At 42.5% G+C, this 144,179-nt stretch overlaps 1 non-coding gene across 1 annotated transcript; it reads right to left on the bottom strand.

Annotated features, from left to right (window-relative positions):
* Positions 1-31,815: 31,815 nt before the first annotated feature.
* Positions 31,816-31,943, bottom strand: LOC127676562 (small nucleolar RNA SNORA17). Its single transcript, XR_007976031.1, has one exon. It is a non-coding gene; the product is annotated as a small nucleolar RNA SNORA17 (small nucleolar RNA).
* Positions 31,944-144,179: the final 112,236 nt, after the last annotated feature.

Below are 144,179 nucleotides of genomic sequence, written 5' to 3'. Positions count from 1 at the left end.
CCCTTTCCTTGATCCTCCCTCCCTGAAAGTCCCATAAGCCCTCTTCCCTCCTCTTGTTCCCCCATCCACCCCTTCCTCCAGAAGGGGTATAGCGGGGTCCTCCAGAAGTGTCTGTTCTCAATGGGATGAGGTAGTGTTGCCCCAGCCCTTGGCCCCTCAGGATGGTCCTTGGGGGTAGTGCGTAAGAAGTTTCTGAATCAAAGACACAGATTCCAGGATTTATGTGAGAAGTGGCAGTAGACTCATTTATTGTAGGATTGGGACATGCCTTTATACCCTCTACCTGTGCCCCATTGGTCTATAACTGCTCCCTCCATGTAGTTGGTACCATTTAAAAAATATATTTATTTATTTATTTATTTATTTATTTATTTATTTATTTATTTATTATCTAATGTATGTGAGTACACTGTAGGTGTCTTCAGACAAACCAGGAGAGGGCATCAGATCCCATTCCAGATTGTTGTGAGCCACCATGTGGTTGCTGGAATTGAATTGAGGACCTCCGGAAGATCAGCTACTGTTCTTAACCACTGAGCCATCTCTCCAACCCAGTTGGTACCATTTGATTGGTTGTCGTGGTCATGCTCTTTGTTGTCATTCATCTCCAGGCATTAGGCATGTTTCAGGATTAGCACATATGGAAGCAACTATTGCACATGCATGGGTCACTGTGCACTGCCAGTCAGAGCATGCTTACTCATTCCTCCTACAGGGTAGTATCTGAATTCTAGGTGATGAGAATGGATGGTGTCTTAGTTACTTTTCTATTGCTGTGAACAGACACTATGACCAAGGCATCTTAAAAAATTTATTTAATTGGAGACTTGTTTAGAGTTTTAGAGGGTGAGTCCATGACAATCATGGAAAGCAGGTAGCAAACAGGCAGGCATGGTGCTAGAGCAATAGCTGAATACTTACATCCTGATCTGCAGACAAGATGGGTCAGGGGATGGGCAAATGCTGAGACTGGTTCTTGCATGTGCCTTTGAAATATCAAAGTCCACCCCCAAGTCACATACCTCCTCCAACTAGGCCACACCTCCTAATTAGTCCTTAGTAGTTCAGCAATTGGGAACTAAAAATTCAAATATATGAACCTATGGGGGCTATTCTCATTCAAACCATCATAGATGGAAAGTGGGCAAAAGGACACATGGGACATGAAAGAGGAGAAGAGTTTGGGTTGGGAGGACACATGGGGGCAGAACAGGAGTAGCAGAGAGAGGATGGCCAGGGAGAATCACAAAAATAACCTTCAAAATGTCATAATGATATCTAACATACAATATGCAAATAAATGAAAGTAAAAATATATAAAAACAGAAATAAAAGGACTAGGCCGAAACTGAAGAATCCTTGAAAGTCTCAAACACCTAATCACCATATCCAAGCAGATGACAGCTAGATCATGTGTTTGGTTGCTGTTTATCATGTTATGTTCACACAGTTTTGTGTGTCACCTAACATAGTACCAGCATTTTCTCATGCCATGAAAGATACTTAAACATCAAAATTCAGTGGCTACGGTCATTTTCCATCATGTGGCTGGATGTCAATCCAGTGGAATTGATGCCTTTGGACCCTCCCTTGCACCTTTAATTTCTGAAACAAGCTACAGTGTGATGAACATCTTCTAAAGAAACCTGCTTTTCTGATTCTTTGCCTATGGTCTGGGGACCTCATGCATGAATAGGAGAAATTCAGCTCAACATATCACTTAGCAATGTAGAAAGGTTAGTCATTCCTGTTAGGGCGTATTCTCACAAGACAGAGCAATGAGTGCTGAACCAGTTTTAAGGTTTTATTGGGAACAATTTGCCAGTTTTTTATTTTTTGAGAGCTCTTCTGCTGACCATGTGTGAGAATTTTAGAGTTTTCTGCTGTTCTCTCTTAAAATCACACAGAGCCTGTCTATGTGCTTGGGCAGTCTTGATCACCATTATTTATAGTGACTGCATGAGGCTTGATTGCAGTGATGAGCTGTCATCATCCCTTCTCCAAACAGGCTGCTAATTGATGCTGCTCCCGCTGAGCTCTCCCTGGTCCTGCCAAATGGAGCACCTCCATCAGAGCACAGATGTCTGGACCACATCTGGCCCTGAGGGTGATGCTGTCAGCTTTCCATATCCGTAGGCTGTTTCTCAGATGCATATTTTCTTTTAGTGATGGTCTAAGAAACAGGGGTTCTTGAATAAAAATCAAGTATGACCATAGCAGTGTGGGGCTTGGGTCAGAACAGAAGATGGTTCAGACAGGGTGTTCTTTTCTGTGTGGTACATGTTATCAAAGAGCACTTGAATGGGAATCAAAAGAGTTGGGATAAGATCCATGTTTGTTCCCAGCAGCCTGTTGTCTTAATGACCATTTTGTTTGCAATGGATAGAAGTAGTTCACCCTGCCTAAGCAGGAGCATCAGGAGCATCAGGAGCATCAGGAGCAGCAGGAGCATCAGGAGCATCGGGAGCAGCAGGAGCAGCAGGAGCAGCAGGAGCAGCAGCAGGAGCAGCAGGAGCAGCAGGAGCAGCAGGAGCAGCAGGAGCAGCAGCAGGAGCAGCAGGAGCAGCAGGAGCAGCAGCAGGAGCAGCATCAGGAGCATCAGGAGGAGCAGGAGCAGCAGGGGCAGCAGCAGCAACAGCAACAGCAACAACAACAACAAGGATCCATGGCTTTAAAAATAATATTATGGTCCTGATCTTGCTCTCTCCTGTAGTAATTTCATTTCGAGATAAGCCTCTTATTTCAGGTTCCAAAATGTGCCCTCGAATCCTCTGTTACATGGATCAATAAATGATGCCTGTGATTCAAACCCAATTTGCTCTCTATTTTAAAATTTTTAAAAAGATTTATTGGAACACAGTCACAATCTTTATAAATGAATTGCATATGGATGCTTTTGTCCAATTCCTGTGACAGAGACTGTATGTTGCTTGGAATGTTTGAAGTGGAAGTTTGATCTAGTCTTTTATATGAATGTTGAGCTAATATCTGAGTTGTCAAAGAGTCATCATTTCCCTTAAGTCTCAAAGTTTTCCAAAGATTACAATGTCTAATAAATTATTAGTACCTGACCATCCTTGGATTCATCTAATTTTTTATTTAAAATATATGTGGTCTGTCTGTCTGCCTGTCTGTCTGTCTGTCTGTCTGTCTGTGTTAGTTTCTGTGTACCATGTGTACAATGGGCCAGAAAAGAGAATCCGATCCCTTAAAACTGGAGTTACAGGTGGATGAGAACTATCATATGGATGCTAGAAACAGAATCCCAGTCCTCTGAGGGAACAGTAAGCATTGTTAACCATTGCACCATCTTTACCATCTCTCAGTTCCTAATTTTGAACATGTTTGTGTGTATCTATGCATGTGCATGCACAGCCTACAGGTAAATCTTTCTCAATTGCTCTCTATCATACCTTTTTTTTTTTTGAGGACAGGTTTTTCTCTGAATCTATAGCTCACTGATTCAGCTGTATATGCTATACACAGAGCCGTAGGGACTCTCCTGTCTCTGGAACCCCAGTGTTGAGATTACAGGTGTATATCGCTATGCCTGACATTTTTATGCAGGTGCTGAGGATCTAAAGTCAAGCTTTCTTGCTTTCACAAGGAAGTGATTTCCTTAGTCCCCATACTATGTATCTTGTCTAACTTCTTGTATCCAGACCTCCAGTCTGGAATTTTGAATTGGCTGAGACCATAGTCATTCTGAAATATTTCCTTACTTCCATCTACAGCTTGATGAGGTCTGTGTGGTAGGTTTATACTCCTGGCCACACTACCTAGCTCCTGTAGGTCAGTAGGGATGTGCTCACAGATCATTTATTTTCTGAGGACCCACAGTGGTCACTTCCCTGTATTCCATGTATGGAGTGGCTTTAGCTTTGTAGGCAGCATGTCTGTGAGTTGAAATGCTTTAATTTGTGAGGCTGTCAAGTTCCTAGGTCTGGGCTGTGGTCCCCATCCTTCAATCTGACAGATGACTCTGGCGTTTCCTTACAGTGATTTACACAGTTGCTTTATGAACCACATGCAGAATTTTTTGTTATTATTTCAAGTGAAATTTAATTTTAAAGAGTGGATAAAACATGGTCTTTATGTTAGAGTGTTTGTGTCTTAGCATCTTAGCTCACCCCACATCTCATTTGCTTATTCCGAGGTCTCTAAACCACACCCCTAGCTTTTTTCCTAATAGGTTCTAACCTGACCTTAGTATAAACCCTGATCCTAACCTTAAACTCTATCCATAGAAACAATCCCTCAAGAGGTCTAGGCTTAAGTCAGTGAGATGGCTCAGTAGGTCAGGGCACCTTGTGCACAAGCCAGGAGACCAGAGTTTAATACCTGCAACCTGCAATAAAGATGGAAGGGAAGAGCTGTCCTCTGTCTGCCTCAGGCACAAGTAGTAGAGAAACAGATTAAATGCCAGGACATTACCCAACTGGGCTGTGATAGAGGAGTGCTAAAGGATTCTGTCCTCAGCTCCCCTAGCCTGGAGGCTGAGTGTTTCAGGTGAATCAAAATATAATGAAGAATGTAAGCAGAAAAAGAATATGACAGCCAGAAGGAAGGAAAGAGGTTTGGGAAGGTCTAGTCTATGCAGAAAGTCAGCAGGAGACAGGTGATGAAAGGCTTACACCAAACACACTAAAATAGTTGGATTACGTCTTTAGAGCTGTTCACAGTTCTGTCCAGTGTGGCCCATAGTCACATCTATTTTGTGAGATATTTAAAAATCCTATATTTGTTTTTACACAGTAATATCAGCTGTTACTGAAAGAGCCTGGAAGATATAGTGTTGAGGACTGTGCCTAGTGTTTGTGTGTGTTAAGCATTCTCTTTACATCCCCAGTCCTTGGAAAGATGCTGTATCAATCCCTTTAGATAGAGTCTCTCCACTGAGCTTATTATTATTTTACAAGATTGATACTACTACATAAGCTTATTATTTCATCATGTAGAAATGCAGCAAGATTAAACAACTTTCCAAAAATCATCTTTTAACTCTTAGAGTAATCTGCACTTCATAATTATCCAAAAATTATGATACTCATAGTTGCTGCTTGAGTGATCTCAGCACGTTTGTGTACATGAACTTAATCATCTGCACGATGTACTCGGAACTCTCAAAGAAGCTCCCTTTTCATTTCATGAATGATGACACTGAGTAATGGAGTTGGCAACATCTTTCCAGAGCTGGTCATAGTGCCCTTGAAATGTAGGGTCACAGGAGCCTAGCATTACTGTCCTCTGAAAGGCTCCACCCAGTGGCTGACTGAAACAGAGGCAGAGACCCACAATCGAACATAAGATTGAACTTGGGGGGTCTTATGGAATTGTTGGGGGAAGAATTGGGGAACCCGGAGGGGATAGGGATGCCACAGGAAAACCAACAGACTCAACTAACCTGGATCCTTGGGGGCTCTCAGAGACTGAACCACCAACCAAACAGCATACAAGGACTGGATCTAGGCCCCCTGCACACGTGTAGCAGATGCACAGCTTGGTTATCATGCCAGTCCCCCAATAACTAGCAGGGGCTGTCATTGATTCTGTTGCCTACATGAGGATCCTGTTTCTACAACTTCTCTGGCTTTAGTGGGAGAGATTATGCCTAGCCTGCAGTGGCTTGATGTGCCAGGGTGGGACGGTGGTACCCAGGGTGGCTTCTTCCTTTTCAGAAGAGAAGGGGCAGGGAATTGGAAGGAGGACGGAGGGGAAGGGAGCTGGGAGAAGAGAGAAGCCTGCAACGTTGATGTATAGTGAATAAATAAATAAATAAATAAATAAATAAATAAATAAATACATAAATTATTTCAAAAAAGAAGTGTAGGGTCTCAAGGATCCCATATTTTGTTGGTCTTCATGTCAGTTCACGACACAGGAGACACATGGTTATGAGGACTATGACTAAGCATTCTTATGTAGTCAAAGTCATGCTTCTCCCCTCATCCTTGGATGAGGGGGCACTGAGTGATGGGTGAGGCTTGGTGGGCTGCAGAGGCTCAAGCCAATAGTATGGTTGGTGTTATATTCCTAATCATGAGAGGGATGTATGTTCTAGATTCAAGAATCCTTTAGATTTCAACAGGTAAATATGTCATCAGTAAGTTATAATTCATGCTTTATTGATATCCTTCCCTGTCTTCTTTAATCTAGGTTCCTCTTCCTTTTTTCCTTCACTTTTGGGTTTTCTTTCTTTGCTTTGTTTAATCACATCAATGACATCATCATCAAGAAGCATCACATTGTGGTCACTGCTTATAATGCACTGTTCTCATGGCCTTTGCTGCCACCACCATCTCACCACCATCACCATCACCATTACCACCACCACCAGTTGTTACCACCTCATCACCACTACCACCACCATCATTATCACAGTAACTACCATCTTTATTGCCATCACTACCACCACCATCATCATCTCTACCTCAGACACCATCAATACATTATTGCCTCATCAAAGTCTTGATTTCCTTTTGAGTGTATGGATTAGTGCATATGTACACATATACTTGTGGAGATCGGAGGTCAACCCCAGAAGGGTAATTTAGGATAATATCACCTTGTTTACTGAGACAGAGTCTTTCAGTTTACCTGACTTTGCTAATTAGACTAGACTGGCCAGTGAGCCCCAGGAATCAGATTCTTTCTGCACGTTTACCCTGAAACTGAAAGCATGCCACTATAATCAGATTCTTATGTGGATTCAGCTCCTCATGCCTTCATGACAAGCACTCTGCCAGATGAGCATCACCACAGCCCTTGATCTTGTCTTCATCATTTTCATACAAGTGTCATCTCTATCATCATCTTCTTTCCTACTTTGTGCTGGGCAAGGTATTCACATTTTGCATGCATAATCTCTCTTAATCTACAAATAAACTGCTGCATATGCTAATCTTCATTTTCATTGACAGACCCCCAAGTCTCAGTGGGGTGACATAGTTTGCCCAAGGTCACAAAGCAATCACCAAGGTTACTCTTATCTCATTCATTAGATTAATGTGCACTCCACACACACTGGAGCTTGTTGGTTTCTTTTTAGGAATTAAGGAAGCCACAGGACAGAGCTCTTGAGCTCTGTTAGGCCTGTGAACTCAGAGAAAGAGATTGGAGGATATTGTTCTCTAGGGACAGTTGTTCTCTGATTCAGAAGAACTACTCTATTTTTGACTAATCATTAAATTTATATTTATCATTATTATTGCTAAAGGGAAATTTAGAGTTAAGCCTTGCTACATAGGTATTGAAGTCATGATTCAAAGCCAGATTTGTCTGATTCCGAAATTTCAATTCTTTGATAGTGTTGTCTGACTTCCTCTGTGATTTGCACAAAATAAGTCTCCAAAGCCTTGAGCCCATGTGGCTAACTACAGAGGAATGTATAGTAGGAGTTACTGACAGCAATCCTTGCTTGAGTTAGTCATGCCATCTTGACTCCCACCCCATGTCTGGGAAAATATGTTTGTCCTTTTTCTTCTTTAACAACATGCCTGGTATTTTTAGGAGACAGTGTATCATGGTAGGAAGATAAAGGCTCAGATGCAGATTATATATCAGGTTAATGTATCTCAAGGGTACTTAGTTTCCTCATTCTTCTTCTACAAAATAGAAAGAACACTGGCTACTTCATAGAGATGCTGAGACATTTATATGAGATAATAGGTGGTGTGGTGTGGTGTGGTGGTATACATCCATAATCTTAGTACTTGGAGGGTGTGTTGATACAGGAGGATCACGAGTTCCAGATGATCCTTAGTCTATTGGGCAAGCTTGTGGGCAGCCTGAGTTGTATAAGACCCTGAAGCCAGAGGCACAGACCATGAAAAGTGCTTGGCAAGCATTAGATGGCAATAAATGTCATCATGGCATTATACATCGCTATAAACTCACCCTTAATTCCCCTTTCCTTGTAACACCCTGCTAAGTGGTCCATCTACATTTCTAATGTGTAGGAGGAGAATTGTACCTGATGGATTTGAAACAGCTCAGGCTCTGACTGAGTTTCATTCAACCCACCAGCTCACTTAGGTAGGAACTATCTTCCCATCCCTTTAACATCTGCATGTCAACTGACCACATGCCCTGCATTGTGTAATTACCTACAACAAGGGTCATGGAGGGTCTGGGAGGAATTGTAGGTGTAAACAAGGGGTGGATATGAACTAAACACGTTGTACTCAAATGTGTGAAGTTATCAGAGAATAAAAATTTGAAATGTACTAACACCAGAGAAAGAAAGAACCAAGTAGAGTTTAAGATGTCATAGAAGAAACATAGGGGTGGGTTCATATCACATTGTCCCGTGGTATGCAACTAAAAGGTTCCCGTCTCTTAATACTGTATCATCCTGTATTTCTCCCCTCCCCATCCCTCCTACACTAGCACAGAAGTCTCTGTCCAACTTTAATTTGCTCATTTCACTTGCAGTAATCTTTGTCAAAGTGAAAGAATTCCGTTCGCTGTAACCACATTTATATAGGATTCTGTTGTGAGTTGTGTGTGATTTTGAGCGCCCCCCCCCCAGGTCCTACTGTAGTCAACTTATTTCCCAAAGATGGCCTCTTTCCAGGAGTTGTCAAGGCCAGGGAGAAATACAGAATCCTTCACTTTACCCCATGACAGGTAACATGAAAATAGTGGTGGATACAGACTGTATTATTATTTAGGTCTGTTTACTTGTGGTATGTAACAGATTTTAGGTTCCTCTGGGGAAGAGACACTCAAGAGCAGCTTTTGTTTACAGGCAAGTCTTAGAATCAGACCATCCCAGATTCACATGGACATTTCTCTCCATACTTTGAAGCTCAGGGACCATTGTCTCTATGAATATCCCCTTTTTCATTGTACTGTGCAGTCAAATGAACATTTTAGAATTTTGGAATTCAGTCCCCTTTATACTCCCATGTCTCATGCCTGCCCATTCATTAAGGAATTATTGAACTAATCATTTAATTCCCATAGTGTTTTTTGGTGGGGCACTGTCTATAGTTTAGGTGCTATGTTAGGTACTGAACATCCAGAACAAAATGGTAGATGTGACCCTTGCCTTAACATCTTTGTGTATATGTATATGTTATACAATTTAATTATCACACACGTAGAATAAGGGCACATTTATGGCATTACACTAAAGCAAAAGTTCTAGTCTACAGCCCAAGCTCGCTAGAAATGTCAAGTTTGGAGTTCCCCACGTATCTTGATTCTGATGCCTGTTCTCAACCTTGAGGGCTGTCTTTGTGCATACATGTTCTGTTCCCTGCATGGTCAGGGCAGCTGCACTATAACCCCAAGAGTTGTCTCTGCACACATGTTCTGTTCCCTGCATGATCACAGCAGTTATGCTATAACCCTGAGAGTTATTTGTACACACATGTTCTGTTCCCTGCATGGTCATGGCAGTTGCACTACAGGTACAAATGACTGTGACCCAGAAATCACCAAAGATAGACTCCAAGAGGAACCTAGGATGCTTGAGCTGAGTTTTATAGGGCACATGGTAGGACAGGAATGAGAAAAGGCATTTTCAGCAAAGGAAAGAGAGGTGACTGTATGGGGTTATGGGGAGTGTGTCTGTCTGTGCATGGAGCAATGGAGCTGAGAAGCAACTGCCACCTCCTTGCAAAGTTGGGCATTCACACAGAATAATGCTAGAACTCTACAGAGAACTTGGGGGGGATGGCAGGACTCTCTAGGTATTTATCTGCTTTATTATAGATATACCTCTCCACACACAACACAAACACACACATACATATGCACCTATAGACACATATAGATGTATAAATACATGCACACAGATACATATACACCTATAGGCATATGGACACACATAGACATATAGACATATGCAAATGCACATATGTATATACACCTATAGACACATAGACACATGGTCACATGTATGCACGTGCGTACACACACACACACACACACACACACACACACACACAGCAACTACTGAGAAGTCACAGGCTATGTCTTTCTTCTCTGTACTTCCAGTCTCAGTTTTCCTGGAACTTCTTTAAACTCTTATTCGTGGAGACCCATTTTCTCACGGCTCTCTGGCAAACATTTCTCATTGTTTAGCCTGCTAATGCATCCCATCTGTGAGGGTAGCAGGATATGCACTGTGGGAGAGCCTTGCCTGAAGTGGCCAAAATGACTCCAGGGGCTGAGATGACAGCAGGCGTGTAAATCACCCAGGAAATGTTGAACTTTGGAGCCAGCAAACAACACCACCGCACTCTTGCCCGCCCCCGCAGGAGGGTTATATATGCTGCTGTCACTTTTATACTGTTCTCCACCACTGGTAATTTTCTCTCAATCTAATTTTTATTTCCCAAGGGTCTATCTACCAAGGTTGAAAGTACTGGAAACCAATGAGTATTCTTTTGTCAAGGGATAGTAAATTAAATTAACCATTGCTTGTGGCTGGCTCTGGTCAGAACTATTTATATGTAAATAGGTGAGGCCCTGGAGGCCTTGTTGCAATTATTATTTGTTCATTCCAGATGCTGACCATCACAACAGAGGTCAGGACCAAACTCTGGGAACAGCTGGAGGAATTAGTTCTTGCTGGGTCTGACCTGGTCCCGCCTGGGTTAGCTTTTCTGGAACACATGCACCCACATGAACATAATGATTAAATCTCTCCTGCCGACCTCATGAGTTGAGAATGTAAATGCTTTTAGTGTCAGAATAACAGTAAAAATAGGAATGGAAGAATTCAAACCCATTGTATCACCTGGATGGCACCTTGTCCAATCAGCATGGTCAGTATTTGCACATTGTTTCCTGAATGGCTGGTTTAGTGCAATTGCTCCTTGGAAGCCATCATTCTTAAGTGGTTGAAAGGAAACAGAGGCATATATATAGGAACAATGATCTCTGCCTCTGTGTCTGTAGAAAACATAGCCCATGTCCCTTTTAGTGTTTTGGGTTGGATTTTTCAATTCAGAAGACAATAGTACTTCAAAAGGCAAACTCTGGGCTTTTAGACTCTGGTCTGCCCTGTTCCTTTCTTTTCATGCAGAAGGACCAGACCCTGGCATTCCTCTTTAAGCCACCGCCACCCCAGTTATCCTTTAAGCCATGCAACCAAAAGATTTCTCTGTGGCTTTCAGGATTTACAGCTTGTTTCTATGCTCTTGAGCTCGACTGAATAGCTCTTTAAATCATGCTCCTCAAGACAGAGCACTTTAAAAAGGAAAAGGAGTATTTTTGTTGAAGTGAAGCAGAGGCAGTAGAAACTGTCCCTATATCTCAACTCTGAATTCTGCCATTCTTGTCCCAGGATGGGGGACTTGAGCTGTGCCCCCCTGGGATGGAGATCACTCTGAGTACTACTTTTCTCCTCCTTATGACAGAATGTCTGGTAGAAGCACTTTAGGGGAGGACAGATTTATTTTGGCTCTCAGGCTAGATGGGGCAGTCCATGGTGGTGGAGAAGACATGTTGGAGGGCCCGCTTTTGGCTTGATGGTTGGAGCATGCATGAAGCATCTGGTTACACAGCAGAAGCAGAGAGCTCAGGCTGGAAGAAAAAATAGATATCATCTTCCTAACCCACTTCTGGCTTGCCAGTTATATGGCCCCAGTTATTCTGAAAACTCCCCAAAGAGCAACTCCAACTGCAGTCCAAATATTCAAACATGTGAACATGTGGGGGACATTTCCTATTCAAACTACACTGCTCAGCTGACGGCTACTGGAGTTGTGCGGCTTAGCTGACTATCTTACTGGTATCCTAGATGTCTTTTGAAACAGACTAACCTTCCTGAAAGAAGTTCGATTTGGAGATCAGGTTGAAGTTCCTGGACCATACTGGCTGGTCTTGAACTTGACCACTGGGGATTTTAGGAACACATTGTCTTAACCCTTGTACAATCTCTTCCTAAGAGCAGTTCATGCCTTTCCATAGAGAAGGAATCATAGTGAGGAACTCAAACATCAGTCTCCATGTTGATCGGTGCTCATCTTATCTAGTATGGCACCTTTTGAACCCCATGTGACAGCATTTAGACTTAAGTGCAGGTTCTTATTCTGTAGCCCATCCAGAGGTATATCTGGAGCCTGAATGGATGCAGTACTTAACTTGCAGAACCCCTTCTCCTGGAGAAAGTGGTATGTCAAAATTTCCTTTCAGAGGGAGAATTGATTGTCACATTGGATGGAGACACTGTTTCTATCAGGGATCTGCTCATGAGGAGGTAGGTTTTGTGTGTGTATGTGTGTGTGTGTGTGTGTGTGTGTGTGTAGTGGCCATCTGTTCTAGAGATATTATAACACCATACTTTCTTTGAGTCAGGAAATATCACTTTTCCCAGATAATGCACAGAATGAGGGCAGTTTCCTTCAATGTCTTGGTTCCCAGAGAACTAAGGATAAATTCCACAAAAGATCTTGAGATTATATATATATATATATATATATATATATATATATATATATATATATATATATATATATATATATAATTTTGTTCCCATATTGACCTTAACTTAGATTTTAACTTCTAAGTTTAAATTTTATTGAGCTAGTGTCATAGATATTTTAATGTTTTGACAACGTTAAAATATGATGCTAGAACATAAATGAAGAACCCACTGTGTGGATGGACCAGGGTTTCTAGAGAATGGAATGAACTGCAGCTCCTAGAAATGTCTTTTTTTGTTTCTACAAACTTCAGTGACATGTTATTGTAAGGATGTGGTCAGACCCATGGGAAAATCATGAGGCAGTTCTCATGGGCAAATGAGAAAAGCATTTAATGGAAAAACACAGCAAACAATAGGAAACCTCACTACAAAGAAAAGGGCAGGCACAGTGCAAGCATCATGCTAATGCTAGGTTTATTTAGGGAAAAGCACTTTTCCAAGAGACTTCATGAAATTATCTTAGGAAGAGAACCCTGGGTGGTGAGCCCATATTGTCATTGTCAACCCAAATCATCCTTTCTTAGGGGTTGGTTATGTTCCTTATTTCTGTGACCAAATACCCAGCAAGAAATGATTTAAGAGAAGAAAGGTTTATTCTGACTCACAGTTCAAAGGAATCATGGCATGGCAGGAAGGAGATGGTGGCAGGCACAGAAGCTATAGTGGAAGGAGAAAGGCACCAGCTGGGTACAATTGCATCCAAAGTTGGGAAGGAGAGTGTGAACCAGAAGCAAGGCTGGGCTATGGATCCCCAAGCCTGTCCACCAGTGAGCTACTTCCTGCAGTCAGGTTCCACATCCCAAAGTTTGCACAACTTTCCCAGACAGCATCAGCATCTGGAGACCAAGTGTTCAAACATAGGTACTTGTTGAGGACAGTTCATAGTCAAAGGGCAAGACCGGGTCACCCTTGTCCTTCACCAGAAGAGCATGAAAGAAGCTGAAGCTGAAGAGAATGTTCACAGAAGCCAAATGCCTGTCCAGACTGTTGTGAATGTTGGGTCACTATCATCTAATTTCACAGCCCTCTGCCAGACTCACACACACCAGCTCAGTACATGCAATGTGTGGTGGCTTTGTTCAGATAGGCCATTTAAGAGTGTTTATTGCTATACTGAAGAAATTGGCATAAATGAAGTGTGGCCACAATCTTTCTTAAAATGCTGCATGCGTGTGAGGCTGTTGGGTTCATAAATTAGCTTTTTCAGAGAGTTCAGTTGCAATCAACTGTGTTTAATATTCACACATTGTAATTTAAACATTAAAGATCTCAAGCAAAGATCACGATCTTAGAAGGTATTAAATATAAAAAGCCCACTCCCCCTGAATTGCACAGTTAGCTACAGATTTCTGGTTTATGTCCCATTAGCCTGTGGTGATAAGTATGGGCTCATATAAAGGAAAGGCACGAATCACCATTTCAGAACATTAAGTCTAGATTTTTGACGATAACCTATTTTTGTGCCACTATTAGGGGGCACCAGCCTGTACCCACATCCAGTTATTAATCTGTGCAACATTGTCTCTCCAGCATGTTATGTTCTTTCTAAGTCTACTGAACTTAAGCGTCACAGTCTAAGTGGGTTATTAAACAGGATCGAGAAATGAATCAATCAAGTATATTCAAATGCTCAGTCTCCCTCATTGTTCTTTGACTTCATTATTTAGGCATTAAATTCCATGCAACACCGGAGGTAATTGTCAATACAGAGAGTCTCGATTTGTGAGAGACAAGTTCTCTCTGGCAATTATGGTTTTAGGTTTACAAGCACACCAGAAATCCTTTCAGCATGATAATACCATTAGCATGTCTTCTGTACTCACATCTTCAAGAAATCACAGCTGGCTGTGCTGGAGGCAGGGCTGACACATTCATTAGAGAACATGGAATAGAGAATGGTCTTAGCAGTCATTCACAAAACCATTGGCACACTCAGACACTGAATATAGAGAGTGGCTTCAGTGCATGTGGTTACCCCTCTGCACCGGAAGGCAACAATTCCCTTTGGTTTATACAGCTTGATCACAAAGAAAATGTATAATGTTAAGGGAGGAGAAGCTCTTGGGCCTGAGAGTCTCCGATGCGCCAGTGTAGGAGAATGCCAGGATAGGAAGACAGGAGTGGGTGGAGGAGCACCCTCATAGAGGCAGGGGTTAGGGTGATGGGATAGGGGATTTCCAAAGGGGAGCCCTGGAAAAGGAAAACATTTGAAATGCAAGTGAAGAAAATATCCAATAAGAAACAAAAGAAAGAAAGAAAGAAAATGAAAGAAAATATATACATGCTAAAAAAAAAAAAGAGAGAGCTATACTGCCTAGGTTTGAATGTTGGCTTTACCACTTCCCAGCTGCATGACCATAAGCAAATTATTTAACCCTTCTCTGCCTTTGGGTTCTCTTCTGAAAACATAGTCACCTATGAACACAATAGCATTAAGTATCTCCTTAGTGGAGTTTTCTTAAAGGAAGAGATCAAGACAAGAATTTGGGTGCAAATAATTGATTTTCAAAGTTCAGGGAATGTGTGCAGAAGAATAGGAGAATGAGGTGGCAGGCAAGAGGGTCATTCAGTGCTCCTGGAGGAGACGTAGGTAGGGCTGCTCTGAGAAAGGCTGGGTGACATTCAGGAGGATAGCAAAGTGATCAGTATTTGCTTCCCAGATTGATAGAAGGCCTTCACCTCTGAAGATTCTCCCAGGGTGTGGAATAAACACAAGGACACTTCAGGTTACAAAATTAAACAGATGGCTAGAGCATGTGCCCTCAAACATGATAGGTGATCAGAAGAACCTGGGACATTGTTCAGGAATATACTCCCAGATTTCATTTGACACTGGTTGAGTTAGAGTCTTAGCAGAGTTGGGTGGGCTGAGAAACAATAGGTTGAATAAATGTTCTGGATCATCATCAGGTGATCAGATGCAGGTACAAGTTTAAAATAATCCATATACACATGCATTCATTATCAGTCTGTATATCCATCCATCCATCCATCCATCTATTATTACTTCCATCAACCCATACATCCATATGTACATACACCTTCCTGTAAATGCATTTTATTCTGTAGCAATTCTTGTCTCTAAGGCTTATGCCTGTCTGCTAATCTTGGCATAGTACTGGAAGCTTCTAGACTCTTCTGTAGGCCTAGGATGTTTTCAGCCTCTGAGACTTACTGCTGAATGAGCTTACCCTTTCTATCTCTTTCTGGACTGTGGCTGACTGGTCAACTCGGCTGTTCTCACTCAAAATTCCTCTTCAGGCTGACTGACTCAGTCTAGCGTCTCTCTGGTTCTCTCCCTGCATGGCCTCAAACCAGCTCTAGCAATCTGTTCTAGTCTTCTGGATCCTTCTCATTCTCTCTCTGATTCTGTCTTCACCAGTGTCTAGCTTGTTCTCTTCAGCCTCTCTCTGTAAAACTCACTCAGTAAAACTGCTTCCTCCCTCTCTGCATTACCCCTTAAGTAGCTTCCCTTTCCTCTCTCTTCTCATGAGAGATGGGCATATCCTATTCTGTCAAATCTTTCTCTGATTCATCACTTTGTCTGCCACTCAATGAGACATCACCTTTTTTATTGATATATTTTTTATTTACATTTCAAATGATTTCCCCTTTTCTGGATCCCCACTCCTCGCAAGTCCCATAAGCCCTCTTCCCTCCCCCTGTTCCTCCATCTACCCCTTCCCGCTTCCCTGTTCTGGAATTCCCCTATACTCTTGCACTGAGAGACATCACTTTCAAACATGTGTTCTAACTTCTACAAACTAAATTTACCTTCATTGTTTGGGATTAAAGTTGTGTGCTAAGTGCCAAACTACACAACAACTAGAAAGAGGTATTTCCAGTAAATAACACAATCTTGGGGTTCACAGTGTGATCAAATATCCTCTAACATCTACCATCCACTCATCCATCCATAACCCATCTACCACTAGGTGCTCCCTCCCTCCCTGCCTTTAAGCATCTGTTTATCTGAGCACACATTTAACTCACTGTCTATAATATATTTGGCACTATAATGGCTTCCAGGAAAGTAAAGGTTAATGGTAAGCATGCATGGTATGGGGCAACAGACTGGTCATGAAATAAACAAAAAAAGGAGCTTTTTTTTTTACAGCATAGCATGAGAAGGATCTATGATAGGGAAGATTCAAAGGAGGAGCACTTCCTCTATGTAGATTTCCCTGCACCCCCTTCATTCATTCAATTTAACTTCTACTCTTTAATTCTCCGTATCTGGATACATAGAGTGAAAAAGAATGTAATTTAAATATGTCCTCACATATACCCTCTCAGGGACAGAACCATTCATCTCATTTGTAAGGATTTCAAAGAGACACACGGTCCTATACTCCCAGAATGCTCATTTAGCAAACTGGGTGAATCTGGCTAGGTTTCATACACCCTTCCCCTAAAGGACTCATTCTCAGTCTCCACTTTCTTACCTGCTGCATTCCTTCTTTAGGGAGAAAATGCACCACTACCTTCCTGCAGCCAAATGATCAGCCTTGGCCTCAAACTGCTTCCCAGAGGTTGGCAAACAATACAACTGAAAGTGAGAGGGCCAGAGTGGCTTTCATTTCTTTTCCCACAAAATATAATTGATTGAATCCCACTGTTTCCTGAAGATGAATCCTTCTGCTGGGAGGATTTGCTTTGTAAATTACAGACTTGAGTAGATTTTTTTTTCTTCTTCTTCTTGCTGCTTCAGTGAACTGGGAATTAGATGTATTTGCAATCAAATAAAAAATGAGGCTCTTGACTGGTTAGGATGCTAACTGCGCCGGGGGTTGGATATAGAGAGCTAGGGAGATCTGATGACTTTACTCTTGTTTATGATGTTCTTCCATGTTGTCAGGATGTCCTTGGTAGGAGTGACATAATGGGGCAGGGGATAAAAGAGACAATCCTCCAGTGCTAAAGGTTGAGAGGAAAGAGTGATTTCACATGAATATTAATAAAACAAGTGTCACTCTGTGCATGTCTAGTCCCCTAATAGGGACAGGTCAGAGTCTAGGTGCATGGCCACTGGAGACAGTGGTAGCCAAAACAGACAAAGATCATGGACTTCAGTGTGAATTCATTTCTGTGTGAGCGTGGGAGCTGTTAGGCATGGTTTTCTTATTTATCCGTTGCCAGATGGTGACATGTGGAGGCTAAATCAAGGTGAAAGATAAGGTTGTGTATGAATGCAAATACATGCCTGAGCACAGAGCAGAGAGTAACGTCTCAGATTAGGTGGCTTAGGCATTTCCTCTGGCTGCTGAGACAAATTACCACCAATTTAGTGGATTAAAATTGTGAATGTGTTATATCATGCTTGTGGAAGTTGAAAGGGTGCAACGGATGATTAGGATTGTGTTTGTGTTTGTTTGGGGGAACTTTAGGGAAGAATCTGCTAGCTCCCTTCCTTCTCCGTCTCTCTCTTTCCCTCCCTGCTCTCCCTCTGCATGTGCATGTGCACACGCTTATAAGCACACTCTGATACTACCAGTCAGACCCGGCTGTGGTTCCTCAGACATTACAGAGTTTCTTCCTGGCCTAGAACTCACTGAGTCTGTTAGGCCAGCTAGCCAGTGATCTCCAGGGATCTTCCTATCACCAACCCCAATACTGGATTCACAAGCACATGGCAACATACCCAGCTTTTTATGGGAATTCTGGGGTTGGACTAAGTTTTTTTTTTTTGGTCTTTTTGTTATTTTGTCTTTTTTTCTTTTTTAACAGAGCTGAGGACTGAACCCAGGGCCTTGTGCTTGCTAGGCAAGCGCTCTACCACTGAGCTAAATCCCCAACCCCTGGACTATGTTTTTCAATATTGTATGGCAATCCCTTCTTCAATTGAGTCTTCTCCTGGCCCTTAATACTTGGTTTTTTGTCTTTTTAACTTCTGAAACCCCTCTGGATTTTTGAATTTATGAGATTAGTTGGCCCTTTATCACTAGTTCAGAGGTAGCATCCCAGAAAATTCCAGTCTCAGTTTCCCTTTCTCTGTCCCCCTTTCTTTCTCTCACATCTCATCTTTGAGGACCCATGTGATCTTATTGAACCAAGACAATTCAGAGTAGTTTCTCCATCTGCCAAACACATTTCAGGGTGCCTTTGGCCATACTTGGTTGCCTTCATGTGGACACAACACAGGGATAGTGACCTGGGCATCTTGGGAAGCTGTTATTGAGTAGATTTCAGTAGTCACAGGAAATCTCGTGGAGGAAATATTGGATATAGGCTTGAAGGAGAATGGGAAGGAACCACGCAGAAAGCAGGAGACAGCATGTTCTGAAAGGAGGGATCATTTATGATTGATGGGTGTGCAGAGTGTGAGGATCAACACCTCATTGGGCAGCTGTAGCTAGTACAGAGGAACCAAGGGAAGATTATAAAAACAGGCTCAAAGAAGCAATAAGGGATTAATTAGGCCGTGGCACAGCTTCTTTTTCTGCTGCTGTGATAAAATATCCAACAAAAGCAACTTGGAAGAGAAAGGGTTTGTTCTGCTTACAATTCCAGAGTGCTTATCCTTGTGGGGAAGTCATGGCAGAAGGAACTTCAAGCAGTCACATGACATCCACAGAAAAGAGAGCATGGAATTAAAGCATGCTCAGGCAGTTCTCTCTACTCTTACATAATCCACTAGGCCGTGCCCAGGGAATGGAGCTGCCCACAGTGAGCTGGGTCTTCCATCTCCAATGGACATAATCAAAACAGTCTCCCATAGATATGCCCACAGGCCAAGCTAACCTAGGTAGTCCTTTTCCAGATCTAGACTACCTTCTCAGATGATTCTAGCTCGTGTCAAGATGACAATGTAACTCACCCTCACTGGTAGTATAACCAGTGAGCCCAGGTCCCATCTGTTTTCAGGAGTAGGTTTTCTGGGATGAAGATAGGTGTTTATAAGTAGAAGAACATCAGAATGGTGACTCTGCAGATCACAGGATTTCCCAAGCACTTGCTGCTTCTCCCTAGCAACATTTGCCTTTGATTAAAAACCAAACACTTCTCTACTGAAGTGCAATAGACATTCAGAAAAGTGCACTGACATAAGAGGTTCACTCACTGAACATGCCCAGGCAACCTTTATCCTCTAGAAGAAACAGAATACATTTTTCTGCCAAGCATTTTTAAAATGTGAAAAGCAGACACCACAATGAACTGCTCTGCACTCTTTCACATCATGCACTCTTTCACATCTATTGATGCCCCAATAGATGCCAGTCTTTCTCTAGTTCTCCAAGCCCAGTATTGTACATGGACAATGGAAGCTTTTTTTCTGAGGCTCTTCCCTATGGCCCCATGCTTACCTCTGGATCTAAGCACCTTCCCTGTGTCTGGATAGCTTGCAGCTCAGTCAATACATGTTACATTCTTGATTGAGATATGCTGGCTGAGTTTCTTTCATTCTTTTATAGGCCAGGACAATTGCTACTTAGAGTTTTCCCTTCGGTAAACTTTGTCTAAAACCTATAGATGAATACATGTTGTCTTTCCCTTGTCCAAGGTGATGGGAAGCTTTGCATAAACCAGGAAGTTTCAGGTGTAAGCCTTGGAGTTTTAGATCTCAAAATACACTCTAGATAAAGAATAGATTGAGTAAGAAATGGGGCTTTTGAGTGATTGGGTTCCTGTGTGTGTGTGTGTGTGTGTGTGTCTGCACATGAATTAATGTGGAGGTCAGAGGTCAACTTCGGGTTCCCCAGAAACTATCCATCTATCTATCTTGTTTTGTGAGACAGGGTCTCTTACTAGGACCTCAATGAGTAGTTTAGACTGGCTCATTTGTAAGTTTCAGGCATCCTCCTGTCTCTGGCTGTCAAATACTAGGCTTAAAAGCATGGCAGCCATACCTACCTTTTTGCATGAGTGCTGAGTATAGAACTCGGGTCCTAGTATTTGGATAGGAAGCACTTGGCCAAATGAGCCAGTCCCTAGAAACAGAGTCTATTAATGCTTTGAAGGAGCCAAAAAATATGGTGTGTTAAAGACTAGAGAGTGCTTTTGCAGTTCCTTCTCTTCCTTTGAGATTCAAATGCTCCTCTAAGGTAGGTGGGGTGGGTGGTATAGCATGACATATGTGGAAATCTAGACTAGATAGAATAGTGTTTAAGAGTAAGATTTTAGGGAATTGATTAATAATGGGAAATTCTCACAAACAAAGGCTGTGCCTTAATAAAAGAAGGCTCATGGGGCTTGGGTGCTCTTCTACCATATAAGGATGTAGTGAGAAAGTATGCCCTGCGGAGAATATCAGTCTGGATTAGTTTTGAGGGATATATCTCATCATGATGGGGAAGTTGAGGTACTGGAGTGGGAAGGTCTCTGGAGGATGGAATGTTCAGTGTGATTTGTTGACATCTTGAATATTCAGGAAGCAGAAATGTGACCAGAAACAGAGCTGGGTCATGACCCTCAAGACTCACCTCCTGTCACCTGCAGTCACTACCTTAGACTCTACTTCTCAAAGTTTTCACCATCTTCCCAAATAGCACCATTAGCTGGAGACCAAATTTTCCAAGACTTGAGCATGTGGGGGTCACTCATATTTAAAGTACAAGTTACCCTTTTTAAGTCTCAATTTTTTCTCATCTATAAAGTAGAGATCTGTTGTATGTCTGTTTCATCCCCATTAAAACGTTCCTGGGTGGACATTCCTTATGACTCAGGAAGTTCTAAAGGAGCAATGACAAGACTCAGCAAATGAACAACCTAGAATTCCCGGGAAGTCCCTGAAACTTACTGCACAAAACTACAGAAGCATAGGGACTGCTGAGGTGGCCCTTAGCTGAGTAGCTCCAAAGAGACTCTCTGACCTGTGGTGCTGCCTTCAAGCCACGAAGAGAGCCCAAGGGGTGTAGTTTTCATGGGTGTCACTCACACTGTGGTACTGTGGTGGGCTTTCAGTGTAGCTGCCTCAGAATCATCCATGTTTCTGTGAGTGATGCCTTACTCATGCTTTCATAAATGACCCCAATAAACCCATTGGTTCACCTAATTACACTTTTGTGGTGTTATTGCTTTGGTCTGTCCTTGGTACCCCTTGGGTTTGTTCACATCTTCCCAGAAATGGTTTTACATACAAAGATCCTGAGAGATACCATCTCAAACCAAAGCACAGTTATGAAGATTTGACTAAAACAAACCTACAACATGTTGGGTTCTGTGTTCCCATTAGCACCAGAGTAATTACTATCATCATTAAAGAAATAATCCTTACCATTAGAACAATATGCAATTATTTTATTGTTATTATTACCATAAGCATTTGTAATCGGATGGAATGGACACCCACATTCAGCTGCTTAGTCAAGGCCACACAGAGACCTGAGTCATTCCACACAGTAGACCCCCCTCTCCGAAGGCCTGTCTATGCCCATTTTTCAGCCCATCTGGTCATGAGTGGTAGTTTTGGTGAATAACAGAGGCAGATGCCAGCCTGAGAGGGACATCATTTAGTCAGGTGACCTCCAAAGCTGGCTTTTCCGGCCAACCGTCCGGCCTCCAGAAGAGCAGCATTAAGGAGTTAATGAGGCTTGGCACAGGCGATGGGCCATCTGTTTTTAATTACTCAAAGTGCACAGGGCCTAGGGCAGGTGGACGTGGGGGCGGCTGGGCACTACTGGCCTGGTGGAGCTGGCTGCCTTCTCTCAGATGCCTGGATTCCCATGGTTGCATCCTTTCACCTTCTCCGTTTCTCCTCCCTTGGAGGCTGTAAAGGGGAGTTAGATGCCTGTGTTGAGGAGCCTCAAGGGAGAAGAGGCAGGGATGAGGTGTCTCGGGTCTACTTCTGTAGAAAAAGAGCCTGGGAAAAGGATTCCTGGGCAAACTAGTTATCAGGAACGTGTTGTGGCACTGGGATGGGGTGGACAGAACAGGATAGGCACATGGAGCTGAGACACAAGGGGATCTCTGTATAATGGCTCCTTGGGGACTCTAGAGGGTCAAATTTCAATAGTATTAGTCCAACCCTGATGGCAGAGGAAACAGTTCTCTAGAGATGGTATGTGATGGTGTGTTCTGCTCACAGTTAGCACTGGAAACAGCTAGGAGAGAGGACATCTTGTATGTCTGTAGGACAGAAACCCCCTTTGGAGGGAAGCCACATATGCTTGCTACTTCCCTACAGGCAGGAAGCTATGCCATGTCCCCTGGAGCTCTGGTTCACGCCAAGTCTACCTTGCCTGCCTCAGTTGTAGTATCTGACCTAAGGAGGGGACTTGGAGCTCAAATGTACATTTGAGTCTTGACTATTCCACTGACATGCTCTCCTGGTTTGGTTATGGAGTGCACCCCACAGGCTCCTGTGTTTGGACAGCTAGACACCAGCTGGTGGCAGTGTTTTAGGAGCCATGGATCATTTAAGACTTAGGACCTCTCTGGAGGAAGGGGGTCTTCAGGGGTTGGATTGGTAGACATTGTGGGTTATGCCAGAGTCTTGTTTCCACTTCTGTTTCTACGTTGGTGGAGAGGTGAACAAGCCATTTCATACTCCTAATGCCATGGGGCCTCCACCTCCATGCCTTCTCCACTGTGGCAGCTGTCTCCCCTTCAGACTGTGAGCCAGAATAAATCCTCTTTCCTTGTTTGCTGCTTTTGACAATTCTATTACAGTAACATGTAAAAGTAACTAATACCATGACCTTGGGGGAAAGCCTTGACCTTTCTGAGCCTTGGTCTGTGAGTTTATAGCATATTTAGTGCTGTCTGTGAAGATTTTATGAAATAAGACATTGAGGAAACTAAGGATGGTCTTTCGGCCTCTTCCTCTTCGTGCCTCCTCCTCTACTTTTTCCTGTCATTTTTCTTCAGTTTTCTCCTTTATCTTCCTTCTTTTCTTATTATCATTCTCTTTCTCCACTGCTGACAGGGTAGAGTAGGGGTGTGTCCTTGTTCTAGAACTAATTGGTTTGTCAGGCAGAACACACTGGCTGTGTGCATGCATGTGTGTACATGTGTGTGTGCGTGCATTTACATGTGTGCATGTATTCTGTCTTTGGAATTGCTTGCTTTGCTTGTCTCTGAGATGCTGAAGCAAGCACCATGTGAATAGGAAGTAGGAGTCAGACAGCACAGGGCTTCCATGTGTGCTCAGTCTTTCATGAACTCTGTGACCCTAGACAACCCACTCATTCTCTGGGAAGCCAGATTTCTTATCCACAATCTTAACTTGCCAAAAGTGGTAGTGCACACTTGAAATCCCAGAACTTGGGAAGTAGAGGCAGGCATATCAGACATTCAAGGTCAGCCTGAGCCAAATATGGAATTTGAAGCTAGCCATGATGACATGAGACCTTGTTGAAATAGATACTCAAGGTTCTTTAGAAAGTCAGTTGTGTTTGATGGTGTTTTGTTAAGGCAAACATGTTTTGTTGAAGTGGACATAGGTGAAAGGCTAAGGTAAACTCATGAAGAAACCTTTCATTGAAGTAGACATAGGTGAAAGGATGTTCTGTTAAAGCAAACTCATAAAAGGACATGTGATGAAGAATTATTCACTAATGGCATGTATGTATTTGTCTGCCTTACATTGTTCTATTTGTCAGTACTCTACATACAGAAACATATCAAAAAACTTTTGGGGGTGTATTATTGTTTTTTGTTGCTTCTCTGGACTCAAGTGATTGGTAGAGTAATGTCAGCTGAGATAGACTCATGTATTGAGACAAGACATGTTGAGGCAAAATGTTTGGCGGGTCTATAAATGGACAGCAATGGAGGCTAAGATTGGCTTACTTAAAGAGCTTGCTGTATAATGCTTGTTGGTCTCCAGTCTTTGTTAATCTTCAATTCGCTGAGATAAGTACAAGCAAAAACATTTTTTTTGACGTTTCTGTCCTTCTTGTTGACTTGTGTTGGGGCTGAGGCCTTCCTGTTTCTTCTAGATCTTGCCACCACTGCTGATTCGTGTTTGCTATCCCAACTCTACTGAACTGGATATACTGCTGGTATATCTGCGAGGTGTTGGTGAGTGGATCAAGTTGCTGGTGCTAACCTGTGAACTAAACTGTGGATTTCCAGGCAACACAGACAGCGTTTTGGTCCAAAGAACCATTTCTAAACAGGTCCACTTCCCCTGTATCTTTTTTTTCCCACTACCTCTGGTAGATGGTGGGTAAAAGAGCAATTAAAGCATTTAAGAACCATTATTAAAAATAAAGATTAAAAACTTAAAACTATAACCTATCTTTGCCTCCCCCAACCATATTCATAATGCTCCTGGAAGGTTAAAGGGGGTGTCATCTTGGGTTTAAATGTGCCACTATAGAGATTCATAATCTGTACTTGTTGGCATTCTGAAGTATGATAGGCACTTTAAACTAGTTTCTTTTGTCATATTGGCTGCTGTTGGATTCAGAGATGCATTGAGTTTGGTGACTCCTTGGACCAAGGAATAATTTGCTTATCTTTGCTCCTGGGAAGCACAAATTTTGGGCACCTTGGATGCTGGGCCATGAACTCAAGGTCTTTGCTCTGGTGCTGGTGACAGTGGGATGCTTCAGCTCCAGCTACCGTGTTCAGGCGTAAGAGAGACCTGAGTGCTGAGTTTGCTCTGCCACTTTGTAAGCTGAGGGCCCACTCCTTTTCTTTCCTTTAAAAATTATTTATTTTAGTTTTTGAGATTGTGATATACATTTCCCTTTCTCCCTCTTCAATCTCTCCCATCTACCCCTCTTCATTCTTTAATTTTTTTTCAAAAAATTTGACCTCCTTTGTTCATTGTCTATATAATGTTACATGTCTGTCTGTCTGTATGTGTGTATGTATGTATGCAGTATGTATGTGTATTTTCAGGGCTGACCATCCTGATCTCAGCATTCCTTAGCTGCCTATAGTTGTCTGTCTAGGGTTGAGGCCTTATGGGCTTTACGTTTCCCCACTGGAATGTGCATTGGTGCTGTCCTCGTTCCGCTCATGTTGAGCTAGAGAGTCATGTTGGTGAGATCTATGAGTCAGCTTCTGACACTCCTAGAAGACACAACCTCCCAGAAAACTCCCTGATTCTCTGGGTTTTATAGTCTTTTAGCCCTGTTCTATGGTGATCCCCGAGACTTCAGAGTAGGGGCTTTATTGTAGATATACTGGTGGGGCCTGGGCTCCACAGCTCCACTCTGACTGGTTGTGGTTTTCTCTGGTAGTTTCTGCCCATTGCAAATAGTTATCTTTGATGGGGGGGTGAGGTCTATACTTATCTGTGGGTGTAAAAACAAATGCTTAGACTGTGGCACTTGATCTATGTTTTCATCTCTATGTCCATTTACAGGCTCCTGTCAGCGTCTCTACACAGCCTAACACAGCTAATGCAGCTTGGCCCTGGACCCATGCCACAGAGAGGAGAGCTGCTGATGGCAGTGAGGGAGGAGGGGCCACATCAGTATGTCTAGCTGCTGAAAAACCTCTGGCCCAGGCTAGTGATTATGAAGAGTTAATTCGACCTCCATTGCCATCCCATGCTTCAGGCTGGATTCATCTACACCCTCAGATCTTGGCTTCTGAGCCAGCTGCTGGGATGTGCAGGGTGGGGGTACGGAGGAAATGAGCCTAATTACGAAGGAGTGAGTGTTCATGCCCCTGTGATCGTGTATGGTTTGATTCCTGGGATCCCTGTGGTCTGACAGAAATGGCATTTGGAGATGAAAGACTCATAAGTAGAGTTCTGGGGAACTTGGCTTGATTGTAAATTCACTGCAGCGCTCCTAACCACAGTTCTCAACATGGTATCTCTACCCCTCTGTCTGGCAGAGGCTGAGGTTGTGCTCTGTAGCAAATATTTGGGCATTAAATTTCTCCATCACCTTTAAAGGAAGATATGGGCATATGATTTTCTATGGTTCCAGCCAGCCCCTATTGATATATGGTAGGAAGAAGGTGATGTTTGCTATATCTTATGGAGAGAATGAATTTATTTGTTACTTCAGCTTAGCTGACTAATACACTGGCCAATATACAGTGAATGGACACAGTCCAACAGGACAGGAATCTCCTCAACTTTCACACTCATATTTTTAGGGTTTAGTTCAGCGTCTAGCACACATGGACAGATAGATGATAAACAACCATTGAAAGGTATTTGGGCAGCAAAGGTAGGGGGAACTTGGAATGATCAGACCTGAGTTTAACCTTGGCTTTGACACTTGTCAATTCTGTGTAATTGAGAGGTTAGTGTAGCCTTTGTAACACTTGATTTTCTTACCCTTGGCAACAACCCCTGGGGTATTACTGTAGGATTTATTCCTGAATTGTGAGTGTTTCTGACCTTGTAAAGGAATAAAACATGATAAAATCTGCTTTTGTTTTTGTGTGTATGTGTGTGTGTGTGTGTGTGTGTGTGCAAACGCACATGTATATGGGTACATGGATGTCAGAGGAGGACACATCCTGTCTGATTGCTATCTCTCAGGCAGCAAGCAGAGGGATCCTCCTGTCTCTGCTTCCACAGACCTGGGGTTAGGGATATGTATGTGACTACAGTTGGCTTTTTACCTGGGTGCTAGGGAATTGAACTTAGGTCTTCAGGCTCATTTAGTGAGCTGTTTCCACAGCACTTATTTTAAAGAAAGAAGGGAAAGCAATCTCTCTCTCTCTCTCTCTCTCTCCCTCTCTCCCTCTCTCTCTCTCTCTCTCTCTCTCTCTGTATACTTGATTGCATAATCACTTTGTCTAGTATGGTATGATTGGAATCAATTGTAAAGACTGTAGGTGCCAGGAGTGGGAAGAGACAGAAAGCAGAGACTGGGGAAAACAGAAGTGCAGAAAGCAAGGAGTAAACAGAGCTATCTTTTTTATGTCCAAGAGAACTAATTCAAATGACACAAAACACCCCCAAATATTTGAGCAGAAGCCCTTGCTGGTGTGCTTTTAATTACCCCACCAATACAGGCTCCTGGGCAGACTGGCCCTGAGCACACAGCAATGTTTTTGCAATGTTTTTAGTAATTGGGTTAGGATAATTTATTGGAGTACTGACTGGTTGTGTTTCAATAATTGCTAAGACTTGAATATTAGCCTTTCCTCCCTGAATGCAAATCATTCCCCAATGGGGCCAAAACATTGGAGAATCTTGCTCGGAGCATGCAAATCACTTGGAGACAAATTCTGACTGCTGACTGTAGCACCTACGTGAGCATTTATTTTAAATTGTGCATGGAAGCTCTCTGAACTTTCGAGTCCCAAGTTGGGGCCTTGTTTTGTTGGGAGAGGTCACAGGCTGTGATGGGTTGACCCAGTACTGTTTCTATTAAAATTAAAGGAAACATGGGCTCAGATGAGAGGTGAGAACGGTCAGCATAGGGCAGCCACTTAGGTCACCGGAAGCATGAGAGACATCGCTAATGGCTAAAACAGATTTCTCCTCATGCCTATTTTCTCTGCTCAGCCCTTTGGGTAGAAAACAATCTAACCCTATTTAAGGAAAAAATCCGCAGACATATTAAAAAAAGAGAGAGTTGAGGGGATGAGAGAATCTTGGCTGGGCCCTGTTGAAATCAAGATTTAAAGGCAATGGGTGGCCTGAGGTTAATTTGGTTTATCTGGCTACAGCACAGCAGCGGTAAGAGATGGAACTCACTTAACAGAGCTTTGCGCTGTTGGAAACATGAAGAGCATTGGGAGCCTCGTGTATGGATGGCTCATGGTACACATTCCTTTGGGGGAGGGTTTCTGATGTATCAAGTGTGTTTAATCCCTACAATCACCCACTGAGAGGAAGGATTAATATTTCTATAATAAAGTCAAGACTTGGAGAGTTAAATCACATGGGTTGATAAGCTCTCACTTATCTTATGTGTGTTGTGCAGGTGTGTGTGTTTGTCTGGGAGGGCATAACACCTGTACATGTGGAGAGTCCAGAGGAGGACCTGGAGTATCCTATGCTATCACTGTCTGTTGTATTTATTTCAGTCAGGATCTCCCACTGCATCTGGAGCTAGACTGATGGTCAGTGGCCCATAAGCCTCAGCGATACTTCTCTCTCTGAGCACCACAGTTCTGGGGTGACAGGCATGCATAGCCACATCTATCATTTTACATGGGTGCTGAGGATCCAAAAGTAGGTCTTCATACTTGCTCAGAAGTTGTCCCTAGTCACCAAGCTGTCTCTCTGGCCCTGCTATCCCTCCTCATAAGGGATGGATTTTGAACTAAGAACCTGTAGGCTGCTTCATTAGGCTACTAGTTTATATAGAAGGCACTATTGCCAAAAGTCCTAGTGCTTAGAGCAATGGTGTTTGTGCTAGCTAGTTTTTGTTGTTGTTTTGTTTGGTTTTGTTTTATCAGTCAACTTGATATAAACTATGGTTATCTGGGAAGAGGAACCTCAATTCAGAAAGTGCCTTCATTTAAATTGCCTGTAGGCCAGTCCGTAAAACATTTTTTAAATTTATGATTGATATGGGTGGGTCTAGCCCATGGGGGTTGGTGCCACCCCTGTAGGAGGTCCTGAGATGTATAAGAAAGCAGGCTAAGTAAGCCATGAGGGGTAAGCCAGTAAGCAGTATTCCTCCATGAATCCTTCTTCAGTTTCTGCCCTCCAGGTTTCTGCCTTGTGTTCTGGCCTGACTTCCTTTGATGATGTACCATGATGTGGAAATATAAGAAGATACCCTTTCCTTCCCAGTTTGCTTTTGGTCATGGTGCTTTATCATAGCAATAGAAACCCCAAACCCAATTGAGACTGTAAGTAACCTGCTGATCTTACCTAAGACAGTAAGGTCTGCTGGGCTTTTGAAGGCCTCAAGGACATATCTAGAGTGTGGGTCATCATAATTTGAAGGATGGGCATTTAGGAAGAAACTCACATCATTGATCAATGGTCTAATTAATGTTAGAGAGATGTGATAGAGTGATTTAGGTAGAAACGGAGAGGAATATTGGGTACGGGAAGAGAAGACTCGAAGAGAAAATTTCAGACCTAAGAAACTCTACAGCTTTTAAGTTTATGGAGATAGTAATGATAAAGACTTCAAAAGCACTTTGCAACTTGTTCAATACATAGCTGCTTAAATATTCAATATAAAGTTTCTCATTTAGTACAGTGACAATTGGGGTTTTTTAAGGAGAGAAGAAATTTGAATGAATATTTTTGGCTACTATTACATAGAAAGTAGTTTAGCCTCCATCTCCAAAGAGTAAACAAACTCTTATAAATATGTTCCCACAGGAAGAACAATTAAGGTGATACTAATTGAAGGACTTTGAAATAGAAACGTGGACATCCATGTTCCTCTATTAAGTGCTGAATAGCCAGAATTGGCTTTCTTCTTCCAGTCCAAGACCTGGGGAGTGGATATGTGGAAGTTACTGAAAAATACAAGACTCTTATATTTTTGGTTGTGAGCCTAGCCTTTAGGGCTGAGCCATCTAAATTTCTGCTAATCCATAAAGATCATAAAAAGTTTTTTATCAATATCTCTGCCATCTTATCTATAGAAAGGTTCTCCACTCAGAAAGAAAAATGAAAAAAAAAAAAGAAAAAGAAAGAAAAATAGCAGACTCAAGTTCTTGTGAAGGAGCTGAGTTTGAGCCCCAGAAATGATGTAAAAGGATGGTGTAGGGACTCACACATGTAACCTCCCTGGTAGGAAAGCAGAGAAAGGCTGATCCTGGGGTTCAGGGGTTCATTCATTAGCTTGCTGCAAATTGCTATTCTTTTTTTAAACTTTTGATTGGTTCTCTGTGATGTTCACATTATGTACCTGAATCTCACTCATCTCCCCCTCCCCTTGTACCCACCCTCTGCCCTCACAACACCACCTAACAAAGGAAAAATACTTCATTGTGGAAGCTGCAGTGTGTCACTATGTGCCCCACAGTACACACTTTTGTCCACATTACCAGGCTTGCAAATGTTCCTTGCAATGACTCATTGGTCTGGTATGTGGCCTCTGGCTTCTGCTACACTGTCAATACTACAACCTCACTGGGAAATTCCTCTCATATATCCTGTTGTTGCCCTGAGTCATGAAGATCTTGCAGCTTTGGATCTTCAGGACCACCCCTTCACACACTACAGTTCATTGATAGGCTAGATGTTGGAGTGTGGCTATTCAAAGCCCTAGATCTGAGTATGAGAGGTATCTGAGCTGGTCAGCCCACCAGCTCTGCCATACCCACACCACCAGGGCAAGCTCTCCCTCCCTGCCCTGGATGACTCATTCAGTGGGCCAGTTCTCCTGCTCTCATGCCCTCAGTGCTGGCTCACCCGAAATTCCTGCAACCAGGGTTAGCCCTACACTGCTGCCCAGGCAAGGTACCAGGCCTGCTCTCCTGGGAGGGACATAGCCAGTTCTTCCACTCTCATTACCCCAGGGCCAGCTCTTCCACCTGAGGTAGGTAGTGAGTGCTGAAAGAGGGGAGGAAGGCATCTCTCCCTTGCTTGTGCCACTGCACAGCACAGAAGAGTCAGGGTCATCTCTGTATGCTCATGCCCTTAGGGCTGGCTCACAGGCAACTCCCAGGTCCAGAATGAGCTCTAGTCCTATGCTGCCCAGGTGAGGTGCTGCACCTACTCTCCTACTTTCATGACCCCAGGGCCATCTCTCCCATCTGCCAGAGGTGGAAAGGGGCGAAGGTAGGGGAAGGAATCATCAGATAAGTGTCAGGGCCAGTTCTCCCACACTTACACCCCTGTGCTGGCTCACCCACAACTCCAACAACCAGAGCCAGCTCTACTGTGTTTTTTGGGTGATGTGCAGGACTTGTTCTTCCAAGTCCTGCAATTGACTAGGAGCAGAGTCAGCCCTCCCACTTTTATGTCCCCAGAGACTGCTCTTTCACAATGCCCAAGTGAGGGGTGGGCTAGTTCTGCACAGCCCTTCCACATTTACGAGTCCCCCTGGGTATCCATCCAGAACAGGGATGGCCACCTGGCTTTTGATGGTAACAGACTCCTGCTGCTGCAGGGCCACAGACCCAGATATGGCCCAGGAGGCAGCCTAGGCCAGGCCTCACCCTGGTCCCTGGCAGCATCGCTGGCTACTCACATCAGGCTGTTCCCCACTACCCTTGAATCTCCAGTTCTGCCTCTCTTCATTGTACCCACATCCTTCTGCTTCTCTTTCTCTTTCATTTCTCCACCACTTACTTGTTCCTGTCAGTGGCACCCAGAGTCTCTGAGTATCTGGGGTCATCTCAGGAGTGGTCTCAGGAGTGCTATGCCCTGCTTGTGCATTAAGGCACCAGGCAGGGGTCTTATGACTTAGCCTGTATCCTTAGGCCCACAGTTCTAGGTGGTGCTCTTCCAGTCTCTGGCTCCCTCCCCACCCTGGGATCCCATCCAGGCCTGTGTAGAGCTGGATTGGTGGTTATCTCAGGATACCTTTCTGTCCAGGGGTGGTGGTGGGGCTGACAGCAGACTGGTGGTCGTCCCAGGTCTTTTTTCAGTCATTAGGCTACTAATCATTCAGATGGTCACAGGTCAGGACACTGAGCTTAGACATAGCCTCTCTCCTCTCTGCCACCTACTGATGCACATGTGACACAGCAGCCATATCTGCACATCCGAGGCAGATGTGATGGCTATTCTTTTTTTTTCTTTTTTTTTAATTCGATATATTTTTTATTTACATTTCAAATGGTTTCCCCTTTTATAGCCCCCAGTCCCCAAAAGTCCCATAAGCTCCCTTCCTTCCCCCTGTTCTCCCACCCACCCCCTTCCCACTTCCCTGTTCTGCTTTTGCCTTATACTGTTTCACTGAGTCTTTCCAGAACAAGGGGCCACTCCTCCTTTCTTCTTGTACCTCATTTGATGTGTGGATTATGTTTTGGGCATTCCAGTTTTCTAGGTTAATATCCACTTCTTAGTGAGTGCATACCATAATTGATCTTTTGAGACTGGGTTACCTCACTTAGTATGATGTTCTCCAGCTCCATCCATTTGCCTAAGAATTTCATGAATTCATTGTTTCTAATGGCTGAATAGTACTCCATTGAGTACCACATTTTTTTCATCCACTCTTCTGTTGAGGGATACTTGGGTTCTTTCCAGCTTCTGGCTACTACAAATAGGGCTGCTATGAACATAGTGGAGCATGTATTCTCATTACATGCTAGGGAATCCTCTGGGTATATGCCCAGGAGTGGTATAGCAGGATCTTCTGGAAGTGAGGTACCCAGTTTTCTGAAGAACTGCCAGACTGATTTCCAGAGTGGTTGTACCAATTTGCAACCCCACCAGCAGTTGAGGCTATTCTTATTTGTCAACTTGACGTCATCTGGAATTAACTGGAATCCAGTCATGGAGGCAAACCTATGAGGTATTATTTTTGGCTTGGTTTGAAGTTGGTGAATCCACTTCTAAACTGAGTTTCTGAGGTAGGGAGACACATGCCTTTGATATAGAAATTGAGGCAGGAATATAATCCTTTAATCTGGGCCACACCTTCCTCTAGAGGCTTATATAGGAACATATAAGAAGAAAGCTTTTACTCTTTGCTTGCTTGCCCTTGCCTTGTGAGCACATTTATTCTCTCACTGGCATTAGAGATGACTTCTTCAGGATTCCTGTGTGTACTGAAGACCACTGAGACATGGAACCTTGTGGACTGAGCAGCTACTAGGTTCTTGGACTTTTTGTTCACAGCCAACTATTGTTGGATTAGTTGGATTGCAGCCTGTAAGTCATTCTAATAAATCACCATATATGCATATCTTATAAATTCTGTTATTCCAGAGAACCCTGATTAGTATATCTGCCTAGTTAAGTCAGTGAACACCAGAACAAAACCAAACCAGGGAACATAGCTTCTTATCAATGACACCTGATATAGACCCCTTGTCTCTCCACTCATGCACACATATGTACACATGCTACCCATAAGCTCACATGCCTAGACATACAAGTACATCTTCCTATCATACATACATACAATGCATGAAAGATAAGAATGTGCTTACTGTTAAGAATCAGCATATTTACCATGAGAAGTATTATATCTTCTGTTATTCTTTCCACAACTGTTCAAAATATGTAAGGAGGAGAGGAATACACACAATACACAATTAACAGATGGACCATGTTGCTACCCCAGAAGAGGTACAACATGATGAGTCTCCTGGAATAAGAAGCTATGGGGATAATCATGAGCACGGTGATACCCATGAAACGGGTAGATCACAGTGATAGGTATAGAACAGGTAGAATACGACTATGCCCATGGAACAGGAGGACCACGGTGGTGTCTGTGGAGCAGGTGGATCATAGTAATGCATAGCTGATCATAAAACTTAAGGAGGAATATTCGCTGCCTGCGGAGATGAAGAGCGTCACTAGGTACTGTATCACCCCGAGCTTTAGATCTCTGGGAGTGCAAACGGCCAGGGGTCTGCCTGCACTCAGGATCTGAGCACATAGGCAGTTTGTCTGCCAGACCTCTGGGTGTGGGGCCTGTGTCCTGCCTGGAGAGCAGCAGAGGGAGAGAATCCCCTTTGCTGCCTTCCGGAGCGGAAGAGCGTCACTAGGTGCTGTATCACCCCTAGCTTAAGATCTCTGGGGGTGCAAACCGCCAGAGGTCTGCCTGTGCCCAGGACCTGAGCACACAGGTGGTTCATCTCCCAGCTGATAGGTTGTGGGGGCCTGTTTTCTGCACGGAGAGCAGCAGAGGGAGCAACTCCCCATGGCCTGCCAGGACAGAAAAACATCACTAGGTACTGTATTATCCTGAGCTTAAGATCTCTGGGGGTGCAAATCTCCAGGGGTTTGCCTGCACCCAGGATCTGAGAACATAGGCGGTTTATTTGCAAGCCGGTTGGTCATGGGGCCTGTGTCCTACATGAGAATCAACAGAGGGAATGAGCGCCCCCCACCACCATCTTTGCTCCATTACAGAATAGTCTGAGAACACCTGGTTCACCTTGACAACCCAAGTATAACATTTCTTGAGGCAAGACTGAGAAGGGCTCCAAAGGCACAAAAGAGGAAGTCAGCATATCAGTAATCTGTGCCAGAGGAAACCCAGTCATCCAGTGTCATGGAAATAGCCCTAAAGGTCCACAGTAGGTTGAAGTACCAGCCAGTGACAATAAGACCATCTAACACCAGTGAGAACTAGATGGCTAAAAGCAAGCGTAGGAATGTTACTAACAGAAATCAAGGCATTATGGCAGCATCTGAACCCAATTCTCCAACAATAGCAAGTCCTGGATACCACAACACAACAGAAAAACAAGAGTTGGATTTAAAAGCACTTGTAAGGATGCTGTTAGAGGAACACATGAAGGACATAAATAAATCTCTTAAAGAAATTCAGGAGAAAAATGATCAAAAGCTAGAAGCCCTTACAAGGGAAACACAAAAATCACTTAAAGAAATTCAGGACAATATGGGTCAGAAGTTTGTGGCCAATAAGGAGGAAATGCAAAAATCACTTAAAAAAAATACAAGTGAACTTTGACCAACAGGCAGAAGTCATAATAGAGGAAACACAAAAATCTCTCAAAGAATTAGAGCAAAACACAAACAAGCAAATGACAGAACTGAGCAAAAACTTCCAGGATCTAAAAACAGAAGTAGAAACATCTAAGAAAGCACAAAGGGAGACAACTTTGGAGATAGAAAACCTTGGGAAGAAATCAGGGACCATAGATGCAGATATCAACAACAGAATACAAGAGATAGAAGAAAGAATCTCAGATGCCAAAGATACCAAAAAAACCATGGACTCAACAGTCAAAGAAAATGCAAAATGCAAAAAGCTTGTAACCCAAAACATCCAGGAAATCCAGGACACAATAAGAAAGCCAAATCTAAGGATTATAGGCATTGATGCTACCTCCTGTCACATAATAATCAAAACCCCAAATGTACTAAACAAAGAGAGAATACTTAGGGCAGTAAAAGAAAAAGGACAAGTAAAATATAAAGGAAGACCTATCAGAATTACACCAGACTTCTCACCAGAGACCATGAAAGCTATAAGATCCTGGGCAGAGCTCATGCAGACTCTAAGAGAACACAAATGCCAGCCAAGACTACTATACCCAGCGAAACTCTCAATGACTATAGATGGAGAAACAAAGATATTCCATGACAAAACCAAAATTACACAGTATCTTTCAACCTAATGTCATCAAAAGAGACATGGAAGGTCACTTCTTGCTGGTCAAAGGAAAAATCCAACAACAAGAACTCTCAATCCTAAACATCTATGCTCCAAATACAAGGGCGCCCTCATTCATAAAAGAAACTTAACTAAAGTTCAAAGCACACATTGCACCTAACACAATAATTGTGGGTGACTTCAACACTCCATTCTCATCAATGGACCGATCAGGAAAACAGAAACTAAACAGGGAGACAGTGAAACTAATTGAAGTTTTGGACCAATTGGATTTAACAGATATATATAGAACCTTTCATCCCAAAGCAAAAGAATATACCTTTTTCTCAGCACCTCATGGTACCTTCTCCAAAATCGATCATATAGTTGGTCACAAGACAGACCTCAACAAATATAAGAAGATTGAAATAATCCCATGCCTCCTATTAGGTCACTATGAAGTAAAAGTGGTATTTAATAACAATAAAAACAACAGAAAGACCACATACACATAGAAACTAAACAATACTCTACTCAATGATACCTTGGTCAAGGAAGAAATAAAGAAAGAAATCAAAGATTATTTATAATTTAACGAAAATGAAGGCACAACCTACATAAATCTATGGGACACAATGAAAGCAGTTCTAAGAGGAAAACTCATAGCTTTGAGTGCCTCCAAAAGAAATTTGAGAAGGCATACACTAGAAGATTAACGGAACAACTGAAAGCCCTGGAACAAAAGGAAGCTAATTCACCCAGGAGGATGAGAAGACAGGAAATCATCAAATTCAGGGCTGAAATCAATCAAGTAGGAACAAAGAGAACCATACAAAGAATCAACAAAACCAGGAGCTGATTCTTTGAAAAAATCAACAAGATAGATAAACCCTTAGCCAGACTAACCAAAGGGCACAGAGAAAGTATCCAAAATTACAAAATTAGAAATGAAAAGGGAGATATTACAACAGAAACTGAGAAAATTCAAAAAATCATCAGATCTTACTACAAAAGCCTGTACTAAACACAACTGGAGAATCTGGAGGAAATGGACAATTTCTTAGACAGATACCAAATACCAAAATTAAACCAGGATCAAATAGATCATCTAAACAGACCTATAACCCCTAAAGAAATAGAAGGGGTCATAGATAGCTTTCGGACCAAATAAAGCACAGGACCAGATGGTTTCAGTGCAGAATTCTATCAGACCTTCAAAGAAGACTTAACACCAATACTCTTCAAACTATTCCACCAAATAGAAACAGATGGAACACTACCCAACTCCTTCTACGAAGCAACAATTATGCTGATACCAAAACCACACAAAGATCCAACTAAGAAAGAGAATTTCAGGCCAATTTCCCTTATGAATATCGCTGCAAAAATACCCAATAAAATTCTTGCCCACCAAATCCAAGAACAAAACAATCATCCACAAGGATCAAGTAGGCTTCATCCCAAGATGCAGGAATGGTTCAACATAAGGAAATCCATATATGCTATCCACTACATAAACAAACTCAAAGAAAAAAACCACATGATCATTTCATTAGATGCTGAAAAAGCATTTGACAAAATTCAGCATCCTTTCATGCTAAAGGTCTTGGAAAGGACAGGAATTCAAGGCCCATATCTAAACATAGTAAAAGCAATATACAGCAAACCTGTAGCCAACATCAAACTAAATGGAGAGAAACTTGAAGCAATCCCACTAAAATCAGGGACTAAACAAGGCTGCCCCCTCTCTCCATATCTTTTCAATATAGTTCCTGAAGTCCTAACTAGAGCAATTAGACAACATAAGGAGGTCAAAGGGATACAAATTGGAAAGGAAGAAGTCAAACTATCACTATTTGCAGATGATATGATAGTATACTTAAGTGACCCAAAAACTCTACTAGAGAACTCCTACAGCTGATAAACAACTTCAGCAAAGTGACTGGCTACAAAATCAACTCAAGCAAATCGGTAGCCTTTATATACTCAAAGGATAAGCAGACTGAGAAAGAAATTAGGGAAATGACACCCTTCACAATAGCCACAAACAGCATAAAGTATCTTGGGGTGACTCTAACTGACCAAGTGAAAGACCTATATGACAAGAACTTCAGATTTCTGAAGAAGGAAATCAAAGAAGATCTAAGAAAATGGATAAATCTTCCATGCTCATAGATTGGCAGGATTAATATAGTTAAAATGGCCATCTTGCCAAAGGCAATCTACAGATTCAGTGCAATCCCCATCAAAATCCCAACCCAGTTCTTCATAGAGCTAGAAAGAGCAATGCTCAAATTCATCTGGAATAACAAAAAACCCAGGATAGCTAATACTATTCTCAACAGTAAAAGAACTTCAGGGGGATTCAGTATCCCAGACCTCAAACTTTACTACTGAGCAATAGTGATAAAAACTGCATGGTATTGGTACAAAGTCAGGCAAGCCGATCAATGGAATAGGATTGAAGACCCAGAAGTGAACCCACACACCTATGGTCACTTGATCATCTACAAAGGAGCTGAAAGCATCCAGTGGAAAAAAAGATAGTCTTTTCAACAAATGGTGCTGGTTCAATTGGAGGTCAGTATGCAGAAGAATGCGAATTGATACATTCTTATCTCCTTGTACTAAGCTCAACTCCAAATGGATCAAGGACATCCATATAAAATCTGACACACTGAAACTAATAGAAAAGAAACTGGGGAAGATCCTTGAGGACTTGGGCACAGGGGAAAAGTTCCTGAATAGAACACCAATAGCTTATGCTCTAAGATCAAGAACTGAGAAATGGGACCTCATAAAACTACAAAGTTTCTGTAAGGCAACGGACACTGTCAAAAGGACAAAACGTCAACCAACAGATTGGGAAAGGATCTTTATCAACCCTAAATCTGACAGAAGGCTAATATCTAATATATACAAAGATCTCAAGAAGGTAGAACCCAGAGAACCAAATAACTCCATTAAAAAGTGGATTACCGAGCTAAACAAAGAATTTTCACGTGAAGAACTTTAAACACCTTAAGAAATGTTCAGCATCATTAATCATTAGGGAAATGCAAATCAAAACCACCCTGAGATTTTACCTCACACCAGTCAGAATGGCTAAGTTTAAAAACTCAGGAGACAGCAGGTGCTGGCGAGGATGTGGAGAAAGAGGAACACTCCTCTACTGCTGGTGAGATTGTAAGATGGTGCAATCACTTTAGAAATCAGTCTGGAGGTTCTTCAGAAAACTGGACATGACACTTCCAGAGGACCCTGCTATACCACTCCTGGGCATATATCCAGAGGATTCCCCAGCTTGAAATAAGGACACATGCTCCACTATGTTCATAGCAGCCCTATTTGTAGTAGCCAGAAGCTGGAAAGAACCCAGGTGTCCCTCAATGGAACAATGGATACAAAAAAATGTGGTATATTTACACAATGGAGTACTATTCAGCCATTAGCACCAATGAATTCATGAAATTCTTAGAAAAATGGATGGAGCTGGAGAACATCATACTAAGTGAGGTAACCCAGTCTCAAAAGATCAATCATGGTATGCACTCACTGACAAGTGGATATTAACCTAGAAACTTGGAATACCCAAGAAATAATCCACATATTAAATGATGTCCAAAACGAACGGAGGAGTGGCCCCTGGTTCTGGAAAGACTCAGTGCAGTAGTGTAGGGTAATACCAGAACAGGGAAGTGAGAAGGGTTGGATGGGGAATAGCGGAAGGGGAGAGGGCTTATGGGACTTGCAGGGAGTGGGGATCCAGAAAAAGGGAAATCATTTGAAATGTAAATAAAGAATACATCGAATAAAAAAAAAAAGAAAAAAAAAGAAAAAAAAAAAAAGAAAAAATAACATAAAGAGGAAAAGACCACATGACCAGAGAGTGACGTTCATTATTCCAACTCAATATCTTGTTCAATCCCTCTCTTGACTTTGTGGGGACTCTATACTCCATCTTCATCTTTATCTTCTAAGCATCACGTTGGTCCCCTGCACCAGGACAGCTGAGGCAACTGTACCAAGTGCTGTGCTACAGAAGGGTGCATTGACAGGATGAAGACACTGTTTTTTCCCCTGTGTGGAGGATGGTGGTAGTAAAAGACAGTTACAGTTCCCCCCGAAGTTTCACAATGGGTAATAAATTATGAAGAGAATATTCTTTGCTATGTAATTAATGGAAATTTACCATTTTTAACCTTCCTCTGGGTATTTTCCAAGTCAAATAGGACCCGAGAGGGAGAGCATCACAGTTCTGGTGTGTACTCCTTCATTAGGCAGCAGCTGGAGGTTAAACCTTCAGTCACGTTTTCTGATGGCTTTGATCTCCGATGACAGTGTTAACTCTATTTGCTCCTTGGTATCACTCTGGTGTTTTAAAACCATCTTTTAAGAGCGCCTTGCTAATTATTTTGCAGGAAGTTTAATTAAATCTTGTCACAGAGGAATATGCTATCTTGGGGAATGGTTGCTAAACATAACTCAAATTGCCAAGGAAAAGGGAGACAGGGTAGACAGAGACGCACAGAAAGAGCCCTGCTAAAGGATGCAGGATTTCCTGGCATTCCAGTCCCTTTGTCTGAGCTGTGTTTGGTTTTTGGACAGGATTCTAATTTTGCTTTCAATTTACATTTTGAAGATGTATTTGGCCAAAGCAACCAATTGATGCTGTTTTCACCCTCTACTCTGGGACCATTAAAATAAGCAGATAGGGCTGCTGTGTTTGATAGGTGCTAGTCTTGGCGTGTATGTGTGTGCATAGGAGTGAGATATCAGTGAAGAATTTGATGTCGGGTTAGAGAGTTATCCCAGTTGGACATAAGTTTGATCTCTGGAACACACACACACAATAAATAAGTAAATACATAAATAAATAAAAGCGAAGCACAGTAACAAGCCAGCCTGAGAAGGAGACTGCTGGATTTGTGCTCACTAGTCTGGGTAAATTAGCAAGTTCTGGAGCAATGCATGAACCTGTTTCAAGAAATGTTGATGGTGTCTGAGGAATGATCTCTGAGATCGTTCTTACATGCACACACACACACACACACACACACACACACACACACACACATGCACACAACACAAGTATACCTGTCCACACACCATAAACAAGCAATTTGGATGTTGGATATTAATTTTCTAAGGATATCCAGTGTGATGTTTATAATTCATAATCCTTAGAGCCACGCTCCTGAAGAATGAAGGAATGGAGAGGTATGAGATATACATCATACAATGAGATCTAGCAAATATTAAAGATGAAAAGGCAGGTGCTGTCTGATGGGAAAGGGTGGACCAACATTTCCTTCAAAGGCCAGAGAGTACTTGTGTCAGTCTGATAGGCATCATTATGGCCTAGACCTGTGTAGACACCTTTAAAGGACAAAGCTCAAAGCTTTAGAGGCTTTAAGGCATGGCCAGCTCCATTGTTCTGGGCCTTGGTAAGGCGGAATATCCTGGCGATGGGGATCTGGTACAGGGAATGCTCACCTTATGGAGTGTAGGAAGCAGGCAGGTGGTGTGTGAGCTGGAGAGTGAGACAGCAAGGAAGTGAGAGAGAGGGAGCTCGAGCAAGGGTGAAAGAAAAAGAAAGATGGAAAGGGGAAGGAGAGGGTGAGGGAGAAGAAGAGAGAGACAGAGAAGGAGGTGGAGAGGGATAGGGAGAATAGTCATCTCTCCATTTTTTTCAATAGGCTTCACTTCCCCAAATTCCCACCATGTCTCAAAGCAAGCACACACTAGCTGGAGGCCAGGCACTCAACACTTGAGTTAGTGAGAGACAATCAATATTCAAAGCACATCGGGAGCTGATTTAGACTATATGGGCTGCATAGTCTCTGTCCTGCATGTGCAAACCACTGGAGAACGTCAGTAAACAGGTATGGGAAGTGCCAATAAAACTTTATTTCTGCATATAGAAACCTAAATTTTAATTTCTCTTCATATGTTGCAAAATATTCTTCCTTTCTTTTTCCTCATCCAACTATTAAAAACCAAAGAATCATTTTGGCTTGCTGGTAGAGAACAGTTCTGTAAGAGGATTTTTGTGCCTGTGCTCATAGCAGTATTATTCACAAAAGCTAACTAAACATCCATCGATGGACACATGTATAAACAGATGTGGTATATCTACATAAGGGAGTATTAGATAGCATTTAAGAAGGAAGGGCATCATGACATACACTGAGGCACCGGTCAAACTTGACCATATTATGCTAAGCAAAATAACTGAGCCACAAAAAAAGCATATGTCACATAGTTTCATGTACACCAGTATTTAATGTAGTCAGCGTCATAGAGAGACAGCAAAATGGTTGCCTTTAGTGCTCAGAGCATGGTGTGTTATTTACTAATGGCCATGGAGTTTTGGTTTTTGCAAGATGAATGATAGATGGTAGTGTTGGCTACTTTAAGGACCAATCTTGCTAGTCAGTCTGATTGGGTATGGAATCAACTATAAAATCTAAGTTGCTGGGCATCCTGTGAAGGACTTTCTTCATCAGACTGTTTGAAGTAGTAAGACTGACTCTAAAAGTTAACTGCACCATCTGGCAGCAGTGCAGCAGTGAAGAAGAGGACATGGAAAAGGGGAACTTGCTTTTTTATATTCTTGCCTGTACTCTTACCGGCAAGTTCATCGATCCATGTCTGCCACGTTCCTTCCCCTAATACTTGAGCTGGCCTTTTGGAATTTCAGTATAGATATAAACCAGCAGCTCTCCAGGAATTCTCCAGGTCATCACTAGCAGCTTGAGGCTGCTGAGACATCCAGTCTAGAGGATGGAGCAGCTAGAGGATTTTCAAGCTCTCCAGAATGAATTGGTCATTTTATCTGATCCATTTTAGAGAACCCTAACCCATCAGCACAGCACTGCAGTGTGTTTGATCCTACTGAGATGAACACTTAAAGGTGGAAGGTAGGGAACCTCATTATGTGCTTCTGAGTATAATTTTATGTTCTCAATAATGGGTACACAATCCAAAATTGTGACAGATAACTAGTGGATTAGACATCCACCACAAGCAGCTAACGCTAAAGTAATGAATCAACCAAGCAGCTATTCCACACCTGTAATTAAAAATGAAATAATGCGATACAAATAACAGAAAGATGAAAAAATAGTCAAAGAAATAAACAAAAAGCACTTGGATTGTGTGTCATAGTTTGTGAATCCTGGTGTGAGATATAAGCTATTTATGCACAAATGCACATCTAACATACAGATGTTCTTATATTTTTGAAACACCTCTTGTTTGCTTAGGTTTTTCTTTAGTGGAACCCTTTGGGCATGGAAGCCTCCATGAGCCTTAGCCTAGGCAGGGACAGTGTGCTGTGAAACAAAAGTAAGAGCACTTCAGTCGACCTGGACTCTCCAGGTTGGCTTCTTGTTGTTTGTCTTCTGTAAGAAATAGCAAGACACATTCAGAATCAACTTTTATTAGGAAATACAGATATCTGAGCATCTGTTTGATCTTTACAAGTCCTAGAAGAACTTGCTGCAGACTAAGGATTGGGCTTGACCACCTTAGGTCAATGGGTTTCATGGGGAATACTTGTGCCTGGCTTCTGGGGATTGCTACGTGAAGGAAGCATGCAATAGGCCCAGGAAGCACATCTGGCCCAAGGAAAACAGTAGCAAAGAAGGACAAGCATCATCATTTGAGGTATTAGCTGGACCAGACCAGGCTAACCCAGTTCTTACTCTTCCCTAGAAATGTCCCAGAGTTATTTGATTCACTTGAACCTTACTCTACTCTTCTGAGACAGCAACACACACACACACACACACAGAAATACACACTCACACCTACACACACACACACACACACACACACACACACGCACACACACACACACCTCCTCAATGGTCTTCAAGTCATTGACATCTGACCACGCCATTCTACTTTCTCATCTCTTTTATTCTCACTTCAGATCTGCCCAGCCATAGGCACATGTAACATGGTGTTGGATTTACTCTCCAGGTTAATACCCTGGTTTTACAACTAACTAGTTCTGGGCAGACAACCTAGACAAGAAGGTTGGTTATCCCAGGCACTGGAAGCTGAGGCAGAAGAACCACAAATCTGAAGCTACCTTGTACTACAGAAAATTTCAAAGATAGCAGAACAAGTTAATGCGAATTTGTATGAAAAGAAAAAATAAAATGGAAAGGGCTGAGGATGTAACTGAATGAAAGAGCAGATGACTAACACATGTGAAGTTGGGGTAATCTTGTGCACTGGTGCAGAGGTTGTCTCTTTGTATTATTTGAATGTTGTTTTCTGTGCTGGCAGAGTGCTGAGTACTGTCTGGACTTTGGTATTGTTATTCTAATTACTAAGCACCTGCATCTTATTTTGTAAATATTCTTCTCTATCACCTTCTGATTGGTGTAATAAAGGGCTGACAGCCTATACCAGGACAAGAGACGAAAGGGGGAACATCAGGGTAGAGAGAGGAGCCATGGGAAGAATTGAGAGAGTGTGTTAGAGGGGGATACATCAGTCAGGCATGGAGAAAGTCTGATGTATCCAGACATAGTGAGAGGTAACAGGCCATGTGACAAATGTGGGCTAGTGTAGACAGTGTTAATTAAGTTATATGAGCTAGACAGGAACCAGCCTAAGCATAAAGTCTGAGCTTTCATAAATAATAAAAGATCTCTGTTTCATATTGGGAGCTGGCTGTTTCAGACAGTCCAGTGATAATATGAGACCCTAGATGACTCAGTTCCCAGTTCTGGAAGATGAAGAAAAAGAGGAGGAAGAGAAGGAGGAGAGGGTTGGAGATGGAGATGGAGATGGGAGCAAGCCGGGAGAGAGGGAGTAGGAGGGAGAGGGACAAGGAGAGTCCTTATATCTCGACATAGCTGGCTCTTCCTTTGGGTTGTCATGAGGCTTAAATGAAATGACACTTATAATGCTCAGAGTTGTGGTTGTCACATGATTTCTGATTAATAATTAATTGTTAGCAATAACAATGGTTGTCAAGACTGTCCCAGTGAACATAAGAAAGGCCCAGATTCAATAAGCATCTGCTTGGGTAAAAAGAAAGAAAGGAAAAAAAAAACCCAAGCAGAATTTAAAGGAAAAAGCTCAAACCATTTCAAAGCAGAATGAGACAAATCACATTTTAGAATGTGGAGAAGAGAAGAGTTTGAGTTCTCGAAATTATGTGCCTGGGTATTTTCCGGTTTTAAAAATATACTGTCTTCTCCTGTATTGGATATCTATTTTTATGTAAAAGATGAGTCCCCAATGTAGCAGTAGTAGCATATTTGGTGTAAGGGTCTGAGAAGGGCTTAGATGAAGTCTGTGCTTGGCCTCTCATAGGCTGCAGTGGAGGTGGTGCTTGGCAGTGGTCATCTTGGAACTTGGCTGCAGTGTCCTTACCCTCATACTCACTCCTGGTAGGCTGGGTTCCTCCTGAGCTGTCAGGCATAGTTCCTTGGCTGGTGGTCAGGGTCTTCCTTGGCCGGTGGTCAGGGTCTTCCTTGGTCCTTTCCTGTATCTTGTTCTCCATCACAGCAAGCCTGCGGAAGAGCCAGCAAAGCCTGTGGATAGGGATGCATCCTTTGATTTTCCTAGTAACTTTATTTTCTTGTTTTCATTTCAGCAGAGTTACTGTGTCCACAGCCCTGATTTCCATATAATTAATGTTCTTTGACAGAAAGGAATGTCTGCCGAGGCACCCTCCCAAGAGGTCACAGCCATCAGCTACTCAGTCTTCTGTAACTCAATGTTGTCAACTCACTTTGTTCCTTCTCTTCCAATCCAGAGCTAGAATCCCAATCTCAAGTTGACTGTTGTAGGAGGTGGGGCCTTTGAGAGGTTTTCAGTGATAAGGAGATGGATTGATAAATTGAGTTAGTGTCATTAGAAAGGGCATCTCAGAAAGCTCCCTCTCCCCAGCCATATGAATCTACAACATAAGAAATGTGCCTGTGAGACACATTGAAGCTTATAGAAAGTGGGGACAGGAGGAAAGTTCCTGAACAGAACACGAATGGCTTATGCTCTAAGAACAAGAATTGACAAATGGGACCTCATAAAACTGCAAAGCTTCTATAAAGCAAAGGGCATAGTCTATAGGACAAAACAGCAACCAACAAATTGGGAAAAGATCTTTACCAACCATCTGATAGAGGGCTAATATTCAACGTATACAAAGAACTCAAGAAGTTAGTCTCCAGAGAGCCAAATAACCCTATTAAAAATGGGGAACAGAGCTAAACAGGAAATTCTCAACTGAGGAAACTCGAATGGCTCTAAAACACCTAAAGAAATGTTCAGCATCCTTAGTTATCAGGGAAATGCAAATCAAAACAACACTGAGAATCCATCTTACACCAATCAGAATGGCTAAGATGAAAAACTCAGGGGACAGCAGTTGGTGGAGAGGATGTGGAGAAAGAGGAACACTTCTCCATTGTTGGTGGGATTGCAAGCTGGTAAAACCACTCTGGAAATCAGTTTGGCTATTCCTCAGAAAATTAGACATAGTACTACCAGAGGATCCAGCTATACTACTCCTGGGCATATATCCAGAAGATGATCCTACATGTAATAAGGACACATGCTCCACTATGCTCATAGCGGTCTTATTTATAATAGCCAGAATATGGAAAGAACCCAGATGTCCCTCAAAAAGGAATGGATACAGAAACTATGGTATATATACTCAATGGAGTACTATTCAGCTATTAAAATCAATGAATTCATGAAATTCTTAAGCAAATGGATGGAACTAGAAAGTGTCATCCTGAGCAAGGCAACCCAATCACAAAATAACACATATGGTATGCACTCACTAATAAGCAGATGTTAGCCCAAAAGCTCAAAATAAACAAGTTACAATTCACCCAGCTCAAGAAGAAGGAGGACTTAAGTGAGGGTGCTTTGGTTCCTCAAAGAAAGGGAACAAAATAGTCACAGAAGCAATAAGGGAGGCAGTGTGTGGAGCAGAGACTGAAGTAAAGGCCACCCAGAGACTGCCCTACCTGGGAATTCATCCTATAAACAGTCAACAAACCCTGACACTACTATGGATGGCAAGAAGTGTATACCAAAAGGAGCATGCCATGGTTGTCTCTGGAGGGGCCCTGCCAGAGCCTTATAAATACAGAGGTAGATGCTAGCAACAAACTATTGGACTGGGCATGGGATCCTCAATGGAGGAGCTGGAGGATGGTCCAGAGTAGCTGAAGGGGTTTACAGCCCCATGGGAAGAATAATGGTTTCGGCACCCAGATGCCCCAAGACTCTCAGGGACTGAACCATCAACCAAGGGGCACACATGGTTCCAGCCAAAAATGTGGCAGAGGAAGGCCTTGTCGGGCATCAGTGGGAGGAATGGTCCTTGGTCAGGTAAAGGCTCAACAGAGGCCCGAACAAAGGGAAGCCAAGGGGAGGAGGAGGGAGTATGTTGGGTGGAGAGGCATATATGTGGAGGCAGGGGGAAGGAGGAGGGAGAGGTATTGGGGATCTTAGGGGAGGTGGAATATTGGAAAGGTTTCAATTCAAGGATATCGGGAAGACGATATTCAATTGAAAAAAAAAAAAAAGAAATGTGTCTGTGAGTTACAAAGTGCTCCTGCTCCACAGGCTCCATCTTTCCAAATGTGGAGACTTCCATCCTTCCTTTCCCCTCTGCTGGTGCTGTTTGGGAAGCCTGTAGAACCTAGAAGAGGTGGGGTGATGTTGAGGGAACTCCAGCACTGGGGCAGAACTGAGGTTGTATACCCTGGTCTCACTTCCTGTCTTTTCTCTACTTTGTGCAGGGGGATGCAGTATGACCAGCCGCCTCATGTTCCTGTTGCTATGACATCTCTGCTATCTTGGACTGTATCCTTGAATTTTAAGCTGAAAAAAAACCTCCTTTCTTTCTTAAATTGCTTTTTTTTTTCAGTTATTTGTGTATAGCAATGAGAAGAATAATACGTTTTCTACCCAGAACTTGGTTTTAGCTCAGATATCTGGTACTCTTTCCCTATCCTAGATCCTATGTCGGGTTCATGCATGGAGCCCTGGGTACATCCAGAGTGTCAATAAACCAGCTGTAGTGGCATAAACATGTAGTCCCAGCACTCAGGATGTAGAGGTAGGTGGATCAGAAGTACAAAGTTATCTTCAGCTATGTAGTGGGCTTGTGGTGAGCTGGGATGCCTTTTGTTGCTGTGATGAAACACCATGACCAAGGTCAACTTAAGGAAGAGAGAGTTTATTTTGGCTTGCAGTTCTAGAGGGATAGGAATCCATTAGTGACGGGCATGGCAGTAGGGGTAGGGGCAGAGTAAAGGAGGAAAGGAAGTGGTGAGGCTATAAATCCACCACACCACAGTGTACTTCTTCCAGTATTGTTGTGTCTCCTAAACTTTTCCAAACAGTGCCACCCACCTGGGATTAAGTATTTAAATACAGGAATCCATGGGGGATGTTTCTTATACAAGCCACCACACTAAGATACATGAAACTCAATATCATCATCATCATCATCATCAACAACAACAACAACAACAACACCCCCCAAAAGCAAATAAACAAAAAAGCTTACTATTCTTAGAAGCGGATAAAACTAATTTCTAAAGTGTCAGGGCCATTTTTCATTCTCTCTATATAACAGTGGGTGGGAATTCTTGGTTTCCATGGAATCTTTTCCCCAAAGGTGGCTTAAGGTTTAAGGCTGTAGGAAGGCCCAGGTGTGGGCTTCATATAGCCCAGAGCTCAGACCCTCTTTCTGCCTTGCCTTTTGTGGATGTGGTTAGCTTCAGATCTACTTTTGCAATATTTTTTTGTTTTTAATTTTTTTCTAATTTTTTTTTTTTTTACTTTTGCAGTTTTTAAGATGAGCTTTATATTTTTAAATTGTGTCTGTAGTGCCCACAGAGTCCAGAAGAGGGCACCAGATGCCCTGGAACTGGTGTTACTAGTGGTGGAGAGCCACCTGATATGGATGCTGGCAACTGAGCCCTGGTCCTCCGTGGAACCCTGAGCTCTCTGAATGGCTGAACTTCCCTCCAGCTTCACATCAGCCATTTTAGTTGTTAGCACATCTGCTTTCCAAAATTGAAATAATAATCCTCCTTTTTTTAAGGTGACTGGGAGAAATATCAAGACTGCAGGCTGTCTGTACAAAACGACTGTCATGTGGCAATTTCTGGTTTTGTTCTTATTGCTCTTAGTAAATAGGCTTTTTTTTTTTGAGAAAGCTGTCTTCTATAGGGTAAAAAATAATATAAGATTTTGCTCTTATAAATGAGGACGATTTGCTCCAATTGGGAAATAAGTTGATGCCATCTTCTGGGGAATGAGCAGCTGGCATCTCCGTGTCCCTGGCCTCATCCTCCCAGGGCTCAGTCCTGTTCTTGATTTAATTCTGAATTTCTGGGTAAGAGGGCCATGAGGTGCTGCTTTCCACTATTTTCCAGGTGGTGGCACAGGCAAACATATGCCTGTCTTCATCTCTGTGGCCTGGTGACCCAGGCACGACCCTCTCAAACACATAGGAAGTTTCATTGTACCCGAGAACAAAAACCATTTCTGTGCTAGATGGCAGTTAGTAAGCCATTGTGCTGTAGTGCTGAAGGCATAAACTGTGCGACGCCACAGCGGAAGCAGAGAACATCCTGTGACCCCAGCCATTTGGAGTACCTGAATGCGGCATGCCACGGGAGCTCACTGAAGCTGCCAGCTCGCAATCACAGCAAACATATGAGAACTCCATGAGATGAGAGTGAGGAAATATACTGTACAGTTGTTTAGTGTGTGTTTCAAATGTCTACATTATTCTAAATGCCATCTTGTGATGAGGGCGCTGCTTCCTCTTTGTGAATCTTCCTATCTCTTTCATTTTTATTTGACTTTCTGCTGGGTAGGTGTGTGTGTCAGGGGACCGTTTCAGCAGCAGCATGCACACATAGACGTTAAAGTAAAGAAGAGGTGAATGTGTTAATTTATTTGGCTGCAGCAATCATGAACTTTGTGTCTGTATATTGAAACACTTCATGGAACTTAATGTGGGTAATTTTTATTAAAAACCAGATGCATGGAAAATTCCAGATATGCATAATTGCTAAATTAAGAAAAAACACTCAGAAAATAACACCTCAAGAAAAGAGGACAGCTTTTTCTGGTTTTGTTCTTCCATGTCTAAAGTATTGAGAGGGACTTGCATAATCTATGGTTAACTGAAGTATTTCTCCAAGTTTTCTGAAGTCATGCTAATCATTATCACAAAATAAAACACCAGTAACTACAAGACAAAGACAATCCTTCTAGTTCACTCTGAAGTACTCCAATGTGAGACACCAATTCCAAAGCTTTAGGTATTAGAGACCACAAGCCTGTGATATGCTAACCATCCTCTCCCAAGTGGTACCTGCAATAGACATCACTAATCTATTGCAGATCTTGTTCCTTCTTAGCTTGAATTTACCCTGACCTGTTAGAATCTCTCTAAGACCTGGGCAGCCTCTTCCTGCTATCAGTGCAGAATATAAGAGTCTTGCATCAGAAAAGAGAGAGATCCATTTCTTTGCATAGCTAGGTTTCCTCTCAGGCATGAATAAAGGGTCAGAAAGTGACTTTGATTGTGGATCAAGGAAACCAGAATAGACTCAGGCTAGAGTGAGAAGCTGCAACCATCCGCATAGGGTCATGAGCAAAGGTACAAGCATGGCCTTGACCAGAGTGAGGTGAGGAGGAAGCAGTGCAAACAACTACTAAGCCAGAGAGAGCAGGAAAAGGACCCTTCAAAGCCTCCATGTTCCCATCTTCATTTTAGAAACATCTGCATTTTATAGAAAGATCTTTCAGGAAGCCTTTCTATTCACCATGGACTGAACTGTGCATCTCTCTGGGGTGTTTTGTCTTCACTGTCATGTGATTATGTTTAAAAATCATCTAAGAGATTACCGAGGGGGTATTTCTGAGCATGTGTGATGATGTTTCCAGGGAGGATTAAGTGAGGAGGGGGAATCCCTTAATTGTTGGAGGTTCTGTCACATGGGCTGGGAACATAAAAAATATAAAGGAGAAAGCAGACTGCCAGAGAGTCTGCCTCCTGGATGCTATAACATAAACTGTGTTTTGTTCTGCCATGCTTTCTCTACCATGCCAGACTGACGTCTCCAATGCTGTGAGCCAAAAGGATTGCTTTTTTCCTTGAGGAATGTACAGTACAACAAATTGGAACTGAAAGACGGGGCTCTGTCAGGTAAGTATGTGTAGATGAAGACATGTGGGTAGGGTCACCACAATGTGGCTAGTGTCCTTATGAGTAGAGACTCAAGCCTTCTTCTCTTTGCCCTGTGATGACTCAGTGAGGATGTAGTTGTCTGAAAACTAGAAAGAATCCTCAGCATAATCTGCATCAACTGGCAACCTCATCTTCCTGGTCCCAAAACATGAGGGATAAACACCTATTGCCTCAGACCCAGCCTAAGCTATGACATTACACAACCAGTGTAGTGAAATCTAATGGTAACCGATGATTATCAGCAGGGCAGAGGGTAGGTTTTCCTAGAACCTAGGTAGAAAGATTACTGATGATGACACCACTCCACATTTTGTAGGAGAGACTCCAGGCCTGGGAGGTCACGAGATTTATGCAAAGCCACAAAGACTGTGATGTCACCAAAATGATGCTACGGGTCAGCTTTCGGCTCTCCTGGCTCACCCTCCCTTCTTAGGTGATCAGAGTATTTTCTGGAACATTCTGTTATGTTTTGGATTTCCAACATCAAATCCTACACCTTTTCCCCTGAATAGCATCAGGATCCACATGGGTTAATCGATGTCTCTTGGAAACATTTATGGCAAGCTGTGGAATGGAGCTGAACAGGCGCGAGGTGGTCCCTGTCAGGATGGAAAACAGCATGCAGAGTGGGAAATTAAAGCAGAGTCTTTGGGGAGAAGAGAGAGGAGAGAGGAAGAAGAGAAGCAGGCTCCCCTTATCTTCCTTCCACATGTGAACTCTGTCACCAGTGCCTCAGCCTCTGATAAGCTCAGTGTGTCTTATCATTACCCCTGACTCGTGCACTGATCCTTCCTCCATAGCCCCCGGGGCTGGCTGCCCCCCCCCTCGGGTGCTCCCCATCCCTGTCCCTTTTGCTGCCCTCCCCTTCATTTGTTGACACTGATGTTTCATGCAGAGGAGGCTTCTTTCAAAAAAATACATCTTTTTAATAACTTATCTTCCAGGAGAGGGGTGTGCGTCTATGCTTGGGTGGGTCTCAAAGAAAAAGCCCAACTCTGAATGTAGAGTATCTTTTCCATCACAGGGAGCCTCTGACAATGAAAAATGAGCTTTGTACTCAGCTCCCATGCAGGAGGGCTGCTCATGTGGGCTGTGTACTCCAGTGGTAAGGAGGCTTCTTTAAAGCAGCCTGGGTGCAATTTGGGAATCCGCAGCCTGATAAGCTGTACAAAGACCCCTCTACAGTACCAAGTTATTTCCTTTCAATGAATTAAAAGTCCCTGTCAAACACATCTAGCTGTGGTGCCTTAACAGTGGGCAGAGTGATGACTAGAAGTTTTATTTTGAGTATTCCTCAGCTTGTGTAGTGAGTTGTAAAAGCAGGGTATACTTGTAGCAGTAAGCGGGCATACAGTTCAGCAGTTTACACTTAGGGATAGGACGGTATGGTAATTATCTAACCAATCAGTTGGGATGGAAAGGCTTTGAGAACTAATTAACTTGCTCATTAGAAACTTCTATTGCTTCAGTGACCTTTTAGGAAAACCAGGGACAATATGAATCCCTGTTAGACTTTTTCTTGGGAAGATACAACCAGAGATGGCAAGAGCAGGAAAATCACTTTCCCTGGAGGAAAGAGTGGTACCACGAGAGATGCCTCTGGTTTTCAGTGCGGTTACTGTTTAAGTACTGAAGATCATTAGATACTGTCTCACCACTGTGTATTTTATAAATAGAGATTGTTCTGAGTGTGAATGTGTTTGTGTTCCTGTGTGTGCAGGTGTGCATGCATATATATAAGAAAATATGAAGAGCCTGGAGGCTGAGCTCAGCTGTCATTCCTCAGGAGCTATACATATTATTTTAGAGATAGAGTTCCTCATTGGACTGGAACTCACCATGTCTGATAGGATGACTGGCCGGTGAGCCTCAGGGATCCCCTTGTTATCCACGCCCAGCTGGTTTATGTGTGTCACCATGCCCAACTGGGATTATATATCTGTCACCATACCCAGCTTGGATTACATGTGTGTCACCATTCTCTATTTTGTGTGTGTGTGTGTGTGTGTGTGTGTGTGTGTGTATGTATATGTGTGTATGTGGTGTGTGTGTATGTGGTGTGTATGTGTTGTTTGTGTTGTGTGTGTATGTGTTGTGTGTGTGTGTGTGTGTGAATCCTTATGCTTGTACAGCTAACACTTATGGACAGAGCCATCTATTGGATTCCATCTTCTCTGAGTATTTTGAATGTTAGCCTGGACCCTGAGGGAAGGGCTTCTTGCTTGCTGGCCATGGAAAGTCTACTTACTGAAGGATCTGTGTCTATGGTTAGCCTCCCTGAGATGGGAAGTAAGAATATCTTACTTCTAGAGGGAGGAATTTCATTTCACATCTAAAAGTAAGGAGAATCTTAGGGTTATCTTTGGAAAGGCCATAACTCTCATAGCTGCAATGAATCTCCTGCTGAAAGACTTTAAGGTCCCTGACTCCTCGGTAAAGGTTTGTTAAGTTTTACAGTGTGATATTTGGACCTGGAGAGATGGGTGGGGTTCATGATAAGAGGGCTTCCCCGTGAGCTTGGGGGGAGTGTAGGGTTGGATCTGAGATGAACAATTAAGTCTGCCTCTCTACTGCCCCCAAGGCCCTTTGACTCCTGACAAAGATGGTGCAGATAGGGCTTCTTGCTAACACATTCACCTTCATGGTGACACAGTAGGAAACATGCTGTCTGGTTGGAAGTCAGTGGATCTAGTTTCAAATACTGGTTCCACAGTTTGGGGGGCTGTTAGCCTTTTGGGCTTGAATTCCCTTCTCTGACATCTAACCATATTTAACCCTCATCTAAAATAATTGAAATGAGGCAAACCTTTGAGCCCTAGTGTAAACACACAGGGATGCTGAGAAGTAAAGTTCCTCTTCATAAGGGGAAAAAAAAGCTGGGCATTGTTGTGTATGAAATCCCAGCACTCAGGGAACTTAGGTGAGAAGCTCAGGAATTTGAAGCCTGGGCTATGAGACTCTACCTCAAAGAGGGGGCAGAGTTGGGCTATAGTCTAGTTGTAGAATACTTGATTAGCATGTAGGAAACCCCAAAGCTCCAATTCTAACAGGGCATAAATCCGATCATTTGGTGGTGCATGACTGCCATTCCAGCTCTTGGGAACTGGAGCAGGAGAGCCATCTCATGAAGAAGTATGGAGAGGGTCCTGATCCTGGAAAGGATTGATCTAGCATGGGAAGGGAATATAAAGACAGAGAAAAAGGAGGGAGGTGATTGGAGAAGGGATGGAGAGAAGAAGGTTTATGGGACATATGGGGAGGGGGGATCCGGGAAAGGGGAAATTATTTGGAATGTAAACAAAGAATATAGAAAATAAAAATATTAAAAAAAAAAGAAGTGTAAGGTCACACTTGGCTATATAGTAGGTATTTGGCCGGCCTGGGCTATGTGAGAGTTTGTGTCTCTTTTCTTATACCAAAAAAGACACAATATTGACCCTATGTAGACATAGGCTTTGTTAATTTTTTTCTATTGAGATAGAAAGTAAGCATTTTCTGTTTTGTGAACCACCAGTCTCTGTTGCGGCCACTTACTCTGCATGGCCAGATGCAAAGTGCCTCAGAGGACGAGCAAAAGTGTCTGGCTTTCCCACAGAGCTGTACTCAACCAGCAGGGGGTGGGGGTGGCTGGTTTTGGCCTTGAGGGTGTGGTCCACAGACCCATCACTCTATAGTTTCCTCTGAAAAGCCTCAGTGCTGGCTCAGGGACTCCCTCTGCTCCCCATTCTCCTACCTAGAAATAGGTTGCTTTCTTCTTAAAATTTTATCTCCTTTCTCTCTGCTCAACACACAAGCTTGCTGAGGAATCTGCTGATGTTCAAATACAACAATCAACAGAATAGAACAGTTAAATAGCTAAGCCCACACCACAGCACAGCAGCCTTGGACTGAGCCCTTCCTGCCTATGGTCTGTTTCCTTATTTAACTTGCTGACCCATTTCACCCTTTCAGAAACCAGCTGGGTGTGAGAGGGTCCTGTTGGCTCCTTGAGAGCTCTCTGCTGTTTTCATGTGCCCATCCTTGGATGGCAGGGAGGTTTCAAATGAAGTGTCACTGCTCAAAGTCAAAAATTAATTAGTCAGTGGACAGACACTTGAAGTGCCCAGAATTCTTATCAGTCAGCCTCAAAAGCTTTGCTAATTAGGCAGAAGTCAGAGGGGGACCAGGCAGATCAAAGAGCCCAATCTTTCTCCCTTAGAACCTCCCTCACTTTGGTCCTGGAATTCTAATCAATTCCCCCATTTTCTTTTTAACACATTCTGTGGGTTGGCCAGGGCCTGCTTTTGTCTAGGGACCATGCTGAGTGCAAGGAGGGAGTTGTACTAAGGATTTCTAAGAAGTATATTTTTCAACAAAAGACTTCAACTCAGCCTTCAACACACAACTCACATGGAAGGTACCTGTATTAGTTATGTTATCCAGTGCTTTGACAAATATCCCTGACAAAAACAGCACGAGCAAAGAGGGGCTTATTTGGGTTCACAATTTGAGGGCATGGTTTATCGTGGCCAGGATAGGGTAGGGGTAGGAGTTCCAGACAGTGGGCTATATTGCGACCACAGTCTAGAAGCAGAGGGAGGTGATTGTGATCCTCACCTCATTTTCTCCGTTATATTCTGTCCAGGACCTCAATCCACAGATGATGCCACCTCTGTTTAGTTCGGATCTTTCCACCTCCATTAAACCAATCTAGAATCTCTCTTAGAGAGGTTTGTTTCCATAGTGACCCTATCAATTTGACAATCGTTTTAATCATTACAGTGCCCCATGCAATTTCAAATGTATTTTAAAATTATTTTAACCTCATGCATTTTGCTCACCTTTCCTGAGTCCAGTGAATAACATTTCTCCAGAGCCTTCGCTCCTTGACTAGATGCTCAGCGTTTTCATTCGGGCAAGTGTAGGAGGAGACATAGAGGCGATAGTATCTTTTATGTTAATAAAGTCATAACTCATTAATCAGCAATTGAACTTAAAAACAAGTTTATTGGTGTATAATTTATCCTCCATAAATTAACTTATTTCAAGTGTACAATTTAATGATTAGTAGTAAATAATTGTGATGAGACGCTCACCACAATCCAGGTTTAGATTCCTCTTATCACTTCACTGAGATCTTTTATATCCCCATCCCTTCCCCAGCCCTCAGTGAGCACTCGCCTACTTTGTGTCTCTATGTTTTCCCCTTGAAGCATCTTGTAGAAGAGGAATCATACATCATACTTAGCACTCTGTTTGGCTCCTGCTTCTTTATTTCTGTCTGGTTGCTCTATAATGAGGGCACTGAATGGTCACATCACAGTGTATCCATTCACTAGTTGATGGGCTTTGATCACTTCCCATTTGCAGCTATTCTAAGTGAAGCTACTGCAACCTTGTGCAAGAACATTTTCTTTCTAGCAGTAGAAAGTTCTGAGCTATGTAGCAAATTTCATCTTTTTAAGAGATTGCCCAACGTTTTTTCCCTCAAACAACTGTACCATTTTATATTCCTACCAGCTAAGTATGAGAGGATCATTGATCTACAGTATTGTCAACACTTGTTATCTTCCATCACTTTATAAAAATTTTTATTACATGTATTTATTATCTATTTTTGCAGGAGGAAGTCAAAAAACAACTTGTGAGATTCTGTTCTCTTAGTCCCGTATGGTGAAAGGACTCAGACTGTGGGTCTTGGTGCCAAGTGTTTCTATTTGCTGAACCATCTTACAGGCCCTTGTGTGTCTTTTTAGTCAAAGCCATGCTGACTGGTGTGAAATAGTAACTTACTGAATTTTGTGTGTGTATGGCTCAACAGCTGTTTAAAAAAAGACAGATATAAAAATACTCCATTGTATATTTGAGTTAACACTGTGGCCACCATGTACCCCACAGACTAAGAAGTCTCTGGTTGCTAAGGAGAAGGGACAATAGATAGCCAGTTTCCCCAGGCGGGATCCTCATTGCGTGGGAAGTAGACTTGCAAAGTCAAGCAGTCCATCATCTTCCTGGAAGTCCATTTCCTTTCTTTGTATCATTCTGTAGCTTCCTTGGTCAGGGCTGAATTTTTGAAAATATGGGAAGTGTAAGAAAAGGTCTGTGGAGATCTGGCTGTGGTGTGGGATGTAAGGTTTTTGCTAGGTTCTGGAAGTGTTTGGTGAAGGAGTTACGAGATCAAGAAGAGGAAAGCAAGGCATGCCACCTCTCTCTTGGTACACTTCAGATGGGATAGATGGTGACCCTGCTCACCCAAAATGTATCTAGTCAGACCTTGTGAATGTTAGTTTATTTGGAAGCAGTGTGTTTGCAGGTGTGATCGATCAAGTTAAGGACCCTGACATCATCCAGGGCTGTCTTTTTTTCCTTCTTTTTTTAAATTGGATATTTTCTTTATTTACATTTGGAATGTTATCCCCTTTTTCTGTTTCCCCCTCTCCCAGAAACCCCCTATTCCATCCTCCCACCCCCTGCTTCTATGAGGGTGTTCCTCTCTCCTCCCTACTCCCACCTCCCCACCAATTCCCGTACTCTGGGGTTTCCATCAAATCTTCATAGGACCAAGGACCACTCCTCCCATTGATGTCTGAGAAGGCAATTCTCTGCTACATATGCAGTTGGAGCCATGTGTACTCCTTGGTTGGTGGCTTAGTCCCTGGGAGCTCTGGGGGGTCTGGTTTGTTGATATTGTTCTTCTTCTTATGGGATTACAAACCCCTTCAGCTCCGTCAGTCCTTTCTCTAACTCCTCCATTGGGGACTCTGCTCTCAGCCCAATGGTTGGCTATAAGAACCCGTCTTTGTATTTGCAAGGCTCTGGCAGGACCTCTCAGGAGACAGCCATATCAGGATCCTTTCAGCAAGCATTTCTTGGCATCCGTGATAGTGCTGGGGTTTGGTGACTGTATATGGGATGAATCCCCAGGTGGGACATTCACTGATAACTGGATAGTATCCCAAAAGCTCAGAATACCCAAGATACAATTCACAGACCACATGAAGCTCAAGAAGGAAGTCCAGGATTATCTTGAATAGCTTTGTTTAGGATAACAGAGAGGAGCCTGAAGACAAGATACAGAAGCCTGGGACAGTGGCAGGCCACCATACAGCATGATCTTAAAATGCCTAGGAGCTAGAAAACAAAGATGTGGTTAATCCTTAGAGCCTCTGTTGGGGTGTGGTCCTGCTAAACTCTTGACTTTCATCTTCTGGCATTGAATATGGCAAGGAATTAATTTCTCCTATTTTGGCAACGTCCATGTGTTATGGCAGTCCCTAGCAATGCATGTAGTCCTTGTGATGCCAGAGAAAGGTCTGGGGCCTCACATGTCAGGCTCAGGCTCTTCCAGCCCATGCTGGGTACTGAGCCAGGTAGTAGGCCACATCCCACCAACAGATCTGAGAGTGTGGAGGTCAAAAAGCAACCTAATTATTCTAGGTTTAAAAAAAATGCAGAAGGAATATGAATGAAAGGGGAGGCGGCGGGAGGGAGGGGAGAATGGGGCAGAGGACATCATTTGATGTGTCCTCAGCATACTAGAGTGAGGGAAGCAGCAGGTGATGCTTCATCTCTGTTGCTATCTTGATGAGATCTTGAATTACCTAGCAGACATACCTGTGAGCATGTTTAACGAGGGGGGTGTGGCGGGCGGCAAGAGACACCCTGAATGTGAGTGGCACCATCCCATAGGCTGGGTCCCTGGACTGAATAAGGAAGAGAAAGAGGGCATAGCTCTCCACTTCCAGATACCACCTGACCAGGCACTTCCCACTTCTGTGGCTACACCTTCTCTGTTATGACAAGGTGTGCTCTCTATCTGTGAACCAAAGTAAATCTTTTTAAAAACCATCCAGTTACTTTTAGTGGGTATTTTGTCCCAGCTATGAGAAAAGTGATATGTGAGGGGGTTGGAAGTTTACATGGACAAAGGATCTAGGAGCTGAGGGCTAGAGAGGGAGGAGGTTCATCTTGGAATCAGACAAGGAAATGCAAAGGCTTCTCCATGTAGACTCTACAGCCTGACAAAGACTACCTTTCAGTTGTCTGCTTTTCCAAGACTGGATGACAGCTTTATCCATGCAAGAGGAGGGGCGGGGATGCTGGCATTGTGTATAAAAGGTGGGTGAAGTGTAACCCTTTTGTCCCAAAGGTAAAGGTGATCTCTGGCCCATATATTTTTAGCCAAGGCCTTTGTATCTCTCAAAATAGCTTGCCAGCTGTGACATTTATTTAACATATCTCCAGCCACCATAGCCTGACACTTTTGCCCCCTTGTTTTGATTCCTAACATAAGACTGTGGAATTATACATTACCCATATCTATTTTTTTCAAAGATGTGTAAACAGACTCACATGGATTTGCCAAATGTATCATAGGTAGTCAACAAAGAAAACAGAATTTGGTCCCTATTATGTCTGACCCTAGTGTCAAACTCATCAACTATTTCAGGATTTGAGACCAAATTTCCTTGGGTTTCCTGGGAAGGAATGTAGAATTTCTCTAATTCTGGAATTTTGTACTGGAGGGCAGAAGATCATGACAATTCAGTTCTTTGTAGTCACCTTATTAAGTAATTTGGGTGCTTTGCTTCATCTAAGGGTACAGATAACACCCTTGACTGCAAAATCATACCCATGAAAGAACTGGATAGAGTGACCCTTTTGTTCCAAGGGCCTTCCAAGTATGGGCCTTCCCTGAGTCCAGTCTTGGCTCTGTTAGTAACAATGGCCTTGGGGAAATCACTGAAGCCCTCAGCCTCAGTTTCCCTACTGGTAAAGAGAAAATAATTCTCCACTATCTGACTTATAGAGATTCTAGTAATTGACCCATATATAAAAAATGGTAAATCACATAAACTATATATAGAAACTATATAGAAACATATATAGGTAATTTTATATAACAAAATGTTATAAATCACATATTCTATAAGCATATTGAATAGATGACATTCTTTATTATTTTATGTACTTATTATTTTGTATTTATTATATTTATATTTATATTTTTAGCATTTAAATTTTATTAATTTATTTTTATTTAAGAATACATTAGTAGACTGAGCAGCGGCGGCGGCGGCGGCAGCAGCGGCAGCAGTGGCTGCTCCAGCTGAAGGGCCATCAGCAGTGGAACCAAGGCATCACAGGGACCAGTTAGGCCCTGCGCCCACGACCACTGACCTTCGCTGACCAGCCGGACAGCAAGCAGCTGCAGTTGTGCGGCGCCTTTCCTGCACGGAGGCCACTTCAGAACTCGGCCTCCCACCAGTCAGGAGAGGAGGATCCATCTTGGTTCCGTACTCCAGGAATCGGACAGACTGAGGTACACAAACATAATCCGAGGCCAACACCGCGGTGGTCTGAGCCCGACGGGCGTTGGCCTGCACCCAGGCCCTGGGCGGGTCGGGGGGCCATCGGGGTGCCAACCCAACCAGGAGGTTTTTTGCCCAGGCCTGCGAGCGCGCCGCCGCCATTTTGCCTGCAGGACGACAGAGAGCTCAGGCGGGCAGACCTGTAACAGGCATAGCCTAAGGCTAACAAAGCGGGGGTCCAGGCCCCAAAAGGCACAGGACTGACCCCAAGAACTGGGCGGCTTGGTGGGCCATCTGTGAGTCAACCCGCCCAGGTGATTGTTAGCAAAGCAGACTCTCCCGGCGCTTTCAGGGAGCGCGGGCGCACACGCCAGCCATCCTAGTCACCTGGCAAACCCATTTAACAGTCAAAGCCGTAGGGGAACTTTGCTCGGACCTTGGCCTCCCAGGCTTTTGCCTGGACTCAGGGACTGGGCGGCCAGGCTAACCTTGTGTGCGATAGCCCGGTTGGCAGATCGGCTGCCCAGCGGAGTGAGCGGAACTCAGGGGAGGTCACAGTAGCATACACCGTCGGCACTCCCTGGGAGTGCACACGGGCTCCATCTGCTCCACAGACACAATCTGGGGCAAGGCCTCAGGCAGAAGCCCTTAGCTCTACTCTCTCCGCTTCCGGATCCAGATCAGTCTGGGCGGCAGCATTACATCTCCAAGTCCTGCAAGTGGCTAGCTGGGCTTCCGGGCGGCCAGCTGGGAGAAGTCAGTGTGCTCCAGTGAATCCAGCGGGCCCCAGCGGGAGCCTTCGGGTGCCTGCTTTGGGATCTGAACAGCCTGGGCAGCAGCACACTGTCTACAAGCAGTGCAGGAGGTAAGCTGTGCACCAGAGGCCAACTGGGAAGGGGCAGCTTGCACTGGTGAGTCCAGCACTGACAAGATAAACTAACACCAGTGAGATCTAGATGGCAAAAGGCAAACGCAGGAACGTCACTAACAGAAATCAAGGCAATATGGCAACATCTGAACCCAATTCTCCTCTACCAACATGTCCTGGATACCCCATCACACCAGTAAAACAAGATTTGGATTTAAAATCACTGGTCATGATGCTGGTACAGGAACACATGAAGGTCATACATAAAGAAATTCAGGAGACAATGGATCAAAAGGTAGAAGCCCTTGCAAGGGAAACACAAAAATCATTGAAAGAAATCCAGGAGAATACAAAAGCCAACAAGGAGGAAATGCAAAAAACACTTAAAGAAATACAGGAGAACTTTGCTCAACAGGCTGAGGTCATGAAAGACGAAACACAAAAATCTCTTAAAGAAATACAGGAGAACTTTGGTCAACAGGCTGAGCTCATGAAAGAGAAAACACAAAAATCTCTTAAAGAATTACAGGAAAACACAAACATGCAAGTGAAGGAGCTAAGCAAAACCATCCAGGATCTAAAATCAGAAGTAGAAACAACTAAGAAAACTCAAAGGGAGACAACTTTGGAGATAGAAAGCCTTGGGAAGAAATCAGGGGACAGAGATACAAATATCAACAACAGAATACAAGAGATAGAAGAAAGAATCTCAGATGCTGAAGATTCCATAGAAACCATGGACTCAACAGTTAAAGAAAATGCAAAATGCAAAAAGCTTGTAACCCAAAATATCCAGGAAATCCAGGACACAATGAGAAGACCAAACCTAAGGATTATAGGCATAGAGGAGAGTGAAGATTTACAACTTAAAGGGCCAGCAAATATAGTCAATAAAATTATGGAAGAAAACTTCCCTAACCTAAAGAGAGAGATGCCCATGAATATACAAGAAGCCTACAGAACTCCAAACAGACTGGACCAGAACAGAAATACTTCCCGTCACATAATAATCAAAACACCAAATGTTCTAAACAAAGAAAGAATACTAAAGGCAGTAAGAGAAAAAGGCCAAGTAACATATAAAGGAAGACCTATCAGAATCACAGCAGACTTTTCACCTGAGACTATGAAGGCTAGAAGGTCCTGGGCAGATCTCATGCAGACTCTAAGAGAACACAAATGCCAACCAAAACTACTATATCCAGCAAAACTCTCAATCACCATAGATGGAGAAACTAAGATATTTCACGACAAAACCAAGTTCACCCAATATCTATCCACAAACCCAGCCCTAAAAAGGATAATAGGAGGACAACACCAATACAAGGAGGGAAACTCCACCCTGAAAAAAGCAAGATAGTAACCTTTCATCAAACCCAAATAAGTTAAGCAATCAAATTTAAAAAATAACGTCAAAAATGATAGGAAGTAACAATCACTATTCCTTAATATCTCTTAACATCAATGGACTCAATGCCCCAATAAAAAGACACAGACTAACTGACTGGATACGTAAACAGGACCCTACATTTTGCTGCTTACAGGAAACACACCTCAGGGTCAAAGACAAACACTACCTTAGAGTAAAAGGCTGGAAGACAATTTTACAAGCAAATGGTCTCAGGAAACAAGCTGGAGTAGCCATTTTAATATCAGATAAAATTGACTTTCAACCCAAAGTCATCAAAAGAGACCCTGAGGGACACTTCTTGCTGGTCAAAGGAAAAATACAAAAAGAAGAACTGACAATCCTGAACATCTATGCCCCAAATGTAAGGGCACCCTCTTTTGTAAAAGAAACTTTATTAAAACTAAAAGCACACATTGCACCTAACACAATAATTGTGGGTGACTTCAACACTGCACTTTCCTCAATGGACCGATCAGGAAAACAGAAACTAAACAGGGACACAATGAAACTAATTGAAGCTTTGGACCAATTAGATTTAACAGATATATATAGAACATTCTATCCTAAAACAAAAGAATATACCTTTTTCTCAGCACCTCATGGTACCTTCTCCAAAATCGACCATATAATTGGTCACAAGACAGACCTCAACAAATATAAGAAGATAGAACTAATCCCATGCCTCCTATCTGATCACTATGGAGTAAAAGTGGTCTTCAATAGCAACACAAACAACAGAAAGCCCACATACACGTGGAAACTGAACAATACTCTACTCAATGATACCTTGGTCAAGGAAGAAATAAAGAAAGAAATTAAAGACTTTTTAGAACACAATGAAAATGAAAACACAACATACCCAAATCTATGGGACACAATGAAAGCAGTGCTAAGAGGAAAACTCATAGCCCTGAGTGCCTCCAAAAAGAAAATGGAGAGAGCATACATTACCAGCTTAATGACACACCTGAAAGCCCTGGAACAAAAAGAAGGTATTTCGCCCAGGAGGAGTAGAAGGCAGGAAATCATCAAACTCAGGGCCGAAATCAATCAAGTAGAAACAAAGAGAACCGTACAAAAAATCAACAATACCAGGAGCTGGTTCTTTGAGAAAATCAACAAGATAGATAAACCCTTAGCCAGAATGACCAAAGGGCACAGAGAAAGTATCCAAATTAACAAACTTAGAAATGAAAAGGGAGATATAACAACGGAAACTGAGGAAATCCAAAAAATCATCAGATCCTACTACAAGAGCCTATACTCAACACAACTGGAGAATCTGGAGGAAATGGACAATTTCCTTGACAGATACCAAATACCAAAATTAAATCAGGACCAACTAGACCATCTAAACAGTCCCATAATGCCTAAAGAAATAGAAGGAGTCATAGAAAGTCTTCCAACCAAAAAAAGCACAGGACCAGATGGCTTCAGTGCAGAATTCTACCAGACCTTCAAAGAAGAGTTAACACCAATACTCTTCAAACTATTCCACAAAATAGAAACAGAAGGAACACTACCCAATTCCTTCTACGAAGCCACAATTACGCTGATACCAAAGCCACACAAAGATCCAACAAAGAAAGAGAACTTCAGACCAATTTCCCTTATGAACATCGATGCAAAAATACTCAATAAAATTCTTGCCAACCGAATCCAAGAACACATCAAAACGATCATCCACCATGATCAAGTAGGCTTTATCCCAGGAATGCAGGGTTGGTTCAATATACGGAAATCCATCAATACAATCCACTACATAAACAAACTCAAAGAACAAAACCACATGGTCATTTCATTGGATGCTGAAAAAGCATTTGACAAAATTCAGCATCCCTTCATGCTTAAAGTCTTGGAGAGAACAGGAATTCAAGGCCCATACCTAAACATAGTAAAAGCAATATACAGCAAACCGGTAGCCAGCATCAAACTAAATGGAGAGAAACTTGAAGCAATCCCACTGAAATCAGGGACCAGACAAGGCTGCCCCCTTTCTCCTTATCTTTTCAATATTGTACTTGAGGTACTAGCTCGGGCAATTCGACAACATAAGGAGGTCAAAGGGATACAAATTGGAAAGGAAGAAGTCAAACTATCATTATTTGCAGACGACATGATCGTCTACCTAAGTGACCCAAAGAACTCCACTAGAGAGCTCCTACAGCTGATAAACAACTTCAGCAAAGTGGCAGGTTATAAAGTCAACTCAAGCAAATCAGTGGCCTTCCTATACTCAAAGGATAAGCAGGCTGAGAAAGAAATTAGGGAAATGACCCCCTTCACAATAGCCACAAACAGTATAAAGTATCTTGGGGTGACTCTTACCAAACATGTGAAAGATCTGTATGACAAGAACTTCAAGACTCTGAAGAAGGAAATGGAAGAAGACCTCAAAAAATGGGAAAACCTCCCATGCTCATGGATCGGCAGAATCAATATAGTTAAAATGGCCATTTTGCCTAAAGCACTATACAGATTCAATGCAATACCCATCAAAATCCCAACTCAATTCTTCACAGAGCTAGAAAGAGCAATTATCAAATTCATCTGGAACAACAAAAAACCCAGGATAGCTAAAACTATTCTCAGCAACAAAAGGAAATCTGGGGGAATCAGTATCCCTGACCTCAAGCAATACTACAGAGCAATAGTGTTAAAAACTGCATGGTATTGGTACAGTGACAGACAGGAGGATCAATGGAACAGGATTGAAGATCCAGAAATGAACCCACACACCTATGGCCACTTGATCCTCGACAAAGAGGCTGAAAACATCCAATGGAAAAAAGATAGCCTTTTCAACAAATGGTGCTGGTTCAACTGGAGGTCAGCATGCAGAAGAATGCGAATTGATCCATCCTTGTCTCCTTGTACTAAGCTCAAATCCAAATGGATCAAGGACCTCCACATAAAGCCAGATACTCTGAAGCTAATAGAAAAAAAACTGGGGAAGACCCTTGAGGACATCGGTACAGGGAGAAAGTTTCTGAACAGAACACCAATAGCGTATGCTCTAAGAGCAAGAATTGACAAATGGGACCTCATAAAATTACAAAGTTTCTGTAAGGCAAAGGACACCATCAAGAGGACAAATCGGCAACCAACAAATTGGGAAAAGATCTTTGTACAGAGCCATATTGGGGCAGTCTTGCACTTGGTCAGAGTTTGACTTTGGTCAAGGTTAACTTCTCCCAGTTAGCCAGGATCCTGCTCCACCTAGGGTGGAGTGCACGTAGTAAAGGTCAAGTTCATTGTTCCTCCAGGTATAGGGATTCCTGAATTAAACAGGTGACCCACCCAGCTGCCGGAGCAGTCAAGACGAAGACCTCCAAGAGAAGCTAGACAACTTCCACCGGAACTCAGCCTGGAGTCTGGGGGGAAGGGTTTGCCCGAACTGTTAAAAGGTCCGGCGCCATTAAAGTTGACGGCTTTGATCAGTGAACATTGACTTGGCCGTACTTTCTTTTCGCCGCTCTTCCCTATGACCCCAAAATTCTCTCAACAGGTAACCCGGTTTACATGTAGCTGCTGGCGGCTACAGATCTTCACCAATCCTACATCAGATAGAGGGCTAATATCCAATATATATAAAGAACTCAAGAAGTTAGACTCCAGAAAACCAAACAACCCTATTAAAAAATGGGGTACAGAGTTAAACAAAGAATTCTCACCTGAAGAACTTCGGATGGCGGAGAAGCATCTTAAAAAATGCTCAACTTCATTAGTCATTAGGGAAATGCAAATCAAAACAACCCTAAGATTCCATCTTACACCAGTCAGAATGGCTAAGATTAAAAATTCAGGAGACAGCAGGTGTTGGAGAGGGTGTGGAGAAAGAGGAACACTCCTCCACTGCTGGTGGGGTTGCAAATTGGTACAACCACTCTGGAAATCAGTCTGGCGGTTCCTCCGAAAACTGGGCACCTTACTTCCAGAAGATCCTGCTATACCACTCCTGGGCATATACCCAGAAGACTCCCCACCATGTAATAAGGATACATGTTCTACTATGTTCATAGCAGCCCTATTTGTAATTGCCAGATGCTGGAAAGAACCCAGGTATCCCTCAACAGAAGAGTGGATGCAAAAAATGTGGTATATCTACACAATGGAGTACTATTCAGCCATTAGAAACAATGAATTCATGAAATTCTTAGGCAAATGGATGGAGCTAGAGAATATCATACTAAGTGAGGTAACCCAGACTCAAAAGGTGAATCATGGTATGCACTCACTAATAAGTGGTTATTAACCTAGAAAACTGGAATACCCAAAACATAATCCACACATCAAATGAGGTACAAGAAGAAAGGAGGAGTGGCCCCTGGTTCTGGAAAGACTCAGTGAAACAGTATTCAGCAAAACCAGAATGGGGAAGTGGGAAGGGGTGGGTGGGAGGACAGGGGAAGAGAAGGGGGCTTGCGGGACTTTCGGGGAGTGGGGGGGCTAGAAAAGGGGAAATCATTTGAAATGTAAATAAATTATATCGAATAATAAAAAAAAAAAAAGTAACTGAGGACTAGGGCTGTATTTCAGTGTTAGAGTCTTTGTCTGTCATACAGGAGGCCCTGATTTCAATCTCAATATTGCAATAAATAAGTAAATAAACAAACAAGAACTTAGGAAAAAGTCAACAATCCAAAAAAAAAAAAAAGAATACATTAGTAAATTATTAAAATTTATTTATTAATTGTGTATGTGTTATGGCACATGATAATGGAGGTCAGAGGACAACTTTGTGGGAACTGATTCTTTCCTTCTACCATGTGGATCCCAGGGATTGAATTTAGGCCATCAGGCTTGGCAGAAAGCACCTTTAAACTACCTCACCAGCTTTCATGTTTGCTTTAATTTCTTAGGCTTAAGGAATGAATATTTGTTCCACAACATTTCATTAGATACCATGATCCAGTCACAAAGAATTGTCACTTATTATACACAGAAGATTTTTTTTAAATATGCTAGTGTAATACATTAATATTGAGTTTTTAATCTTTGGCTGAACAAGCTGAAAATGAAGTAAACAATTGCAGCTACTTTGACTCAATCAATAACCTTCCATACTTCATGATAAGTCAATTTTATTGGTAACTTTTTTTTAGGTATGCTTAGGTAGAGAAACTGCTCACAATAGTGGCTTTTCTTTGAGTTAGAGGCCATCTTGCCTCTGGAAGGCAATGCCCATGAGCACCCTCTCCCCTGGGGGCTGGAGATCTGATGACAGCAGGCCAGGAAAGCAGGTCAGACATACTGGCAGGTGTGGCAGGAATCAAGTTGTAAATAACTCTGTAGATGTTAGCGAAGGGGACTGGTGGCATTTGAAATAATAAGCATGCTTTCTCTGGGCAGTCACTCCTTCTCACCTTTTAGAAAATTACACTGACCTGCATCTTAGGAAGGGGCATTTATCAAATGGAGATAGGCTTTCCTTGTGGAAAGCATGGAGAGGTGGGAGGCATGGCACGGGGCAGGGCGTAGAGACCCTGGGGTGAGCCTGTGAGCTTGGGGTTGCATCCCCATATGTGAAACCATATGATTTGGGGAAGGCTGTTAGTGAATGGGATGAGCCAGACACTGACTCGTGTAGCCTGTCATAGCAACCTGAGGATAAACATCCTGCACTGTAACCTTCCATCTCTGAATCTTCCCACTCAAACATCAAATCAAAGGGAGAATCCTACTGTGCCTGTCTCTATTTAAGGATTCTGGGAATGAAGTGTTCCCCCACCCCACCCCACCCCCCGCCGCCGTGTGTGTGTGTGTGTGTGTGTGTGTGTGTGTGTGTGTGTGTGTGTGTGTTTCCTATGTTTGAGGGTATGTGTGGAGCAACCTTGAGTGTTGTTGTTTCTACCTTATTTTTTGAGATAGTCTCAAAAAATGGCTGGAGAGAAAGCCACAGGAATCTTGATGCTTCCCTCTCTCTGGTGCTGGTATCATAAGCACATGCACTACCATACCTGGCTTTTTAAAATGTGGATTCTGGGGATCAAACTCAGGTTCTCATAGTTGTGTAACAAGCACTTAGACCACAGAACCATCTCTCCAACTCCTGTTTTCGGTGTATTTTAAAAACACAGGCTAGTCAACCATGCAAGGCTCAAATTAAACGAATCCCTTCTTGTCATATCTGGGAATAAGTTTGTGACCTTGGACATAATGAACTCATATGATACAAATCCCAGCAGAGAAGGCTTTGTAGCCACAGTAGAGAGCCGTGCTCTTTAAACAACAGGCTGCAAACCATCAGGGGATTGTGGTGTTAACACTACAGTACATGCTTTTTTTTTTTAAGGAACAAAATAGAAAGTGTCGGAATGCATCTCATATGCAGAACCCAAGAGCAGAATGGCAGAAGGACCATACAGCTCAGCCTCCTGAACTGCCATGGTGGCCTCAATGGGAACTCGCTTTCTATTTTATTTAAATTAATAATTAAAATTAACCAATAGAGGTATACCCTTTCATTTCACTAATAAAGGCACAATGGTTGTTGCCAGGAAGTCCTCATTTCACAGATCGTGACCACAGGGGGAGCTGGTATCTGCTTTGCTGCTGGTTCTGCACTTTGCTGCTTAGAGCCATGGGTGAGACCCTAAGGGACTGTCAGCTTTCTTCCTGCTCCATTGCTTCTGTCTGATCAGAACCCCTTCTTCCTGAAACAGCAATGTGGGCCTATAGCCTTGTGGGATGTAATGATTCCTCTTGCCCCATTACAACATTTAATAAAAGAGAAGTGATAGCTCAGAGAGGTTAAGTGTCTGTGGACAGAGACCTGAATGATGTCAGAAGTAATTCTCTCTCTCTCTCTCTCTCTCTCTCTCTCTCTCTCTCTCTCTCTCTCTCTCTCTCTCTCTCTCTCTCTCTCATCTTTGGATCTTGGCTATATATTAGCATAATGCTTTATGCAGTTCCCTTGAGATGCACAGGCTGCCTCTCTCAGATGGAAAATATGAATGAAAATATGTATGCATACTTACCTTCTCTCTGATTTCACTGCCTGGCTTCAGTGATCTGCAGAGATTGTTCTTACTACCTTTTCCTGATCCCCAATCTTCTAAAGAAAGGAACCAACCAGCCTAGCATGCTTTGGGAGTCACCTGTGGCTGGCTGACTAAGGGTGTCGCAATGCAAGGCCATCACAGCTGCAGCACGAGGATCCTGAGTGGAGTATTGGAAAGAAATGATCCCTGGCATGTCCTGGGCGCTAGAGAGATGGCTCAGTGGGTAACAGTGCCAGTGGCTCTTGAAGCAACCTTGAGTTTGAGTCTGAGCACCCACATTAGATAGTTGCATGTGACTCTAGCTCCAGGGCGTCTGACACTCTCTTCCACCTTCTGGGGCACCTACACCTATGTGAGCACATGCACACATGCACACATGCACACATGCACACACACACACACACACACACACACACATTCAAAAATGAATAAAAAGAGCCTATTTTTATTTGTGGCACCTCCTTTTCTCAGGTGCTTCCTGCAGGTCCATGTTTGTTCATCTGATAAATGTTTCACCTCTTTATTCTTTCAAGCAGTAGTCAATGACCACTGGGAAGGTACCTGCTAGGTTGTAATCTGTGATTTGATTTTAAACCATTGAATCAAACGCCACTAAGGATGAGGAACAAAGGATGATGGGAACAGGCAGAAGAAAGAGCACATCTGTGCTCTGAGTGCCTGCTGTGATGCCCTGGAACTGCTTCTGTGCCTCCCTGTACCAGTCCAGATGTTCCATCATCACAGGAAGGCTACATCAATGATCATAAGATATCAGAGTAAACAAGAGGGGTACAAATACTGGTTCTGAAACCAGGACTCTTGAGTTCAAGTTTTGCATTTTTACTCACTTTCTGGACACCTAATCTTGGGGAAGATGCTTAATTTCTTTATACTCCAATTTCCTTATCTGCAAGAGGAGGAATTTACCCTAACTCCTACTTCACATGATAGTACAGAGAAAGGGAATATATGGGCTGAGAAGATAGCTTTGTTACAAAGTGTATAACATACATTCAATCTCTAAACTCACATAAAACCAAACAAATGAAAATAAAAGGCATGGTGGTGTGTGCTTGTGACTTCAGAGGTGGAGAGATGGGACAGGAGCATCTTTAGGGCTCAATGGCCATCCGACCTAGCTTCCATGACAAGCTCCAGACCAGAGAGAGATCCTCAGAAAGCAAGACTGACCTCTGACCTACACACACACAAACACACACACACACACACACACACACACACACACTCACACAAACACTCTTTTCCAAAGACACATACACAGTAATATATTTAGAACAGTATCTCATTGCCTACTCTACATTCTATAATATGAAATCTCATGTTTTGTTATTCTTTGAAAGAAGACTGTGATAGTCCTGACTTGGGGAATGTTGGCCTTCAGGGCTGATATAGAAGGACCCTACCTCCCTCCTGGGGCAACAAAACACAGTTTAAACAGTGTTCTAAGCAAAGTACCCAAGCTCACAGCATCACAGGATGCCTACCCTTTATTTTGAGGGAAAAAATAAGGGAACTATCAAACTTCATCTCAAAGTTGCAGAGGGACTTCCCTTTGTCATTCCTGGAAGTTCAGCTGTGGTGTTCTGTCTACACTGAGGTGTCAATGATGTTCTGTATCCTGTCATAATCACTGATCCTTCTGAGAAGGAAGAAAAAGGCAACCCTGCTAATACCTGGGGATTAGGGACTGGGGACTAGGGATTGGGGACTGGGGACTGGGGACTGGGGACTGGGGACTCTGCTACCCACATGGTGAGCATTCAGGCAGAAATAGCATCTTTGAAAGTGTCAGATTATTAGTTCAAGGCGGACCCTGTACCTGGTTGATTTTAGACCAGAGTTCTTGTACTGGTTAAGCACCATCACTGAAGGTATCACTCTAGGACTATGTTTTTCAAATGCTAGTGTGCCTCTCACTTAGAGAGCTTGTTAAAATGCTAATTTGATTCAACAGATGTGAGCTACCATCCTGATCTCTAACTTACTGGATATTATTTAAATGAAGTATCTCCATGTCTGTGCACACACATATGAGTGGGTGATTTTATAGGCCAGAAGATTGTGTCAGAGTTCCCGGAGCTGGAATCATTGTAGCTGTGAGCCTAATGTGGGGAGCTGAGAACAAGACACTAGTCCTCTATATGAGAAGCAAGAGCTCTTTGACACTGAATCATCTCTCCATCCCCTTGCTTACTGCTTAGTGACAATTGAGACTGTGTTGCAATGGCTCACACTTTGGGTCGCAGGGATGGACCACCCTCTCAGTGTTTCTGTGCACAGTCTGATTATTTATTCCAACACCAGCTTCTCTTCACATTAACCACATTATAGATCTTGACTACTAATTTACTTATTCATATATTCAATAAACATTTATTGAACATCAGCTCTGCTCCTGAATTATTATAAGGCATCAATTAATGCTGAAGTAGGGATTCTGAGCCCTGATGCTAGTGATGTATAGTTCCATCTACTGTGGGCTGCCCTGAACAGTGTGGTATGGTGACCAGCATCTTTGACTTCTACCTCCTAGAAGTAGCATCTCAACTCCAAAGTTGTCTTCCAATAGGAACAGGGGTGTAGCTCAGTTGCAGCATTCTTGCCTAGCATGTGTGAAGCTCTGGGTTCAAACCCCAGCACTGCCATTTCTTCACATGTGGTACTGCTTGTGGGCTAAATCACTCTGAATGACAGCAAATCAACTGGGTCAGCTCAAGACATGATTGGTGACAAGTGAATTATGCCCTGTATGGTGTATGCTTGTCCAAACAGACGATTACATGTATAATGTGCTTTCTCATGTGTATAGTCTTGTTTGAGCCTGAGCAGAGGCCGCATCTCCAAAGTGAAGTGTCAGGGTAGAGCCAAGGCTTGAACTCAGGTCTTCAGGGGTCATAAGCTGAGCTCTGCTCACTGCTGCACCATAGACTTAAATGAGATGTGTCCTCCTTGGCTTGCCCCCTCCAACTTTCAAGATGAGAATGGTCACATAAGGCTAATTAAAAGTCCTGTGTATTTGCTGCTGTGCCCTAGTGCAGTGATTAAAAGTGCTCTGAAATGCCCCTGGTCCCCGACTAGCAACCCAGCTAGTCTCTCTTCTCTCATCTCCTTTTTTTTCTTTTTTTTTCTTTTTTTCTTTTTTCTTTTTATTCTTTTTTTTATTCGATATATTTTTTATTTACATTTCAAATGATTTCCCCCCTTCTGGCCCCCGACTCCCTGAAAGTCACATAAGCCCCCTTCCCTCCCCCTGTTCTCCCACCCACCCCTTCCCACTTCCCTGTTCTGGTTTTGCCTTATACTGCTACACTGAGTCTTTCCAGAACCAGGGGCCACTCCTCCTTTCTTCTTGTACCTCATTTGATGTGTGGATTATGTTTTGGGTATTCCAGTTTTCCAGGCTAATATCCACTTATTAGTGAGTGCATACCATGATTCATCTTTTGAGACTGGGTTACCTCACTTAGTATGATGTTCTCCAGCTCCATCCATTTGCCTAAGAATTTCATGAATTCATTATTTCTAATGGCTGAATAGTACTCCATTGTGTATATATACCACATTTTTTGCATCCATTCTTCTGTTGAGGGATACCTGAGTTCTTTCCAGCTTCTGGCTATTATAAATAGGGCTGCTATGAACATAGTGGAACACGTATTCTTATTACATGCTGGGGAATCCTCTGGGTATATGCCCAGGAGTGGTATAGCAGGATCTTTAGGAAGTGAGGTGCCCAGTTTTCTGAGGAACCGCCAGACTGATTACCAGAGTGGCCTGCCAGGCTTTTGCCTAGACTCCAGGCCTCAGTAGCTAGGCTAGCCTTTTTTCTCTTGTCTCCTTTTGCTGGCTTGTAGGATGGGCACAGCAGGAAATACCTTACAGCAGTGGGGAGTGGATTTGAGGAGGTAGAGAATGTCTATGGTGGGTGTTTATAGAAATCCCACCTCACCACCTCCTCTCCGGCTGATTAGGTGTTGGTATGAACATTTTATATCAGAAGTATCATCACATAGGGCCTTAGGATACAGCTCAGTGGGTTAAGTCCTTGCTGTATAAACATAAGGACCTGAGTTCGATGCACCCACATAAAAAGCTCTCTGGGTTTTCTCACTGTTTGAAGGCTCATGGTGGACAGACTCCACTAGCTCCTTCTCTTTACCCATGGAATTCTGACAGATAAGTTCCAACATGGTTTCATTTCATGTAGGGCTTTATGGTCCTCCCAACCACTCTCTGTGGAGGATGTATGAAGGCAGAATCATTATAGCCCCAGCTGATTCTCAATCAGGAGCATGGGTAGGCTGAGGCTGCTATTGTGATGTAACATAGGCATACTTGATCTCTATTCCTGGTTGCTAACATAGGTTTTCAGACTGTGATGTCTTCTGAGTGGAGAGAGGAGTGTATGGTGCTGTTGATAGCACACTCCTTTCAGCCATGTATGATGAGAAAGTCATTCCCAATGCACCCTACCTAGATATTGTCAAAATATGGGCTGGCTGTTAAGGGGAGCTTTCCACGTGATTAGAATTGGGCCTTTTGGCTCCATCCTCTTCATCTTAGAGAAGGGGAGTGGGGTCTGAGAATTGATTACCCACAGCCAGTTCTTTAATCAATTATGCCTGCTGCAATGGAAGTTCATAATAACCCTTCAGCCAGAGGGACTTGAAGAGCTGTGGGGTTAAATGAATCCATGAGCAAGGCAGGTGGTGCACCCTAAGTCCAGAGGGACAGAGGTTCCTGGCCCCCCACTACGTACTTCTCCATCTGCAGTTCACTTATATCTCACACAATAACCAGTGATAGTAATCTGTTATCTCAGTCACTCTAGCAAAGTGCTCAATGTGATAAGGCCGTTCAGAAGTACAACAGACCCAGCCCTTGCCCTGATTCTGAAGCAGGCGTTTTGTGGGCTTGAGCCCTTCACCTATGGGGTCCTAATGCAAACTCCAAATAGTTGAATTGCCTTTGCAGCTGGTGCCTGAGAGTAGTCTGATTGGTTGTTGGTTTAGAAGTGTCACATGCATGTGACATCTGAAATATCGTGAACAGAGGGGCAGAGATTATAGCTCAGAGGGTAAAGAGCTTCCTGTGTAAGTGTGAGAACCAGAGTGTGTCAACAAACAAACAACAAACAAACAAACAGCAAAAAGAAACATGGCTGACAATGCCTAAGGAGGAATGGTATTTTAGGTTGTCCCTTCCTCTACACTCATGATTCTGGATGCATATGAACATATCTATGTACATGTGAACACAAACAGATACACATAGACCATCACACAGACATACAAAGTATCATAAGTAGAAGCAGGTAGTCATTCCCTAGTCCTCTTTGGAGACTGAACTTTCAGGTCTCATCTGACCAGAGACATCATAGAGGTCTAGGGATGAGGCCTGTGGTACACTGAGAATAGAAGAAGGCAGATACCTGGTGAGTTTTCACAGAGGATCTAGTAGAAAGCCCCCTGATTCTGAGACCACAGCTCCCTGCCCTTTGGTAAAGGATGATCCTCCTCTGGACTTGGTGCAGGACTGTCATCTCCACTAACCAGGAGATAGAGACAGGAATATTGCAGGTTCAAGTTCAATTTGACAACTTAAGGAGACTGCCTCAGAATGGAAGCCAGAGGAGAGCAGGGGTGGAGTAACTTGCCTGGCTTGGAGGAGGCCCAGGGTTCAACTCCCAGTGCCCCAGGAAGAGAAGGCAAAGCAAAGCCATGACTGTAGAGGGTGCATCCCTGAGGGATGGACTGCTCCATGCTCATTTCACTGGGAGCAGTGAGCGGTTGGGAAGAGAGAGGCCACTTCCTTCCCACAAGAGAAGAACGATCTCCGATCTCAATCCTTTTGTGGGGCTCAGTGTGTCCGCGCGCCCTCATACTCACCTTGTGTTTCAGGAATGAGGGAGCTACCCTCATGTTTAAATCCTCTTGGCTTCTCCTTACTGCGTAGTCTCTCCGTGCTTTAACTGCTTCACCCCTGCACCTGGCAAGGACCGCATTTGCTTCTCTTTGGATTCCTTCTGCTTCCTGCAATTATCCCCGGTGTCCCCTTTGGAGTAGCACCATAGGCCACAGAACAGCTAGACCAGGACCTGGGACCACTTTGGGGGCAGCTGTAATTTACTGTCATTATTGGGAATGGCATCCTGTGTGAAAACCCTCCTAGAACAGACAGCTTCAATAAGAAACTTTACATGTTTGTTTTACTGCTCTCCCAGTGCTATTACCCATGTCTCTCTGCATCTTTTTATTTTAAAATTGTATTGCAAAATGCAGCCCATTTTGTTTCTTTTTAACATTTTTGAAAGCAGAAAGATTATTTACTTGAACATTCCACAATTATATCATTGGACAGAAATTTATTTTAAATAATATCTTGAGTCCTTATAAATACAAATCAAGTTCTTATTTTCCCAAGTGAAGCCTATGTTGTAGAAAATAAAACAGAACCCTTTACCTTGTGTAGTACTGACTCCATCGCAGTGATGGAGAACCCCAGCACAGCAAGGCCCTGCAAGCTAGTGGGAGTTTCTGGATGTGGAGGTATTTTGTTTCTTAGAAGATTGTTACAGATCAAGCATCCGAGATAAAACCAAGCCTGGTTTCCCATTCCTGCGTACACACCTGGTTCCACCCAGAAAAACATTTTAATTTTTCTTGAGCCAACTTCTCACTCTCTCCACAGCATCCTCACATCTGTCTTCTGCCTCTAGCCCATCCCCAGCCTGGTCCTTCACTGCCTCCCTTTCGGAATTCAGGTCCTTCACTGACATCCACACACAACCCCAGATCTCGGTCCCTTACTGCCCCCCCCTTCCAGAGCTCAGGTCCTTCACCAAACCCCCACCCTACCCTGGAGCTCTGTCCCTCACTACCCTCTTTGTACTGGCCTGTGATGCCTGCATCTGAAGAAACGATTTCCTTTCAACTCAACATCTTTGAAGTTATATTCCTTTGAATTATTTTCATTTCTTTTATTCTTGAAGAGAATTCTTTGTGTTTGTTTTCTTGAACATCAGTGATAGAGTGTTTGTGGTCAGCAAATAGCCCTTCTAGGGCCATCATAGGAACAAGTGAATACCAGACTCCTGGGGGCGTTGCCAGCCAGGGCAATGATCCATTTCTGGTTCTGCTTAAATCTGCTTAAATATCAAATTGATATATCCAGGGAGTGGAGCTCCTCTTACAGCAATGGCTTCTTTTTTTTTTTTTTTTTTTTGAGACAGTTTTTCTCTGTGCAACAACCCTGGTTGTACTAGAACTCACTTTGTAGATCAAGCTAGACTCAAACTCGCAGATATTCACTGGCTTCTGCCTCCTGAGTGCTAGCATTAAAGGCGTGTATCACCATGCCCAGCACAGTAATGCCAATCGCATCAGCATCAGACAGCTCTAACACTAGACAGTCCCCCTGGTATTCTGCTTCCTTCTAAAGTGTTACCCTCCACAATGCACTTGTACACATCTACAATCAGCCTTTCATTTTTACCTTCCTTTTATTTATTTTTGCTTTTATTAATATTTAAAATCTTGTTTATAATTGTAGGATTATAACTTGAGTACAACATCTCTCCCCTTCCTTTCCTCTCTCCAAAACCTCCCATATATACTTTTCTTTTCTCTTTCAAATTCATGGCCTCTTTTATTTACTGATTATAATTGCATATATATGCTCCCTGTATGTCTGGCTTTAGGCTTGACTCTTCCATACTAAACAATTAATTGGTGTGCTCTGCCTAGGGAAGGCTACCTCTCTTTTATTTCTGTGTGTGTGTGTGTGTGTGTGTGTGTGTACCACACTAGTATTGTGTTCTTGGAGGCCAGAAGAGACATCCAATCCCCTGTAGTTGTAGAAACAGGCAGTTAAAAGCCACCTAATTAGGTGCTGGGAATTAAATCAGGTCCTCTGAAAGAGCTACACGTGTTCTTATAGGGTGCGTCATCTCTGGGGACGCCCTATGTTATCCTCTTCATGTGTTCTTGCTGTTCTCAAAGCACAATTTCATCTAAATAACACCCCTACTCATTTTTTACAGGCTCATCAAAACGTAATTGCAATGCAACAAACACCACACATTCACACATTTAAAGCAGAGAATCTGGTGAGACTTCAGCTATCCAGACACCTTTGTAGCCATTGTCACAGCTGGAATAGTGAGCACACCGGCCCCTCCTGACATAATCTTTCTATTGCTCTTCCTTTCTTCAAAAACATTGGACTTTAATTCTGTCATTATCAACAGAGTTACACTTTCTAGAAGTTCATGTAGCTGCATCGACACATATTAAATTCTTTATCCTTTTGTTGTGGTTCTATTTCTTCTTGTTGTGGCTAAACAGCATCATTAGCCTGATATCCATCTTCACCACTGCACATCTCAGTTGTTCACATTTTAAATTTTATTGTTGAGTAGTATTTTACTAGAATTTGTCAATCCATCCATTTAATATTTAAATAGAAACAGATATAACCTGCACTTTCAAAAGCTACTATAAATGCAACTTTTTTCTCACACTATGGATTGAACCTGGGGACTCATACATGCTGGGCAGGCATTCTATGACCGAGTCACAGCTACACCAATACAATCTCTAAGAATGTTTGTATGTAAGACTGTCTAGGTGTACATTTTCTTCTCATTTGGGTGAATGACAGCTCAGACTTGAATACTGGGAGTTTTTTTAAAATACAAACTATGTTTTTATTAATTATCTAAGGTTTCATAGAATGTACAATGGCTTTTGTTTTGATTCACATTCACCCTTTAGGCTCACCTATTCAACTCTTCTTAGCCCCCAACATCCTCCCCACTTTCATGTTGTTTTTTTAATAATCCATTCTTGCAGTTAGTCTTGTGTACATGTGCATGGTTGGAGGTCTATCTATTGGAACATGAACAATCCACCAGGGATCACACCCTTAAAAAATGATTCTCTCTTTCCCAGCAGCCATCAATTGCCAATAGCTTTTTAACTGTGGTACTCAGGAGGCCCTCCCTGCTCCATATTTGAGTGTTGCCTGGCTTCATCTTGGGCAAATAGCACAGAGGCTGAGTTCATGATTGTATCAGCCAGAGCATGTCCAGAAGAGGCTGGTTCTTAGCAGCACTTCCAGAATTCTGGCTCCTACAATTTCCTCCCCCACCTTTCCCTGTGATGTCCCCTGAGCCTTAGGGAGATGAGATTCGAGAGATTTCCCTGTTGTGGTGGAACACCCCAGAGGCATTTATTATCTGCATCTTGCCTGGTGGGTCTCTTCTTTAACTGCTGCTCACTGCACACCAAAGCTTCATCGATACGGTCTGAGAGTTGTGAGGTGGTTATGTCTCAGGGCAGGAATGTGCCTGGAATTTTTATGAGCTGTGGGGCTGACCCCAGTGGTTGGGCAACTTCACATGGCCATGAGCACCATTCTCTTAGTCCCCTTCTTCACTAAGCCTTGTTAGACACAGAATTTTAACTTTTAACTCAAATGTACTTTGTTTTTGAGACAAAGCCTTGCCTCTGTAGCCCAGGGTAGCTTGAAACTCATGATTCTCCTGTCTCTTCATCTTGAGTGTTTGGGCTACAGGTGTTCACCACTATGCCCTACTGAGGTTACTCATTTTTGATCCTGTATTAGATTACAGACTACATTAGACACACTTCAATTTCCTCACTCCAAACAAGTATTTGTGAGAATGAGACAGGCATGGTGGATCACACCTTTAATCCCAGCACTCAGGGGGCAGAGGCAGGTGTATCTTTGTGGGTTTGATGCCAGCCTGGCCTATACAATAAGTTCTAGGCCAGGGAGGGCTACATAGTTAGACCTTTCCTCAAGCAAAACAAACAAAGATGAGACAAAGTTTGTAGGCATCTGGAACCATTTTTGATTATTTTAAACTCTCTGTTTTCACAGAATAATTAAGTAAGCAAGATGGTTATTACTTCAAACACACCAAGGTATGTGTGTGTGTGTGTGTGTGTGTGTGTGTGTGTGTAGATTTTTTCTGAGAAGACATGGGCAAATATTTGCTCATCCCAATTGGAAACCAATGACAGACCAAAGTAAGGATACCACCAAAGTCCAACTTGGTGAACCAGTGAGTTTACTGGGCATGCTTATACGAGGATGGGTGAGAGTTATGTCTAGAAGCCCAGACAGCTCAAAGACAGCTACATCATTGAAAATCCCAGCCTAGTGTATGACTCACATAAACTTCTTTGGCTCTCTACTTGACTCAAAGGCAGCTTTAAGTCAACATGTTGGAGAGTCTCTTCCATGTAGTTCAACTGGCTGGATAGTATCCTCCCCCAGCAGTTGCGTACTGCTTCTATAACTTTGGAGAGGGACCATGTGAATCTTGTTAGTTTTAGGACCTTTCTGAGACTTTTGAGTTGATTACTTTCCAAGTCCCATGAAGCATGTTCCTCCCTCCAGAAGAGAATATTCAATAAAGAGGAATTGCCACTCAACAGTGTTATTCAGGACACATCCATGAACTTCATCTAAGATTTCTTTTAACCAACAAATCTAAGGCTTAATACAAGGCTTGTGAGCTTTCTAGTAAATGGTATGAAAATCAGGAGTATAGGACAGTGTGAGATGTACTCATAACACAAGTTGTTCACTATTGCTCTGGCTATTTGGTGCAGGCATAATAAGTGAGGGTTCTATGAAGGTCCCTGCCTACTATGTTAAAGTGTTAACAATGGGAGCTGTTAGAGACTTTTGAGGCATGCCAGTATATAATAAGCATGATGATTTATGAAGTTCAGACTGATGGTGTCAGTGAAAAAGATTCCCTTGCTCTTGAATTACCACCTTTTTTTTTAAATCTCTGTGTATATTGATTTATCTTTTTGTAGGTCCCATTTGGTAGTTTTGGGACTATCCTCACTGCTTCAAAATTTCTACATATTTGGCTTTAAAAATCTAAGTGGTGGTAACTGTTTGGGCCTCTGCTGCTGTATACAGTGGGTTAGACTGAGGACTTCGAGGTAATGGTGCTCTTTGAGAAGATGTGTCCTTGTAAAAGCAACCATTGGCTTTGGCTATTGTCATTGGCCAGATATCTGCAGGGATGTACTTTCTTGGTATGTAAATCTGTCAGGATGCTGAAAGAAACCACATAGATAATACAAGTAAAATGAAGAGGTCAGATCTTGGTCTTTAATCTATGTGTGCTTAATGCTGACATTTAGCTGGCTCACTCTAGTATGGTTCTACCAGTGTTAAAATATTAAAAACAGTTTCATATTCATTGGCAAATAGTAAATCCCTGTTTTTAGGGTTCTTTGGTTCTACCTGAAAGGGCCCATAGAACCTTGCTCTAGTGCAATAGCTGGCAACCTTCCTGATTGGATGGAATATTAGTATCATGACCAAATACCTGAAAAGAAGCAACTTAGAGAAGAAGGGTGTGCTTGCCTCATGGTTTGATATCATCTAGTACATAATGATGGGGACAGCATGGAGACATGCAGCTCTATGGTGGTAAGAGTATGCAGCTTTGGTTCTTCACCTTCCAGATGAATGGGAATCAGGTTTAGCTCAAGGCTCAACCTCAGTCACCTACTTTCTCCACTATTGGCCCATTTTTAAAGATTCAACAGTCTACCAAAGTATTACTAGTACAATGTCACTTTTGAGGACCAAACTGTCAAACTCAGGAGCCTATGAGAGTATTTTGCATTTAAATATTAACAGGTAGTTTCTATGCTACTTGATGTTATGGCTATCAAGATATATATAATTTCTACAAAACATCAATTAGCAACTTATGTTATCATGCCAGACCAATAATACACCTGGCAGCCTAAAACATAGCTCTATATCAACTATATTGAAGGTTAGACTCCTGTTTAGAAAAAAACAACCAGACACAAATATCTCTTTAATTCAGCATAAATGGTTCACTGATAAGCCAGCCACCTTTGGAGGGAGACCCCATTATGGGGAATCACCCAAGCAAATTGAAATGAATACTTCAGCTAGGATTTATATTTTTTAGACACATAAGCAATTAAGTGTGTACTTTTAGGTTAGCAGCTGGTTTTTCAGAGCAGGGGTGTTTTTGTTCACCCCAATTGGCAGTTGCTTTGAAGGAACAGCTAAAGTAAATTCTTGTTCTTGTCATTAACTTCAATATAATTTTCATCATACTTGAGTTTTAGACACCGAAATTGCCCATAATTGTGTCTGTCCTCTCTCTATGGTAATATGGACAATTATAATGGATTATCCCTTTGTTTGCCTGGTCATTTGTTGATGCCTTTTTTGTTGTAAGGATGTGAAAACATAAGGCAATTTCACCAATTACTGGTAATGTTATTCAGATATTTAATTTATTTTCTGCATGCATAATCGGCCGTAAATACATTTTAGCTAATGGAGATGACAAGGATGTAATATGATTTGAGGCCAAACAAACTCAAAATAACATCAAGAAGGAAACACAAAACCATGGGAAGGAAACAAGTAGCAAACATGATCTATCTTTAGTTTTTCTGCATATCAAATTTTTCTAACATAGGTCAGGCCTTTTGAGTTAACATAAAGTCACGGAAGGGCCTAAAACAGTACCTCATATGTAGTGGGTACTTAGGAGTTGTTTGTTTTCTTTGCCTCTATAAACCTACTTCACTATGGCAGTGACCTTGCTGGCCCCTCAGGCTTGTGTGTCAAATGCTTGGTTCTTAGATTTTGGTGTTGTTTAGGGAAGTTCTGGAAACTTTAGAAGGTGGAACTTAGATAAAGGAGTTTGGTTTCTGAGGGCCAATGCTTTTGAAGTATATTATTCCTGACCACTTTTTGTCTGTCTCTCTGCTTTCTGACAGTCAGGCAGTGAAAACCAGAGTAATTCCACCTTCTAGCCACACATGCATGAGGCCAAGCATCCATAGGCTTAGTCCCTCTACAACCACGAGCTAAAATCAATCCTTCCTCTTATAACTTACTCTGTTAGGAGGGATATTGGTCATGGTCATATAACACTAACAAGTGCAAAATGTGACCTCCAGTGTAGTGGTATTTGGAGGTATGGCTTTTGTAGAGTGGTAAGTTGTGAGGATTGATTTCTGTGATAGTTAGCTTTCCACCACTATAACAAAATGCCTAAAGTCATTATAGAGGGAAAAGGTTTGGATTATGGTTTTGGAATTTCCAGTACATAATGATAATTGAACTTATTAGTGTGCTACCCTGCATGACATCCTTTTTGGCTTAGTGAACCATCTGGGGGTCCCAGGAATGCTAGCAACTGAGTCTGCAGATGTTGCCTTGCTTCATAATAAGAGAAGAGAGTCACACCTGTGTTTCAGAGTGAAGAAAAAGACGGGTGTGTGGGGACTTTGCTGAGGAAGTCTGGGGTAGTTTGGCAGTGACAAGGAAGAAGGTAGAGAGTGAGATTTCAAATATCAGTAGAAGTATTGGTCTTTCTTAGACTCTACAGCCAGTGCAGAGTCAGGGGGCGATGCACGGGCATACCGAGGCTGGTGTCTGTCACTATTTCTTCTGTCTTCTGTGCACTCTGACAGAGGCATCTTAATGTCAATGCCCCTTGAACAATTGCCCTCCCAAGTGGTATTAAATCAGAATTCATGGTTGAAGATCAGCACTCTTGATCATGCATAACCCCTAAATATTTAAATGTCTATTCGCACCCTGACAGTCTCATTCAAGAAAAAAAAAAATCCGACTTCAGAACTCGGCTGCCCGCCAGTCAGGAGAGACTCACCGCCATCTTGATCCCGGGCTCCAGAGATCGGTCAGACTGAGGTACACAAACATAATCCTAGGCCCAACACCGCAGGGGTCTGAGCCTGACGGGCGTTGGCCTGCACCCAGGCCCTGGGCTGTTCGAGTGGCCATCGGGGCGCCAACCCAGCCAGGAGTTTTTTTTTTGCCCCGGCCGGTGCACGCGCCGCCATTTTGCCTACAGGAGCCAGAGTGCTCGGGAGGGCAGAGACTGCTAACAAGCGTAGCCTGAGGCTAACAAAACGGGGGTCTAGGCCCCAAAAGGCACAGGACTGACCCCAAGAACTGGGCGGCTTGGTGGGCCATCTGTGTGTCAACCAGCCCAGGAGGTTATTAGCACAACAGACTCTCCCGGTGCTTTCGCGGAGCGCGGACGCGCACGCCCGCCATCCGGGTCACCTGGCGGACCCAAATAACAGACATAGCCCTAGGGGAACTTTGCTCGGACCTTGGCCTCCCAGGCGTTTGCCTGGACTCAGGGCCCAGGCGACAAGGCTAACCTAGTGTGCGCCAGCCCGGTTGGGGAAATCGGCTGCCCAGCGGAGTGAGCGGAGCACAGGGGAGGTCACAGCAACATTCACCTTCGGAGCTCCCTGGGGGTGCACACGGGTTCCACCTGGTCCACAGACACAATCTGGGGCAAGGCCTCAGGCAGAAGCCCCCAGCTCAACTCTCTCCGCTTCAGATCAGCCTGGGTGGCCGCCACATCTCCAGGTCCCTCAAGAGGCTAGTGGGGGCTTCCGGGCGGCCAGCTGGGAGAAGTCGGTGTGCTCCAATAAATCCTGCGGGCCCCAGCGGGAGCCTTCAGGTGCCTGCTTCGGGATCTGAACAGCCTGGACAACAGCACCCTGTCTATAGGCAGTGCAGAGTGTAAGCTGTGCACCAGAGGCCAACGGGGAAGGGGCAGCTGGCACTGGTGAGTCCAGCACTGACAAGACCAAGTAACACCAGTGAGAGCTAGATGGCAAAAGGCAAACGCAGAAACGTCACTAACAGAAATCAAGGCAATATGGCAACATCTGAACCAAATTCTCCTCTACCAGCAAGTCCTGGATACCCCATCACACCAGTAAAACAAGATTTGGATTTAAAATCACTGGTCATGATGCTGGTACAGGAACACATGAAGGACATTGAGGAGAAAATGGATCAAAAGTTAGAAGCCCTTGCAAGGGAAACACAAAAATCATTGAAAGAAATCCAGGAGAATACAAAAGCCAACAAGGAGGAAATGCAAAAAACACTTAAAGAAATACAGGAGAACTTTGCTCAACAGGCTGAGGTCATGAAAGACGAAACACAAAAATCTCTTAAAGAAATACAGGAGAACTTTGGTCAACAGGCTGAGCTCATGAAAGAGGAAACACAAAAATCTCTTAAAGAATTACAGGAAAACACAAACATGCAAGGGAAGGAGCTAAGCAAAACCATCCAGGATCTAAAATCAGAAGTAGAAACAACTAAGAAAACTCAAAGGGAGACAACTTTGGAGATAGAAAGCCTTGGGAAGAAATCAGGGGACAGAGATGCAAATATCAACAACAGAATACAAGAGATAGAAGAAAGAATCTCAGATGCTGAAGATTCCATAGAAACCATGGACTCAACAGTTAAAGAAAATGCAAAGTGCAAAAAGCTTGTAACCCAAAATATCCAGGAAATCCAGGACACAATGAGAAGACCAAACCTAAGGATTATAGGCATAGATGAGAGTGAAGATTTACAACTTAAAGGGCCAGCAAATATCTTCAATAAAATTATGGAAGAAAACTTCCCTAACCTAAAGAGAGAGATGCCCATGAATATACAAGAAGCCTACAGAACTCCAAACAGACTGGACCAGAACAGAAATACTTCCCGTCACATAATAATCAAAACACCAAATGTTCTAAACAAAGAAAGAATACTAAAGGCAGTAAGAGAAAAAGGCCAAGTAACATATAAAGGAAGACCTATCAGAATCACAGCAGACTTTTCACCTGAGACTATGAAGGCTAGAAGGTCCTGGGCAGATCTCATGCAGACTCTAAGAGAACACAAATGCCAACCAAAACTACTATATCCAGCAAAACTCTCAATCACCATAGATGGAGAAACTAAGATATTTCACGACAAAACCAAGTTCACCCAATATCTATCCACAAACCCAGCCCTAAAAAGGATAATAGGAGGACAACACCAATACAAGGAGGGAAACTCCACCCTGAAAAAAGCAAGATAGTAACCTTTCATCAAACCCAAATAAGTTAAGCAATCAAATTTAAAAAATAACGTCAAAAATGATAGGAAGTAACAATCACTATTCCTTAATATCTCTTAACATCAATGGACTCAATGCCCCAATAAAAAGACACAGACTAACTGACTGGATACGTAAACAGGACCCTACATTTTGCTGCTTACAGGAAACACACCTCAGGGTCAAAGACAAACACTACCTTAGAGTAAAAGGCTGGAAGACAATTTTACAAGCAAATGGTCTCAGGAAACAAGCTGGAGTAGCCATTTTAATATCAGATAAAATTGACTTTCAACCCAAAGTCATCAAAAGAGACTCTGAGGGACACTTCTTGCTGGTCAAAGGAAAAATACAACAAGAAGAACTCTCAATCCTGAACATCTATGCTCCAAATGCAAGGGCACCCTCTTTCATAAAAGAAACTTTATTAAAACTCAAAGCACACATTGCACCTAACACAATAATTGTGGGTGACTTCAACACTGCACTTTCCTCAATGGACCGATCAGGAAAACAGAAACTAAACAAGGACACAATGAAACTAATTGAAGCTTTGGACCAATTAGATTTAACTGATATATATAGAACATTCTATCCTAAAACAAAAGAATATACCTTTTTTTCAGCACCTCATGGTACCTTCTCCAAAATCGACCATATAATTGGTCACAAGACAGACCTCAACAAATATAAAAAGATAGAACTAATCCCATGCCTCCTATCTGATCACTATGGAATAAAAGTGGTCTTCAATAGCAACAGAAACAACAGAAAACCCACAAACACATGGAGATTGAACAATACTCTACTCAATGACACCTTGGTCAAGGAAGAAATAAAGAAAGAAATTAAAGACTTTTTAGAACACAATGAAAATGAAAACACAACATACCCAAATCTATGGGACACAATGAAAGCAGTGCTAAGAGGAAAACTCATAGCCCTGAGTGCCTCCAAAAAGAAAATGGAGAGAGCATACATTACCAACTTAATGACACACCTGAAAGCCCTAGAACAAAAAGAAGCTATTTCACCCAGGAGGAGTAGAAGGCAGGAAATCATCAAACTCAGGGCCGAAATCAATCAAGTAGAAACAAAGAGAACCATACAAAAAATCAACAAAACTAGGAGCTGGTTCTTTGAGAAAATCAACAAGATAGATAAACCCCTAGCCAGACTGACCAAAGGGCACAGAGAAAGTATCCAAATTAACAAACTTAGAAATGAAAAGGGAGACATAACAACGGAAACTGAGGAAATCCAAAAAATCATCAGATCCTACTACAAGAGCCTGTACTCAACACAACTGGAGAATCTGGAGGAAATGGACAATTTCCTTGACAGATACCAAATACCAAAATTAAATCAGGACCAACTAGACCATCTAAACAGTCCCATAAAGCCTAAAGAAATAGAAGGAGTCATAGAAAGTCTTCCAACCAAAAAAAGCACAGGACCAGATGGTTTTAGTGCAGAATTCTACCAGACCTTCAAAGAAGAGTTAACACCAATACTCTTCAAACTATTCCACAAAATAGAAACAGAAGGAACACTACCCAATTCCTTCTACGAAGCCACAATTACGCTGATACCAAAGCCACACAAAGATCCAACAAAGAAAGAGAACTTCAGACCAATTTCCCTTATGAACATCGATGCAAAAATACTCAACAAAATTCTTGCCAACCGAATCCAAGAACACATCAAAACGATCATCCACCATGATCAAGTAGGCTTTATCCCGGGAATGCAGGGTTGGTTCAATATACGGAAATCCATCAATACAATCCACTACATAAACAAACTCAAAGAACAAAACCACATGGTCATTTCATTGGATGCTGAAAAAGCATTTGACAAAATTCAGCATCCTTTCATGCTTAAAGTCTTGGAGAGAACAGGAATTCAAGGCCCATACCTAAACATAGTAAAAGCAATATACAGCAAACCGGTAGCCAGCATCAAACTAAACGGAGAGAAACTTGAAGCAATCCCACTGAAATCAGGGACCAGACAAGGCTGCCCCCTTTCTCCTTATCTTTTCAATATTGTACTTGAGGTACTAGCTCGGGCAATTCGACAACATAAGGAGGTCAAAGGGATACAAATTGGAAAGGAGGAAGTCAAACTATCATTATTTGCAGACGACATGATCGTCTACCTAAGTGACCCAAAGAACTCCACTAGAGAGCTCCTACAGCTGATAAACAACTTCAGCAAAGTGGCAGGTTACAAAATCAACTCAAGCAAATCAGTGGCCTTCCTATACTCAAAGGATAAGCAGGCTGAGAAAGAAATTAGGGAAATGACCCCCTTCACAATAGCCACAAACAGTATAAAGTATCTTGGGGTGACTCTTACCAAACATGCGAAAGATCTGTATGGCAAGAACTTCAAGACTCTGAAGAAGGAAATGGAAGAAGACCTCAAAAAATGGGAAAACCTCCCATGCTCATGGATCGGTAGAATCAATATAGTTAAAATGGCCATTTTGCCTAAAGCACTATAAGGATTCAATGCAATACCCATCAAAATCCCAACTCAATTCTTCACAGAGTTAGAAAGAGCAATTATCAAATTCATCTGGAACAACAAAAAACCCAGGATAGCTAAAACTATTCTCAGCAACAAAAGAAAATCTGGGGGAATCAGTATCCCTGACCTCAAGCAATACTACAGAGCAATAGTGTTAAAAACTGCATGGTATTGGTACAGTGACAGGCAGGAGGATCAATGGAACAGGATTGAAGACCCAGAAATGAACCCACACACCTATGGCCACTTGATCCTCGACAAAGAGGCTGAAAACATCCAATGGAAAAAAGATAGCCTTTTCAACAAATGGTGCTGGTTCAACTGGAGGTCAGCATGCAGAAGAATGCGAATTGATCCATCCTTGTCTCCTTGTACTAAGCTCAAATTCAAATGGATCAAGGACCTCCACATAAAGCCAGACACTCTGAAGCTAATAGAAAAGAAACTGGGGAAGACCCTTGAGGACATCGGTACAGGGAGAAAGTTTCTGAACAGAACACCAATAGCGTATGCTCTAAGAGCAAGAATTGACAAATGGGACCTCATAAGGTTACAGAGTTTCTGTAAGGCAAAGGACACCATCAAGAGGACAGATCGGCAACCAACAAATTGGGAAAAGATCTTCACCAATCCTACATCAGATAGAGGGCTAATATCCAATATATATAAAGAACTCAAGAAGTTAGACTCCGGAAAACCGAACAACCCTATTAAAAAATGGGGTACAGAGTTAAACAAAGAATTCTCACCTGAAGAACTTCGGATGGCGGAGAAGCATCTTAAAAAATGCTCCACTTCATTAGTCATTAGGGAAATGCAAATCAAAACAACCCTAAGATTTCATCTTACACCAGTCAGAATGGCTAAGATTAAAAATTCAGGAGACAGCAGGTGTTGGAGAGGGTGCGGAGAAAGAGGAACACTCCTCCACTGCTGGTGGGGTTGCAAATTGGTACAACCACTCTGGAAAGCAGTCTGGCGGTTCCTCCGAAAACTGGGCACCTCACTTCCAGAAGATCCTGCTATACCACTCCTGGGCATATACCCAGAGGATTCCCCACCATGTAATAAGGATACATGCTCTACTATGTTCATAGCAGCCCTATTTATAATTGCCAGATGCTGGAAAGAACCCAGGTATCCCTCAACAGAAGAGTGGATACAAAAAATGTGGTATATCTACACAATGGAGTACTATTCAGCCATTAGAAACAATGAATTCATGAAATTCTTAGGCAAATGGATGGAGCTAGAGAACATCATACTAAGTGAGGTAACCCAGACTCAAAAGGTGAATCATGGTATGCACTCACTAATAAGTGGTTATTAACCTAGAAAACTGGAATACCCAAAACATAATCCACACATCAAATGAGATACAAGAAGAAAGCAGGAGTGGTCCCTGGTTCTGGAAAGACTCAGTGAAACAGTATTTGGCAAAACCAGAACGGGGAACTGGGAAGGGGTGGGAGGGAGGACAGGGGAAGAGAAGGGGGCTTACGGGACTTTCGGGGAGTGGGGGGGGGGGCTAGAAAAGGGGAAATCATTTGAAATGTAAATAAATTATATCAAATAAAAAAAAAGACAAAAAAAAAAAAAGAAAGAAAAAAAATCCATTTCTGGTATACTTTCTAGTATCTGTGCCATGTGGCACTGCATCTTGTTTGATTTGCTCCAAAAAAGATGAGGTGTGTAGGGGGTGTATTGGGATGTGAAGGGCCGTATAAATGATTCATTTATCACCTCTGGGATGCCTGTATCAGTAGGCATGTGGTTAACCTTATGGCCCCCAGGGATGGGTATGAAGTGAGGAAGCCCAAAACAAATCAAGCCTTTTTAAGACATTGATGAGAGGACAAAGTCTCAGACTGTGGCTCACAGATGAAAACACGAGTGTGGGAGGTTTGGAGGACAGCTTAGGCGGTAAAGTGCCATGAGACATGAGAAACTGAGTTTGATTCCTGTGCAAAAGTTGAGTAGGGTGCCATGCACTTGAAATCACAGGGCTGGGGGAGGTGGAGAAGGCTGGGTTCCTAGAGCTCACTGGACAACAACCTCTATTTTACTTTTTGATTCTATGAGAATTCTCATCCCCCCAAATCAAAGTGGACAGGACCTGAGGAGTGACATCTAGGGTGTATCTCTGCTTTCATGCATACACACTCACAAATCAAAGAATAGTGTGGGGCTACTGTAGGAAAATTCCTGAAGCAGAATTTGACTGTAGTTCTGGATGACTGCAAAGCTGGTGCTGCTAATGGCGAGGACATAGAGTCCTATGTCGTTTAATGCAGTGAAACTCTACTTTGCAAGTTTTGTAATTGTCAGCATTATATAGTGCAGTTAAACTAGGACAAATATGACATCTCTAGGCCACATGGTGTGATGGAACTACTGTCATGTACGTGGTCCATAGATGGCCAAAGTACCTTTCTGTGATATATGGTTGTAGTTGTGACCACCAAATCCTGGGAAGGATGTTTCTTACAGCCAGACACAGCCACAGCACCACTGGAGTCTGGCTAATTGCACACTGGCTGTGCTCATCTCCTCCACTGCTTTGTTTTGTTGGGTGACAACCATTTGAAAGCATTGAGTTGCACTCTTAGGAGTAAAACTTTTAAGTATTGAAATTCCATTAGTCAGAGCTGGGGAGATGGCTCTGCAGGTAAAGCCATTGTTGTGCAAGCATGAAGGTTCAGATACCCAGGACACACATGACTAAGGGGCGGTGGTACACATCTGTGATCGGAGCACTGGAGTGTGGATGCTGGGGCTCAGTGGCTGGCGAGTCTTGACAAAGCAGTGAACTCTGGTGCAGGGAGGGGCCTGAACTCCAAGTATAAAGTGGAGAGGGAAAGAAGACACTGGGTGTCTACCTCTACAAGATCTCTCTCTCTCTCTCTCTCTCTCTCTCTCTCTCTCTCTCTCTTACACACACACACACACACACACCCTCTCTCTCTCACACACACACTCTTCCCTCTCTCTCACCCCATTCTCTCTCACACATATTACATTCCCCCCTCTCTATCACACACACATACACACACACTCCCCCTCTTTCTCACGCACACTCCTCCCTCTCTCTCACCCCCCCTCTCTCTCTCTCTCTCACACACACACACACACACACACTCCCTGTCCCTCACACACACTCCTCCCTCTCTCTCACCCCCTCACACACACACACATACACTCTCCATCCTCTCTCTCTCTCTCTCTCTCTCTCTCTCTCTCTCTCTCACACACACACACACACACACACACAGTCATACATAAGTGTGCACTCCTCCACATCTCCACATGTATATACACAGGCATACAACACTTACACCTGGGACTTTACACCCTCCCTTATATGCCACATGACTGTGCACACACACAAGTGAGAAAAGAGATAGTTTTACTAATATGAAAAGGTATCAGGCTACATGTTTGATAGTTTATTCATTCAGCAATATATACTTAAATGCATTGCACACATAGGAAGTGTTCTGTTTAGGGAGTTTTTAGCAAGCATGTGTACCCATGACACGTGATAGAGCTGTTCATTATCCAAGAAATATTCTGGACCCTTGGCAGTCATTTTCTTCTCCATGTTCCAAGACCAGACACCACTACTTTAGGTCTGTCAAGAGGAGTCCATTTGTATGATCATTCTTGTGGTTGGGTTTTCATTGTTTTTCCTGGTTGATTTTGTTCAACACTGTTTTTGAGTTGTCTATATGCTGTGTATATCTGTCATCCATCCCAAGGTTGCTCTCAGTGTCTCACCAGGAGGATTCTAGGTTTTCTTCTGGATAGCATTTACAATGTTTTGATCAGTCATCAACATGGCTGCCATGGGCATTCTTGAGAGGGCTTTAGTAAATGTGTTTTCATTTCCTTTGGTTTAGTGCTTACGAGAAAAGCAGATGGACTGCAGGACATATGTATGTTAGACAGCATAAGAATGTAAGGCACAGTTCCAAATGTGACCACTGCCTTATCTCCCATGTGATGGGGGAGAGTTCCAGGAATGCCACACTCTTTTTTTGGGGGGGGGGAGTTCCTCCATATTTTTTCTTTTATTTGCTTTATATCCTTATCTTAGCCCCCTCCCTCCTCTCTTTTCAGTCCCATCCTTATAAATCTCTTCCCTCATTACCCTCTCTCCTTAGAGAAGTAGAGCTGCACTTGGGCACCACTCTACCCTGGCACATCTAGTCCTAGCAGGACTAGGTGAAGACCAAGCTGCACAATCGCTACAGATGTGTAGGGAATCTAGCTCCCGCATGCTCCCTGGTTGGTGGCCCAGTCCCTGTGAGCTCTGTGGTTGACTGTGGGCCTTTTTATGGTGTCCTTCACTCCTCTGGCTTGCTTACTTAAATCCCCAACTCTTCCACAAGACTCTCCAAAGTCTGCCTCATGTTTGGCTTTGGGTCTCTGCTCTGTTTCAGGGGCTAGCTTTCTCACATGGGATGGGTCTCAAGTTGGGGCAGCCATTGGTTGGCTGTTCACATAGTCTCTGCTCCATCTTTATCCTTGCATATCTTGTAGGCAAGACAGATTTTGCATTGAAGGTTTTGTAATTGGATTGATGTCTTCCTCACTCTGGAAGTTCTGCCTAGCTACACAAAGTAGCTACTTCAGTCTCTACATCTCTTTGGTAGGAATCTCAGCTAGGCCCACACCCATAGACTCCTCATTCCTTTCTTGTCCCAAGCCTCCAGCTAGACGCTAGAAATGCACCCCCAAAGGTTTCCATTCTCACTCCCAGCCCTCTCCCACCCCCTATCTCCTCACACCTGACTGCCATCTCTGTTCCCCCCTTGCCTCCTTTCCTACCGAGTTTCCGCTTTCCATCCACCTCTGATGATTATTTAGTTTCCTCTTCTGAGTGAGATTTGGTCATCCTCCCTTTGGACCACGTTATTACTCAGTTTCTTTGGGTCTGTGGAATATTGCATTCTTGTCCTGAACTTTATGGCTAATGCCCACTTAAAAGTGAGTATATGCCATACATATTTTTCTGGCTCTGGATTACCTCACTCTATTCTCAAGTTCCACCCATTTGCCTGCCAAATTCATGATGGCTTTATTTGTAATAGCTGAATACTATTCCGTTATACAACATTAAGAAATCAAGAAATTAGACACCAACAATCCAAATAACCCAATTTATAAATGGGGTACAGAGCTAAACAGAACATTTTCAAGAGAGGAATCTCAAACAGCAAACAGCAGAGAAACATTTAAAGAAATGTTCAAAATCCTCAGTCTTCAGGGAAATACAAATCAACATGACCCTGAGATTCCATCTTACACCTGTCATAATGGCTAAGATCAAAAACTCAAGTGACAGCACATGCTGGCAAGGATGTGGAGCAAGGAACTCTCCTCTATTGCTGGTGGGAGTGTAAACTTACGTGACCATTTGGAAATCAATTTGGCAATTTCTCAGAAAACTAGAAATACTTCTACCTGAAGACCCAGCTATACCACTTCTGGGTATGCACCCAAAAGAGATGCCCAATTATACCACAGGGACACTTACTCAACTATGTTCATAGCAGCTTTTGTGTGTGTGTGTGTGTGTGTGCATGAGCACATGTTTTTTTATTCATTTGTCTGTTGATGGACATAAGCTGATTCTGTAACTTGGCTACTGTGAACAGTGTCTCAGGGACCAGGGATGATCAGATGACTCCACATTGACTTACACTCCTTTGGGTACACACCCGGGAGCGGACCAGCTGGATGACATGGTGGTTCTGATTTTAGTCTTGTGAGGAAACTTCACATAGATTTCTGCAGTGCATAGACTTGCTTACAACTTGTCCAACTGTGCACAAACAGTCCTTCCTTCCTTCCCCTTACCAGCATTTGTTTCTGATATCAGCCATTCTGACAGGAGTGAAGGGCAGACTCTATGTAGTTTCGAGATTCATTTCCCTGGAGTCTGAGCATGCTGGCACTTTTATGTGTGTCCTGTACTTCGTTGTTTGAGAAGTCTAGTCATGGGCTGGAGAGATGGCTCAGCCGTTAAAGGCTAGGCTCACAACCAAAAATATAAGAGAAGTCTAGTCATTTCATTTGTCTGTTTAGTGAATGGATTATTTGGCCTCTGTTTAATTTCTGAGTTCTTTATGTGGTCTAGATATTAATCCTCTGCAGGTGTGTGGCTGGAAAAGCTTGTCTCCTATTCTGTGAGCAGCTTCTTTTCTTCAGCTCTACAGCTGTGCAGGAGACCTTTAGTTTTACCCAGTCCTAGCTGTCAATCCCTGCTGCTGTTTGCAGAGCTATTCCAATCCTTCCAGAGAGTCCTTGACTTGTAACCCATCTGCTGGTAGATGGAAGTATTTTCCCCAAGAAGTTACTGAGTTCATGCTCCATCAGAAGACTCTTAGAACTGATGAATATTTTTGCTGAAGTAGTGATATGAAACTAGTGTACACCATATCAGTAATCTTTGTCTGCCCCAAAAGCAAATACTTTGAGAGAGAAATTGCAAAAACCATTTTGTTCACACTAGCCTCAAAATAAAACCCACCTAGGAATAAACATAATTAAGTAGATAAATGGCTTCTGTGATGCGAACTTTAAAACACTGAAGAAATAAATCGAAGGAGACATTAAGTTTCCTTAAAGAGCTATCTTTTTTGTGAACAATCTATTGAAGTGTTTTGCCAATTTTGGAAAAAAGTTGTTTCTCATTTAAAATATTGATTTATAATTTTCTCATGTATAGCACTGTCCCCTTATCTGCAGGAAATGCATTCCAGACCTTTCATATAAATATGGAGAGTTCAGGATCCTATGTATGCCTCTTTTCTATGTATAATCAGTAGATACTTAGGATGAAATTTAATTTATAAATTAGACACTTTGATAAAATGTAACTGTTGTAACAATATACTGTAATAGGAGCGTTTAATAGGGACTGTAGTTTACTTGATCACAGCACCGTGACAGCACAAGTCAATCTGATAACCAGCACACCTACTAAGTGCTAATGGGGAGGCAGTGTATACACCTTGTATACAGAGGGCAAAGGACGTACTCTTCTCTTTAGTATGATGGAATGGAATGGTTAAAGGCTTCATCCTACTAAGTAGAATGGTGTACAATTTGAAATTCCTGTTCCTGGAAATTTCCACTTACATTTTTTGGATGTGCTTGATATCAGGTAATTTAACCCACCGAAAGTGAAACCTCAGATAGACTGGGGTGAAGGAGAGAATCTGTTCTATTTTGGGTACATGCCCATGGTCACAGGTAGATAGAAATGTATTTCTAAACCTGTGAATTGTCTGTTCATTTTCTTTTTTTTAAAAATATTTTTATTTTCTATATTCTTTGTTTACATTCCACATCATTTCCCTTTTCCCGGATCCCCCCTCCCCATATGTCCCATAAACCTTCTTCTCTCCATCCATTCTCCAATGACCTCCACCCTTTTTTTCTCTGACTTTATATTCCCCTCCAATGCTAGATCAATCCTTTCCAGGATCAAGCCCTTCTCCATACTTCTTCATGGGAGTCATTTGTTATGCGATTTGTGCCTTGGGTATTCAGAGCTTCTGGGCTAATTAATATCCACTTATCAGAGATTGCATTCCATGTGTATTCTTTTGTGACTGGGTTACCTCACTTAGGATGATATTTTCCAGATCAGTTCTTCCCTCACATAATCCCTACCCCCCATATCACCTTCTCTGAGAGGGTAGGGTTCTCCTTGGTATTCCCTTACCCTGGCATATCAAGCTTCTGCAGGCTAGGTAGATCCTCTCCCACTGAGGCAGACAAGGCAGCCTGGTTAGGTGAATGGATTCCACAGATAGGCAACAGCTTTAGGAGTAGCTCCCATACCAGTTGTTTGGGGGTCCCACATGAAGACTGGGCTGTACATCTGCTACATATGTGCCAGGAAACTTGATCTAGACCATGTATGTTCTTTGATTGATGACTCATTCTCTGAGAGACCACAAAGGTCCAGGTTAGTTGACTCTGTTCGTCTTCCTGTGAGTTCCTATACCCTTGGGGCCCTTGATTCTTTCTCCCAACTCTTCCATAAGAGTCCCCCAGCTCCATCAAATACTGGGTTGTGGGTCTCCACATCTATTTCAGTTTGCTGCTATATGTAACCTCTCAGAGCATAGTTATGCTAGGCTCCTGTCTCCAAGCATAACAGAGTATCAGCAATACAATCAGTGATTTGTTCTTGCTAATGGGATAGGTCTCAAGTTGCGGTAGTTATTGGCTGGCTATTACTTCAATCTTTGCTTCGTCTTTGTACCTGCATTTCTTGTAGACAAGACAAATCTTGGGTAGAAAGTTGTATGGTAGGTGGGTGTCCTTATCCCTCCACTGGGGTCCTGCCCAGGAGGAGGTGGTCTTTGTAGGTTCCATATCCCACTGCTATGCATCTGAGCTAAGGTCAGCTGCATTGACTCCTTTGAGACTCCCCCATCCCAGGTCTCTGGCCTGTCCTAGAGATGCCTTCATTCTCCCTCTCATGCCAGCTGCAGATTTCCATTCATTCTCCTGGCCCTCTGGCCCTCCTTCCTGTCACTCCCCACACTAGATCCTGAGCCACCTTCAGTTCCCCTCACCATCTGCTCTCCTACCCAGTCCCTTCCCTTCATCTGCCTCCTATAACTATTTTATATCCTCTTCTAAGTGATTCAAGCATCTTCCCTTGGGCCTTCTTTGTTGTTTAGTTTCTTTAGTTCTGTGGAGTGTATGATGGGTATCCTGTACATTATGGCTAATATTTACTTATCAATGAGTACATACCATGCCTGTCCTTTTGGGTCTGTGTTACCTCACCCAGGATGATATTTTATAGTCCATTCATTTGCTTGCAAAACTCATGCTGTTCTTGTTTTCATTGTGTAAATGAACCAGATTTTCTGTATCCATTCTTTGGTTGAGGGACATCTGGGTCATTTCCAACTTGTACAACCACTCTGGATATCAATCTGGCAACTTCTCAGAAAACTGGAAATAGTTCTTCCCAAAGATCCAAATATGCCACTCTTGGGCATATACCCAAAAGATGCTCCACCATATCACAGGGTCATGTGCACCACTATGTTTGTTGAAGCTTTATTTGTAATAGTCAGACTGTCTGAATTACTTATCTCTTTAGAATAAGACTTAGATTAGGTCACATCAGTCTTCAGCCTGTCAGTTATTCACAAGATTGTTCCAGTCAGTCTAAATCTGTCAATTGGCTGTGTGTATTTCATAACTTTGTATGTTTCAAGTTAGTAGCCAGGTAGAATAAAATCACATGAAGCTACACAGCAATTTACAGGCACTATTTCTCTCAGATAAGCTGAGTCCTCTAATCTGTCAACATTGAACAATCCCATTTATTCATGTTTTTAACCTTTACACCAGTGATTTATTTTTTAATATTTTTCATTATTATTGGTTTTGCATATGATGAATATGTTTGAGCACAGGCATACATGTGCTGTGTCATGTGTATGGGAAGGATCAGAAGACACCTTCTGAGAGTTGGTTCTCTCCTTTGACCACAGGATCCAAGAATTGACATCAGGATTTGAGGCTTGTGCACATGCCTTTACTCACTGTTATATCTCGATGGCCTGCTTTGTGAGTTTTTTTTTTAAAATTAAAAGAAAGGTTATATTTATTTACCTTACTGTGCACATGCACCATGGTGAGCATGTGTAAGTCAGAGGATAACTTGTGGGAATTGGTTCTTTCCTTGTGAGGTCCAAGGGTTGAACTCAGAGTTCAGGCTTGGCTGCAAGCCCCCTTACAACTGAGGGCTGTGGTATCTCTCTGGCTCCTACTCTGATTTTATTTTATTTTACTTTATTTCTTTTTAGATATATTTTTTATTTACATTTCAAATGTTGTCACATTTCCTGGTTCCCCTCTCCCCAGAAAATCCCATAAGCAATCTCCCCTTCCCCAATCAACCCTCCCACGCTTCCTGTCCTAGTATTCCTCTACACTACAGCATCAAGTCTTTCCAGGACCAAGGGCATCTCCTCCCTTTGGTGTCTAACAAGACCATCCTCTGCTGCCTAGGAGTCTGGAGCCATGGGCAACTCCATGTGTACTCTTTGGTTGATGTTTTTGTTCCTGGGAGTTCTGGGAGTACTGGGTGACTCATTGTTTTTCCTCCTGTGGCGCTGCAAACCCCTTCAGCTCCTTGGGCCCTTTCTCTAGCTCCCCCATTGGGGACCCTGTGCTCAGTTCAGTGGCTGGCTGAGAGTGTCCCTCTCAGTGTTTGTCATGCACTAGCAAAGCTTCCCAGGTGGTAGCTATATCCAGCTCCAGTCAGCCAGCACTTGTGGGCATCCACAATAGTGTCTGGGTTTTGTAACTGTATATGGGATGGATCCCTGGGTGGGGTAGTCTCTGGATGGTGTTTCCCGCAGACTCTGCTCCACCCTTTGTCTCTATATCTCCTTCTGTAGGTATTTTGTTACCCTTTCTACAAAGGAACCAAGTATCCATACTTTGTTCTTCCCCCTTTTGGGCATCCTTTGATATGTGAAATGTGTATTCCATGCTTCTGGGCTAATATCCACTTATCAATGAGTGCGTACCGTGTGTGTTCTTTTGTGATTGGGTTACCTCACTCAGGATGATATTTTCCAGTTCCATCCTTTTGTCTAAGAATTTCATGAATTCATTGTTTTTTATGGCTGAATAGTACTCTATTGTGTATGTATACCACGTTTTCTGTATACCATCCTCTGTTGAGGGACAACTGGGTTCTTTCCAGCTTCTTGCTATTATAAATAGGCTTCTATGAACATAGTGTAGCATATGTCCTTATTATATGCTGTAGAATCCTCTGGATATATGCCCAGGAGTAGTATAGCAGGGTCCTGCAGTACCATTATGCCCAGTTTTCTGAGGAATCGCCAAACTGATTTTCAGAGGTTGTACCAGCTTGCAATCCCAGCAGCAGTGGATGAATGTTCCTCTTTCTCCACATTCTTGCCAACACCTGCTGTCTCCTGAGTTTTTGATCTTAGCCATTCTGACTGATGTGAGGTAGAATCCCAAGGCTGTTTTGATTTGATGACTATGAAGGGTCCTTCTGTGTCTTTTTTGATGACTTTTGGTTGAAAGTCAATTTTATCTGATATTAGAATGGCTACTCCAGCTTGTTTCCTGGAACCTTTTGCTTAGAAAATTTGAAATGTCAATTAAAAATATAACGAATAAAAAAATGAAAATAAAAGAAAAAAGAAAATTGTTTTCTAGCCTTTTACTCTGAGGTAGTGTTTGGCTTTGACACTGAGGTTTGTTTCCTGTATGCAGCAAAGTGCTGGATCTTCTTTATGTATCCAGTCTGTTAGTTTATGTCTTTTTATTGGGGAATTGAGTCCATTGATATTAAGAGACAATGCTTCCTGTTATTTTTGATGTTATTTTTATGTTTGAGTGGCTATCTTCTTTTGGGTTTGTTGAAACAAGTTTACTATCTTGCTTTTTCTAGAATGTAGTTGCCCTCCTTGTATTGGTGTTTTCCATCTATTATCCTTTGTAGGGTTGGATTTGTGGAAAGGTATTTTGTAAATTTGGTTTTATCATGGAATATCTTGGTTTCTTCAGCTGTGGTGATTCAGAGTTTTGCTGGGTATAGTAGTCTGGACTGGCATTTGTGTTCTCTTAGAGTCTGCATGAGATCTGCCCAGGATCTTTTAGCTTTCATGGTCTCTGGTGAGAAGTCTGGTGTAATTCTGATAGGTCTGCCTTTATATGTTACTTGGCCCTTTTCTCTTACTGCTTTTAATATTCTTTCTTTGTTTAGTACATTTTATGTTTTGATTATTATGTGACAGGAGGTATTTCTGTTCTGGTCCAGTCTGTTTGGAGTTCTGTAGGCTTCTTGTATGTTCATAGGCATCTCTCTCTTTAGGTTAAGGAAGTTTTCTTCTATAATTTTGTTGAAGATATTTACTGGCACTTTAAGTTGAAAATCTTCACTCTCTTCTATACCTATAATTCTTAGGTTTGGTCTTCTCATTGTGTGCTGGATTTCATGGATGTTTTGGCTTACAAACTTTTTGGATTTTTTATTTTCTTTGACTGTTTTTTTTTTTTTAAATTTTTCAAGACAGGGTTTCTCTGTGTAGCCCTGGCTGTCCTGGAACTCACTCCAGCCCAGGCTGGCCTTGAACTCAGAAATCCTCTTGCCTCTGCCTCCCAAGGGCTGGGATTAAAGGCGTGCACCACCACCACCCGGCTTTCTTTGACTCTTGAGTCAGTGCTTTCTAAGGTATCCTCAGCACTTGAGGTTCTTTCTTCTATCTCTTGTATTTTGTTGTTGATGTTTGCATCTATGACTCTTGATTTCTTTCCAAGGTTTTCTATCTCCAAAGTTGTCTCCCTTTGTGATTTCTTAGTTGATTCTACTTCCATTTTTTTAGGTCCTGGATGGTTTTGTTTAGTTCCTTCTCTTGTTTGTTTGCATTTTCCTGTAATTCTTTAAGGGATTTTTGTGTTTCCTCTTTCAGGGCTTCTGCCTGTTAACTCATGTTCTCCTGTACTTCTTTAAGGGAGTGATTTATGTCCTTGAAATCCTCTATCAGCATCATGAGATATGGTTTTAAATCCAGGTCTTGCTTTTCTGGTGTGTTGGGGTATCCAGGACTTGCTGTTGTTAGAGAACTTGGTTCAGGTGGTGCCATGTTGCCTTGGTTTCTGTTTGTGATGTTCTTATGTTTGCCTTTTGCCACCTGGTTGTCTCGGGTGTTAACTGGTCTTGCTGTCTCTGACTGTGGCTTATCTGTGCTCCTGGGAGACCCGTTCTTTATGTGTACACTTGTATGTAGGTACTCCTGCAAGACCTGCTCTTTTGTGGTTTTATTTGGGTATGGAGCTCTGTGGCCCCGATCAACTCTGGGTGCAGGACCTAATGGGAAGACTTCTGTCCCAGGCTACTCCTAGGCTCTTGTGTCCTCAGGGTTTTTGGCTGTTTCTTCTGAGCATCAGGGGTGGTCCTACCTGTGCTGCCCGGTCTCTCTGCACTTCTGAGTGGTTAGCTACCCTCTGTGTATCACTTGAATATGGTACATGGTGGCAGAGGGTGGTCCTAAGCCAGAGAAGGAAACTGGAGTGTTTCCACCAGAGGGTTCCAAGTGTGATCCTCTGGCAAGAGTGGTTCTACCTGTGCAGACAGGCCCCTCTGCACTTCTGGGAGGTTAAGCTTCCTCTTTGTGCCAACTGGGTATGGCGTGCTGTGCCAGAGAATGGACCCAAGCTCCCTACTCTGATTTTAATAGGGTCTCACTACATTTATCACAGTTTGATATTTTGGGGCTATTAAAAACTGTATTATCTTATTAATTAGCAAATAAATTGAAACATTTACAATGTCATAAAGAGCAAAAAATTTTTTTAAATGTATTTCCAAGTAAGGGTCTACAGGACACTGTCACCACTTAGCATATATCTCAAGAGAGGGGTTATCACCTAGACTAGCCACCATTCTGGCTTGGATGCTAGGGACCTGTCTGCTTTGTGAGCACACCATCTGCATCTTTACTCCTGTCAGCTGTCCTCAAAGTTCTCTTTGTAAGGAAAAACTCTGCCCCAAAATAGCCCAGTCATCTGAAGAAGTTCCTCATCTGGCCCTGGCATTTGTAACTGGACAGGATGTGAGACGGCTCTGTGTAATCTGTGTGGCCTGTGTCTGTGTGATCTTACCTTTTGGTTAGATTACACTTTGCAGCTTTGTCAGAAAGCCACACACAGGAGGCCATTCTGGTGTTGTGCCTAATTGGCTGTTATCCTGTTTTCCTTTCTTGTGGTCTAATGGTCATGGCAATGGGGTGGCTGGGATGACTTCTGTTAGGCTTAACACTCTAAATTTAACATATTGTTCTCTTGAAACAAGTATTGGAGGTAGTCACACTTGAGGCTGTCCTGTCAAGAGGAGTTTATTCCATATTACTACAGGATCATACATTTATATTTATTTTATAGGTGTGATCATTAACCACATTTATTTTTATTTTTTTTTTATTTTTTTGCCAACTTATGTTTTATTTTTTTTAATTTTTTTTTAATTCGATATAATTTATTTACATTTCAAATGATTTCCCCTTTTCTAGCCCCCCCCACTCCCCGAAAGTCCTGTAAGCCCCCTTCTCTTCCCCTGTCCTCCCTCCCACCCCTTCCCACTTCCCCGTTCTGGTTTTGCCAAATACTGTTTCACTGAGTCTTTCCAGAACCAGGGACCACTCCTGCTTTCTTCTTGTATCTCATTTGATGTGTGGATTATGTTTTGGGTATTCCAGTTTTCTAGGTTAATAACCACTTATTAGTGAGTGCATACCATGATTCACCTTTTGAGTCTGGGTTACCTCACTTAGTATGATGTTCTCTAGCTCCATCCATTTGCCTAAGAATTTCATGAATTCATTGTTTCTAATGGCTGAATAGTACTCCATTGTGTAGATATACCACATTTTTTTGTATCCACTCTTCTGTTGAGGGATACCTGGGTTCTTTCCAGCATCTGACAATTATAAATAGGGCTGCTATGAACATAGTAGAGCATGTATCCTTATTACATGGTGGGGAATCCTCTGGGTATATGCCCAGGAGTGGTATAGCAGGATCTTCTGGAAGTGAGGTGCCCAGTTTTCGGAGGAACCGCCAGACTGCTTTCCAGAGTGGTTGTACCAATTTGCAACCCCACCAGCAGTGGAGGAGTGTTCCTCTTTCTCCGCACCCTCTCCAACACCTGCGGTCTCCTGAATTTTTAATCTTAGCCATTCTGACTGGTGTAAGATGAAATCTTAGGGTTGTTTTGATTTGCATTTCCCTAATGACTAATGAAGTTGAGCATTTTTTAAGATGCTTCTCCGCCATCCGAAGTTCTTCAGGTGAGAATTCTTTGTTTAACTCTGTACCCCATTTTTTAATAGGGTTGTTCGGTTTTCTGGAGTCTAACTTCTTGAGTTCTTTATATATATTGGATATTAGCCCTCTATCTGATGTAGGATTGGTGAAGATCTTTTCCCAATTTGTTGGTTGCCGATCTGTCCTCTTGATAGTGTCCTTTGCCTTACAGAAACTCTGTAACCTTATGAGGTCCCATTTGTCAATTCTTGCTCTTAGAGCATACGCTATTGGTGTTCTGTTCAGAAACTTTCTCCCTGTACCGATGTCCTCAAGGGTCTTCCCCAGTTTCTTTTCTATTAGCTTCAGAGTGTCTGGCTTTATGTGGAGGTCCTTGATCCATTTGGATTTGAGCTTAGTACAAGGAGACAAGGATGGATCAATTCGCATTCTTCTGCATGCTGACCTCCAGTTGAACCAGCACCATTTGTTGAAAAGGCTATCTTTTTTCCATTGGATGTTTTCAGCCTCTTTGTCGAGGATCAAGTGGCCATAGGTGTGTGGGTTCATTTCTGGATCTTCAATCCTGTTCCATTGATCCTCCTGCCTGTCACTGTACCAATACCATGCAGTTTTTAACACTATTGCTCTGTAGTATTGCTTGAGGTCAGGGATACTGATTCCCCCAGATTTTCTTTTGTTGCTGAGAATAGTTTTAGCTATCCTGGGTTTTTTGTTGTTCCAGATGAATTTGATAATTGCTCTTTCTAACTCTGTGAAGAATTGAGTTGGGATTTTGATGGGTATTGCATTGAATCTGTATAGTGCTTTAGGCAAAATGGCCATTTTAACTATATTGATTCTACCGATCCATGAGCATGGGAGGTTTTCCCATTTTTTGAGGTCTTCTTCCATTTCCTTCTTCAGAGTCTTGAAGTTCTTGTCATACAGATCTTTCGCATGTTTGGTAAGAGTCACCCCAAGATACTTTATACTGTTTGTGGCTATTGTGAAGGGGGTCATTTCCCTAATTTCTTTCTCAGCCTGCTTATCCTTTGAGTATAGGAAGGCCACTGATTTGCTTGAGTTGATTTTATAACCTGCCACTTTGCTGAAGTTGTTTATCAGCTGTAGGAGCTCTCTAGTGGAGTTCTTTGGGTCACTTAGGTAGACGATCATGTCGTCTGCAAATAATGATAGTTTGACTTCCTCCTTTCCAATTTGTATCCCTTTGACCTCCTTATGTTGTCGAATTGCCCGAGCTAGTACCTCAAGTACAATATTGAAAAGATAAGGAGAAAGGGGGCAGCCTTGTCTGGTCCCTGATTTCAGTGGGATTGCTTCAAGTTTCTCTCCGTTTAGTTTGATGCTGGCTACCGGTTTGCTGTATATTGCTTTTACTATGTTTAGGTATGGGCCTTGAATTCCTGTTCTCTCCAAGACTTTAAGCATGAAAGGATGCTGAATTTTGTCAAATGCTTTTTCAGCATCCAATGAAATGACCATGTGGTTTTGTTCTTTGAGTTTGTTTATGTAGTGGATTGTATTGATGGATTTCCGTATATTGAACCAACCCTGCATTCCCGGGATAAAGCCTACTTGATCATGGTGGATGATCGTTTTGATGTGTTCTTGGATTCGGTTGGCAAGAATTTTATTGAGTATTTTTGCATCGATGTTCATAAGGGAAATTGGTCTGAAGTTCTCTTTCTTTGTTGGATCTTTGTGTGGCTTTGGTATCAGCGTAATTGTGGCTTCGTAGAAGGAATTGGGTAGTGTTCCTTCTGTTTCTATTTTGTGGAATAGTTTGAAGAGTATTGGTGTTAACTCTTCTTTGAAGGTCTGGTAGAATTCTGCACTGAAACCATCTGGTCCTGTGCTTTTTTTGGTTGGAAGACTTTCTATGACTCCTTCTATTTCTTTAGGCTTTATGGGACTGTTCAGATGGTCTAGTTGGTCCTGATTTAATTTTGGTATTTGGTATCTGTCAAGGAAATTGTCCATTTCCTCCAGATTTTCCAGTTGTGTTGAGTACAGGCTCTTGTAGTAGGATCTGATGATTTTTTGGATTTCCTCAGTTTCCGTTGTTATGTCTCCCTTTTCATTTCTAAGTTTGTTAATTTGGATACTTTCTCTGTGCCCTTTGGTCAGTCTGGCTAAGGGTTTATCTATCTTGTTGATTTTCTCAAAGAACCAGCTCCTGGTTTTGTTGATTTTTTGTATGGTTCTCTTTGTTTCTACTTGATTGATTTCGGCCCTGAGTTTGATGATTTCCTGCCTTCTACTCCTCCTGGGTGAAATAGCTTCTTTTTGTTCTAGGGCTTTCAGGTGTGTCATTAAGTTGGTAATGTATGCTCTCTCCATTTTCTTTTTGGAGGCACTCAGGGCTATGAGTTTTCCTCTTAGCACTGCTTTCATTGTGTCCCATAGATTTGGGTATGTTGTGTTTTCATTTTCATTGTGTTCTAAAAAGTCTTTAATTTCTTTCTTTATTTCTTCCTTGACCAAGGTATCATTGAGTAGAGTATTGTTCAATTTCCACGTGTATGTGGGTTTTCTGTTGTTTCTGTTGCTATTGAAGACCACTTTTATTCCATAGTGATCAGATAGGAGGCATGGGATTAGTTCTATCTTCTTATATTTGTTGAGGTCTGTCTTGTGACCAATTATATGGTCGATTTTGGAGAAGGTACCATGAGGTGCTGAAAAAAAGGTATATTCTTTTGTTTTAGGATAGAATGTTCTATATATATCAGTTAAATCTAATTGGTCCAAAGCTTCAATTAGTTTCATTGTGTCCTTGTTTAGTTTCTGTTTTCCTGATCGGTCCATTGAGGAAAGTGCAGTGTTGAAGTCACCCACAATTATTGTGTTAGGTGCAATGTGTGCTTTGAGTTTTAATAAAGTTTCTTTTATGAAAGAGGGTGCCCTTGCATTTGGAGCATAGATGTTCAGGATTGAGAGTTCTTCTTGTTGTATTTTTCCTTTGACCAGCAAGAAGTGTCCCTCAGGGTCTCTTTTGATGACTTTGGGTTGAAAGTCAATTTTATCTGATATTAAAATGGCTACTCCAGCTTGTTTCCTGAGACCATTTGCTTGTAAAATTGTCTTCCAGCCTTTTACTCTAAGGTAGTGTTTGTCTTTGACCCTGAGGTGTGTTTCCTGTAAGCAGCAAAATGTAGGGTCCTGTTTACGTATCCAGTCAGTTAGTCTGTGTCTTTTTATTGGGGCATTGAGTCCATTGATGTTAAGAGATATTAAGGAATAGTGGTTGTTACTTCCTATCATTTTTGACGTTATTTTTTAAATTTGATTGCTTAACTTCTTTTGGGTTTGATGAAAGGTTACTATCTATCTTGCTTTTTTCAGGGTGAAGTTTCCCTCCTTGTATTGGTGTTGTCCTCCTATTATCCTTTTTAGGGCTGGGTTTGTGGATAGATATTGGGTAAACTTGGTTTTGTCGTGAAATATCTTAGTTTCTCCATCTATGGTGATTGAGAGTTTTGCTGGATATAGTAGTTTTGGTTGGCATTTGTGTTCTCTTAGAGTCTGCATGAGATCTGCCCAGGACCTTCTAGCCTTCATAGTCTCAGGTGAAAAGTCTGCTGTGATTCTGATAGGTCTTCCTTTATATGTTACTTGGCCTTTTTCTCTTACTGCCTTTAATATTCTTTCTTTGTTTAGAACATTTGGTGTTTTGATTATTATGTGACGGGAAGTATTTCTGTTCTGGTCCAGTCTGTTTGGAGTTCTGTAGGCTTCTTGTATATTCATGGGCATCTCTCTCTTTAGGTTAGGGAAGTTTTCTTCCATAATTTTATTGAAGATATTTGCTGGCCCTTTAAGTTGTAAATCTTCACTCTCCTCTATGCCTATAATCCTTAGGTTTGGTCTTCTCATTGTGTCCTGGATTTCCTGGATATTTTGGGTTACAAGCTTTTTGCATTTTGCATTTTCTTTAACTGTTGAGTCCATGGTTTCTATGGAATCTTCAGCATCTGAGATTCTTTCTTCTATTTCTTGTATTCTGTTGTTGATATTTGCCTCTCTGTCCCCTGATTTCTTCCCAAGGCTTTCTATCTCCAAAGTTGTCTCCTTTTGAGTTTTCTTAGTTGTTTCTACTTCTGATTTTAGATCCTGGATGGTTTTGCTTAGCTCCTTCACTTGCTTGTTTGTGCTTTCCTGTAATTCTTTAAGAGATTTTTGTGTTTTTTCTTTCATGACCTCAGCCTGTTGACCAAAGTTCTCCTGTATTTCTTTAAGAGATTTTTGTGTTTCGTCTTTCATGACCTCAGCCTGTTGACCAAAGTTCTCCTGTATTTCTTTAAGTGTTTTTTGCATTTCCTCCTTGTTGGCTTTTGTATTCTCCTGGATTTCTTTCAATGATTTTTGTGTTTCCCTTGCAAGGGCTTCTAACTTTTGATCCATTTTCTCCTGAATGTCCTTCATGTGTTCCTGTACCAGCATCATGACCAGTGATTTTAAATCCAAATCTTGTTTTACTGGTGTGATGGGGTATCCAGGACTTGCTGGTAGAGGAGAATTTGGTTCAGATGTTGCCATATTGCCTTGATTTCTGTTAGTGACGTTCCTGCGTTTGCCTTTTGCCATCTAGCTCTCACTGGTGTTACTTGGTCTTGTCAGTGCTGGACTCACCAGTGCAAGCTGCCCCTTCCCAGTTGGCCTCTGGTGCACAGCTTACACTCTGCACTGCCTGTAGACAGGGTGCTGTTGTCCAGGCTGTTCAGATCCCGAAGCAGGCACCTGAAGGCTCCCGCTGGGGCCCGCAGGATTTATTGGAGCACACCGACTTCTCCCAGCTAGCCGCCCGGAAGCCCCCACTAGCCTCTTGATGGACCTGGAGATGTGGCGGCCACCCAGGCTGCTCTGAAGCGGAAAGAGTTGACCTGAGGGCTTCTGCCTGAGGCCTTGCCCCAGATTGTGTCTGTGGGCCAGATGGAACCCGTGTGCACCCCCCCCCCCCGCCCCGCGGGAGCTCCGAAGGTGTATGTTGCTGTGACCTCCCCTGTGTTCCGCTCACTCCGCTGGGCAGCCGATTTCCCCAACCGGGCTGGCGCACACTAGGTTAGCCTTGTCGCCCGGGCCCTGAGTCCAGGCAAACGCCTGGGAGGCCAAGGTCCGAGCAAAGTTCCCCTAGGCTATGACTGTTATTTGGGTCCGCCAGGTGACCCGGATGGCGGGCGTGCGCGTCCGCGCTCCCCGAAAGCACCGGGAGAGTCTGTTGTGCTAATAACCTCCTGGGCGGGTTGACTCACAGATGGCCCACCAAACCGCCCAGTTCTTGGGGTCAGTCCTGTGCCTTTTGGGGCCTAGACCCCCGTTTTGTTAGCCTCAGGCTACGCTTGTTAGCAGTCTCTGCCCTCCCGAGCACTCTGGCTCCTGTAGGCAAAATGGCGGCGCGTGCGCCGGCCGGGGCAAAAAAAAAACTCCTGGCTGGGTTGGCGCCCCGATGGCCACTCGAACAGCCCAGGGCCTGGGTGTAGGCCAACGCCCGTCTGGCTCAGACCCCTGCGGTGTTGGGCCTAGGATTATGTTTGTGTACCTCAGTCTGACCGATCTCTGGAGCCCGGGATCAAGATGGAGGTGAGTCTCTCCTGACTGGCGGGAAGCCGAATTCTGAAGTGGCTTCCGTGCAGCGAAAGGCTCCGCAGAACCGCAGCTTCTTGCCGCCCGGCTGGTCAGCGAAGGTCAGTGGTCGTGGGCGCAGGGCCTAACTGGACCCTGTGTCGCCTTGGTTCCACCGCTGATGGCCCTTCAGCTGGAGCAGCCACTGCTACCGCCGCCACCGCCGCCGCCTGATCCAACTTGACCCACATTTTATTTTAATACTCAAATTTCCTTCTGTTTCACTGATGCAAGTGCCTTCAAAATAGTTCTTACGTCTTTTAACAGGACCCATTATTCTTTTGGGGGATGTTTTGTTTTTGTTTTGTTTTTGTTTCTTTGTTTTGAGACTGTCCTGGGACTCCTGATCATCTTACCTTTACCTCCTAAGTGTTGGATTCACAGGCAGGCTATACTACACAAGGCAAACATCAACCAATAATGGCCATAGCCAAGGATTTTTTTTTTTTTTAAGTCTTAGGACTATGTTGAAATTTAGACTATTTTACATTTATTTTTATATTTTGGAGATTAAAATTCTGTATATTTATGGTATGCATCATATTTTGACATATTGCATGCTGTATAATTACTAAAATGTGATAATAAATGTTCACATTAGTTCACATACAAATTTTTCTGCATAGAGAACTCTTAGAAATTTTCTCATACATAATGTATTGTTTATTTAGCTATAATCATCAGCATGGATGGTGGATTTGTTGAACTTATTTTTCTGGGGAGCTGAAATTTTATGACTATGATTGACATGAACTAAATATCTCTACTCCCCAGGATCAACATTTTTTAGATTATATAAATATATGAGACCACACGGAATCTATATTTATCGATTTGTCCTATGCCACTTATGTCCTTTGGTCCATCCAGCATGTATCATGCTGTGATACATGGTAGGATTTCCTTACATTGTTAGGATGAAAGTATTTTATCATCCATACACACCATATTTCCTTTACCCACTAATCCTGTGATGTACAGTTAGGTTGCTTTTAGACCTTGACTACTATGAATAATGCTAAAGAGACCATTAGAAAGCAGGTAATGCTTAATATAATGATGCAATAGCTTTTGGATTGTGCTACCAGTATGAGGACTTCAGCATCATGATGCCCTTCTGTCATATTTGAGGCATTTCCATCATGTCTTCCACAATAGATGTGAGGATCTTTAGTCCCACCAGTAATCTCCAAGGATTCCCTGCATCCACAGTCTCCAACATGTGTTATTTTTCTTCTGTTGGGCACCAACCATTCTAGCAAGCATGAGTCAGCAGCTCCTGGTTGATTAATGTGCATCTCCTAGAATTGCTAAGCATTTTTCCCTCTGCCCATTGCCTATTTTAATGTCTTCTTTTGAGAACTAACAACTCAGGCTATTTGCCCATTTTAAAAAGTCTGCATTTTCTGTTATTGAGTTTACAGACTTTGAATATTAATCCCTCAACAGCTGTGTGGCTCACAAATGTCTTAATTCATCCCATTGGCTGCCTGTTTGTTATCACTTCCTTGGCTGTGCAAAGCCTTTCAGTTTCATGTAATCCTATTTATCTAGTTCTGCTTTTATTGCTGTGACATTAGGAGTAGATAAAAAATTGTTGCCCAGAGCAACAGCATGGGACATTGGCCCTGTGTTCCTCTATTCATGTGTCAGTTTCAGTTGTAGTGTTTAATTCTAAATCCATTTTAGTTGATCGTGGTATGTAGTATGAGAACACGGCCCAGTTCCATTCTTAGATATGGTAATCATGTTTGCTAGCACTATTCAGTTTTACTCATTTTATTTAGTATGTGTGTTTGTATGTGTGCATTTATATATGTGTGGGTATGTGTGTATGTGTACATCTGTCACTGCACATCTGTGGAGGTCAGAGGATTCTCAGGAGTCAGCTGACTCATGCTATCTGTGGGCTCCTAGGCTCGCTTCTATCTGCTGAGCCATCCTGCTATCCCACCCAGCACCATTTGGTGAAGACTACTTTCCCCAACTTTATATACCTGGCATCAGTGTCACAGATCACTTAACTATAAATTCATGGAGCTGTTTCTTGGCTTTTTTGTTTTTTGTTTCATTTTTGTTTCTGGTGTGTGTGTGTGTGTGTGTGTGTGTGTGTGCATGTGCATGCATGAGCACATGTGTGTATGTGAATGTGAGGGTCAGAGGTCAATGTCAGTGTTCTCCACTTGATTTTTTGAGAGAGCCTCTCACTGACCCTGAAACAGTTTCAACTAGGCTGGCTGACCAACAAATCCCTAGGATTTGCCTGTGTTTGTCCCTCCCTCTAGTGACACCCCACAGCTGAGGTCACAGACATGTGCCACTACACTCAGATTTTACATGGGTTTAGGAGGTCTTCATCCTTGCATAGTAAGCACTTCAGCCATGGAGCCCTCACCTAGGCCTGTGTGTCTGTCCTCATGCTAGTGCTTTGCTTTCTGATGTCTACAGCTTTGTCATATGTGCTGAAGCCAGGAAGAATGATGCCTCTTGGTCTGGCCTTGCTGTTTGGCCTAGGGTTTGCTCTGACTGCTCTTTCGGACAGGGGCTGATCCTGCCATTCAGCATAGTCAGGCTTTTGTTGGGTTTTCCTCTCCCCTGGCACCACGTGATGTGTAGGTGGGAGCAGACTGTCTTACTTTCCTTCCACAGGAGCTAGAATATGAGGGCTGATGAGATCATTCCTATCTCTCTGGACTGCAGGAGTTTTCAGCTCTGTGCTCTGCCACACACTTGCCAGCTCAGTGGGATTTTGGAGAATTCTTTTTCCTCCAGTCCTGCTTCCAAACCCCCATGAATGTCTCACTTCTGTTTTTCTTTTCTGCTACCAGAATTTCTGAGGGTGGCTTCTGTGCAGAGCTGGACGGCATCAAAGGGATATTTTACCAAGTCTACCCTGCCTCTGCTTTTAGTGAGCCTGAAGGCCTTCTGGTTTTTCTCTGGTCTGCACTAAGTTAGTCTTCCTTTTGTAGGTGAAACTCCAGCATACACCAGGTCAAATTCCCAATCCTCCCATGCAAGCCCTCCCTCTCTTTGGAGATCAGTATTATCCTGCTGGGAAGGGTGATACATTTTGAGTAGAGAATCTTTCTCACCTCTGCTTTTAACACACAATTCCAGAGTGCCAGGCAGAACTGTAAGAAAGTCTATGGATATAAATTTTCTCTGAGCCTATGGACTCTTGAAACTGAAGTTTTTCTCATGTTTCCCTTTTACAGTTATTAATGTTTTCTTTTAAAGAAGTTCAGGGTTGTGTTCTTTTTTTCTTCCCATATAGATCCAACCAGAACAGTGGCATGTGTCACTCATATAAGGCATTTCCTTCTGGAGCTTAGTTCTTGTATGTGTGTGTGTGTGTGCATGTATGTATGTGCATGTTTGTATATAGATGTGCCCATAGGTATGCACATATTTGTGAGAGTGTATGTATGTGTGTGAGTGTGTACATGTGTGTGCATGTATGAATATTTGTATACATGTGTGTACATATATGAATGTGTGCATGTGTGTGAGTGTGTGCATGTATGAATATTTTTGTGCATATAAGTGTAGATGTGAGTATAAGTGCACATGTGTATGTGTGAGTATATGTGCATGTGTGTATATGTGAATGTGTGTGGAGTGGGTGAAAGTGTATGTATATGTTTTTGTGCATATGTGTTTGAGTGTATCAATGTGTATATATATTCATATGTCTGTGTACATGTATATGTGTGGATATCTACTTTCTATGTATATGTGTGCATAACTTACATATGTGTATATATATATGTGTGTGTGTGTGTGTGTATTGGTTTATATGGTATAAATGTGTGAATGGGTGTGAGTTTATGTGTGAGTGTAGGCACACATACCACAGTACACATATGGTGGTCAGAGGACAACTTTGTGAAGTCACTTCTCATTTTCACCTTTACATGGCTTTGAACTCAAGTTGCTAGGCTTGAGAGTCAAGCACCTTACCTGCTGAGCCATCTCACAACTAGCAGCAGCAGCAATCTTTCATGAGTTTGTGTCTATATTCAGTAAAGAAGGCAGCTCATAGACCTTGTGTGGGGGCTTGCTATAGCAGAGCTCAACAGAATACCACTGACCTGTGCCTGGGCAGGCCTTGGCCCCACCCAGTATGGCTACTCCAACTGGCTACTAGATAGCATCTCTCTCCTTGCTTCTCATGTGGCCTTCGCTCAGCTCAGAAGGAAACCAGTCCTGTTTTATGATAGCCCTGCCCTTATGACTTTATTAAATATTAATTACCTGTTTTAAAACCCTATCTCCAAATACAGTCACATTGAGGGTTAGAGTATCAACAAAACTGGCAGGAGATATAATTTGTATGTAACACTCTGGAAATTATCCAAGCCATTAGAATGTAGTGGAGGTGACAGAAACCATGTTTGAGTTTAACTGGTATACTACTCACCTTCTCCGTGTTCTCTTGGTACTCCACTCAGAAGGTATGGACTAACCTGCTGACATCCAATAGGAGGGTTAAGTGAACTGCCAGACAGGAACTAACCAATCAAAAGGCATGTAAGCTTTTGCTGCTTCCCACAGTTAGCCAATCACAAGACACATGCGCCAATGCTCTGAACTGGCAGTCATAAGATAAAAAAACAGTCAACCAAAGGCATTCCAGATTTTGTTTCAGGCGATAGTCAACCAATCATAGAATACATAAGACTTTCCTCCAGTCACTCATGGACCAATGAGGAATAACAAAATCTTATTGTTTTAAAAATTTATTTATTGTGTGTGTATGGGTGTTTCATTTACATGTACACATCTATATCACGCTGGTGTATCCTGCTGATGTTCACTGCTGTCAGAAATGTGCGTTGTGTTTCCTGGGAGTCCGGGTTGTTGTGAATTGGCATGTGGGTGCTCGGGATGTAATGACGGTCCTCTGGAAGATCAGCCAGCATTCATAAGCACTGAGCCATCTTCCCAGTCCTTTGGTTTTCAATCATTGAACATTTGGGATTTTTGTTACTTAAGAATATGTAGCTGATAAAAACCATGTAAGGGGCTGGTGAGATGGCTCAGCTGATGAAGGTTCTTGCTGCTGAACCTGATGATCTGAGGTGGATCCCTGGGTCCCACCCAAGTGGTAGGAGAATGGATGTCTGTAAATTGTCCTCTGACTTCAAAGGTGTGCATCCACATGCCTTGCCTTGGAAAATAAACTCTTAAATGTGATTTAAAAATTACTCAAGGATTATTTTTGTAAAAAAAAAAAGTTTGGGGCCATACTTTGCAACTGGAGGAGGTAAATGTTCAGTAGCTCTGGCAGTCTACCTGAGGCATCTAGTCATCATCGTGTGAGGACAAGGAAGCAGAGATAAGTTCTCACTTGTTTGCCTTAGAGCCCAGCTGAGTGGAAACTCTTTAGTTGAAATATAGATGGGAAGCCTGCTTCTCTGATATAAGTAGAACTAGTAGTTGGTAAAACCTGAAGAAGAATTGGAGTTGTCTATTAGCCTTGACCTCTCTGCTTTCTATGGAAAGCAGCTGGGTTTTTGGCATATGCAGGTGAGGGGATATATTTGGGTGAGGTGGATTTAGTAAGGCTTGGCTGGAGCCCTGTTTTTCCAGCTGAGGTCTACAGTTTAGGAAAGGAGCCCCTTGGAGGATGTCCTAATACAGACTCTTCATATATAAAATGGAATTTTAAAGCTTTGATACAGAAATCTGTTAATGCAGATGACTTTATTATAGTTTTTCAAACAAACAAACAGGCAAACATTTTTAAACTTTTTTCCTGAGAATTCAATGAAATTAGCAATTTCAACACCCCACCTCTGACCATATACCCAGCTCTATACCAACTCCATCAGTGTCTGGCAAAGATCAGGTATCACTTGCTGATTAAATTTTGGAAGTGAACTTGAAGCATTGGATTGAAGCATGAGCACTTTAAATCTGTCGGCAGAGTATCTTTGAGGAAGAAGATGACCATATAGCCAAACAGCAGAAGATGGATCTCTGTGTTTGGAGAGAGGGGAGAAGGCAAGGTGCAACCAGGAAACAGGGGGGTAAAGGGGACAGCAGAAGAGCGGAGGAACAGCTTTGGAGCTTCAGCTTGCATGGAGCAAGTATGTAAATATGCAGACTGAGGAAGAGAGACAAAGGGGTAGAAGGATGCAGACATAGGGAAAGAAAGAGAGGGAGAGAGGCAGAGACAGAGACAGAGGAAGAGGAAGAAGAGGAGGAAGAAGAGGAAGGAGAGAGGTGGGTGAGTGATAGGGCTCCTGGTAAAGTGATTGATGGAATTTTAAAAGCCATGAGGTGCTCATTGCTAGTGTTCTTTCTTTCTTTTTCCTCCCTCCCTCCCTCCCTCCCTCCCTCCCTCCCTCCCTCCCTCCCTCCCTCCCTCCCTCCCTCCCTCCCTCCTTTCTTTCTTTCTTTCTTTCTTTCTTTCTTTCTTTCTTTCTTTCTTTCTTTCTTTCTTTCTTTCTTTCTTTCTTTCTTTCTTTCTTTCTTTCTTTCTCTCTCTTTCTTTCCTTCTTTCCTTTCTTCCTTCCCTCCTTCCTTCCTTCCCTCCCTCCCTCTCCTCCCGTCTCTCTCTTCCTCCCTCCCTCTCTTCCTTCCTTCCTTCTTTCCTTCCTTCCTTCCTTCCTTCCTTCCTTCCTTCCTTCCTTCCTTCCTTCCTTCCTTCCTTCCTTGTTTTGGGGGGGTTGAACTATGCTTTAAAGTCCTCTTTATTATGCCAAGCATTCAGTAAGCATCTGACATCCACTTCATCCAGGTGAAGGAAGTGGGTCAGTGCAAAGCTGAGCAGAGTGAGCTGAGCCACAGACTGGGTCATCTCAGCTGAACTGCGGGATTCCACGCAGGAAAGGATCCTGTTGATTCTGATAATTTCTCATCTCAAGGACCCGGAGAAATGGGGAGGGATGTGGAGCTTCTCCATGGCATATGGGATGAGTCTTTGCCAATCTCATCTGAATTTCAGGAGTGGGTGGTAAAGGGAATTTGGTGCCAGGATGGCTTGTGCATCATTTTAGATTTAACAAAGGCAGAACCTTCAGGGGACTGGAGAGTGGATGAACACATACTGTCAGGAAATAAACCCCTTCTCTGAGGAGGGATGCCTCAATAGAACTTCTGTTGTTGTTCTCTGCTTTTTCCAGAATAATTCAGGAAGGTGCAGAGGGATGCCTTGTAGAATTCTCTACTTTTAGTTAGATTCAACTCCCACTCCATGGCTTTAATGGTATACTTGAAAGAGCTGCATGGATTGTGTCTATGGCCAGAACCACTGAGTGTGGCGTCTTTGTCTTCTATCACTCTCATGTTGAGTTCTGAACAAGAAGAATTCCCAAGGAACTATTCTTCAGCATGTTTTTTCCTGTCAGCCTTCTCTAACATGTGACATGTTACTATTTCCTTCATTGGTCCATGAGCGTCACTGGAGCCCTTCTGTCAGCATGCACTTTGGAAAGTAGTGTAATAAAGTCACCTGGGACCCTTTAGAGGGGTAGATGAAAAGTGAGCCTGTTTCAATACCATGAAGTAGGTTCAGTCCTTGAAGGTCAGCTTATCAAGGTCTAGGGTGTGGGGTTGCACTAGAGTCTTTGGTAAAGGCTAGTGTGTGCTCCAATGTCCCAACCTTCAGTTTGTCTTTGTTACAATAGGTAATAAGGTATCTCCACATTTTTTTTTCTGACTAAGGAAGGCAGGGTATCCTGATGGATCCAAGGCCACTATTTCTACTTCTACTCCATTTCCAGTTTTTGAGAATAGACAATTAAGGTGGAGCTCTGGGTACCAGAAGGAGAATTCTAAGCTCCTGGTTATGGCCTGGCCGTATAACACTTCAATCTTATGGTTCTTCATGCTAAGATCCAAATATTGATCTCTCTACTTTCTCATTTATACCGTTATTAGTGACTATCTAACTCTGTTAGGATTTAGCTTCTTTATCTGTAAGTGATAATTAAACAAGTAGTTGCTTTTCTTTAAAAATAAACACCACAGCCAGCTTTCTACTCTAGAGATTGTGGTTTAATTGGTTTGGGCTGCACCATGAACACTGGAATAAAAAGAAACAAACTCTCCCCTGAGCAATTCTATCATGTGCCAACAGAAAAACAAGAGCGAGGAGGATGGGGAAGGGAGGGAGGGAGTGTGTCACCCATTGACTAACCTTTTTCATTCTGCAAAAGGGGAATAATAGAAGTACCAATATCTTAGTTCATTTTCTCTTGCTTTTACAAAAGTGACAATATTTATAAAATTGGAGGCCGATTTACCTCACACTTTAGAGACTGAGAAGTCTAAGCAGAGGGTAATGGCACACTCCTTGCACCTGCTGAGGCCTCCCTCCTGCTGCAGAATGTGACAGCATCTCATTGATTTAGCATGCTGCAGACCCCATGACTTATAGTCCCAGTGACCTGGTCACCTCTGAAAAAAAATGCCATCTCCAATCTATCTGCATGACGTTGGGGAAGAAGTTTCTAATATTCCCTAGACAAACACTGAAATCCTAGCAACAGGATTCTTGTGTTATACTACTGTGTTCTTAGTACTTGGGATAATGTGTGTGTAAATCAAGACTAGTTAAATGTTTATTGTGAATATAATTAAAATTACTAGAAATAGGTCTTATACCCTTCATTGTTGATGCATAAAATGAAATTCCAGTCCTTTTACTGGTGTGTGTGTGTATGTGTGTGTGCGCGCGTGCGTGTTCACGTACTTTAACACAAATGTTTATGTAGAGGACAGAGGTGACCGTTAGGTATCTTTTTCAGTCATTCTCCAGCTTCCTGTTTGAGATAGGGCCTCTCACTGTATATCACTAATCTAGCTAGGCTGGCTGACCAGCAGGGCCTGACTGTGCTTTCTAAGCACTGGTGTCACAGCAGCACACCACCACACGTGGTATTTTATATAGGTGCTGGGAACAGGACTCAGGTTCCTGTTCTTTCCCAGCAAGTATCTCACATACAAAGTCATTTATTCTAACACCCACTGTTTTATTTTAAAGCATACCATTGAAGTAATACAAAAACCTATGACTATGATCAGATTTTAAGTGTAGCTCTTGATGATAATTCAGAGATGGATGCATGCCCAGGTCAGACTGGAGGGTAACAAAGCCCAGATGTCTTCCATAGTCCTTAAGGCTCATTGCTTCCTTCAAAGACTCCTAGGATTTTACCCACACCCCCATCCATTAGATTTCCCCACATGGACTATTTTTTAAATGAATGGAGCCATGATGCTTATGTACCTTTGATTCTGATGTATCCTTTGGTTCTCACCTACCATGTTTTCTCCAGTAGAAGCTTGCTATTCTAAATTCTGTGTAATGTTCCATTCCATGACTCTGTTGCATGTTGATTTATTATATATTGGATAATTGAGTAGGATACAATTTTGGGCAATTGTGAAAAATGCATTTGTAAATATTCATAAACAAAGTTTAAAAATATTTCCCAAAGTAAAGTCTATTTTGATTAGCATTAGCAAACTATGTTGGTGCCACTATATTTTGTTTATTGTTTACTGTGATTTTTATAATAAAGTTCTGAGATGCAGGAGTTGACTTACTGATTAAGTATTCATTATGCAACTATGAGGACTGCAGTTTAGATGCCCAGAACCCACATGAATCTTAGGCAGGATGCCTGTAATTTCAGCCTCTGAAGGGAGAGGCAGGCAATCCCTGGAGCAAGCATTAGCTATTTTGTCAGGCTCTGTGTTTGTTTGAGAGACCCTGCCCCAACCATTAAGAAGGAAGAATGATGAAGATTCCCACCATCAACCTCAGGCATGCACACTCATGGACACCCACATGGGTATGCCTTCACACATGTACTCAAAGGCATGCAACTGCACATGTGTGTGCATGGGCTCACATGAATGCACGCGCACGTGTGTGCAGACACACACACATACACACACACACACACAAATGTATATCAATAAAAATGGAAAGAGGAACCAAAATGTCTGGTTATTTTTATCCTTAAAGGCATCTTTTAATTAGATTAACTTAATCCATTACCATTTAATGTTAATTACCAAAATATTTATGTTAAAATATATCATTTTTTGTTTTTTTTCTGGAGTTTAGGTTTATCAAGTATACTTGTTTGTATCTTACCCCATTTGGAGGTTATCCATATGCATTTTCTAGTTTAAGTTGCTATTATAATGTGCAACATTAATTTAGAACCTGCTGTATGTAGTCACTTTTTAAAAACTTTTGGAAGAGTTAGAATTTTACAGTAGTTTGTTATTTAGTATATCATTGCTGAATAATTTAGTTCTAAATATGTAGTATGTCTTAATTAGCTCAAATTACCAACTTGACACAGTCTAGAGTAATATGAGAAAGGGCTATCATGAGAGATTGCTCAAATAAAATTGTCCTGTGGCATGTCTGTGGGGATTGTCTTGATTGTTAATTGATGAAATAGTGTCCAGCCCACTGTGGGCAGCACCATTCCCCAGGCAGGCTGAACATATGCCTATGAGCCCAGTAACTCAGTGTTCTGTCATGGTTTCTGCTTCAGGTTATTGTTTGAGTTCCTGCCCAGACCTCTGTTTGTGATGGACTTTAACTGTAAGCTGAAAACCCTTTCCTTCCTAAGTGGCTTTTGGTTGGGGTTTCATCACAGCAGCAGAATTAAGCACAGCACATGACATAACACCTATATTCCAGTGTGAGTATTCATCTAGAGTCACATGCTCATGTATGGCTGGCAATACTCTGCACTCCTGCACATTTTGTTATTTCTTAAGTTACATTGCTGTTGCTGTGATAAACACTTTGACCAGAAGTGACTTAAGAAAAAAGAAAGGGTAGGTTTGAGTTTATGGCTCTAGGGGGATAGAGTTCATCATGGCAGAAGGTATGGCAACTGACAGGCATGGTGGTGGGAACAGGAACTTGTGTGATAATATTTTCATCCACACATAGGAAGCAGAGAGTGGGGAGGGAGAGGGATGGAGAGAGAAAGGGGGAGAGGGAAAAGAAGAGAGAAGAAGAAGGAGAGAGAGGGGGAAGCAGAGAGAAAGAAAGAGGGAGAAGGAGAGAGAGGGTGGGAGGGAGAAAGAGCAGGAAGTGGGACAAGGTTATAAAGTGTCTTGGCCTCAGTGACATACTTCCTCTAGCAACGTTCCAACCTTACCACACAGCACCAACAAATGAGGAGCAAGTGTACAAGGGCCTGTGGGGGATATTTTACATTTAAACCACAGGGGTCATAATTCCCTTTAGGATCCTGCCTGTTAGATTTCTTCTGTGGGAATAATTCTCTTTACTTTCCCCTCTAGCATCTGTCTACTATGATTAAATTTTCAAGTTTTTGTTACCTATACCTGTATTTACTCAACCATTGCTTCTGTGTGATACACAGAACTTGAGGCTGCTGGTTATTTCCTGTCAATAATTCAAAGGTGTTATTTCACTGTATTTGGCTGTGATCATTAAAGCAGAGTGATCTGCCATTCATTAGTCTTACTGATAACCCAACAATTAATAAATGGGATCTCATGAAATTGAAAAGCTTCTGTAAGACAAAGGACATCATCCATAGGACAAACGAGCAGTCTACAGAATGGGAAAAGATTTTCACCAACCCTATGTCTAACAGAGGTCTAATATCCAAAAATATATAAAGAACATGAGAAGTTAAACACCAACAAACCAAATAATGCAATCAAAAAATGGAGTACAGAGCTAACAGAGAATTATCAACAGAACATTTAATAGCTGAGAAACACTTAAAGAAATGTTCAACATCCTTAGTCATCAGCGAAGTGCAAATCAAAAGGAGCCTTAGATTCCACCTTCCACCCATCAGAATGGCTAAGATCAAAAACTCAAGTGACAGCACATTCTGGCAAGGATATGGAATAAGGAGACCACTTTTCCATTGCTGGTGGGAGGGCAAACTTATACAACCACTCTGGAAATCTATCTGTCAGTTTCTCAGAAAATTAGAAATACTTCTACCTGAAGACCCAGTGACACTACTCCTGGGCATATATCTAAACAGTGCTCTACCATGCTACAAGGACAATTGCTTCATTACGCTCATAGAACCTTTGTTTATAACAGCCAGAAACTGGAAAAGACACAAATGCCACTCAATTGAAGAATGGATAAAAAAAAGAAGTGGTTTATTTACACAATGAAATACTACTCAGCTATTAAAAGCAGGGATATCATGAAATTTCCAGGCAAATGGATGGAACCAGAAAATATCCTGAGTGAGGTAACCCAGACCCCAAAGAACATGCATGGCATATACACACTTATAAGGGGATTTTACCCATAAACTACAGGATAACCATAATATAGTCAACAAACACAAGCCAAATAACAAGGAGGGCCCAAGGGAGGATGCTTTAATATCATTCAAAAGGGGAAATAAAATAGTCATTGGAGGGAATTAAAGGGAGGGAACCAGTTGGGACAGGGGATATGGAGGAGAACGGGATGAGGTGGGGTGGGGACCAGGATTGGGTGTGTGTACAGACAAAGAGAGAGGTCTGGGAGTAAACGGAAATGCAGTAGGGCATCTCTAGGACATGCCAGAGACCTGAGATGGGGGAGTTTCCAGGGAATCTATGGGGGTGACTCTAGCTGAGACTTCTAGCAGTAGAGCATATAGACTCTGAAATGGCCACTTCCTGTAGCCAGGCAGGACTTCCAGTAGAGGGATAAGTTGGGTGTTACTCACCCAAACAAAACCTTCAACCAAAAACATGTTCTGCCTACAAGATGTGCAGGGACAAAGATGGAACAGAGACTGAGGGAATGGCCAAACAGTAAATGACCCGATTTGAGATCCATCCCATAAGCAAGAACCAGTCCCTAACACTATTACTGATATTCTGTTATTCTTTCAGACAAGAGCCTAGCACAACTGTTCTTTGAGAGGCTCCACCTAGCAGCTGAATGAAACAAACATTGGATGAAACTCTGGAAGTTTTGTTAAAGAGTTGGGGGGAGAACTGAGGGTCCTGGAAGGTATAACAATTCTACAGGAAGACTAACAGAGCCCCCTAGCCTTGGGGGTCACAGAGACTGAGCCACCAACCAAAGAGCAAACATACAGGGTTGGACCTAGGCACCACAAACATACAACCAAAGAGCAAACATACAGGGTTGGACCTAGGCACCACAAACATACAACCAAAGAACATACATACAGGGTTGGACCTAGGCACCACAAACATACAACCAAAGAGCATACATACAGGGTTGGACCTAGGCACCACAAACATACAACCAAAGAGCATACATACAGGGTTGGACCTAGGCACCACAAACATACAACCAAAGAGCATACATTCAGGGTTGGACCTAGGCACCACAAACATACAACCAAAGAGCATACATACAGGGTTGGACCTAGGCACCAAAACATATGTAGTAGATGTGCAGCTTGGTCTTCATGTGGGTCCCCAGCAGTTGGAGTAGGGGCTGTCCATGAACCTGTTGCCTGCCTGTAGATCCTATTCCCTTAACTAAGCTGCCTTCTCTGGACACAGTGGGAAAGGATATACCCAGTCCTGCAGTGACTTGGTGTTTCAGAATGGGGTGATACCCACAGGGGCCTTCCTCTTATTAGGAGGAGAAGGGGAGGAGATAGAGCTATGTGAGTGAGCAGGGACTAGGATGATGTGGGGGCTGTAATTGGTAAGTGAAGTGAATAAATAAATAAGTGAAAAAAAGAAAAATTAAAGTGCTTGTGTGATAACTCAGTTATTAAATCATCCATAGGTCACTTTCTATTCTTGTTTCTTTCCCATGTTTATAATCATAATGATCTCTTTAAAAATTATTATAATAATCATTGTGTGTGTGAGATAGATAGATAGATAGATAGATAGATAGATAGATAGATAGATAGATAGATAGAGAGCTGGGGTTACAGACAGTTGTGAGATATCTCATGTGGGCACTAGAAACTGAACTCTAGTTCTCTGCAAAAAGGAATATATGCTCTCCATCACTGTGTCATACCCCCATTCTGTTTTTAAGTAGGCCTGTATTCATACTGTATTAGTAGTATTAGCCTGCATTGTAGTGTAGTTAGGATTCTCTGTGATATGTGTATTTGTGTGTATGTGTATACATGTGTATATGTGTATGTATGTGTGTGTGTGTGTGTGTGTGTGTGTGTCCTGAAATGTTACAGGCTATGGTCCAATTATTCCACCAATGGCTGTCTCCCAGTGGAAACTCAAAGAATCCAGTAGTTGCTCAGTCCACAAGGCTGGGTGCCACAGCTGATTTTCAGTATACCCTGGAATCCCAAAGTAGGCTCTAATACCAGTAAGGGAATGAACTTTCCAGAGAGTGAGAGCAAGTACGTTCTTCTTCCATTTATATAGATGCCCATCAGAAAGTGTGTGCCCTGATTTAAGGTGGATCTGCCCACCTCAAAAGATCCCGACTTAGTGGCAGTCTTCCCAGTGCAAATGATGCAATTAAAAAACTCTCTCACAGGTGTGCCCTGACACTTGGGTTTTGGTTAATCCCAGATGTTGCCAAGCTGACAACCAAGAACAGCCATCAGATGAGCATTTCCTATTTTTAATATTTTGTAGAAGGTTCAGCACGATACGATCTTCCTCTATAAGAAATGTAAATTAATTACTGATGGAGAAGAGGGAGATCAGGGTAGATCACCCCACCTGAGTGGGGGTAGGTTTTTGGTTTTTCAGGATTTGGGTCTTGCTTGTTCACACTGCTAAGTGATTACCCCTGATCCAAAGGCAATCCCCACTAGCAGCAGCATCTCCAAGCCTTTACCTCTATTTAAAGTTGGTTGCCTTTTGCATTCTTAGAGCTCTAATATTTGTCTCTGTGATTCTGGATTTTTTTTCAGATTCTTAGCATTTTTTCCTCAGCTCCTAGTTCTCTCTCTCTCTCTCTCTCTCTCTCTCTCTCTCTCTCTCTCTCTCTCTCTCTCTCTCTCTCTCTCTCTCTCCTCTCTCTTTCATCTACCCCCCCCCCTCCACCAAGGTTTAAACTTTCTTTTTGAAAAAATTGTATGTAGAGTTTTTGGTGAAATTATCTTTTATATTTAAGATCTTAGACTTCAGAGTCTGGGTGTCTCTGCACCTGATTCCAAGTTTTGGCTGGTCCAGCTGGTTATGAAAGCTATAAGGTAGTTACCCTGAGTGACCTGTATTTTCAATTGGTACACACAGAAAGGGGAAGGGGCTCACCTCAGTATTCTTCTCATCTCTTGTGATCTCCCTTAACCAATCCAACTGCTATGGTTTATCCTTCAGTGTCTCCAAACAGCATTGACATTATTTTTTTCACAGATTTTATAGCTATTATTGGCAGACAATTAAGTGTGACATAAGTGAGCCACTGTCCTAGTTAAAAGTAGAAGTTGGGTCACATTCCTTGATGTATTTTTATTTATTTATTTATTTATTTATTTAATTTGTTTTTTAAATTTTAAATTCTTTGTTTACATTCCAAACGCCTTCCCCTTTCCCAGTTTCCCCCTTCCCATCCATCTCATAAGCCCTCTTCCCTTCACCTATTTCCTAATAACTCTCCGCCCATTTCCCTGTCCTGGTACTCCCCTACAATGGTGAATCAACTCTTTTCAGAGCCCGGGCCCCCTCTTTCCCTCTTCTTGGGTATCATTTGATATGCTAACTGTGTCTTGAGAATTCAGAGCTTCTGGGCTAATTAATATCCACTTATCAGTGATTGCATTTCATGTGTATTCTTTTGTGATTGGGTTACCTCACTTAGGATATTTTCCAGTTTTAACCATTTGCCTAGGAGTTTCATGAATTCATTGTTTTTAATTGCTGAGTAATATTCCATTGTGTAAATATACCACATTTTCTGTATCCATTTCTCCATTGAGGGACATCTGGGTTATTTCCAGCTTCTTGATATTATAAATAAGGCTGCTATGAACATCGTGGAGCATGTGCCCTTATTGCATGGAGCATGTGCCCTTATTGCATGCTGGGGAACCCTCTGGGTATATTCCCAGGAGAGGTATAGCAGGGTCCTCAGGAAGTGTCAGGCGCAGATTTCTGAGGAACCACCAGACTGATTTCCAAAGTAGTTGTACCATCTTGTAATTCCACCAGCAGTGAAGGAGTGTTCCTCTTTCTCCTCATTCTCGCCAACACCTGCTGTCTCCTGAGCTTTTAACCTTAGCCATTCTGACTGGTGTGAGGTGAAATCTCAGGGATGTTTTAATTTGCATTTCCCTAATGATTAATGATGTTGAACATTTCTTAAGGTGATTCTCATCCCTCCAAAGTTCTTCATGTGAAAATTCTTTGTTTAGCTCTGTACCCCACTTTCTAATGGGGTTATTTGTTTCTCTGGGTTCTACCTTCTTGAGTTCTTTGTATATATTACATATTATCCCTCTGTCAGATTTAGGGTTGGTGAAGATCCTTTCCCAATCTGTTGGTTGACGTTTTGTCCTTTTGACAGTGTCCTTTGCCTTACAGAAACTTTGTAATTTTATGAGGTCCCATTTGTTAATTCTTGATCTTAGAGCATGAGCTATTGGTGTTCTGTTCAGGAATTTTTTCCCTGTGCCCATGTCATCAAGGGTCTTCCCTAGTTTCTTTTCTATTAGTTTCAGTGTGTCAGGTTTTATGTGGAGGTCCTTGATCCACTTGGAGTTGAGCTTAGTATAAGGAGATAAAAATGGATCAATTTACATTCTTCTGCATGCTGACCTCCAATTGAACCAGCACCATTTGTTGAAAAGGCTATCTTTTTTCCACTGGATGTTTTCAGCTCCTTTGTCAAAGATCAAGTAAACATAGGTGTGTGGGTTCATTTCTGGGTCTTTAAACCTATTCCATTGATCCACTTGCCTGTAATTGAACCAATACCATGCAGTTTTTATCACTATTGCTCTGTAGTAATGTTTGAAGTCTGGGATACTGATTCCCCCAGAAGTTCTTTTACTGTTGAGAATAGTTTTAGCTATCCTGGGTTTTTTGTTATTCCAGATGAATTTGAGAATTGCTCTTTCTAACTCTATGAAGAACTGAGCTGGGATTTTGATGGGGATTGCGTTGAATCTGTGGATTGCTTTTGGCAAGATGGCCATTTTAATTATATTAATCCTGCCAATCCACGAGTATGGAAGATTTTTCCATTTTCTGAGGTCTTCTTTGATTTCCTTCTTCAGAGATCTGAAGTTCTTGTCATATAGGTCTTTCACTTGTTTGGTTAGAGTCACCCCAAGATACGTTATGCTGTTTGTGGCTGTTGTGAAGGGTGTCATTTCCCTAATTTCTTTTTAAGTCTGCTTATCCTTTGAGTATAGAAAGGCTACTGATTTGCTTGAGTTGATTTTATAGCCAGCCACTTTGCTGAAGTTTTTTTTTATCAGCTGTAGGAGTTTTCTAGCAGAGTTTTTTGGGTCACTTAAGTATACTATCATATCATCTGCAAATAGTTTGACTTCTTCCTTTGCAATTTGTATCCCTTTGACCTCCTTCTGTTGTCTAATTGCTATAGCTAGGACTTCAAGAACTATATTGAAAAGATATGGAGAGAGGGGGCAATATTGTCTAGTCTCTGATTTTAGTGGGGGTTGCTTCAAGTTTCTCTCCATTTAGTTTGATGTTGGCTACCGGTTTGCTGTATATTGCTTTTACTATGTTTAGATATGGGCCTTGAATTCCTGTTCATTCCAAGACATTTAGCATGAAAGGGTGCTGAATTTTATCAAATGCCTTTTCAGCATCTAATGAAATGATCATGTGGTTTTTTTCTTTGAGTTTGTTTATGTAGTGGATAGCATTGATGGATTTCCATATATTGAACCATCCCTGCATCCCTGGGATGAAGCCTACTTGATCATGGTGGATGATCATTTTGATGTGTTCTTGGATTCGGTTGGCAATAATTTTATTTAGTATTTTTGCATCGATATTCATAAGGGAAATTGGCCTGAAGTTCTCTTTGTTAGATCTTTGTGTGGTTTTGCTATCAGCATAATTGTTTCTTCATAGAACGAGTTGGGTAGTGTTCCTTCTGTTTCTATTTTGTGGAAAAGTTTGAAGAGTATTGGTGCTAAGTCTTCCTTGATGGTCTGATAGAATTCTGCACTAAAACCATCTGGTCCTGTGTTTTTTTGGATGGAAGGCTTTCTATGATCCTTCTATTTCTTTCGGGATTATGGGTCTGTTTGGATGATCTATTTGATCCTGATTTAATTTTGGTATTTGGTATCTATCTAAGAAATTGTCCATTTCCTCCAGATTATCCAGTTGTGTTGAGTAGAGGCTTTTGTTGTAGGATCTGATAATTTTTTGAATTTCCTCAGTTTCTGTTGTTATATCTCCCTTTTCATTTCTAATTTTGTTAATTTGGATACTGTGTCTGTGTCCTTTGGTTAGTCTGGCTAAGGGTTATCTATCTTGTTGATTTTTTTAAAGAACCAGCTCCTGGTTTTGTTGATTCTTTGTATGGGTCTCTTAGTTTCTACTTGATTGATTTCAGCCCTGAGTTTGACGATTTTCTGTCTTCTCCTCCTGGGTGAATTAGCTTCTTTTTGTTCCAGGGCTTTCAGTTGTGCCGTTAAGCTTCCAGTGTATGCTCTCTCCAATTTCTTTTTGGAGGCACTCAAAGCTATGAGTTTTCCTCTTAGCACTGCTTTCATTTGACCCATAGATTTGGGTATGTTGTGCCTTCATTTTCATTAAATTCTAAAAAGTCTTCGATTTCTTTCTTTATTTTTTCCTTGACCAAGGTATCATTGAGTAGAGTATTGTTCAGTGTCCATGTGTATGTGGGCTTTCTATTGTTTTTGTTGCTATTAAAGACCACTTTTACTCCATAGTGATCTGATAGTAGGCATGGGATTATTTCGATCTTCTTGTATTTGTTGAGGTCTGTCTTGTGACCAACTATGTTATCAATTTTGGAGAAGGTACCATGAGGTGCTGAGAAAAAGGTATATTCTTTTGCTTTGGGATAAAAAGTTCTATATATATCCAATTGGTCCAAAGCTTCAATTAGTCTCCCTGTTTCGTTTCTGTTTTCCTGATCAGCCCATTGAGGAGAGAGGGGTGTTGAAGTCACCCACAATGTGTTAGGTGCAATGTGTGCTTTGAGTTTTAGTAAAGTTTCTTTTATGAATGAGGTGCCCTTGCATTTGGAGCAAAGATGTTCAGGATTGAGAGTTCTTCTTGGTGGATTTTTCCTTTGACCAGCAAGAAATGTCCTTCTATGTCTTTTGATGAATTTAGGTTGAAAGTCAATTTTATCTGATATTAAAATGGCAACTCTGTCTTGCTTCCTGAGACTGTTTGCTTGTAGAATTGTCTTCCAGCCTTTTACTCTAAGGTAGGTTTTGGCTTTGACACTGAGGGGTGTTTCCTGTATGCAGCAAAATGTAGTGTCTATTTACGTATCCAGTCTGTTGGTCTATGTCTTCTTATTGGGGAATTGAGTCCATTGATGTTAAGAGATATTAAGGAATAGTGATTATTGTTTCCTATCATTTTTGATGTTAATTTTATACTTGTGTGGTTATCTTCTTTTGGTTTGATGAAAGAAGGTAACTATCTTGCTTTTTAGGGTGTCGTTTCCCTCCTCGTATTGGAGTTTTCCTCCTATTATCCTATGTAGACCTGGGTTTGTAGAAAGATATTGTGTAAATTTGGTTTTGTCATGGAATATCTTTGTTTCTCCATCTATAGTGATTGAGAGTTTCGCTGGGTATAGTAGTCTTGGCTAGCATTTGTGTTCTCTTAGAGTCTGCATGAGCTCTGCCCAGGATCTTCTAGCTTTCATGGCATTTGGTGAGAAGTCTGGTGTAATTCTGATAGGTTTTTCTTTATATGTTACTTGCCCTTTTTCTCTTACTGCCTTTAGTATTCTTTCTTTGTTTAGTACATTTGGGGGTTTGATTAATATGTGACAGGAGGTATTTCTGTTCTGGTCCAGTCTGTTTGGAGTTCTGTAGGCTTCTTGTATATGGGCATCTCTCTCTTTAGGTTAGGGAAATTTTCTTCCATAATTTTGTTGAAGATATTTGCTGGCCTTTTAAGTTGTAAATCTTCACTCTCATCTATGCCTATAATCTTTAGGTTTGGCCTTCTCATTGTGTCCTGGATTTCTTGGATGTTCTGGGTTACAAACTTTTTGCATTTTACATTGTCTTTGACTGTTGAGTCCATGGTTTCTATGGTATCTTTGGCATCTGAGATTCTTTCTTTAATCTCTTGTATTCTTTTGTTGATATTTGCATCTATGGCCCCTGATTTCTTCCCAAGGTTTTCTATTTCCAAAGTTGTCTCCCTTTGTGATTTCTTAGTTGGTTCTACTTCTGTTTTTAGATCCTGGATGGTTTTTCTCAGTTCCTTCATTTGCTTGTTTGTGTTTTCCTGTAATTCTTTAAGAGATTTTTGTGTTTCTTCTTTCATGACTTCTGCCTGTTGACCAAAGTTCTCCTGTATTTCTTTAAGTGATTTTTGCATTTCCTCCTTATTGGCTTCTATCTTTTGACCCATATTCTCCTGAATTTCTTTAAGTGATTTTTGTGTTTCTCTTGTAAGGGCTTCTAACTTTTGATCATTTTTCTCCTGAATTTCTTTAAGAGATTTATTTATGTCCTTCATGTGCTTCTCTGACAGCATCATGACCAGTGATTTTAAATCCAACTCTTGTTTTTCTGGTATGTTGGGGTATCCAGGACTTGCTGTTGTTGAAGAATTAGGTTTAGATGCTGCCATAATGCATTGGTTTCTGTTAGTAATGTTCCTACGTTTGCCTTTAGCCATCTAGTTCTCACTGGTGTTAGTTGGTCTTATTGTCAGTGGCTGGTACTTCAACCTCCTGTGGACCTGTAAGGCTATTTCTGCGATGCTGGATGAGTGGGTTTCCCCTGGCACAGATTGCTGATGTGCTGCCTTCCTCTTTTGCCTTTGGTGCCCTGCTGAGTCTTGCCCCAAACAATGTTATATTTGGGTTGTCTCAGTGAACCAGGTGCTCCCCAACTGCTCTGTCATGGAGCGAAGACGGCAGCGGGGAGTCACTCCCTCTGCTGATCCCCTCATAGGACCCAGGCCCCAGGACAAGCTGGCTGGCAGAGGAACTGCTTATGTGCCCAGGTCCTGGGCACAGGCAGACCCCTGGTGGTTTGCACCCCCAGAGTTCTTAAACTTGGAATATGTCAGTACCTGGTGCTGCCTTTCTGCCCTGGTAGGCAGCAAAGATGGTGGCAGGGAGTCACTCCCTCTGCTGATCCCCACACAGGACCCACATTCCTTTATTATCTAAGTTAAATATTTCCAAAATCTCATCCCGTGAGCATGTCTTATATCCTACCCAGACACAGCTCTTGTGGCAGTTCTAGAAACACACAGGTGCTATGTTCCTCACAGAAGCTGCTGCTGTGGGAAGAAAGAGAAGAATTAGCACAGTGTCCTTCCCTGATGGCTGCGAGTGATGCTGGTTTGGCTGTGGTAGTTGCTGTCTTTACATTATCTCTCTTGAAGGACAAGTTCTCCAGCTGGTGTAGTCCTTACACTCACACATAAAGTCAGCAATGGCCTGGCATTACACTGCTGTAGAAACCTAATGTGGTGGTTTGAATATGCTGTCGCATGGTCCGCTATTAGGAGGTGTGGCTTTGTTGTAGGTGTGGTCTTGTTGAAGGAAGTGCATCATTAGCAGGGTGGGATTTGAAGCTTTACCCAGTAGGAAAGAGACACTCTTCCTAGCTGCCTTCTGATCAGTATATAGAACTCTCATCTGCTCCTGCACCATGTCTGACTCCATGCTGCCATGTTTCCTGCCATGATGATAATGGACTGAACCTCTGAAACTGTAAGCCAGTCCCATTAAAATGTTTGCCTTTATAAGAGTTGCTGTCATCATGGTGTCTCTTCACAGAAACAAAACAAAACAAAACAAAACAACAGGCTAAGACACCTAGTGACCTCATTTGTCTTCTCACTTGAATCAATTTCTGTCCTCAGATTCCTGGCATAGATTCTAGAATTTTATGGTTTATGTGTAGACAGAGTCAGGCACACACACACACACACACACACACACACACACACACACACACACACATACACATACACACCTTACCCTAACTCCCCGCTTTCTTTTGCAATTATTTAACCAGTACAAACTCTAGTATCAAGACAAATATACTAGTTAGCTTTATAACACTACACCAAAGCACTTAAAGAAATAAACTTAAGGAGCACAATGTTTTGGCAGGCAGGACATTATAGCAGGTAGCACATGGAAGGGATAGAGCATACACTAAAGACGTTTCAGATGGGCAGACCCTGCCTAGGTTTGCTCTCTGACCCAAGACCTGCCTTCTCCAAATAGATTCCACTTCCTAGTATACAATGCCATCCATGGCTTGACATATTGGTGACGTCTGTATCCTCAGGATGTAGTCACCTCTCAAATGTGCTTCTGTCTACAGACAAAGCTTTCAACACATAAGGCTCCTTTACAAGATGCTTCATGTCTACACCATCAGTGTCTCCAGGCAGTACAGTGCTGTGTTGTACAGTGCCCTGGCTTACATAGAAGTCTCAGCACTCTCTCAGGCTCAAGGGTCATTTCTCTGACTCTTCTGTGGTGATGACAGCTTTCTACAGAAACACTCCAACTTATTACATACATAGGTAAGTTGTTCATTTTCTTCTTTCATTTTAAGGGAACATATGACCATTCTGTCCAGCATATTCCAATACAAAAATGTTGCAAAGTATTTATGCATACACATATGCATTCACATACATAATATAGCATTATATATGTATATATACATATGGTATATATATACATATATACACATTATATGTGTATATATACATTATATATGTATGTGTATGTATTATTTTTGTGGTCTTTTAAAAATAAGATAGTCTCACTGTGAAGCTCTGGCTATCCTGTGTATACCAGGCTGGCCTTGAACTCACAAAGATATGCATGCCTCTGCCTACCAAGTACTCCTGTTAAATTGTGTACAACTACACCCAACACACACATTTATATATGTATGGATATATGTTTTAATATATTCTTGTATATGTTTTATGTATATGCATTATGTGTGGGCATGTATATATGCATGCATGCACGCACACATATTACATCTATATATTGGTACTGGCTAGTTCTGTGTTAACTTGATACAAATGAGAGTCATGAGAGAGGAAGGAACTTTGAGAAAATGTCTCCATATTATCAGGGTATAGACAAACCTGTATGTCATATTCCTAATTAGTGATTTCTGGTAGAGGGCCCAGTCCATCGTGAGTGGTTCCATACCTGGGTCTTGGGTTCTATAGGAAAGCAGACTGAGAAAGCTGTGAAGCGCAAACCAGTAAGCAGCATTTCTTCATGGCCTCTGCATCAGCTCCTGCCGCCAGGTCTCTGCTCTGCTTCAATTCCAGTCCTGACTTCCTTTGATGATGAACAATGATGTGGAAATGTAAGCTACATAAACACTTTGCTTTGGTCATGGTGCTTTATCACAGCAATAGCAATCCTAATTTAGATAGTATTCAATATGCACACACAATATGTATGTGTATGTGTATAAAAATTTTTATTTTTGTGTTACATTTGCACAACATTACCTTGCTCTTTGTTAACCCTTATTTTTATTCTGTCCTCTCCACTGAAAAAGCAAGTGTGTATTTCTCCTTCACTGCTAGTGATTGTCTGACAGCGTGGAGCCTGTGACTCTGCCACCCATTCTGGTGGAGATCCTGAAATTCTGGGGTTCGAAATGAAGTAACTCAAGAAGCAGTGCCATCTAATGGGTGAGAATACTAGATTTTAAAGTTAACAATTATTTTCGGCTGTTCCAATGTGTACACACTTGAGGGTCACCCTGGAATTGAATTATTGAAGGCCTGGTCTCATTCTCTATACAATGAGGATGGTTCACTAACCTTTTCCCCACTTCTGAGAGCACCTGATGTACAGGGCTGGAACAAAGGAAGTTGGTGGTGCAATCTGAGAGGTGAAGAAATAACCATATCCACGTTTCTCTGCAGAGAACTCATTTGTAGGCATAACAGTGATTACTGTGAACAGACTTGGATCTCAGCTGGAGGACCTCTACTCTGGCTGTGACTATGAAGCAGCCGAGTGACAGGGTGACATTGTTGCCTCTGAGCCTTCATTTCCCCACCTATAGTGTTGTAATGATAACATGCCTCAAAAGGTTGCTGTACATTTAAAAGTAAAATAGAATTCAAGAGAGTGTGCTGTAAACTCTAGATTACAAAGTAGATATAAAATGTCATCCCTGAGTCTCCATTGCATTCACACCTCAGGGGGAAAGAAGCCAGGCTTGGTTTTAAAGGCCTTGAGTTTCTATTTTGGGCACTGTGGTATAATTTCACAGTAAATCTTACCAGGATTTAAGGAAATAAAGCAAAACTCTTGATGTTTATAACTTCGTATTCTGTTAGATTTTTCGTTTCAAGATGCCTTGTGTGTGTGTGTGTTTGGGGACATTTTCAGGTGCTTATAATGGATGTGATGCTTCTCTGTGTTTTGTTTTCTTACCACGGAAACACCAACGTTGACAGCTATTGCGGGTCTGGAATGAGATTGGGGATTTAGGTAGATCCCAATAAAGCCAGGTGAGAAATCACAACAGTAGCAGCACTCGGGCCCTGTCACATGTCAGACGCTGCTCTGTGGCATTACCTGCCTCCCTTTATCCTCTGGGCTCCTTGGAAGGTTCCATGATCCTAGCTTAAAGACAAGCAAACTGAGGCATCAAGAGGTTAAGTCTCCAGGACTCTCACTAGCAGATGGTGATAGGCCTTGGCCTTAAAGACAAGGCACATAAATTCATTTAAAGTCTGTGTTTGAGAAGCAGGACAATGAGAGCTGATTAAACAGGTGCAGCCATAAGAATCTGCCTGGGAGAGCTGAGGGAAACCACTGGTGAGCAAGAGGACAGAGCTGGTCTTGTTTGTTTTAAAACAGGGTCTTGCTACTTAGCCTGGGCTGGCCTCAACTTGAGACTCTCCTGCCTCAGCCTCCAGAGTGCTGGGATTATAGATGGATTACAGCCACACTCAATTTAGGCGGACCTTAAAGAGAAGATTAGGAACTAGAAATCCATTATATAATATATCCAACCTGCATAACTCATTCTCTCTCCTCCTCCTCCTTCCCTCCCTCCATCTTCCCTTTCTGGTTTTTTCTCTTTCCTCTCTCTCTTCTCCTATTCTCACATCCTTTGATGGGTTCACACAGACCTCTCTCTTACTCTGCTGTCAGCTCTTTCCACTTCTGTATCTATGCAAAGGAATAAGGCTGGTTCACAATAGATTACATCATTATCATTGCTGACTTGGTGGGAATCTTGATTGGTAAAGTTGTGTCTCTACATTGCCTGAGGGATAGAAATGAAAGACACTATAGTGGCCTACTCAAGTGTAGAGTCAGGGGCTAGTCCATTGACATACAACTCCCCCCACATTTACCACACATCTAGCTGATTGGTTTTTAGTGGCAAAACATTGATTTACTGTGTACAGTATTATGAAATTTGTGGATGTACAGATAGATCTCATCAGCATAGCTGTGATTCATGTCTAGAGTCATACTTTCTTCGTTATGATATCCTCTAGCTTCTAACTCCCATGGGTTTGTTCCTTATAGTTACAGTGCATTTTTATTGACTGGCCTCTGAATCCCCTGTAGTATATCTTTTTAGAGAATTTATTTCGTTTGTCTGTGCAAGTCTGAAATTTTTTCATGGTTTAACTCTGATATCACTGCATTCTTACATGCTGTCTTAGCTACCTCTCTGTTGCCATTTGAAACAATGCAAAAGATGAAGAATTTGTTTTGGTTTTTAGTTTCAGAGTCACAGTCTATCATGTGCAGAATACATGGCAGAGTTCATGGCCGCTGAGCTTCGTGGTGCAGGCTCTTCACGCCATGGTGGATCCTCAAGAGGAGCAACCTCCAGGGGCCCTAGTGACATTAATTATCCAGGCCCCACCCCCTGAAGAATCCATGGCTTTCACAGTAGTCCCACCCCTCAGAACAGGCTTTAGAAATGGGAGGCTATAAAGAATATTTCAGATTTAAGACATAATGCATATGCTCACAAAGCATCAGTTCATAACTTGTTCCATTACTGAACCATCCTTACCTGGTATATTATATAGAGTCAGGATGGGATTACCTTCATACATATATAATACACAATCATGATTTAATTCTCAACATACTATATAGAATATGGAGCCATGATTGAAGTATCTTTGCATCATATATAATATAGGTATGATTTAGTTCTCCTTATATCATATAATATGGAATCATGATTAAACTATCTATACTTATATAACCAATACTAGTTGCTTATGTGAGTACTAAAACATCCATTCATTCAACCAACCAATCAGTATTTACCTTTGTCAACCACAGGCCTGATAACAACCAGGGGAACTTGTAGTGGAACTGGAGTTTGAATAAAAAATAATGCACAATAAATGTCAAGTCATGTTCATCACCCCAGGGCTCAAACTTTCATGCTGCTGTTCCATTGCCCATGGGCCTTGTCTTGGTCACTCTCCCCAGAGCTCTGGTTCTTAGCATCATGTCCTTTCCTTCATGAACAGAGGTGGCCTGCCATGGTTGACTCCATTTCCAGGTTTTTGATAGAGAAAAATATAGAAACTTTTTATGATGTAATTCACAACCTTCTTCTAGAGAGAAAATTAAGATTTGTGATAAAATGCTTAAGCAGTTTTACATTAAACTTTAATAAGATTAAGACCTACTCTGGGAAGCTCCCTACTCACCCATTTAGCTGCCTGTCAGTCAAGGGTCTTTGGATCGCCTTAACCAGATGTTCAATTTACATGCATCCTGTCCATCAAGGATTATTCCAGATCGCTCTTTCCTACAAATGACCCTTCCAAGGTCAGCAAAGGTTAGTCCCCTGCTGCAATTTGAAATAGAGAGTTAACCCATCTTCCTGATCAAGTTACCTGGTAGTATACTTCACACTTTTTGTTCTTAGAATCTATTGCTCATTCTTAAATAGAGGCAATACACTCTACAATTGTTCATGTTGTTACGATATGGGAAGAATCGAATTGAGGGGGATTAGGTGAGATTTCTTTATGATATTTCCTGCTGTGTGTCCCTGTGTGGGTGGCTGTGCACATGCACACAGGTGTATAGTACATGGGCTTTGTCTGTGGCCTTGTATGTGACAGTTCATGTGAACATGGGTAGGTATGTGGAGGTCACAGTTCAATGTCAGATGTAATCCCCAATAGCCTCCACCATGATTTTCTAATATTTATTTTATTAATTATGCATATTTATGTATGGAGGGATTGTGAACATGCAGTACCCCAGGGAGCCAGGTGCATCAGGTCCCCTGGAGCTAGAGCTTAGGTGGTTGTGAGCTGTCCAACCTGGGCTCTGGGAGTTGAACCCTGGTCCTTAGCAGGAGTAGCAAATCACTAATTTAGTTTTCTCTCCAGCCCCTACATCTTAATTTTCAGGGTAGGGTGCTTTAGTGAAGCTGTAGATTACTAGTTTGGGTTCCCTTGATGGCCAAGAAGCTCTGGAGATGACCTTGCCTCCACATGCCAGGAGGCATAGTTTGCCTAGCCTGGTTCCTGGGTTCTAGGAACCAAGTTCCCATCCTAGACATACTTGTTGACTGAGCCACATTCTCAGTCCCTTTGTGTTGGTCCTTGTAAGTGTAGCTGACTTTTTAATTACCTCAAGACAAAACAGTTAAAAACCACAAAAACTAAGTCATCGTTGCTCCCTCTATTCTTCATCTTCTGAACTTCTATGGTGTTCAGAGATAGAGGATAACTTTAGAGAATTATTGCTGCCTAGAGAATAACTTAATGGCCCATTAGGGTCCCTCTTCCCATCATTTCCCCTGACTCATTCCTGTTGCTATGATATTTTCTTGAGGAGTACACCTTTGTTAGATACCTATGCCATATAATTATTGCTGTGCTTGACTTAGGGCCATAAAGAGTCAAAGTTGTGTGTTGGGTTTCTTTGTTTTTGCCAAGCATGAGGGCTCATGAAATTCTGGTCAAATTAAACCAATAGCTTAAACACATAGGACTCTTCATATCAGAATTTATAAAGTAGTATCTGTGAAAGGAGAAAAGAGGATGGTCAAAGCATTGTTGCTACTTTTGCTGAGAAAGTAGACCAGTGCGTTCCCCTCTGGACTACATATTGGAATCACCTGGGTGGCTTATAAGAATAAGAAATAAGTGTAGGACTTTTCACCATCAAGAAAACAAATGTCAGCTTATTCTGGTGAGGATGTAAGTGAGAAGCAGCCTTACCCACTGCTGGTGGGAGTGTAAGATAGCATAACCACTATGGAAATCAGCATGGAGGTATCTCAAAATCCAAAAATAGGACTATCATATGGCTAAGATATACCAACTATTTCTTGGCATATACCACAAGTATACTGTGTCCTGCTACAGAGACACATGTACATCAAACTTCATTGTTGTTCTATTCCCAATAGCTAGGAAATGGAATCTGTCCATATGTCCACCAACAGATAAATAGATAATGAACACATGGATCATATACACAATGGGATTTTATTCAGATAAAACATCAAATTATGAAAAATATAGGGAAATGGAAAGAACTGGAAAATGTTATTTTTAAGCAAGGTAAACCAGGCTCAGAAAGACAAACACACTCTCTTTCATATATAGATCCTAGCCTGTTCTAATAAATATGCATATCCAGGTGGGGGGAAAATATGGGTAAAGGCTGGGAAACTGGAATGAGGCCCATGATACTCCGGGGAGGGGTGAGAGGCAGACTTGAAGAGAGGAACAGAGGAAGACAGTAGAGTACAGCAGGTGCAGGGACAGCAGGGGGTAAGAGTGTGTGACAAGGAAAGGGGAGCATGTAGAGGGGTAGAGAGGGGAGAAGCAACCAAAATGGCACCTGCCTGAAAGCCACATATTGAAACCTACTACTTTGAAAGCAAATTAAAAATAAAATATATAAATAAGTTCCAGTGGCCAGGCTCCACCAGGAGCTCTATTTAATGTTGATAAGGAGGAACATAAATGTGAGGACTATCATTAACTTCTGAGTTTGGAATAGTATATGGAGGATTTGACAATGACTGGTCTACAACCAGCTTCTACACTGCCACTCCAATCTGCTTAAGGGAGAAGATAGCTCCCTCCGCTAGAAGGAGAATGACCACGGCAAGGATTTTCATGTAAGAGCTGGGGCGCACAGCTTTAAAAAGCTTCTGGGGACTGTTCCGTACTATCCTAAGGTTTTTATTTACTGCTTCTACCACTTGAAAGTTCTGGAACACTGATTTATTCCACAAGCATTGTCTGTCTATTTTTCCATCCATCCATCCATCCATCCATCCATCCATCCATCCATCCATCTGTTCATCCATCCATCTTACTTTCCTGGATAAAGTCCTTGTGTATACCTTCAGCTGATTTTGAATTCAAGGACTGATCTACTTCTAGGACATGAATCATGGCATAAAGATTAGGAGTTCTCAGAAATTAGAATTGTATGGGTTTGAATCATGTCTTTTCTATTTAGTATTCAGTTTCTTTACTTTTAAAATGTGATAGTAATCATATCCATTTGTATTGGTACAATTCTGTAACTATTATGAAATGCCTGCAGCTGGCTATTTTATAAGGAAAAGGGTTTTGTCTAGGTCACAACTCTGGATTCACTGAGAAGGTTTGGTGAGCATCTCACAACAGATACCATCCCGGTGGGAGAGAGATAGGATGTAGCTGTAAACCAGGCTGACTCAGGTCTGCTCCACCATGCAGGTCTCAGGAGAATCAGGCACTGCGCTAAGAGCCTCATTGCTAGAGGTGTATAGGAACTTTGGATTTCAAAGGCATGGAGACCTATTCTTCCAAAGATCACTCTGTTATAATCCAGCTGGGTTCCTTGCCTGGGTTCTGAATGAAATGTCCTGCAGTAGATAATTGATTACCACAGGATGTGCATGCTCACCAACTGGTCTCATTAAAAAACTCAGTTTAATTTATTTTAATGTGTTTGCCATGGGAACGTGCATGTCAAGGCACCTGGATGTCAGAGGCCAGCTTTCTGGCGTCTAGGGATAAAGCTCAGGTCATCAGGTGCATGTAGCAATAGCTTTTATTCGCAGAGACATCTTGTCAGCCTCCCACATTTATTTTAAAAAATACTTAATTTTTATTAGCATATAGTAGCTATACATAGTGATGTCTCATTACTTTCACACATGCATATTATGTAATGTGTTCACATCCCCGTTACCCTCTTTTGTCCCCGCCCACACCTGCTGATCCCTTTTATTTTCTAAACTTGTACTCCTTGAACTCCCATGTCTTTTTTTTTATAACCCCATGGTGTGAACTGGAGTTACTTACAGGAGGATGGGTGACGCATATAAGCAAAACTTACCAGTGGTTACGCCAGGGAAGAACATCTTCATCTTCCCTAGCAACCGTTAATTGTAAATCCTATAAATCCTCAGGGATGGGTGGGACCCTGGGTGAATTCTCCATGTTTTTTGACTCCTTACCAAAGGCGAGCTACCTGGACATCCAAACCATGTAGTATGTACATGACATTCAGACAAACCCTTCATCCCAGCACCTGCATCCTGGCATGGCAAAGACATTCAGGCCGGGAGGACCAGGGCCTCTTACAGCCTCCAGAGGTTCACTAGGGTTTTTCTTTACTCTCCCACTCCGACCATGACAGCTTTCATTCTCGTGCCTGACTCAGGGCCTTGTAATGGGCATGCTCTCTGCCTCAGGCCTGGCTCCTTTGTTCATGCCACCTGTTGCCTGATTCTCATTTATTAGTGTTCTGCTCAAACATGACTTGTTGAAGAAAACCTGTCCCTTCAGATTAAGGTGGGTTCTTTTATATCCCATGTAGAGTGCTCCTTAGCCTTCTTTGGATTGTTTCTCTTAATTATAAATGCCTATGTGTGTCTTTCTGAGGACACACATGTGTACTGCCTGTGTGCCTGAGTGTGCACAAGGATGCCAGAGGTCACCCTTGGGCACTGTGCCTCAGGAGCCATCCACCTTGTAATTTTGAGGCAGTGTCTCTCTTTAGCCTTGCCAATTTGGCCAGATGGTCTAGCTAGAGAGTCCCAGAGATTCTCTTGTCTTTGCCTCTCTAGCTCTGCAGCTCTGGGATTATAAGCAAGAGCTACCAGACCATGATTTTTTTCTTCAATTCCCTTTACCCATGAGCCATCTCCTTGGTGCTGAATTGAACATCTAATTGTACAATTCTTTGACAGTCTCTGCATGGAAATCCTACAGATAAGCCTTACTCCTTCTTGTTTTCTGATATATGTATGCATATGTGTACATGTACATGTATGTGTATATGTATATATATGTGTATATATATATATTTGAGCAAAGTGTATCTTGTATAAATGTTTGTTGAGTAAATAAATACATATGAGGAATAGAAATAGGCTGTCATCCAATACATCAAATTTCCTCCTTTAAGGGGAAGAAGACAAATGGGTCAGGGCTACCACAAGAAAACTCACAGAATCAACTAAGCTGGGCTCATAGGGACTCCCAGGGACTGAAGTGACAAGCATGGAGAGTGTCTGCATGGGTCTGACCTAGGCCCTTTGCACATATGTTGCAGTGTGTAGCTTCATCTTGTAGAACTCCTAACAGTGGAAGCAGTGTTTGTCTCTGACTCTTGTCTGCTTTTGGTATATTTTTCCTCACACTGGATTGCTTTGTCTAGGCTTAATAGGAGGGGAAATGCCTAGTCTTACTACATCTCATATGCCACTTTTGGTTGATATCCATAGGAGGCCTGCCCTTTTCTGAAGAGAAAAGGAAGAGGAGTAGATCAGGGATGAGGTAGGCCAGAGGGCCTGGGAGGCGAGGAGGGAGGGAAACTGAGAGATGCAATATGAAAGAGAAGAATAAATTTAAAAAGTTAAATCCTCTTTCCTATTAAAGATCTCCCAACTATCTCCATTTAAAACAAGCTTGCTCCCATTTGTGAATGTGTTTTGAGGAAAACCTCACATGTGTGTCCATCAGCTCCTAGGTCTATAAACAGACAGTGCTGTGACCTCTCCAGCTGAGGTCCTGCCTTGTACTAAGTCTCCAGTGCAGGTATTTTATTTCTAAGTATGTGCGTAAACCATCTCTAACAAACTAACTACTTTAACAGTAGACGCCTGCATCAGAGAGGACTCTTGAGGGCGGGCTCTTTCCTGATGAGGAGAGATGGAAGTCTTTCTGGAGACAGCTCCATCCTCTACCTCAGCTCTGTTGCACCCTTTCCTCTTTTAGGTGTTAAAATTCATCACTTGAGTGACCATGGCAGAAGCCTTGGTCTTCAGAGTATATAGGCACCATGTTCCTTCCCAGCCCTGCTATCATGCAGTTACAGATCTGTGCTTCAACCCCTAAGGGCTGATTCATCACAGGCAGTAAGCAGGGTGCTCAGGTCCACATCCTTCCCTCCACGCCTCTAGCTTGGAGTCACCATTCAGGGTGGTGCTCTGTGGAATTGCATCATGATTCTTTACCATCTCCCCTGGTGGGATAAAACGGGCAGAAGGGAGACTTGTGTCATCTTCTATCGCTTGCAACCACCAGAACAAAGGGAGAAGGAGCAAAGAGAGCAGGAAAATGCTTCCTCAAATCAACGAGCAGAGTCAAGGCCTCCTATGCTGAACTTCCTGGTACTTAAAAGGTCACAATGGCATGAGGTCCTGAAATGTCCTTTCCCACGGGAAGGACACCTGAGCTCATTGGTCCGCCATCACTCAGCCTGAGTCACTTCTAGTATGGCTGTTGACATCTGGGTCACCTGAGTTTTGTGACGAGACTGTGAACCTGTCTTCTTAGAGGGAGACAGCAGGGCCTGATGGCCACCATTCCATGGAGTATGAGAAGAAATAAAAATATCCTACTATTCAAAAGAAGTGTTGATGAGGCCTCAAGGACCAAGTGTATTTTATTCATTATCCTGTGCAGTGCTCAAAAGCACCCCACCCAGGGAGGTTCATTATCAAACCATTTTATAGAAGAAGAGTTTGTGGTTCAAAATAGTTCAGTCCGTTTCCCATAGGCATGCGCATCTGAGAGATGTTGGCACATTTTGAATTCATGCTTGGGGAATTCTAAACCCAAGCCGTTAAATACTATTGTATGCCTTTACTTAGGAAAGAATTATAAAGGCGCCAAGCAATAAATCAACCCCATTTAGTCAGGGGAGGACTATGCTCTGACCTCCTTAATCCCTTCATTCTAAATGCATCCACAGCTGGGAGATAAAAGAGCCCTCTTCCCTGGAGTAATTTCCTGTTCCCTCTCACTGAAAGAATTGAGCTGGAGGGACAATTTTTTCAGGCCTCAGACTTGCAAACCTCTGCAGTTGTTGGTGAATGGGAAATCATAAAGCGAAGGTAGCTTTCTCTGGAATTCCAGGTTGGATTCACAAGAATCCATAGAAAGAAGCAAAAAATAAGCAGTGTCCCCGCTGAACTGATTACTGAAGGGATTTCTTTTTCTTACTAATACTGTTGGATATTATGCAAACCTCCCTCAAAAGGAGCTTCCTGATAAACAAACTGCAGCGGACCATTTAAGGGATTAGCTTACAAACGCTATGCAGGTGAGTCTGCCTGACTACAGACTCCTTGATAGCGATTACTATGGGCAAAGGCTGCTGGGAGGGTGGGCAGCTGGGCTGTTATATATGGAATTAGCCACTGGAGTTGAAGCAGCCTGTGCTGCCAGAGAGCTCAATCAGAGAGATATGTGTGGTCCTAGTGAAGGTAGGGCCCTTGGTCTGGACTTCCTTCCTAGGCTGGAAGATGTGGGATATGGCAGTACTTTTTAGAAGTGGTCATGCCAGCACCATCACTAGGCTGTTCACATGACACAGAGCTCTGAGTCACAGAGAGAAAGATCACATGCTCTTAGCAGCCTCACACAGGCTCTGGGGTCATAGGAGGGCAGCATATAGCCCACTGTTAGCTGGGTAAAGAGGATTTATTGTGACACACACTTAAAGAGTAAAGGGCTGGATGGAGCCACCAGCAAAATGCGATTCTGGGCTGAAGTGACATCATCAGACTCATTCTCTCTCCATCTATTTTCTCTCTGTGGACTCTTAAGTCCAGCATAACAGAGACTGTGTGACTTGGGAGCAGGCTTTGGCAAGTCATGTCGGCGACTCAACTGTTTTAAACGAGCTGTGTGCCCAGCGCTTAAACAATTACATCACATAGATGCGGCAGACAGTCAGGCTTCACCACGATTCTGGACTTGGTACCTTCCCCTCCCCAGGTGGCATTCATTTTTAAAAACTAAAATGATGGCTTTAAATAGGAACCAGAGATATGATTACAATTACAGTAGTGCCCCCTCTTTCTTTCTTGCGCATACACACACACACACACACACACTCACGGGCAACTGTGTATTAGAAGGCTACAAAATAACAAGGGTGACCCAGGGTACAGGAAGACGAGCTGACCTTTAGATGCCAGGCTAATATATCCTCTTCTTGAGACCCTGTTTGTGCTCACCTCTGGAATCCATCTTGCCAGGGCCAAAGCCACCTCTGTCCCAATCCTCTCAGCTCTATTAGAAGACCTTGTGGGCACTGAATCAGCCCTGGTAGCTGCCCAGATAATACCCTCCTCTGCCACACTGACCATCTTCTTAGTTACTCCCCCCATCCCCCATGTGAGAGAATCCTTGTCCCTTCCTGGGCCATTCAGTTTAGGGGCCCCCCCACAGATTGCATTCATTTATCTAAGAGATTGTCATGTTCTCACATGTAGTGTTACAACTCTTCCAGACCTCACTGCTTGCCACCTTCACCGGGAAGTCTCCTCTGGCCATCATCACTGCAGCAACCTCCTCCATGGTCTCCACCACCATAGGTTCTCCTTCCCCTCTGCCTCTAAGACCATCTCCACTACCTCGATTGAAATCTGCTCAGCTAGTCTGCTTGGCTTGCACGAGGTAGCAGATTTAGCTCCTAGAATGTAAGGGAGGGAGGGAGGAAGGGAGAGAGGAAGGGAGGGAGGGAGAAAGAGGAAGGGAGGGAGAGAGGGAGGGGGGAGGGGAGAAGGGAGGGAGGGAAGGGAAGAGAGAGGGAGGCAGGGAGGGGAGAGGGAGGGAGGGGAGAAGGGAGGGAGGGAGGCAAGGAGGGAGGGAGGGAGGGAGAGGGGGAGGGAGGGAGGAAGGGAGAGGGGGAGGGAGGGAGGGGAGAAGGGAGGAAGGGAGGCAAGGAGGGAGGGAGGGAAAGAGGGAGGGAGGGAGAGGGGGAGGGAGGGAGGGGAGAAGGGAGGGAGGGAAGCAAGGAGGGAGGGAGGGAGAGGGGGAGGGAGGGAGGGAGGGAAAGAGGAAGGGAGGGAGGGAGAAGGGAAGGGAGGGAGGGACGGAGGGAGGGGAGGAGGGAGGGAGGGATGGAGGGAAGGAGGGGAGGAGGGAGGTCAATGGCCTTGATGGTTCCAAAGTGGAGGCAGCTTCAGGCTTCCTGCCTGTGCTCTGCTCTTCATGGGTTCTCCTAGTTCATAGTGGTGACGTGTTCTTTGAGCTGCTTCTTCTGCCTCAAGGCTGTATCTATAACCCAATATTTAATCTGACATCTGCTATAGTATCTTATCAATTATAGAAGAAACCTCTGACTCAGTGTCAATGTTGGAAAGAGGGTATGAAATGGAGGAGCTATTGAATTATCTATAGACAATTTTATTTACATCATCAAAACCAGCTCAAACCCCTGTTTGAAAATGGACACATTTTTCTCTGCTGCACAGCCAGTCTGAGGCACGC

This window comes from Apodemus sylvaticus, chromosome 1 (assembly GCF_947179515.1).
Source record: "Apodemus sylvaticus chromosome 1, mApoSyl1.1, whole genome shotgun sequence".
Classification (NCBI taxonomy): Eukaryota; Metazoa; Chordata; class Mammalia; order Rodentia; family Muridae; genus Apodemus; species Apodemus sylvaticus.
The sequence above is the reverse complement of the archived record's forward strand: the minus strand, read 5'-3'. Positions and strand labels throughout refer to the sequence as shown.